This window comes from Myotis yumanensis, unplaced genomic scaffold (genome assembly GCF_028538775.1).
Source record: "Myotis yumanensis isolate MYYU_CA2020_CCGP unplaced genomic scaffold, mMyoYum1.0.hap1 SCAF_3, whole genome shotgun sequence".
NCBI classification, from domain to species: Eukaryota; Metazoa; Chordata; class Mammalia; order Chiroptera; family Vespertilionidae; genus Myotis; species Myotis yumanensis.
In genome coordinates, this window is record NW_027223754.1 from 7,621,204 (window position 1) to 7,758,326 (window position 137,123).

Sequence of the window (137,123 nt, forward strand, 5' to 3'; positions counted from 1 at the left end):
TGACTAAACCGGGATCTGAACCCTGCTTTCCTACCGACTGCTCCAGTGTTGTTCGTTACTTATTGCTGAATAGCATTTAGTGATATTTTCCATCCCTGTCCAGAGTCAGGAGGAAAATTTCCCAAGGAATGCACATATTGTTGGAGATTTAAAATTCAGTCTATTTTAGCATTAGACTTATGGGGTGGGGGAGATCACTTTGTAAGTTATATAAATGTCTAACCACTATACTGTACACCTGAAAGTAATAAAATATTGAATGTCAACTGTAATTGAAAACTTAAAAAAAAACACACTTAGACAATTTTACATAGCCATTCCTTTTTTTTTTTTAATGCACAATTTCTAACGTGTACAAAAGGGGAGAGAATAGAAGCATAAAGCCAATAGCCAGCTTCAGCGATGATGAATTTATGGTCCATCTTGTTTTCCTGCCTCCCTACTTCCTCTCCAAGCCCAGGTTATTTTGAAGCAAACCCAGGCATCATATTATTTCACCCATAAATATTTCAGTACATCTCTCCAAAAGATTAAGACACTTTAAAAACATAAGTATGATACTGATAACCTAAGTAAATTAGCATTAATTTCACAATCTTGCCAAATGTCCTATAATCTTTTCAAAAATCTATTATAATAAATTAGAGGCCCAGTGCATGAAATTCGTGCACGGGTAGGGTCTCTAGGCCTGGCCAAAAATTAGGACCCATCAGCTCCTCACCCCTCCTCCTTCTCTCACTCCCTCAGTGCGCCACCCCCGCCCCTCCCCACTGGTCACCTGCCATGTTTTGCGCTTCCCCCTGGTGATCAGTGCACATCATAGCGAGCGACCGAACTCCAGGTCTCCCGTTCGATCTCCTGAGGGGACACTTTGCATATTAGCCTTTTATACTGTATATATAGATATTATATGACCATTTTATTTTCAAATATTTTTCCCCCCAAGGGAGAAATAAACTCTGTTAAGAGTGGAGGGTGTTGTGGGTCAATGAAAAGAGAGGGCTGTGAAGGACTGGGAATCGCTGACAAAACGTGCCCGACGTACAGCCGCCGAGGCATTGAGTAGATACTCACTCGTTTTGGAGTGTTTTCGTTCTCCTTTCTACCTAAACGAGTGCATTTTTGCACGATGTTTTCCAAAGACGTTGCAGCTGTTCTATTTTGTGTCCCCTTAAGCATCAGTGTCACCACAGAGAAGGAGAGAGTCATGGTTATTTTTGGTGGCGGGTCTGGAACTGATTTTTCCTTCGTGTCAGCAGATGTGAATACCCTGAGCTTCCAGTGCTCTAGTTTCCAGCACGGGATATGAGATATTTTATGGTTGGAGACATGTTCTGTTCACCATTGGTCATATTCCAGGAAAAGCATTTTAGGGGAGACGGGTTGATCCTTTTGGGGGACAGGGTTGATAATGCATATATTTCTTCAGCTTCTCATTTTCAATTTCTTTTTTTTTTAAAGGAAAAGAGAGGGAGAGAGAGAGAGAGAAACATCAATGATGAGAGAGAATCATTGATGGGCTGTTTCCGGCACTGGGGATAGAGCCCGCAACCCGGGCATGTGCCTGGGAATTGAACCGGTGACCTCCTGGTTCATAAGTCGATACTCAACCACTGAGCCATGCCGCTGGGCTCATCTTCAATTTCTTTAGTGATGGAAGCCAAGAGCAGGTTTTCAATGACTATTACATCTCAATCTGTCAGATTAGCATGGAACTTCACGTCGCAGGACACAGAGGACAAAACAAAAATTCCCTCCTTGCTTGTCTGCTGTGATGAGATGCTGTGAATTTTGTCAAGCTGGCTAAACCCAGAAGTATTCCCTGGAGACATATTCTTCCTCAGAGAAAAGTTAGGGAGAGTTGGGTCCTGTGAGTAAGAAGCAGGAAGCAGGATTTTCCTGGAAGCAGCAGTCATTGGAGTAAACCCCCGAGGGCATAAGCCAGCGGGTAGAAAAGGAATATCCCGCCTCGTGCATGGGAACCGAGTCCCGGTCATCACATCTGGAACCTGCAGTGGAGAGAAGTGTGGTCTGAAACTAGCTTAAGGCTTGCTCTATCTAGATCAGACTGGCTTCGGGACATCACAGAGCCAGTGTCAGGTGGCCACGGGGCGACAGGCATGCCTTGGGATTTGCTTAAGATTTTTTTCTCCCACCCCCCCAACCAAGGCATTGGCCGTCTCCCCACGACCTGTCCAAATTGGGAAAAAGTCCTTCTTCCTCACCTTTTAATTCGTGCTGGTTGTTGTATGTTGGTTTTTGTTGTTTGTTTGTTGTACTTGTTATATGTTGGCTGTTGTTGTATGTAGTTTGATATGTATAGGTTGTTGTATGTTGGTTGTTACTGTATGTTGTTGGGTGTTATATGTTGGTTATAGTTGGTATATGTTGGTTGTTGTTGTGTGTTGGTTGTTGTGTGTTGGTTGTATGTTGGTTGCTGTTGTGTGTTGGGCGTTGTAGTTGTATCTTGGTTGTTGTGGTTATTGTTGTATGTTGGTTGTTGTTGGTTATTGTATGTTGATTGCTGTTATTGTTGTGTTTGTTTTACCTTTACTCTCTGCTATTGGTCTTGGCTGGTTTAAGACGCACAAGTGTTTCAAAAGAAAGAGAAGAGGGAGGAATGATGTAGCTGCTGAATCCGACGGTCAGAACAGCTGTGCTGTGACGAGGGTTGGCCCTGGGCTCCCCAAAGGCCAGCTTCTGTGACTGTGGCCTCCTATCGGTGGCCTCCTTGCCGAGTGTGAGTTATGGCGCCTCTAGTTCCCCTGTGAGGAGACACATGAGGCTGCTCTGCTGTGGGAGCCTCCTCTGCTGTCAGTGGTGCTGGGGAGGAAGAGGAAACACCTCCGCTGTGGAAGCTGAACAATGCGGACACCGCTGATGGATGGGGAGAGCCTGTGGTCCCACTGATCGGCCGCTAGCCACGGTCCTGCTCTTTAAATCTGCTGGTGGCTAACTCTCTGCCGTGGGGTTTGTAGGAAGCCCTCCTTTAAAATTGCATCTTTCTTGAAAGTGCATTTATTACAATTGGCCAGCACCCAACGGCCAGACAATTGAGTTCCCCGCAAAGGGGAACCATAGCCCCTTCATCACAGTGTTCACCTGGAGACGTTCTTTACGATTCCAGTGTCCGTGTCTCAGGCCGTCTCCGAGACTGCTGGCCCGGAGTGCGGACTTCCTGCCCCCAAAGACGGGGGCCCGGATGACAGAGTGGACCTAGAAGATTCTGGAAGGGAATAGAGTAACCCTATGTCCCCATTTGCCCAGGAGGGTACTGCTTAAAGCATTATGTGCTACTATAATCAACAGCATCTTTTTAAACTTTAAAATGTGTCCTACTTGAATAATAAATAATACAGTAACCCTAATAAAAGCTACTGGAATGACGGATAGGTTATAGCTAATCCCTCTGTGTTTGAAATAAAAATTCACAGCACCTTTACTATACAAACTAATAGAAAGATTGCAGATTATTACCTATTAGCCTAATTACTCCTAAATGTTGACAGTTTTAAAAAAACCTTTCAGGTGGACTTAGCAGAAATTATTAAATAATTATATCTGTGTGTTTTGCATTCTACTTTAGAGCTAAAAATGCTGTTAGTGATTATTAAATGACATCACAGAGATGTCCTCTCACTCACTGGGACTCAAAGTAGTTATTTTTAAATAGTCTGGAATTTAAATATTATAATGTGATGGAATAGGAAACTAGTAAAAAACTTGCTTCTTTTTTGACACACGATTTTAATTGTTCACGTATAGCATCTCCTTACATGGCAGGAAGCCACGTGTTGGGAGAAAGACCCACCGTCGCATATCCGTCTGTGTCACAGGGTGGTTTTCACTACCAGGGAAGCCCGTCGGGGGGTGACCTGCAGGTAGAACTGAGAAAGGAAACCTTCAAGTTGATGAGTCTGAAGGGCTTAACTCCAGTCTCAGGCGCTGGCCATAGAAACCCACTGAGGGAGTCAGCTGGGTCATCGGGAGAAATGTGTCTTCTATTTTACATGCACCTATTCAGGGGTGGGGACCGTCCGGCCAGGGGGCCGTGTAAGGTGCGTGAAATCATTTGGTCTGGCCCTGCCGAGGCATTAGGGGTGAGTTAATTAAATGTTTGACCAAAAATAGCAGGCTGATTTTTCAGTTGATAATTTTGTATGGCCTGCGAATGGTGTGATAAATGTCCAAATGGCCCTTGGCAGAAAAAAGGCCCCCCCCCCCCCATGCCTAAAAAACCCTCATAAGATAACTTAGAAAGTTGGGGGTCAATCTAGCAATATAAAGATTTAGATAAACTATTCATTCTACACAAAAGCACTGAACAGATAACCCTAAATCTGCTGACATCAGTTATTACAGAGGCAGAGGGGCGGGGCAGAAAAACACCCTGGACCGTGACCCTGGGCAAATCACTTACAGCCTTTGAGCCTTCATTTGTTTCATCTTTTTTAAAAATTTTAATCCTCACCCAAGGATATTTTTTCTATTGATTTTTTTAGAGAGCGTGGAATTGAGAGAGGTAGGAGGGAGGGAGGGGGGGAGATATATATATATATATATATATCAAGAAATATCAATGTGAAAGAGACACAGCGACTGGTTGCCTCCCGCATGTGTCCTGACCGGACTGGGAAATGAACCTGAAACCCAGATATGTTCCCTTGACTGGAATCGAATCCATGACCCTTCGGTCCACAGGCTGGTGCTCTAACCACTGAGACACGCTGGCCAGGGCCATTTTTTCCATCTTTAATTATAATAACCCCTACCTTGTTGGTCTCGGACCTTATGAGACTCAATAAATAATCATGCCCTAGGCAAACGTAAGGCATTATTTATTATATCTTAGCTGCAAGCAGATCAGAGGGAAAAGGAAGTGGGTATAATATTAGTTCCTTTACGATCCCAAACCCACTTTATAAATTCAGGGTCATTTGTTGCGTTTCTGCTGGAAACACAGCAGGGAGGGGCCTAGCATGAGCATGCACACAGGGGTGCTGAGAGCCTCTCTTTGGAAAGGCTCGGGCATCAGATGATTAATAAGGTGAAGTCTTCCCTGGCCGCCCCATTGATTGATTTACTATTTTATTTTATTTTTCAATTATAGTTGACATTCAATCTATTTTTATTAGTTTCAGGTGTACAGCGTAGTGTGTAGGCATTTATATCATTTAATACTCGACCCTCCTGATGCCTCTACTACCCCCCGGGCAAACTGGCCCAGCCACTATGGAACACAACAAGGATGTTCCTCGAAACAATAAAAACAGAACTACCTTCCAACCCAGCAATTCCACGTCTGGGTATATAGCTGAAGAAATCCAAAGCACGAATTTGAAAAGATCTATGCATTCCTGTGTTTATTGCAGCGCCATTTACAATAGCCAAGATAGGAAAGCAATCCAGGTGCCCATCAACAGAGGGTTGGATAAAGAAAACCTGCAACATATACACAACGGAATATCGCCTGGCCACCCCATTTTAAGTCGCAAACCTCCAGCCTCGGTCTTCCTCCCTGGAGTTCTTTTCTCCCATCATACTTATCCTTAGTTCCTCTTCTGTACAACGTCCTGATGTATATGGGTTGCTGTTTCCTCCCGTTCATTGGCCTGAACACTCCTCCGTGACGGAAGGCTCTGTTCTTATTGCTGTGATTTGGTTTTGGTTTTAAACGTTTGTATCCCTGAACTCATAGCCATTACTAGCTCATAGCAAGTGCTCGGTGGACTTTGGTCTCAAGGAGCACAGACCAGGGAAGCGTTGGCTGACTCTGCACAGCGTTATAACGTGCTCCAGTGTGTGAGCCCTGTAGTCGAGAGGCACCTCTTGTTACACAGACAGAGCGAGGGCTTCAAACGCTGCAGGAGCCCGGAGGCGGGGGGATAAGATGGGAAGCTGGTTGGGGACTGACTGCCATTTGCACTTGAAGGATGAGTGAGAGTTTCCCAGGAGGATGGGAGATGACAGGCATCGGGGCGAACAGGGCAGCTTCCCGGAGACCTGGAGATGGACATGACATGGTTGAGAAGCAGACGGAGTCCAGTATGTTGCCCTTATTGCAACGAGAGCCCCAGGTGACCCCCTGGGCCGCCGGGAGAAAACCAGGGGACTTACAGACGACGCACTGTGGGTGTGGCAGGGCCCCGTGTCACCTGGGGAGATCTGTGAGCCCATCCGGTGGAGGCCGTTTCTGGGTGGCCCTGTGCGGTGTGGGTGTGGCAGGGCCCCGTGTCACCTGGGGAGATCTGTGAGCCCACCCGGTGGAGGCCGTTTCTGGGTGGCCCTGTGCGGTGTGTTACTGAGGGTGTGACTCCCTATTGCGTGTATCTGTGCTCAGTAGGTGGATTTTCAGCTCACGTGATCTTCATGGTTTTGTCATGTGATGAGTAACCATGAAAGTACTTTTTACCACATAAACGTCCACTGGTTATCTTGTAGCAAAATGCTTTCAGGATTGCTCAATGCAAAGTTCAGGTATGCGTTTTTCTTTATAAAGCGATGAAAGTTACAGTTTTGCTGACCTTTTCGGAATACAGTGAGGTTGATAGGGTGCCCTGCCGTCGGAGGGACCACTGGGATTTCAGCTGGGCCTCTGTGGTTAGTCAGTTCTGAGCGGAACAAAGGAGTTCCCTGGACATGGTGTTAAGTTGTGGCTGAAGTCTTGGGTGGTCCAGCAGAGAACTCCTCTACCCAGAGGAGCTCGCAGTCCAAGCGAGAGTTACTCACGGTTGTGTACGCAGGCTAAGCCTGAGATGCACCCAATAAACTGGAAGAATGACTCAGTGAACTGCTAACACTGTCACCTCATGTAAACCAGGCCATTGCATCTCTGCCTTTTCTCCCTCAGCTTGTGAAGGACAGCCACTCGAAGCAACTATGGTTAATCTGAACCTTAATGGGTTTCAAGTGATAAAACCTATTATTCATTTATTTGGGTTTCAGAGAAATATTAGGTCTTTATAAAGGATGCCTGTTCTCTGTGAGAGCGTGCCTGGTTGCTCCTGGCTGTGCAAATGACCAGATTTAAATATATATTGATTGATTTTAGAAAGAGGAAGAGAGAGAGGGAGAGAGGGAGAGAGAGGGAGAAAGAGGGGGAGAGAGAGAGAGAGAGAGAGAGAGAGAGAGAGAGAGAGATTGATTTGTTGTTCCACTTATGTATGCATTCAACTGGCTGCTGCTTGTATGTGCCCTGACCAGGGATCAAACCTGCAACCTTAGCATATTGGGATGATGCTCCAACCAACTGAGCCCCCCAGCCAGGGCCCAAACGGAGTGTTTGTTCATATCAATTTTCAAGAGCAAAATCTTCAGAGTCTATAAACAAAAACAAATATTTTTTCCCCTCTAGATCTTTACAAATTCAATACATTCTTGAAAGATCCATTTCCCAGTAATAATTGGGTGAGGCCTGACCCTTTCAGTTTACTTTGGAGCTTGTTTTGTGTTTACCTGATGGAGTCTTTGTTTTCGGAGAGAATGAAGGGAGGACGCGTGCCCCCAGCGTGAGCAGGTAGGAGGACCAGTTCACAGGTGTATGTCCTCCACGCTGTACACACAAGGCCACTTCTCGACTGGGACTTTGTTCCTTGCTCTCTATTCTTCCAAATTTTCTAAATTTTGATGATATATTTATAGCATTTTCCATTTTTATTATTTCTGAGTGCACAGTTCAGTGGCATAAAGTACATTCCCACTGTTGAACAGCCATCACCACCGGCATCTCCAGAACTTTTTCATCTTCCCAAACTGAGACTCTGTGCCCACTGACCACTAACTCCTCCTTCCCCTCCCCCATAGGCCCTGACAACCTTGGTTCTCCTTCTGATTCTATGGATTTGACTATGCTAGTACCTCACCTAGGTGGGGTCCTTCCGTGTCTGTCCTTTTGTGTGTCTGGCTTTTATCCCTTGGCTTCATGTCTTCAAGGTTCATCCATGTGATAGCACTTTCAGAAAGCCCTTCCTTTTTAAGGCTGACTAATATCCCGCCGTATGTACAGACCACATTTTGCGTATCCATTTGTTGATGGACACGTAGATTGTGTCCATCCTCTCGGGTTCTGTTCTTGCTTGCGGTGACCTCTCCACCTGGGTCCAGGTGTGCTGGGCACTGCTGAGTGCCACAGCCTCCGTGTACACGCTCGCTGGGCTGGGTGTCGCTGCCTTTCTGCTGTCTAAACCCGGTTTGTGTACTTTACCCAATTCAACAGCCTCTACGGTGTCGCTGTTACCGCCTATAGCAGTGATGGCGAACCTTTTGAGCTCGGCGTGTCAGCATTTTGAAAAACCCTCACTTAACTCTGGTGCCGTGTCACATATAGAAATTTTTTGATATTTGCAACCATAGTAAAACAAAGATTTATATTTTTGATGTTTATTTTATATATTTAAATGCCATTTAACAAAGAAAAATCAACCAAAAAAATGAGTTCGCGTGTCACCTCTGACACGCGTGTCATAGGCTCGCCATCACTGGCCTATAGCATCCTTGGCCCCATTCAGCCTGTCTTGTTATTTGATGCAAAGCAGAGTTCATAGAACAAAAGGATCCAGCAAGGATTCAGGTTTTTGAAATAGTTTCCCTCCGTAGTGATCAATAGTAATACTAGGATTGGCTATTTTTTTTATTGGTGCTTCTACTTGCCAGCAGTGAACTGGGACACTTATATTTATTTCAAATGTTCACTGCAACTCTTTAAGAGAGAGATTATTACCATCACAATTGAAAAAAAAAGGCGCTCAAAAACTTTTCCCAGGCCGCCAACAAAGTAATGAAATGGCAGTCTCCTTGACATCACCCACCTCTGTGGCCTCTGCTGCTCTGACTGCGATCAGTCTGGCCTGGATATGGCCTGGGACTGTGCCCACTTACCCATCAACAGGCCTCCAAGAGACCCAGGCCCCTCTTGAGTTACTTCTCCTTGTTAAGCCCCTCCATCCCCAAACATTGCTTTCTTTGGGAGTAGAATGCACTGATGGCCACTACTCAGTCTAGCCCTGTCAGGAGTGGACTATAGGTGACCACATACCTAAATGAAGAGACTAAGAGGAATCCAACTCAGATTTTGTATGAATGCACCAGCTATGCATTCCCCTCATTCTTAGCGGTTCTCTAAACATGTGTTACCCTTAGGATTGCTCCCTTCCCAGGGTGTTTCAAACACCACCTGTCTCGATCTGTCTCCCAAAATGTGCTCCAGCAACAATTGGTCCTATGATTAGTGCTTCCTGAGAACTTTTTGGTGATTGACAAGGGGCATTAGCCTCATCAGGAGTTGCAGATCCAAATGCTGGCCATGTGACCACTGCCAAGGCACACACAGTGGGGCTGCACAAGGACAGAGCATCTTCTAAGGAAGACCCTTAGTGCTGGCGCTTTTGGATAAAATTGTAACTGACAGTTTGGAGTCTGAATGAAGGAAGACAAAATGTATTTCCCAAAGTGCCCTAGGGACAAAGCGTTGATCAGCTGGCTAACTCAGCTGCTTTTGGAGGCTGAAATATCCTAGGCCACTTGGGTGTGCATGTATATATATGTATATGTATATGTATATATATACATATACGTATACATATCTATTCTAATAAAAGGGTAATATGCTAATTAGACCAGATGTCTTCCAGATGTCCTTCTGGACAAAGCCACAGTGGCAGGGGCTGAGGCAGAGGCTGTTAGCAGTGATCAGGCCGGCAGGGGAGAGGAGTTAGGGGCGATCTGGCCAGCAGGGTAGAGCAGTTAGGGGCAATCAGGCAGGCAGGCAGAGAGGTTAGGAGCAATCAGGCAGGCAGGCAGGCGAGTGGTTAGACGCCAGTGGTCCCAGATTGCGAGAGGGATGTCCGGCAGTCGGATATCCCCCAAGGGGTCCTGGATTGGAGAGGGTACAGGCTGGGCTGAGGGACCGCCCCCATGTGCACAAATTTCGTGCACCAGGCTATATATATATATATATATATATATATATATATATATATATGAACATAGGGACGTAGATATGTGACACATAAGAACCTGCCCAATTCTCCACCTCACAGGCCTCTGAAAGCCCTCCTCCTCTGGGAAGCAGTCTCTTCCAGATTCCATGGCGCTCCATAACCGGGGCCACACAGCCCCCCAATTTCAAGGTGTGCAGATAGGAGTGTATTTTTCATTTGACTAAACAACACATTTAGTAGAATTAAACTATTAATATATTTTGCAAATCCTATTTCAGGAAGAAGCAGAAAGATACATTCCTGTCAGACTTAGAATTCAGATTTTTATTTAACAAATATTTTAATCACGAAGTTTGCTGTATATATCCACCCATCCATCCATCCAGACACCTGTTTCTTTTCTGCGTATTTAGGTCTTTGGCTGCACCGAAGTCGCACTTTGGCAGACAAAAGGAGGCTGTGGGCTCTGTGGCCGTGGTTCAGTAGACCGCTCCTGAGTTTGAAGAGTCTGGTATACGACTGGAGTTGCCAGTATCATATCAGTGGGTGTCCCTGTACCCCAGAGCATTGTGGGCCTCGGAGGCCCTGGATTGAAATTCCTCTTCTCTAGGCTACAAGGCCCGTCACCTCTTACAGTTATTTTCCACTCATATCAGTCTTCCCTCTTCTCACTTCAGTGGTTCAGTTTCCCTGAACTACTTTATAGCCTTCAGTCCATACAGTCGGTATGGGCTTTTCAGTGTCCCAGGGGAGCTTTCTGAGCACAGCAAAGACCAGTTACAGATACTTAGGCCTTTAATTAAGGTTCAGTATTCTAAGGGTAAAATAAAAAAAAATTTCCTTTACTAGAGATAACAATCGAAAGTCAAATTGTTCTTAAGGCTTGAATTCGATTCGTTCTCTTTGTAGATTTGGAAATGTTTAAATAAGCAACTACGCACTGTAGCTTGCAGGGGAAGCATTCAAAAACATCTGTCAACTCAAACTGAAGACTCATTTAGAAACACAATGAAGTGCATTTCCTTAAAAACCTACCTTGCATTTATAAACTTACTATATTTAAAATTTAAAAAGCACTTAGTATGTGTGGTTGGGCAGGTTTCAAACCAAGTCTCCCAGAGTCCTCAGTCAGGTTCATTAGTTATCTAATACATGCCGGCATCGCTGGCCAACGGAGATACAACTCCGAACAAAGGAGAACAACGAATGACAATGCGGAAAACTCCTGACCTCATGGAGTTTGCCTTCTTACAGCTCTTTAATCCATTCAGCTCTTGCAAATCTAATAACCTGAAGTTTTAAATGAGGAAAATTTCAAAGTCAAAATTCTCATACTTTTCAACTCAAAACGGCAGGTCTAAAATCAATTATACATTCGAACTAGAATCACAATGCAAATGTGTCTGATTAGTGTCTCTAATTATCTGATATGGCAATACCAAATGTACAAATTATTCTTAAGCCTGAATTTTAAAAATCCTGATACTATAAAATTGAGTTGCTTTGTCATCTCTCTATTTAATTCTGAACTTTCCTAGTAGGTACTGGGCCTATGCACCTGAGCTTACTTGACGGACAGTTCATAACCCACATTGTCTCTGGTAGGTTCACCGATTTGAACCCAGGACTAGGGACATAGGACTTGCATGGGACCAGGGCGTCTCCCCATGGGACAGGTGCACACATGGAGTCGGATTTGCACAGTGGCTACAACAACTGGAACTTCACGCCCACTGTCTTCAGATAGGATTGGTCTCACAATAGGCTGTTTGCTAGATTCAAGCCTTACCTTCATGACCTCGGTTGATATTGTGCTGTGATCTGAATGGATACATTGCTTATCAGCCCTTCCTCTCCTACTTTGCTCTCAGCTCGGATTCAGCCACCTCAGCCTGTTTACTGCCTGCATCCTCTGTGCCCAGCTTTGTGGTGTTGGCTGCAAGGGCATCTGCTGACAGTACGGACACTCGATGATGTCACTCCCCTGCTAGGCCCCGCATTCAGAGGTGCCTGAGTGGAGGTGTAGATCTCTTTCCATAATATCTCTCACGCTACCCCTCCCTGTTCTTTCATAGGAACAATGAATATTTCTGGTTTAAGTTAACTGCAATTCAAACTTACTTTCCAGAAAATTCTGGGCTGACCCCTCCCTTCAAACAGATTGTCTCCTCAAGCCCTTCTTCATAGAAATCCTAAAACATTGCTTTTTTTTTCTTTTCTTTTCCACACAGCCCTTCAGTGGCTCACACTGCACTTGGAATAGAATACAAAACCCCTAACATGGCCTGCAAGTCACTGTATGATCTGGCTCTCGCCTTCCTCTATGACCTTATCACACACCTTTCTCTCATGCTCCAATTCGTTACACTGGCCTTCTTTCTCTTCTCCCAACAGAAGCCAAGATTCCTTCCCACCCCAGGGCCTTTGCATGTGCTGTGCCCACTTTCTGTAACATCGTTTCCCCACTCTTTGCTGGGATGACTCCTCACCCTGTAGGTTTCCGGTGAACTGTCATTTTCCCAGAGAGGTTGTTGTTTTTTGTAGAATGCACTCAATCTGTGCACTTACTTGCTTACTCCTTAGACCGGAAGCTGCATGGGACCATGTGGAATTCTGTTTGCCCAACACCCACCCCCAGTGCAGGCCTGTACTAGACAGTCCATAATTATGTGCGGAATGAATAAATAGCACCGTTGCCACAGCAATCACCATTAGCCTTCAGTCATTACTACTGTAATCAGTCATATAACCACTTTCGGCTCATGGGAGGTCCTGAGTAATTGTTTTTTGAATTGAATTAAGATACGTAAATGCTAATATCTTCTGCATTCATCAATGCAATATTGTTTATTACCTTTCTGTTTCTTTACTCATTTAGTCTTCTGTAGCTTCTATAGCTGTAGTCTTTCTGTTCTGAGTAAGACATTTTGGCAAAATGTGTCTTTGGTGGGGGGGAGGGACTATCCTTTCCTAACTTTTAAAAAATGTCACTGAACATTAGTTAATTGGTTTACAGTTAGTCATAAGCTTAGATTAGTGTAAATATCAGTTCCATGAAACTTAATGATTTTTATTTGTTTTATACCCCAGATATCCCAAGAGAGAGAGAGATTAGTTACATTAGCCTCAGGTTACAGAGGGCAGCCTTGAGATATTGAATGGGGGCTCTAGTTCTGGATTCCGTAATGCTTGTGGCTGAAACCCCGTCCCGCTCTGCACGGTTCTCCAAAACCTTGCTGTCCCCCCCCCCCCCCCCCCAAATAAAAAGAATTCAAGCCTTGGAATAGCACTGAATTATCCTAGAACTGAATCTTAACCATTTAGAGCCCACTGGCTTATTTTTTTTTTTTCGGTATCAGCTTAAGATCATAGCCCCATACGTTTTAGAACCCCGTCTCTCCACCAAGGCACCTTTGGTTATGAAACTGCAACATAAGGAAAATGATTTTGTACGGTGCATCGTCACAAATGGGAAACCCGCTCAAAGATGCGACATAAAACACGATGTCGAAAAAGAAAACGGAGGCTTGTTTTTGTTGTGCATAACACCAAAGCGCTGCTGGAAACCCGAGCAGGGAGCTGAGTGCTTGTGGAGCGCCCGTAGCAGTGCAGCATCGCGGGGACTCAGGGCCATGCGGCGGCTCGCCGGGACCTCCGCTGACCTCCGCGTCCCCGCGCCTCCGGCCGGGCGCCTGGGCCGGGGCGCCGCGCCCCCGCCTCCCCTCCGCGCCGCGCACCGTTGTCCTCTAGCGATTGGTGGTTGGAGCAGCCACAGCTGTGCCGGGCCGGCTGGGAACCGGCGCTGTGGAGCCGGAGGCAGGTTAGCGGGCTGGCTGTGGCTCCCGCCGGGGCTCCGGGAGAGAGGGACAGCCGAGCCGCCGCCACTGCGTTCTCCCGGCGGCGGAGACCGGGCGCCCGGCGTCTGCGGCTGTTGGAGGAGCTCGCGGGGGGGCCCCTCCCCGCCTCCGGCTGACGTGGGGGCTGGCGCAGGTGGGCTGAGCTGGGCCCCGCAGATCTCGGTTCCCACCGCGCGGTCTCCCTCCCTGTCTGCGAGGGGGAGGGCCCCTCCGGAAAACCTGTAAATCTCCCAGCTCGGTCTGCAAGCCGGGGCGCCTGCCCAGGCCCCAGCGCCTCCGCGGGGCGTTTCACCGGGAAACCAGAAGCCTGGCCGGATCCGCGCGCTGACTGGAGGCAGCTGGGCGATCAGCGTGAGACCGGGCGTCCACCCCGCTTCCTGCCCTTCGGGAGCCGCTTTGCGCGCTCGAACCCGAGCCGCGGTGCCACCGTGCGGGTGTCGGGCGGCGCGCTCCGCATCCTCGGCAGCCATGGCTCCGTCGCCGCCCTGGCCAGTGAGTCGGAGCATGCATGTGTAGGGGGCACATGCGTGTCGGGGCCCACGCGTGCGCGCGCGCACACACACGCGCACAGGCACGCACACCACCCCGAGCCCGGGAAGGAGCCAGGTTGACGAGACGCTGCAGCCGCGAGGACGCCTCCTGCTCTTCCTGGATCCGGCGGAGCCCCCGGGCCGCAGCTGCCGTCCGCAGAGCTCGCCCGGAGCCCGATGCACACGCGCCGCCCGCTCCAGCCTCTGGGATGAAGACGGCCCCCCGAGGACTGCAGGGGAGGCAGCGCCCGCCCGCACCCGGGACTGCGGGCCGCGCGGCGGGTAGGCCCAGGGGGACCGGGCTGGGACACTGTCATCTCCACGCCTTGCGCTGAGCCGCCCCTCTGGCTGCCCGGGAGCCCGATCCCGATCCCCGGGCAGCCCCGGAGGCTGGGGCTTCCTTGTTTGTTCGGGTCTTTTGTGCCGGGCTCCGGGTTGGCTCAGCACTCCTGCGCTGAATCGGGCCATTGTCTGCGCTCCCATCGCTTCCACGCTGCAAGTCTCGGCGCCCCCACCCCGCCCGCCCCCTCCCCGCCTCCTCCCGGCCGGGGAGCCTCCTAACGTGCCTTTCCCCCTGGAATCTGGAAGCTATAAGCCGGGCGGATTGCAAATGAAGTGTAATGCATTGTGGGACGTGTGTAAAATCGGAGCCTTCGCCGTGCGGGGGTGTGGGGGCGTGGGGAGGGCCGGACCCGCTGCTGGCGGTGTAGACACCGACGAGGAGGGGCTGGGAAAATGCGCGCCGTGTGCGCCCGGGTCGTGCCCGCCGTAGACGGATGAAGCCGCACGCTGCGCCCCGGCACTGAGGCCCCAGGATCGGGGCAGCAGGTCGCCCTCCGCACCATGAAGAAGACCCGCAGCACAACCTTGCGGCGAGCCTGGCCTAGCGCGGATTTCTCCGACCGGGCCTCGGACCGCATGAGGTCCCGCAGCGAGAAGGACTACCGCCTGCACAAGCGCTTCCCCGCGGCCTTTGCGCCCCAGGCTTCGCGGGGCTACATGACATCAGGTTGGTAACCGCGTGGCTGCCCCCGGGCCTGGGCCGCGGGGCGGGCTTCCCGCGCCGCTCCCGGGGTGCTGGCAGGGGAGGCCGGGCGCTGATGGATGCGATAAGTTATGGGGAAAGCAGGAAAAAAAATTAGCTCACATCCACCATTTTGTACCTCCGCAAGATCCACAGCAGGCCCTCTCAATATGGGGTTGGAGAGCGATTAGTTAGGTAAAATAGGGAGGGGGCCGCGCCGGGCATTGGGGCTGCGGGGAGATGAATGCCCGCCAGCTGCGAGCAGCAGCCTCCGGGAGCTCGGTGGGGGAGCCTGCGCCCAGGGTCGCCCGCAGCCGGGGGCTGGCTGGCGCCTGCATTGTGGCCAGTTATCCCCGTGGGCATTTAAACAGCCCCCCTTTCGGGAAAGGAGCAGGTTCCATGCACAGGTCTGAATGTTTGGAGTCAGGGAAGAGCCCGCATACGTTCCCGGCTCGGCCGTGTGCACGCAGCCAACTCTGTTGGAGCTCATTGAATGCGTTCTGTGGGGTATTGGTGCGTATGCGGATCGAACGCTCACATGATTCTGTGTGCATTTCACATAGGTTGCTTTGGATTCGGTTGTGTGGAAAGAAGGGAGGCTGTATTGTGTGTTTGCATGTCAGACGGGAAGGACAAACAAAACGGCAAATGGAACGGAAGGCTTCGAAAAGGGCTGCATCTTAAAAGGCAGAGCCGGGCTAGGCGTTTCCGAAGGAGGCAGGTTCCCTGGGAAATACCACGGCAGGGCTTTGGTGGGTGACTCGGGAACCCAGGGATCGAACCCCGAGGAAAGGCTGAAGGAAGGAAATGCTGGCGCTCTTTCCTGGTTTTCTCCTGACTTAACGGTTGACCATGTGTATGCAGTCATGTGCAAGACATCAATGTTTGTTTGTTTTTCATCCCCGAAGAATTAATTTTCTTCTAAACACCGCGTAATGAAAGTACATCTAACCCCAATCGTTGCAAGTCCGGTCTTCACTGGGAAGATTGCTTTAAGCTTGTGGTTGGTACTTAGGAGTCTAACCCCACTGTCTTCCTCTGAAAACAGCAAGTTTTAAAACACTGGGGCAGTATCTCATGCTGTAAAAATGTCTTGTGACCGCATTTCCATGAATATAAGACCTAAATAAAATAACCATCGTTTTTTATTGCCAAACCTAGCGACATAGGGATGTTGGCACTAAGGCTCCCTGGGCTTTCTTTCATGAACAGCCAAATCTGCAAAGGAAGTGACAACTACAGTTTGTACTTCAATAATTTCAGTCCATCGCAGCTGTGGTTGCTATAGTCTTCCGACTCGTACGAGTAAATTTTGAAGCACACCTAAATCCAACCTCTAAACACCTGTGTATGTAAACCCATATGTGCGCGGAGTGTTCAGGTGATCCAGGTTTTGTGTGCGTAAGGGTTTGAACGGCTTCATTCCACACGGAACAGGGCAGTGCCCTTCTTGTTGCCCCTGGCCAGTGCTCAGACCAAGTGTGAAGCTACAGGAGGCAGGTGGCCATCATTCCTTCAACAAACCTGCAGGACTCCTGAATGATCTCGGGCACGTTTGCTCGGAGCCTGCTTTTGTTTATCTTGGCCTAGCTTCATTACGATCACGTTTTCATTCTTCCCTAAAGAACTTCTCCGCCGTGGCCAGTTCTGCCAGGCATTTTCACTTGATTCTCTCTCCTCGTTTCATTTCTTGACCTGCAAATGGTAAGCACGGCGTAGGGTGATGTCGAAGGATAACGCTGTTTCAGGCTGGTTGGTGGTTCTCTGTGCAGCTTCAATGTTAGGTTGCTTCTGAGAAAAGAAACCCAAAAGGCGGGGGAAGAAGAGCTGTGCCGTTCATTCAGCATTTTCTGGAAGTGCCCCCCCCCCCCCCAGAGCCTTGCTAGATTCTTCTGGGGCTACGGATGGCTTATCACCTGGCTTTGTCCAGGGAGGAAGGGCTGCTATTTATTCTTTATCTTAAATGTTAGCCGATATGAGTAAGAAAAGGTGTTATCGCCAATGGCAGGGAATTGTGAATGTTCAGACACCTACAGGGAACCCCTGGGAGAGTAGACAAAACCGTGCTCATATGCATCTTTATTTTTAGTTGGGGGAGGGGAGGATCTTATCAATTTCCTTTTCAAATATGGCTCCTTTCCAAATATGAGCGTTGGCAGGAATAGATGGGGCATGGAGACACTTTGAGATCATTTACCGGTAGGTCTCTCTCTCTTAGGAAATGCAGAGGAAGTCCACTTGGGTCAGGTTAGTGACTCTAGATACAAACAGAACCTTTGTCACAGGAAATGAAATGGAGAATGGAGCAGCTTGGGAAACACACGAGGCTTTTCATATTTCTGCTTTCTGTTTGTCCAGTCATTTAGCATGATAACTACTGGTCTCATCATACTTCACTGTGAGTATAAAGAACTTTCTGTTGTTGGGTTCAAAGGATAAGACAAGCCTCTTCAGAGATATACTAAATTAAATAACTTCATTGAGACTATTTTTAGAAATCCCCCCAACAAATATTCCTAAAAAACTATGGGGAAAAATGTGTTGTTTTTTTTTTAACTTTAGGTAAAGAAAGAGATCCTTGAAAATTTTACTAATAGTTGTTCTTGTGGTCTGGCATCCCTATCACAGAGTAGGTACTTCAAGTTTTACTCAGTTTATTAAGGCAAAATTGCAGGCATTCCATAATAGCTTTCCAATGAGACAGCACCCTTTTAAGCAGTCTTTTCTCCACTAATAAGTAATTACCAGTTTGAAATGTGATTTACAGTAATACCCTTGACATTTAGCCTGTTTTTTTTGTGTGTGTGTTTTTTTTTTACCTTCAGGGTAAACTACACTTAAGCTCTAGAGGTTAGAGTAGACACCTTTAAAACTTAAAAATATCCTGCGAAGGACAGTTAGAGGATTCCGAAACTTTCAATCTTGCCGGCCATGCCTTATATGACTGTGAAAGCCCCCGATTGATGCTGCCAAATCGAAAATAATCCTTAAGCATTCACAGGCCTCCTGGCAGCCAGCAAGTTCACAGGCCAGGAGATGAGTTCATTGTTCATCTTGAAGATTAATTTCCCAATGAGCGTTTCTGGGTAGGAGGGGGTGGGGGGCGGGTGGGAAGTCTTGCCTTTTGTTCAGATCAAGATGAATAATCAAAAGTGCCTGCATTATCTGAAGAAGAGAAGGTGGTAGAGCAAATGGATGTGGGATCATTCTTCCTCATTTGCTAAAACGAGAGGTAAAAGTAAAACTCCCCACGCAGAGGGAGCTATCTGTGGTCCTCAGTGCTGTACAGAGGAAAACATGCTCATGTACCTCCGTGGGATGGTGTTCATGGCCCGGAGCGTTTTGCTGATCCTCTGTTAGAACTGTGTGAACTTTGACCCCTTGGCACAAATGATGCTATTAACTTTTCGTTGTACTCACGGTCCCCTTCCCTAGCCCTGAGGCTGGGTGCTCCCTTACATCCCACATGTAATGTCACCAGGTTTGGGCATTCTACTGGTCAAGATTGGAAAGTGGTTTTCCACTATAAAGTTCTACGGAGCCTGTTCATAGAAAGTGTTGCTTATGAAGGAGACACCCCCCGCCCCCCCCCCCCCCCGCCCCCATCATGGCACTTTTAGTTTGATATTTGCCACTTTAAAGAGCAATGAGGCACTTTTCATAATATCGTTTTAAAGGATTTGAAAAGATGAAACAAAAGCCCCCAAACTGATATTAAGACAAGGTAAATCCGTTTTTGTTTTTTTTTCCCCCCCTGTTGATTATAAACAGAGGGAGGACTGGGAAGCACACCACCTTCATTAGTTTATTTATTTCCATTTTATAGAAATGAGTTCTGGGGCACCGTTGATGGTGTCCCAGTTCCTCGTGTCCTGTTATTTTAAGAGACCGGGGGACGGCGGGGGGCGGGGGGGGGGGGGGCGCGAGTTTTCTGAGAGCGGAGAACGGACAGCGAGGTTCTGATCTGGGCCTGCCACGAACCAGCTGTGCTCCTGGCGAGTCACATGACCCCCTCCCGTCTGGACAGGTCCCCGAGGTCCACGCTCCCATCACAGAACAGGCCGGGCAGGGGCTCTGTAATGAGCCAGCGCGGGGTTTCCGAGCTCTTACACAGAAAACGTTAGGCATGACCTCTGCCCTTTCTACTGATTGGAGTCATGTGCCTCCGTATGTGGGGGCATGTGGGGAAAGCGCTCATTTTGCAAAGGAATCCTATTTCCTGTCCTCCCCGAACGTTGCAATAACTGTCTGCACCTTAGGGCCTGTCCTGGTGGCCAGAGGACTGGTGTGGGGACATGATGGACAAACACCTGGCAAGTTACAATCCTATACACGTTTCCATAAACAGCGTCCTGTTGCCTTCGCTCCCCTCTTTGCTCTCAGAGATCCGTTTTCAGCCTCACTGCCCCGGCCAGGTTTTAATTTGAAACTACCTGTGTTGACTGCTTTCACCAGGCAAGTGGACGTGAGGGATATTGCCCGTGGTGGTGAATGACTTTATTCTTTATTTCCCAGGGGAACACTGTGCTTACCAAAGGTCACCTCCCTGGGTGTTTCAATGCCTTTTACACTCTGGTGAGCTTTTTTATTCGAAAAAAGGAATATGAGCATATTGTATGAAACCCTTAGCATTTTTACACCTCCGGAGCAATTCTGGCTTAAACTCCCTATACCCTGGAGAGTCAGGACAGTTCAGACAATGGTATGTTCTTTGGTACAGGATCACGTATGCTTAGGGCAGGTATAACCCAGAAGCAACATCTGGTGAGGTCCTCGCGGCTGGGACGATTTGCTGACGCGGGAATTTGGGACAGGCTTTCGTAGATCAGTCCTGGAAACCTGTGTGTGCCTAATCTATACGGTATAAAGTAGAGGTTCTTGTAGTTTGTAAGGATATAGACCGGGGGTCCCCAAACTACGGCCCGCGGGCCACATGCAAATACAAATATTGTATTTGTTCCCGTTTTGTTTTTTTACTTCAAAATAAGATATGTGCAGTGTGCATAGGAATTTGTTCATAGTTTTTTTTTAAACTATAGTCCGGCCCTCCAACGGTCTGAGGGACAGTGAACTGGCCCCGTTTAAAAAGTTTGAGGATGCCGAAACCGGTTTGGCTCAGTGGATAGAGCGTCGGCCTGCGGACTGAAAGGTCCCAGGTTCGATTCCGGTCAAGGGCATGTACCTGGATTGCGGGCACATCCCCAGTAGGAGGTGTGCAGGAGGCAGCTGATCGATGTTTCTCTCTCATCGATGTTTCTAACTCTCTATCTCTCTCCTTTCCTCTCTGTAAAAATTCAATAAAATATATTTAAAAAAAAATAAAAAAAAAATAAAAAGTTTGAGGACACCTGATATAGACTCTAGTCAACTCTTAATTAACCTTAGCCACAGCAACGCAAGAAGGAGATGACATGGGTAATTTTGTGAGTTGATAATAAACTCTCCCTTAAGTAGTTCATCCCTAGACTATTTTTATTTGACAGTGGAATGCATAACCCGTTGGTCAGAAACGCCTAATGATTTCTACCTCCTAGATGTTTCTACAATCTGCCCCCCCCTTCGTCTCTGTGGTTTAAATCTTCTCTTCCGTTATAATATCTTCCAAACTGACCTTGCTTCCAGTCCAGTTCTTCCTCCACGTGTGCCCAGAGGAGGTTTTAGTTTTTCAAACCTCTCCTAAAGCAAAGCTGGTCACGTTCCATCTCCTTTTACTGTCTCTCCGGCCTGGGGATGAGGATCTGGGCCAAGGCTCTTCATGGCATGACCAGGCCACTTTTCCAAGCGCTTCTTCTCTTCCTCCCCCCTTCCCCCACTACCCTGTGCTCCAGGCTCCAGAATTTCTCCCCCTTCCAGAGCCACTCACTCGCCCCTTCCCTCTAAGCCTTCCTCCAATCCTCTCCAGAGGAATCCCTCCTGGCATTTGTTAGGTACTTGTGCTATGGCGACTTGGTCACGTCGTGTGGCATCGAGAGTTTACATGTGTGTCTCCTGTGCTAGCTGGCAAGTTCCTCAGTGGCCATACGTGTTTTATTCACATCTCTGTTTTGCCAGCAACCACAGAGCTTGGCACACAGCAGACACTCAGTCAGTGTTTATTGGAGGAATGAATAAAACATGGCTTCTCTTAAAAAGTTGGATGAAGAGATGGTTTGAACTAATGTGAGTCATCCTCTCATAACTATGGAATAAATATATATATTCACGTACATAAATGTCTGCAAAGATATAAGATTCTACTCTCCAAGGACCTCTTATTGTAGTGGTAGACCAAGGGCCTCCTCCTGCAGTGGTAGGTAGACAGGACGAGCTCTCAACGAGTCGACCATTAGAAAACAGTAAATAATAGCATATAATCAAGAGCCCAGCGGGGTGGTAGATACGGTTGGTGTAAGTGGAATAGCAGGTCAGAGAGTAGAAGAATGTCAATTCGAAAAGGCTGCCTGGAGGGAGGACTTGCTTGTGTTGTGAGGGACTGGGTAGGATTCTAAGAGACAGAGAAGGAGAAAGATGGGGTGGGGGGAGGTTGTGGAGGCAGCATGAACCCCGGCATGAAGCTGGGAGTGAAAATGTCTATGTGAGGTTGGTCATGCTGTCACTTTGGGGAGCAACTAGAAATAACATGGAGCTGGGCCGGTGGGATCTGAAACGTAGGTGGAGTTCAGGGTGTATGGGGTAGGTCACGGGTTTGTGACTTGGGGAGAGGAGTGATGAGAGGAGTGGTTTTGGAAGAGGTGTCTGGCTGTGGTTTGCAGGGCACGTGAAGAGTCTCAAGGCCAGGAGGCCGGCAGGTGGTGGAGGGGCGATGTGGTCAAGCAGTAGGTGATGGGGGACCCCCACACAGCAGTGGTTTCCAGCGCTGCTAGGCATCAGCACTCCCCCCTCAAGGTTCTCCTACCCAGGTCTGTATACCACCTGTCCTGTTATTTATGTCATATTTTCCATTAACTTGACCTACTTCTTTATTCAAATGAATTAAAAAGAAAAGGTTATATTTTACGTGAAAGTAAAAGTTTCATTTGATAATTACAGTTTCTAATCCCCATTAGAATTAATGCGTTACTCTTTCAGTGAAAAATACTCAACTGAAGTGACCTGTGCCGAGTGGTCCTCATGTCACACGGTGGAAAGCCTGCAGCAGGCATGGGAGGAGGGATGGGCAGTGGAGAGGGAAGGGAGAATGGGAGAACAAGGAACTGACTCTTCACTGTAACTGACTCGATTTAAGAGGTGGAAGAAAATCAAAGGTGAATCAGAGATTTGGGCTGGAAGAATGCGATGACTGACCAGGAAGCTGGGGGAGTGGAGCAGGCGATGAGCTCCATTTGGGGCCTATGGGTTGATCGTCCAAGCAGAGAAGTCCTTTAGGCACACAGGTGAACAGTTAGGGTTCGGGGTGTATCTGGAGGTCACCTACTTAGCTACGTTAGTTGGGACCATGAGAATAGCTTAGCTTTTTATTTTTAAACTAGAGGCCCGATGCATGAAATTCGTGCAAGAGTAGGCCTTCCTTCTCCCGGCTGCTGGCACCAGCATCCCTCTGGCACCCGGGACCTGGGCTTCCCTCCCAGCCCCGGCTTCGTCTGGAAGGACGTCTGGTCTAATTAGCAGATTACACTTTTATTATTATAGATACAGTTTTATTGATTTCAGAGAGGAAGGGAGAGGGAGAGAGAAATAGAAACATCAATGATGAGAGAGAGTCATTGATCGGCTGCCTCCTGCACACTCCCTACTGGGGATCGAGCCGGCAGCCTGGGCATGTGCCCTGACCAGGATTTAAACCATGACTTCCTGGTTTATAGGTTGACGCTCAACCACTGAGCCACACCAGCCAGGCTAGCTTAGCTTTTTGTACTTCATGCTCCGTATCTTAAAGGGGGCCGATGACTGATTCACTTTCCGGCAGGTGGAGGATCGGTTGGATTCCCGTAACGTTGAGTCCTGCTTGGGTTTCTGAAAGCCTGGGTTGTTGAGGTTAGGATTTCTTGGAGACCGACTGCTCTCCTGTCTGTAAAAACAAAGTGCCTTTTAATTCCAGGACTTGTTTTATTAGTGTTTGCATTCATTCAGAAGCTATTGGATTGTTGATGAAAGGGATATGCTTTTGATATTTATAGTCAGGGTTTGGAAAAAGTTAGAGCAATACAAGTAGCAGCACAAAAGACCAGACCAGCTCTGTAAATAACGTATATTTTAAACATCTGTCTTATACCTATTCAGTTGAAAAATTACGGCTTAGGTAACTCATATTCACAGTCAAAATCTCCATTTATCTTTCTGCTTACATCCATGATGGCCCCTCCAGGCCAAGTCTTCTCTTGCTGAAGATAAAAGAGAGCTGTCTGGCAGATGCCTGCCAGGCTTGGGGGGAGAAGGCCTGTCTTTCTGATGGGTGCGGTTCGAGAGGGAGGCCCCACCCAGCTCCCAGTTCACCCCCAGTGCAACCCGACTCCAATTCCTAGCTAGCTGGTTCCCTGAAGACTGCTCTCAGACCTTTTCTTGCTTTGGGCATATCCAGCTTTTGCTTTGAAATCATTTCATTGTGAGATGAAATGAAGGCCCCCGTAGCGATTGAGGTACCTTGGATACCTGTCATTTTTTTGGCTGCCCGTCATCTGAACCCCCTTCCTGTGTCATTTCCTACGGTTCTGAGCTGAGTCTGTCCTCCCAAAGGGTATGTTCAAGTCTAACTTCTGGTACCTGTGACGATGACCGTACTTGGAAATAGGGTCTTTGCAGGGGAAATGAAGATGCAATCATACCAGAGTGGGATGGGCCCTAAATCCAGTAGGACTGGTGTCCTTATAGGAAGAAAAGAGACACAGCTGCAGGGGGAAGGCCAGGTGAGGAAGGAGGCAGAGACAGCGACGTGTCCACCAGCCTAGGTGGGCCAGCGATTGCTGGTCACAGCAGAAGCCAGCAGAGGGGCCTGGGGCGGATTCTCCCTCAGGACCTCGGAGGGAAACGCGCCTGCTTCTGACCTCAGCCTCCAGACGCGAGAGGATGCATTTGGCTGGTTCCCAGCCACCCAGCCGTGGTGTTTTGTTTCAGCAGAGCAGCGACCTCATGCACCACCTGTGGCCAGTGGTGGGAGGCAGGACCTCGTTCCTCTCTGCAGATGCTGACCTTGCCCTGGGATTGCTTTCCTGGACTGCCTGAGATCGAGGGCATGGGCGTGACCTTGGCCTCACCAATGACACTCTGCCTTCCGTGGTGTTGCAGGAAGATGGCAGTGGGGCAGCCGCAGGGGGCGTCCCGTGTGCTGCCAGCCACAGTGTCTGTGCTTGCTCACGGCTGCCCGAGAGTCCTCACCGATCCACGCCTCCCTGTGGCCCTCTGAGTGACCCAGCACATTTCTATAAACAAAAGGCCAGGATTTAGAGCAGGAATACAGGCCGATGGCGTCATGACGCAGCCTCTCCGTTACTGACTGGGTGGGCTCGGACAGGGTACCTATTTCCTCAGGGCCTCGGTTTCCTTACCTGCGAAGTGGGAATAATAATGGTGCACACCATTAGGTTTTGGTGGATTAATAATATAGGTAAAGCACTTAGAAATAAGCTCGGCACATAGGAAACATCGTAACTGTGTTATTTGTCATTAGTATTGTTAAAAGAGCCAGCATTGGTTCCCTCGCAGATAACTGAGAACCCAGAGAACACGGAGAACCTTGGTAGTTGTCCCTTCCAAGCCTGACACGGAGCGGAAACTGCGTGTAGGCGACGTCAGGAAGTATGGTCGGGTTTTACTTTGCAACCACGTGCCTTCATTTTGTATCAAGCTCCCAGAGTCCTTTGTCCCAGGGCCCGCCCCACGAATGCCAGTTCCCCTGCCCTTGGCATCCGGCTGCCTCCTCGCGTTTCAAACTCAGCTCACCTGTTCCCTCTGGAGGCAGTGCCGTGGGCTGGGGTGACGAGCCCCGCCTGCGGACCTCTGAGCTCATATGCAAGGCAGTTGTCATCTTCTTGTGGGTCCTCCCTCTAGACATAAACTCTGAGGACATGGCTCATGTCTCGCTTGGTTGTGCTGTAGCAAGCTCCAGGTATGGAGCCGGTAGGTCGTAGGGGGCCCATGGCCCTGCTGGCGTTCCCGGCGGTGGCAGTGACATCGGAACCTCTGTGTTGCACTTCTGTCTTTCACCGCAGTCTGAGTCGGTGCCCGCAGGTTGATGCTAAGACGGAGGCCTCCAGGGTAACTGGGGGCTGATCGGTGGTCTTGGTCCATTCACATGGGCCGGAGGAGTGAGCTGGCAGGTTAGCTATCCACCGGTGGTACGTATACAGGCCTCTGTCCTGGGATTTTAAAAATGCCACATGAGTCTTTGGTGGAATTATGAAACAATTTAGCTTTCGTGAATGCACTAAACTTCTAAGATAAAACCTCACTTTAGATTAGGTGCTGAAGCTTACGTTATAATGGGACAAGAAACCTAGGAAACGCATTTGAAGTTTCATCTGCGTGGTTTTAATTGAAAAGAGTATTTAGACTTTTTTTTTCCCTCCACACTGGCCCACTGGTTATTTATAACAAAGACAATGAGTAGCTGTTGATACACTTTTTTATATATATTATTGATTTTTTACAGAAGGGAAGGGAGAGGAATAGAGAGTTAGAAACATTGATGAGAGAGAAACATCGATCAGCTGCCTCCTGCACACTCCCTACTGGGGATGTGCCCGCAACCAAGGTACATGCCCTCGACTGGAATCGAACCTGGGACCCTTCAGTTCGCAGGCCGATGCTCTACCCACTGAGCCAAACTGGTTACGACTGTTGATATACTTTTTAAAAATGCTTTTAAGAGGTGCGCTTAGCCAGGGAGAGAGCATGCCCAGAAGAGTCGAACGATGAGTGAGGGCGTGGTGTCAGTGGGCTTGCTGCCTTTGCAATGCTGGTTTCCGTCGGAGGTTCATGAATGACTTCAGATAGCAGAGCGTGTGACTTAGGTTTGCGGCCAGAGGCTCTGGTGCCCGGCCCCCACTCGCTGCCTGTGCAGTCTCGGCATCTTAGATGACCAGCTTACCTGCTTCTTGTCTGTAAAATGAGGATAAAATTATACCTGATTTATGGTTGTTATATGGATTATAAGTGAGTAAATATATGCAAAATAATGAGCATAGTGCCCAACACAGGAAGAACCTAGTACAGTTTTGCTACTATATCATTCTTTCTTTAGGGACATAACTCTGCAGGATCGACTCGTTTCTAAATGTTTTACACCCGAGGGTGCAGAAGAAGGGGACGAGCCCAGATGAGCCCAGCTGGCGTGGCTCAGTGGTTGATTGTCAACCTGTGAACTGGGAGGTCACGGTTAGGTTCCCCGTCAGGGCACATGCCCAGGTTGTGGGCTTGATCCCCAGTGTGGGGCATGCAGGAGGCAGCTGATTGATGATTCTCTCTCATCATTGATGTTTCTATCTCTTTCTCCCTCTTCCTTCCTCTCTGAAATCAATAAAAATATTGTGTTGTTTTTTTAAAAGGAAGATGGATGACAGGCAACTTGTCCAGGGTCAGGTAGAGCTGAAAACCAAAGTAGAGGTCAATCTGATTCTTCGGTTTGGTGCTCATTTCATCGGAAACCAACTATTCCCTTCCTTACTGATTTGAGTATGGGGTCTCCTAAGAAATCTCCAGAATTATTCGTTTACCTAAGTGGGCTTGCTTGTCCTTGGATTTCCTTCTTAGGAAAAATGGTAGAGAATCGTCGTGTATTTAATATTCCTGTGCGCTATAAATCCCAGCGAACTTGGCTTCACCTGAAATCAGGGGAAAGATGCTCCGTGTTGTGTGATCGGACACGGTTAATCCGAGGCTTTCCTGTTGACGTTTCAGTGAAGTTAAAGGAAAACTAGCTCGGTGGAGCCGAGGGTGGAGCCGTGTGTGCGTGGGGCTGCTCGTGCAATAAGACTATGTCCCCGGGACTCAGTGTGTGGAACACGGGCTGGGAGAGCAGGTCCCTGTTTCAAGGCCCGTTTGAAAAGTGGAGCTCAGTGGCCTCTCCCCAAACCGAGGGCAGCGTCCTCCTTTGCAGTGCCAGCTCCGCCCCTCCGGCCAGGGCGCCCCCTTACAGGCGGTTGGGGATCCAGGGGCCCGGTTTCCAGTAGGACTGCATGAGCAGCTGGTGAGAAGGGCCTGGAGCTCTGGGGACAGCTCCCACCACCTCCCTCTCCACTGCCCCTCGCTTTCCAGGCAGTCCTGGGAACCACCGCCGGCCCGATCGATCGGGGAACTTGGAGCTTCCCCGCTTCCCACTCCTCCTGTATCCACTCCCGAGGCTCCACTTCTGTTCATATTCACCTCTCCGCCCTCCCCACCCCCTGCCCCACTGTCCCTTCCTCACAGCCCGAGGGGAGCACCTAGAGAAGGAGGAAAGTGTACTGAGTGGCTGCTTTATTCGCGTGGCTCTAGCTAACTCCTTGAACTTCGCAGGCCTCCTCTCATTAGGGTTCCCAAGTGCAGTCCAGGCACTGGCTTTGGTTGGCTGAAGCCCAGCTTTCGGAGGCTCCAGACCTTGTGTTCCTGCGTGTTGCGCCCTGCGTGGTGCGGGTGATTGACATGTGTGGAGCATGCCAGAGGACATTCGTTTGGGAGGCAGAGGGCCTCGTAGGTGGTGGTATCATCCTATCGTCCTGATCTTCAGGGCCAGAAGGGGAGGTTTCCGTCGTCAAGTGCAGACGGAGGTGAGAAGGCACGTTCTCTCTCTCCAGTGCAGTCCTGCAGCGTCTGAAGCCGGGACTGAGGCTGGGGCTCCCAGGAAGCGTGGGTCACGGCTACTCAGCGTCTGTCTGTCTGTCTGTCTGTCGTGTACTCAGGTCCCGCCAGGCTTCTGCTCAGCGTGGTGGTGGGAAGCCAGAGGTCGGAGGGCCTGGGGCTGAGGCACAGGCTTCCTTCCTGGGCCTGAGCACGGGCTTCCTAACACAGCAGCAGAGCTCCTGAGGGCTCCTGAAATGTCGATGTCCAGAGGGAGCCTCTGCCCCTCCCCCCCTTTTCCCCCATGGAAGGGAACCCGTTTACTGAGCATGTACTTGGTACCGGCCCGTGCGCGTAAGAATGACCTCATTTAGTCTCAGAATAGTCCCAGAGGCAGCCGCTAATTCGTGTTTGAAGCAGCACAGATGACAAAACGGAGATCTTATTCACACACACACACACACACACACACTTTCAATCATGTATGTATACAACGCCTATATGTTAGCTGTTAGTAAAATTAACTCCTGATTTTTAAGCAATTATGAAATATTTTCTCTCGCTCCCCCCGGGGTTCACCTGGCGCTTTCCCTAGGGTCCCCGCCCGAGAGGCCTCTGTTGTGCGGAGAAGAAAGATGTTCGAGTTCCTGCTTATTCAAAGGCTCGAACCTCCAGTATTTGTGTATGTACGTTCCATGAAAATAATCTCTACTCTGCCAGCTGGAATTCTGAGGATTCCCTGGCCTTGCCCTCTCCCAAAGCTGGCAGAGGGTGGGGATGGGGGTCAGGTGACAGCTGAATCTTTCCCGGTCGCTGGTTCTTAGCTTCTCTTCGGAGTGGGTTTCTTCTCCTTCCATCGTGAGCCCCTGGCTGTCTCCACTGGCTGTCAGTCATGCCGTGGGCAGCCCTGATCCTGGCGGGGTTGACATTGTTAGGGTTGCCCAGTTCCTAGGACTCAACTTATTTGGCACAAAGGTAGCTGACAACAAATTTGAAACTTCAAATGGAAAGCAGTCCCTCCCCTCTCCCCCAAATATAATTTCATTCACTTGTAAACTGTTTTCTCCTGCTGACTCATGTTCTCTTGTACTCTTCTTAACTTGCGAAAAATTGCTGAAGAAACCCTGGATTCAGTGCAATCTATCTTTTACCATCTGTTGTTGTAAGAATTTAGACGGAACATTATTCCAAGTATAACAATAGGCCAGCATCCAAATAACTGACTGTAACAATACCCAGCCCAGTGATTTAAAATAACGGTACCAAGGGGCAAAGAGGGAGGAGTTTTATGGGTCTGAATGATGTAAAATAGGATTCAGTCCAAGGTAATCAAGAAATTAATAAGCTAGGCATTTTGATGAATATGATGAAAATATAGATGGTTAAAAGTGGGTAAATGGACGGTATCTTTGCTAAGAATCAGTTATGGTTCAGAGTACATCAGAGGGATATTATAAACTCTTCAGTTTAGCGGAGAAAGAAAAGAGTGTCCTTGCAATTCCCCGTAGGAGGGTCACGGGGACGATTCTTAGCAGTTTCTCCCAGTTTTTCGGCAGTCAAGGAGGATGAGTTCTGTAACCCATGGCAACGTGGTGAGTGTGACTCACAGGAAAGCGTGGTCTCCGGGTACTGCTCCTGCCAGTGGGAGGGGAGGCTGACGCCATGCGTTTGTGGTGGCATTTCCTTTTAAATTTAATTTGATGGGATGATTTCATAACTGGTGCACTGGAGTCTGAAATGCAGAGGTAGGAAAACCAGACATTCGAATTTTTCTAGGATTGGCAGTTAGCCAAGCAGGATCAGAGCAGACACCCTCTCTCCCCGTGCCACCTGGGAGTGGAGCCAGAGCTGGTCACCTCCCCTGGGGCTGTGGTCTTGCAGAAGCGCAGGTGCCGTATATGAGGTGATCGTGGATTCCACCTGACCTTCTGGCTGGCTCCCTGGTGATGGTGTTCTGGATACCGAAACGGCGAATCTAAATGGGAAAGAAATGCAATAGGCAAAAATCTGAATCTTTTTCTCAAAGTTATCCAAAACTCGCTTTTGAATTGTCTGAAGAGTAATTGCCATCTGAGGACAGTGTCGTAAGACTTTTTTTTCCTGAAGGACCACCCATGTTCTTCTCTGGCTCCAGTCAAGAAAAATTGATCATCTAACAAGGCCGCTGTCAGGGGGACTTGCTACGGGTATAATGTTCCACTCCAGTGGTCGGCAAACTGCGGCTCTCGAGCCACATGCGGCTCTTTGGCCCCTTGAGTGTGGCTCTTCCTAAGCTTTAGGAGTACCCTAATTAAGTTAATAACAATGTACCTACCTATATAGTTTAAGTTTAAAAAATTTGGCTCTCAAAAGAAATTTCAATCGTCGTACTGTTGATATTTGGCTCTGTTGACTAATGAGTTTGCCGACCACTGCCGTAGACAATGTAATAACTCTAACCAGGTCTGGAATTACACTAATTTGGGATAATTAGGAGGAAGATTTCTCTAAATAAGTGAAAGATTTAAATTTTATAGAAGTAATGGAGTCATTACTTTCATGTCCTTAGGCAATCTGAGGATGGATAAATTATTTATCATTAGCACATCAATTGTTGCCATATCAGAGACCGCTCCTTTAGTATTTGAAAATAGGTTATTTTTTTCCTTCTTCAATTATTGACGTGGTCCCCAGAAACCTTGTTTATGCCACTTCTGCGTGCTCGCAAAAGATGACCTTCAGCCTAGTCCTATCGCGTAATCCCCGAACTCCAAGTTGGTAGATTTCAAATTAAAATGCAATTGTGTTAGATGGGCGGGTGAGCTCATTCTATTTCCTTAAAGACCTCTCGAGTCTTCTGCTTTCTTTCTAAAAAGAAAGGAGTAATGCTGTCATTATGAGAGCAGATGTGTCTTTAAAACTCACAAACAATACATTAAGAAATCATAATACATAAATACATAAACAGATATTGAAAATAAATTATTCAAGATAAACTTAAAAGGTAAAGTGGAAAAGGATGATGTTCAAGATGAAAATAAATAAATGATAAAAATTAAAAATAAGTGTACCATTCAAGATGAACATTCAAAATGATAAATATCCCAGAAGAGATAAATGATAAACACAATGTTTTTCCCAAAGACTGTTGTAGAATTTGTGATAATAATGTACATCACTTAATTGAGGGCCTATAAAATGCCAGTTATATTCTCTCACTTAGTTCAACCACTCCTCCTATGAGGTTGGCACTGTGAATGTGTCAGTTTGCTGATGAGGAATCTGAGCTTGAACTTTATACAGAGTTAAGATTCAAATCCAGGTCTGAGTTTTCTTAGTAAAAACCTTTAGTACTTCACTTTCCACTTTAGAATTACCGGAAAGCAAATGGTGTTTTTAACCAGACCCGTAAAAGAATTAGGAGATGGAAACTGGGCAGCGAGCGAAGGATCAACAGACTATTAAACAGGAAGAAAAAAGTGGTGTTAGCACAGAAATGGCAGCATGCTCTGAGGATCAGAACAGCCCGTCTTGATGAGTGGCAGCCATGGACCCTGATCTCTTTCCAAGCCAGTTATCAATTCTTTGCACACACAGATGTTTCCGGTGGTTTTCAGCTGAAGAAAAAGTCAACGCCAACTAGTGACTCCAGGCCCAGGTTTGGGAGAGGCAGCCGTGTAGCCTGGCCTCTCTGTGTCCCGGGCGTACGTGGGACTAAATAATCGCACCGCCTCGTGGGGTTGATCTGAGGATTAAATGCCTTAGCAGATGTAAAGCCTTGAGAATAGTGCCCGGCACATAATTTGTGCTCAGTAACAGTTATTAGTTATTATTATCCTAATATATATAAAGAGCTAGGTGGTGTCATGACCGAACGGGCGACTGGTCATCATGAAGTGCATGGAGCACCTCTCAGGCTCCCCCGCCCCCGGCCCTGGAGCTGCTCACCATGGGGGGGGGGTGGGGGGCTGGCGGCAGTGTGGGACTGGGGACTGTTGAGTGGTGGTGGCGGGGTGCTTTTCGGGGTGGCCGTGAGCTTAGGGGAGCAGTCACCCAGGCGGCAGCGAGTTTCGAGAAGCAGTCGCGGGGCTGGGGAGTTTCGTGGAGCAGTCGCAGGGTGGGGGGGGGGGGGGCTCGCAGAGCAGTCGAGGGGCCCCAAGCATTGCGGAGCGTCCTGGGGCGGGGTGCTTCATGTAGCATCGCAGGGTGGCAGAGGCCATGCGACGGAGGCCAGACTAGGCCTAGGGACCCTAACCGTGCACGATTTCGTGTGCACTGGGCCTCTAGTTATTAATAATAAGCTTGTGGTCTGAGTATGGGAATAAGTAGCTTTGGGTCTCCAAGAAGGGGTCATGTATTTCTTATTATCCCCTCCTTTTAAAAAAAAATATATTTTATTGATTTTTTACAGAGAGGAAGGGAGAAGGGATAGAGAGTTAGAAACATCGATGAGAGAGAAACATCGATCAGCTGCCTCCTGCACACCCCCTACTGGGGATGTGCCCGCAACCAAGGTACATGCCCTTGACCGGAATCGAACCTGGGACCCTTGAGTCTGCAGGCTGAGGCTCTATCCACTGAGCCAAACCGGTTAGGGCTCCCCTCCTTTTTTTTACAGGTAGGAAAGGCTTAACTGCCAGTAATTACAGCCCCCCTGACCTACAGGGAGCAGTTTCAATAGCGTGTGTAGAATAGGTTGGTTTTGCGGAATAGACATGGTACTTCTTCAGTCCGCGTGCTGCTGATCTGGAAGTAGCAATTAGGACGTAACAGTCATCATGTTGCCAGCTGATGTTTCTGATACGAGGTAGGAGTGTGCATGTGTGCTGGGGTGACATCCTAATTATGGCCGCATTTGGCCCTTTTGGGGGCTTCACCCAGCGCTCCACATCCGGGGGGCTCTGCCATCAGCCTTCCAGTCTCCTCCATGAGGAAATACCTCCCTTCTGTCTGCAGGTCAGGGAGCAGACCCTCAGCGGGGACAGGCTCCCACCTGCACCCCAGAAACGCACTCGGCCCTGTGTCTCTCCCGCTGTTGGCGGCTCGTCTTGCAGAGGATGTGCTAGGACCCGCGCGGGGGTCATGGTGCTCCACAGAGTGGACAGGACTGCACATGTTCCCCGTGGGACAGAGGGCCTGGTTCCGTTTTGCATTGCTGGCTTCCCAGTGTAGTGGCAGCCACTTCCTAACACAGCGGTTCCCAACCTGTGGGTCGCGACCCCTTTGGCGGTCGAACGACCCTTTCACAGGGGTCGCCTAAGACCATCCTGCATATCAGATACTTACATGACGATTCATAACAGAAGCAACATTACAGTTATGAAGTAGCAACGAAAATAATTTTATGGTTGGGTCACAGCATGAGGAACTGTATTTAAAGGGCCAGAAGGTTGAGAACCACGGTAACAGATAGGTCTTCAGCCCAGGCCGCTGTCCTCAGTGCCCTTGTTCCTGTGGCCTGGGTTAGGAGGGGAGCAGTTTGAACCATGAGATGGTCTTCCATCTGGCATCGCCCTCCTGTTCATCGCTGCGTCTTCCCAGTCCATGGGATGCCCACAGCCCCGGTCGCTGCCTTTCTTTGCAAAAGGACAACTCTTGGGATTAACAACTTCAACAAAACGCATGCGCATAAGGCTGCCTGCCTCAGTGCCTGGAGGAGCTTGGGTTTGGCCCTCTCAAGACTCTGGAGAAGTGTATGTTCCCGTGGAGAGAGCGCTGCGGAGAGAGCGCTGGAGAGAGGGGAGCCCTGGCCTGCAGAGCTCTGAGAGGTTTCAGTTACTAATGGGTGGTCAGGAAGTGGGTCCAGAACAAACTTGTAATTTTGCGGAGGCACGAATTTTAATCGTGTGTCCCGCCATCGTGGGCGGGGGCCCTCACCCAGTGCCCGGGCCGAGCCTGGCACCAGCGTGCAGGCTGGTGGGGCCCTGTGGGTCTGTCCTCACAGCTCCTGCGACAGGAGGGGGTTACCGACGTGATGCCCTGTAGGAAATGGTCCTACGTTGGGTGCTGGGATGTAGCGGAAATGGAGATGCCTGACAAAGCCATGTTTCCTCCAGAGAAAAACAAGTTTGGATAACGTGTGAAATACAGAATGGGGTGATGGTTTGGGCCCGTGATATAACTCAAGCCCCGAAAAAGTAGCCCCCGGAACTGTACTGAGAATGTACTCTGAATACATTTTAATTGCTCTCTTGGGTTTCATACACACAATCTGTAAACAGGTAACTTAAAATTTTTAGTTATTGGGAGAATTACATGGAATAGCATCATATTGGAAAATGCAGAGATTTGTTGAAGTCAGGGGACCTATCCATTACTAATGACTGGTTTCTTTTGTACAGCGTATAGGGCGAGACCAAAAGAATGTAGGGCTGTGTGCCCTGTATACCAAGTAAGCAGCTATAATTAAGTCAAGGGCTTTGTGCTATATTTTGATTCTGTGGTGACATTGGCCTTCCCTGGAATAACACTGTACATAACTTAGATACAAATGTTGCAGGAATTCAAGGAAAAGAGTGGTGGGTGTAGGAGAAGTATGCCTTTTCTCCTTGTACCACGTTAAGTGGAAGTACGTTGGGTCATTGCCTCCCCGAGTGCGATATTGAGATACAATCTATGTCAATGATCCGTTGCGGGCTGGTATTTCCGGTATTCAGAATGAGACTGAGAAGGTGATGGACTCTCTGGCCATAGATCGCACCAGGTTCTTCTGAGCCTTTTGTAAACATTAGAACTAAATGCACAGAGAGACTCCTGCTAAGGGTTCGTAACTCTCAGTTCCCACTCCGCCCCCCCCACGTGCCCTCAAAGAGACCGTTGAGCAGCACTGAGTGGTGGGGGCCGGGGCACCGCCGAGGCGTAGTTAAATGCATGTCTGAGGTGCAGCAGCCAGCCAGGCGTATGTTCACTGCTCCCCGGTCACCTTTGCACATCTATGGACAGCTAGTTATCCCAGCCACATAGCTGTTTTTAAAAAATATATTTTGATTGATTTTTATTGATTTCGGAAAGGAAGGGAGAGGGAGAGAGAGATGGAAACATCAATGATGAGAGAGAATCATTGATCGGCTGCCTCCTGCACACCCCACACTGGGGATGGAGTCTGCAACCTGGGCCTGTGCCCTGACAGGGAATGGAACTGTGACCTCCTGGTTCATTGGTTGTCGCTCAACCACTGAGCCACGCTAGCCAGCCACAGCTTTTGTTTTTTTAACAAGGAAATTGGATTTCGTAAAGTTTTAAAGCTTAATATAAGATTAGAAAGCTATATTTCTTTCCTATTTTTTTTTTTTTTCCTTTGAGGAAGAGCCATCTTTCCTTTTTATGCCATCCCTCGGTAATTTTGAAAACCTGGTTCCACGCTGATTCAGATCTCCAGTGTTCTCTTTTTTTTCTTGCATAACATTCCGGGCGATGTCTGTAGCTTCTGGAGGTGTCTCAAGTCAGAGAGACTGAGCCTAAACCACAATAGGCGATTCTACTGGGGATAATGAAAGTGTCATGATTAGTATCAAAATAGCCCTTAAAAATATTCATCTGGAAACTAGGATTTGTTGTTGAAATGATTGTATTAAATCCAAATTCTAGCTTGCGAGAGTAACTTTTTTTTTTTAAATCGCTCAAAAGATCTTCACTTATTATCTGCCAAAATATATTGGTTATGGAGCTGCCATATTCCTGGTGTTCTCCCCTGCTGGCTTCTTCTGTGATACCTAGTTTCTAGAGGCAAGCAAGGTGTTAGTGCCCGGAGTCTAGGGACAGGAAAAGCACGGCTCCTGTTCTCATGGAGTTGCAGACTATGGGGGAAGATAGGAACTGAGAGCAACGCACTACGCCTGGAAGGCAGTGTGCAAGGGAAGGAGAAGCCCAACTGAGTCTGGAGAGTAAGGGGGACCAGGAGGTGACCATGCAGTTTACCACCCAAACTGGACCACTTGGGCCAGTGAAAGGGGCATGTTGGTCATAAACCCCAGCTATCCCAGACGGACTGAGATTCATGGTTACCCTGCTTCCGGGGGTAAGGAATGTGCATGTCATTCAAGAGGCGATACACAAGGAGCCGGGGAAAGTGTTCAATCCAGCAAGTGATGCGATAAAACTCGGCACCGTGGAAAGCAATAGGGGAGGCACGGAGACCATGTAAGTGCTGTTCCAGGGCCCGGGCCTGAGCAGGAGCTGGCCAGGAGGTGTGACAGTGGACAGGCAGAGTGGGGGAGCCTTGATCCGTCAGATAGAGTGGACGAGCAGGAAGGCTTGAGTGGCGTCACTTACTGAGGTGGAAATGCCTGGGGAGGAGAAGGTTGGGAAGGCGGGCAGGAGGTGTTGGTGACTTCCGTTTTGGATATGTCGCGTTGGAGGCGTTTATGCAGCTATACACGTAGAGATATTTGAGGGACAGTTTTCCCCTTCGGTGTTTACCTGAAAACCAGCCTGCGTTATATGGTCCTGGCATTGTTACTTACGGCTTCAACTCCCGTAAGATCTTAAGAGCAGAGATTTGCTTTGTTTCACTCAAGGATCGTGGGGGTCTGGAATAATCTGGTTACTGTTTTGAGCCTTGAGAAAAGTGCCGTGGCTGCTCTTCTTGAAGCAACTTGAACGTGGCTGTGAAATGGGGTCCCCACCTGCCCCTCAGAGCTGTGGGAGGTGCGGCTGCTTCTGCAGCTGTAGGGCTGAAGGCCTGTCCGGCAGGAGAGCTACTATTTGAACAGTGTTTCCAGCCGCTTGCAGACTACGGCTTCAGAGACACCTGGTATTTATAAAGTTCTTATTCTCAAGAGCTTGCCTATATCGCCCCATATATTCCCAGGACATACATATGAAGTTGGCAAGAAGCAGAGCCACATTCTAAATGGCCCTGAAAATAATAATAATAAATATGACAGTGCTTTCTGAATGCTTTACTGGTTCCTGTTTACATTGCTTTGCTATTTACATTTTTAAGGTGCATCAGTTTAGGTTTCTCCTTAAGCTCCTGGGTGATTTCAGAAGCAGATTATCTGGATTACGTCCAGAAACATTTATTTGAATTTTCGGACAGATACAAGTATCATAGCTCCCCCCCCCCCCCAATGTGTTTTAAAGGACAGTAGTTAATTTTAAATTTGATAGTGTAGGTTTTGCCAAAGACGTAATTGGGAACGGCATTTCTGAAGTATTGAATCATATTGAGATTAAAGTGATTCCATAAAAATCTATACAAAAACAAGGGAGTTCTGGGTCATAGTACAGGGCGCCCAACGTGGGCATTATAATGATTTCCGTTTTGGGGAATACTGTGTTTAAAATGGCAGTATCTTATGTTTGGAAAAATCATTTCTCATTTATGTATACTGTACCTCATCCTCTCTCCCTCCCAAAGGATTTGAGATGTCTTAGGTAGATATTTAAATATAATATACTTTTAAAATTAAATAAATGGAAAAGTGGACAAAGGGAGAATAAAAGGAAGAAAGTAAATGGACGGTAGGTTGTTTAAGAATTCAGAAAAAGAGGATATAGTGCTGTAAGCAACAAGAAATTCAAACTACATTGCAACCTATTAAAAGATAAAAATATAAATATGATATTTAATTGAATAACCTCTTCTCCTCTCTCCTGAATGCCCTGCCCACACCCATTCTCTTTAATGAAGAAAAGACTTATTCAGTCACCTTGATTTACATACATAGTTATCTTTTATTTTGATTTAACCTGTCCTTTATTTAGTAAATGAAAACAAATACTGTATCCAAATTCTTTTATCCCACAATCCCTTGATTTGAGACCCTCTGTGCCTCAACAGACCCCCCCCCCTTTTTTTTTTTAGGACAAATACTTTGGTAATGCTTCTTTTTCTATCCAGAAACATAATCTCACCAACACCCCTAATTTCAAAAAAAAATCATTGTGTTACCTAATTATAAAAGAAGTTCGAGACAAGAAGAATGTAGTTCATAATAAAAGAACGTGTGTATTAATATTTGAATTCGAGGCTAGGGCTTCATGAGAAGCTGTGAGTGGTCAGCGGCCGGCACCTATCGGGGCCTTGCCACCAAGTGCAGACACAGCTGGTCCGGGCGAGCTGCCCGGGTGGCCCCCACAGGATCGCCATCCCCACGGGTGACACCATTTTCTGAAATGAGGACAAACTCCAGGCACCATTCCAGCAAAGCCCAGTGTGTCCCCATCCAGCGGTAATCCTCGAAAATGCAGTGTTCCCGAAGCTGGGCACAGCAGCTCCGTGTTCCTGTGTCACATGGAGTTCTGTCCTCAGTGAAAATAATTACGAATAAATATTTCACAAAGTGGATGTTCACTGGGACGCCGGGAAGCAGGGACACACCTTCTGGGGTCCACCTCCCCCCCCTTCCCCCGTGCACTGTGGAACTTGCAGCGAGCCCCCAGAAACTTAACCTGGATACAATGGCACCTTCTCACAGAGGTTCCAAACTTCTCTACTCGGTGTCACCCTGCTGACAGAGAAGAAGAGGAACATGAAGAGAAGCGATGTCAAGTTCATCTGCAGGGTCGTCTTTCCCTTAGGCCGGGAATGTAGCATTTGGGGATCAGCTGCTCTGAGCATGGTAAGGGTCAATGTTTCTGTCTCCCTGTTCCAGAAAAAAAACAAAAAAACGGAAGGAAAACTGAGGTGAGAGGATGAAAAGTGGGGTGAGTGGTCTGAGGCCGGGCACAAGGGCAGAGCGTTGGTAGCTCAGGGAAATCAGACCAAACTGAATCCCAGCCCTGGGAGCTGTATGATCCGGAAACATCTTTAAAAATTCTGAGTCTCTTTCTTCACCTGCTACACAACTACTGAGGCCTCGTTTATAAGGTTGTTGTGCGAATGGACGGGGTGATAACGTATTAAAGTGACTGGCATTTTGCCTGGAATCCGGGACGTCCTTCCCAACTGCCCTTTGGAGCTGCCGGCTTCCTCTGTCTCCTCTCCTGCAGAGGCTTATGGCCATGGTGTTGGCATTGCCAGGAGGGGATGTAAGACTAGCAATTAGGTGAAATTTTTTCTAGGTTCTTCATTAATTTTTAAGGTAGAAAACCTGATATATGCTGCTTTATGTGCCCTGCAGCACCCTGCATTTTCATTGAAATGAACTCTCTGCATTCCAGATTTGGATTTTACATTTCAAAACGGTCATGGAAGGGGAAAAAGGTTATTTTTTAGAAGTGACAAAGGAAATACTTTGCTGTAGGAGTTTCAAACACCGCACTTGTAAATAAAATTAAATGTGACATCCTTACCAATCCAACCCAACTTGCTAAGGGTAGCCAACTCCTGATAGATTTTAGACGTCAATACTCCTGCCGTCTCCCCCGTCCTGGGCAGAGGCTGTCTCCATCCGGAGCCTGCGCGCTGTCTCCGGAACCTTCCTCCTGTGTCCTGCTGAAGCCCCGGATAACAGGCGTCCCCGATGCTGCACATGCCGCTCGCCCCAGCACGGCTCCTCTTGGGCCGCAGGGCTGTGACCGACGTGCGTCACTTTATCTTTCTCCTGTGAGGGTTTGGCATTTTTTTTTCTTTCACAGTGGATCATGAATTTGTGGAATACAAGATTTTGATTTATTGTAATAAATTAATTTTATTTTAAGGACTTATGATTTTTATTTTTTATTTTTTGGTATAAGAAAGTTGCTCAAAATTGGGAAATACGGACCAAAACATTGAAATTGTGATTACACATGATGTTCTGTAGGCAGAACTGTGTGTGAAGACCATGAGTGGAAAAACCGTTTCATGAGAAACTAAGAACTTTTTTAGACACTTAATCAGAAATAAGTGTACTGAAAAGAAATACAAGTGTGTGGAAGTCTTTAACATTTAGAGTTGCCAGCCTGCTTATGTTCCCATACGGTAGGAACAGCTGTGGGCTGCGGACAGTTTGTCTTATTCCATAACTTCATGCAGTGTTCTCTCTCATAACCACTGATAAGTCTTGTAAATGCTGTGTCACCTATTTCCATCAGTAACTAATGATTGGAAAAGTTTTTCAAGAATGAGCAATTCTTAAAACATTTGGAGATGTAATGTTGTGGCCAAACGATAGAGGCTTTTATGTATTACTAGTGGCCCAGTGCATGAATTTGTGCACATTGAAAGGAAATTAATTAGTAGAAATATTTTCAATCGGGTCAAGTTTCTAAGCTTTCTAAATCTCCGTTTTCTGGCTAATGGAAAGAAAATAGGAGTCCACCGAGTCTCCTATCTACCTACTCCAGGACTTCTGTGAGGATCATATGAGATGAGGCACGGGAAAATGCTTCACAGACATTTGGTTAAAGTGTAAATGTTTGCACCTGGCTATAAAGCAAGTCGTGTTCCTGGGCTGAAGAAACTCCAAGGAGGCTAGTCACTAGGGAGAGGAAGCCGGGCGTTGCTACGTGATGTCATTACCCGGCGCCCACAGCGACCGTTTCCAGGCTGGCCTGGGCTGTGGGCTGCATTTTGCGCCATGGGGTCTCGGCAGCATCAGCTGCGATTTGGTGGGGTGTCACTCCAGGGTGGTGGTGGGCCTGTGTCCCACTTGGGGGAAGCTGAGTGTTGTTTTGTCAGCCAGGTCCGTGCTGCTGTTCTTCGTAAATGGCAAGTGTGCGTCATGGCAGCTCCTGCATTGAGCGTCTGCCCCCTGGTGGTCAGTGTGCATTATAGTGACCGGTCAGACAGTGGGAAGGACACTTAGCATATTAGCCTTTTACATATATAGATGAGTTTTCTTTACAAAGGCATTATCTTATTAATGTTAACAAACTTACCAGTAGAAATAGGCATTGTAAGTAAGGAGGGAAGGAACCCTGACGGTATCTTGAATGTCCACGTGTACAGATCTCTGTGTACTCAGAGCGGTGCCTGGGTGTCTTTGATGCAGTTAAAGCATCCTTGGTGGGGACTGTGATGGTCTCCATCCCATTTGATGGACCTTCATTGGCCTTTTTCTTCTCTGAATCACACCCTAAGAGAGAGGTCAGTACATGCAAGGGAAATCCCAAACACATTGAAACTATTTAACCTATGTGATACTTCAGTTGAGATAAAAACCTGTCATTAAAAAAAATTGTTAAACCCGAATTCTAGTTAATTTCAATTCTCCATTTAGACATAGCTTGCTTGAAAGGCCTTAAGTTCTTTATCTGACTTGAAGGAGAGGGAAGAGCCTCCTTGTGTCACTTCCAACACACTCCGCCCCTCCTGTCGTTCCTCCCTCTGATGTGAGGCCAGGCCCTTGCTAGGGGTGTCAGCATTGGGTTGAGACCTACTTAGAGTGGGGTTGCTGGACAGGTCCATGAGGACTTACATGAAAAAACTGAGAGTTTGTCAGTTACACTGCAATAAAGCTGAAATAAAATGAAAAGAAATAGCCTTCCCTTGAAGGCAGAGCTAGGAGTTGTGTTAAGGTCATCTGAAACATAATGTAGTCTCTTGCCATATACATATGTTTTTACTCCTTAGTTTGTGAGTTACATGCCTATAGACTTGAAATCAAAGTTATAAAAATATAAAAATATCCATCACCTCCTGCCCTCTTTAGTTAGTGTGTGTGTGTGTGTGTGTGTGTGTGTGTTAAGAACACAACATAGGATTTATCTTCTTGGCAAAATTTTAAGTTTACAGTGTTGTTATCTATAGATATTATGCTGTTCCATGGGTATATATTTATCCCCCAAGTCATCAAGTTATATACATTAAATATGTGTAGCCTTTTGTATGTCAATCATGCCTCAGTAAACTCGTTTGAAATATTTAAAAATTGAAAGTAGGCACCTACAAGCTGATAGCAACTCGACGTTTGATCAGTGTCTAAGCACGTTGTTTGAGGACTAGCCCACTGGGTCCAGGCATGGTGTGTGCGCTGAGCTCGTAGGAAGTCGTTATCACACGGCCCACCGTAAGATTAGTTTCTGTAGCCCACCAGGCTACGGGATCGGAAGCCTTTTATTTCATCAATGGATGCTTTAAACTCAGTTCCGACTTCACTGGGTGGATTGTTGGCACTGACTACGGATGAAAGATTAAAGGTGAGTTTTGAAAATTCAGTATCCCTGGCTCTATTTTGAGGAACAGTTAGAAAAATATTGCCAGCTTGCTGAAATGGCTTTAAAATCTTCCCCCACCGCTATTAATATTCCTCGTGTGAGACCGGTTTCTCAAGTATGACTTATTAAAACAAAACACCGGAGCGTTTTAGATACACATTATCCCTGCAAATAGCATCGCCATCCAACCAGGTTAGATCAGTAAATTAACAAGCAGGAAGCAAACTCATTTGTCACATTAAAAACTTTATTGATACACTTAGTTTGTTCAGGGTGTGAGCATAAACATTTAATATAGGATTACTATTTCTCTCTAAATTACAGAATGACAAAGAATTATGAATATAACAACATTTCTCTAGATGAGTTATTTATGGACACACTTTCTAATATTTGTCTTTTATTCCCGTGTTTTATTCTGATTATATATATATTGAAATGTAATTTTATCTGTGCAATATAATAAATAAAAATTTGGAAAAATGAAAAAGTGTAGGTTTGCTTTTTTTTTTTTTATTTCATTTCCCCCCAGTAATTCATTTTTATTGTATTTTACAAAAGTCTCCTTTGCCACAGGTAGTTTGAGAAGCACTGTTACCACAATCCATCTGCAGTTGAAGAAATAAGGGGCCATTTGGTTTATAAGCACTTAGTTTTTTTTCAGTTTATAGTTGACATTCAATATTATATTAGTTTCAGGTGGACAGCATGGTGGGTACACATTTATATACCTTATGAAATGATCCCCCCATTAGAGTAGTTCCCAACTGACACCATACATAGTTATTATAGTAGTAGAGGCCCGATGCTCGAAATTCGTGCAAGAGTAGGCCTTCTTCCCCCGGCTGCCGGCACCAGCTGGCACCCGGGACCCGGGCTTTCCTCGCAGCCCTGGGCTTTGTCTGGAAGGACGTCCAGTCTAATTAGCATATTACGCTTTTGTTATTATAGATTATTGGCTATATCTCATCTTGCAAATGTTCCTTTTTCTATGAGTTTTTAGTGACTGCCTGTGCCTTATAGGGTCTTCACCATCTTTTCTCTTCTTTTCCAATGATAGTTTTTTCCAAGTTATTTTTCCATCAGTTTGTTTACAGTAAGAATCTATTTTGTTCACAGAGTTTGTTCTTTCAAATGCCACGGCTTCCGTAGGGTGGCTTTGATTTCCATAACTCACCGTCACCTTGGAGACAACATCCTGCCTAATTTCAGGATGTTTGTTTTGAAATGCGTTTTAAATTTTCAAGCCTTCAACTTGTAATATCACTGATTATATTATATCAGCTCTGATTAAAAGTGCTGGTCTGATAGACTACTGATTATAAATATCATGACTTCCTGGTTCATAGGTCGAGGCTCAACCATTGAGCCACACCGGCTGGGCATAAATGAATTATTTTTAAAATGAGAGCTGTATGATGAAATTGATGAAAAGAGCCAGCTCCTTGGTATAGACTGGGTGGAAGTCTGTCTTCAGATGTTGGACTTATAAAATCTATCAGTAGTTCATCAGGTGATATGGATTTTTACGTGGTTTATAACAAACTTAACTGTGCGGTGACCTGGACCCAAGGATGGGTATTAGTAACTGGGTGATATGGATTTTTACGTGGTTTAACAAACTTAACTGCTTGGTGACCTGGACCTTAGGGTGGTGTATTAGTGTCCTAGGGCTGCTGTGAGAAAGTACCATAAACCTGGCGGCTTAGAACAGAAGTCTGTTCTCGTAGAGTTCTGGAAGTCAGAAATCCGAAATCTAGGTGTCAGCAGGCTCATGCTCCCTCTGAAGGCTGGTGAGTCCTTCCTGCCTCTCCCGGCTTCTGGTGGCCCCGGCATTCCTTGGCTTGTGGCTGCATCACGTCAATCTCCGCCTGTCTCCTCAGGGTGCCTCTTCTTCTCTGGGTGTCTTCTCTTCTCGGTGTCTTCCAGGACACTTGTCCCTGGGTGCAGCCTCACACAGCTAATCCAGGATGATCTTCTCACCTCAAGATCCTTCATCTACGAACACCCTTTTCTAAATAAGGTCACATTCACTGGACTTAGACGTATCCTTTTAGGGGCCACCACAGATGGTAACAGGTCTTTTTGGTCATTCCTGAGCATCTCCTGAGAGTCGTATCTGATGTGGGAGAGTGGTTGCTGGAGGAGTGTGAGCAGTGGGAGGGCGAAGACTGCCGACTTGGGAGTCCACAGTGCTGGGCTGGAGTTCAGGTTCGAGTGTGCTCCTGGGCCACGTCTCTTAATTGCTCTGCACCTCAACTTCCTCATAGGCAAAATGGCGTGACAGAGAGGCATCATACCCCTAAAAATCCCAAACATGATACGATGCGTCAAGAGAGATCCTAATTACAGCATTCCCTGAATTAAAGATGGACATTGATTTATCATCTCTGAAATCAGGGTGCCCCTTGCAATCAACCACTGGTTCCCCGACTTTGTGGGTTCAGGTCTCTTTCATGCCTCAGTAAGTTTTTCATGGCACTTCTAAGGCAACAATAATAATAATAACAAAAACAATCCCCAGTGCCCCTCCCCCAAGCCTCATGTTGTTCTGTTTACTAGGTAGTTAGGTCCAAATGGCTAAATAAGTATTTAAATGATGTCCTAAAGCCTTAGGAGCAATTTGGAAAGTATGTTATTCTGCAGTAACTCCAGTTCCTAAGGAGACGTGTGCACAGGCTGGGCCCTGTGCCGCTTCTCAGTCCCGGGAAGGAGGCTGGCACCGCCACCCCACTCGCGCTCCACGCTGACTTTCACCGAACACCAAAGGGCCACCGGCTTCTCCGCGACGCTCCGTCACCAGGAAGGCAGCGCGATCTAATCTGACACTGAGATAACCCACGCGTTTGCCGACGTGACGCCTGACAGAGGTCAAGTATTGTTGTCTAAATTTAGACTAAATGTACTCCCTCATCAGCAATACAAAAGCCCGACTTTCTTTCCCTAACATTTCCTAGTCCTCGTTACCCTTCCTGATGCATGGTTTACATTTTGTCCTACGCTCATTGCTTCTTTTACATTTCCAACCCCATTGATTTTAACGCCCTCAGGGTTGGTTTCGTAATTCCCGCATCTGATACTTGTCCCGGGATTGCGTGTTGGCGGAGACCCGTCACAGAAACGACGGCGGACAGAGGAAGCACTCGGATCCATAGAGCCTGCTGCTCTCTCCACGTGCCATGGCTGCCGGCCTCGCGTTATGCCGCAAGCTGTGGTCCAGTTCCTTTACATAGGTCAGAGGGAGATAGGTCAGAGGGAGGGATGCCGGGCTAGGAAAAAAGCACTTGGTTGATCTTCTCATGAACCAAACGAATTACTTTCTGAGGTGACTGTACTGAACTATGGATTCAATGCACTGATAGAGACTTTAGTATATGCGTTTGTTCAGAATATTCATTCTCACCCAGTCACCTGGTTCTCCGCGTTCTTTTGTGGATTCAAAATATATTTCCTGAGCACCTCAGTGTTTGTGTAGGGGGCCCTGTGCGTACTGAGTGAGTATCAAGCACATGGAGAAAGGCGAGGCGGGTATCACATGATGTGCTTACAGGACTTAGCACAGTGCCTGGCACATAGTAAGTCATCAGCAAATGGAATTAATGTTAAGTTTATGCTTTGTGCGTTAAAAAGTTCCACCAGCCCTGGCCGGTGTGGTTCAGTTGGTTGAGCGTCGTCCCATGAACCGAAAGTTTGTGGGTTCGATCCCTGATTGGTTGTGTACAGGAGGCAACCAATTGATGTTTCTCTCTCTTTCCCTCTCTCTTCCTCTGTCTCTAAAAATCAATAAACATATATATTTTTAAAAATAGCTCCACTAGCAGGATGAACTATAAATCAATAGATGGTGAATATTTTATTGTAAACTTTGGCTAGAGAGAGAAAGCTGGACTTCTCTATGACGAGACAATGACTCCCTTGTTGACATTTGTCTGCGCGTCATGCCTGGCAACCTATCGCTCTTCCGTGATTAGGTTGCACATGTGTTGAAGGATCTGCCCTCAACCCATTAAAAAATATGTATAGTCCTGAGGGATAGCTAATACATCAAAAGTGGTAAAACCCTTCAAGGATTAGTAAGTAATTAGCCTTCATGCCTAATGTGTCAACAGCAGAGGACTCTGGTTTTGGCTCCATCAATGTAATTTTGATGTTAACAGATCAGCAGCCAGCAGTTAAATAAACTTTGACACCGGGAGTAGACGTGTCAACAAAGGCACAATCCGATTTACTGTTGATGGATCAACCCGCTAATTTCCTTTTAGTTTAGGCAGCTGTACAACACGTTTCTCACCTATTTGTGATACACATAAGTGCAAGCTTCCTGCTTTCAAAAACAACAGAGAAGATAGGTAGGTGTAGACCACTCAGGACTCACTCCGTCGGACCGGATTCGGGCTGTTAGGTCCTATGACGGATCACTAAGGTTCTGGTTCCCTGAGCGCATGCATACCTGTGAGATAACCCTTCACTCTTCCTTTTTCTAACCTGTACACACGCCTCTCTGGGTCTCTACTCCCCTTTAATTATACTTCTCCTTTTCTTAAAGAAAATCGATGTTGCATAATTTCCATTTGTAAATGGGCTTTTTAGGCACTCCAAAAAAAGGTCTTATTTGTAAAATATGGGCCAACGACTGTTTCAACTTGAGAAAGACAGCAGCCAGGACCTTGCAGAACCGCAGGGCTAGTGCAGTTCCCAATGTTGAGACGTGACATTTACATGGATTTTCCCTATCATGTGGGTTTTTTTTTTTTTTAAAGCACTTTTAAATAGCTAACTTTTGAAAGCAGTTCTTATGGACCTGAAATGAGTCATTCTTACTGTCCGTGTTGTATGTTTCCATTTCCTAGAGAAATAGGCCTCTTTCTTTGTATTTTGATAAGCAGTCACTTATCAGCTCATCGCATTTCTGGGGCTTTCAATCCCAATCCTGGCAGGCGTGAGTTAGAACTTTCAGGAAGAACTTCTAGGAAAACATCTGTGATGCAGTCAGCTTGCAGAATGGCAGAAGGAGAAACTGAGATTTTCCGAATTTAATAGGGCTCGTTATTCCAGATGAAAGTGTTGGCTGGGAGAGAAGAGTGGCCCTTCGTTATAAAATGTATTTATTTCCTGAACTAGCATTAATCGTTGGTATGGGACATAGGGGACAAGGGCCCTGTGTTTGCAAAGTCGGTAATCCAGGAACTCTCATCGTGAATGGGACCAGTACCTAGTTGTTCAACTGATAACTTAGCTAAAGCAGGGAGTCTTAAAAAAAAAAAAAGATTTAAAATATTTTATTTTAAATGAAAACCTCTTCTTGGTATAGGGCCAGGGACTCCTCTTTGCATGTGCGTTGGTGTAGTTTTTCTTGACTAAATCATAGCTGTAATCTATCATCTCTGATCCCAGCGTCGGCTTCCGTAAAGAGGGATGGAATGTGTTCATTAAGCTGGGTGGTAGGTACAGGGGTGTTCCGTGTCCTGTTCTTCCAACTCTTGAATATTTGGAATTCTTTATGTTAAAAATGTTTCTAAAATAAGGATGTAGAGAAATACAGCAATCAAGAATTCAAAACATAGGAAGAGAAATGGAAGCGCAGAATCATTCTCAAGTTTTATGATACTGTAAACATCTAGCTACTATTTAGCATTGAGCTAAGGGCTCTGGATTCATAGACACCCATGGTGTGGTGGACAGAAGACAGACATGTATCCCACGCAGTTACATTACAGGGTGATAAATCCTCTAACAGAGGGAGAAGGAGCGAACTCAACCTTCCTCGGAAGTTGGGGAAGACGTCGAGGAAGAGTTGACGATACTAAACGAGAGGAAAGCAGTTGGCGATGGTTAGTTCGCCCCTAGTGCCCAGCCTTGGCCAGGTTGTGCGTAAGGAAGACAGGCGCTCTCTACCCCTCCACAAACAGGCCCCCCGGCACCAGGGCGCAGCTGGACGAGTGCACGCGGTACTGACTGGCGGGTCCTCCAAACTCTGGTGAACACGCAACTAAGACGATCTCGTTCCTCCTCAGGTCGTTATTGAAGATGCCTTTATTTTTCTAATTTTTACATGTATTTATATGGAGGTCTACTGGACATTAACATGATAAGTTTCAGGTGTACAACATGATTTGATACCTGACCATGTTGCAAAAAACGGTCACCACAGTGAGTCCAGTTAACAGCCATCACCACACATAGTTACGATTTCTTCCTTATAATGAGAACTTTTAAGATTTACTCTCGTGGTAACTTTCAAATATGCAATTGTTAACGATAGTCACCAAGCTGTACATTCGTCCCCAGGGCTGACTTATTTTATAACTGGAGGTTGCTTCATCCATTGTGTCCACTCGGAATCCTCTGCCTCTTTGTGTCTTCCGGCTTGGTTTTGTTCGCTTCGTTTTTCAGCTTTCACATACGAGTGAGATCATATCGTATTGGTCTTTCTCTGTGACGTATTTCCCTTAGCATAATGTCCTCAAGGTCCATCCATGTTGTCATCACTGGCAATATTTACTTATTTTTGATGGCCACATAATACATGCGTATTCCATTTTCTTCATTCATTCATTCATTGGTGGACCACTTAGGTAGACTGTTTTCATATCTTGGCTCTTGTAAATAATGCGGCAATAAACATGGGGCACAGACACCTGTTTTTAAGTCGTGTTTTTGTTTCCTTCAGAGAAATGCTCAGAAGTGGAATCGCCAGATCAAATGGTAGCTCTATTTTTATTTTTTTGAGGAACCTCAGCACTGCGTTCCATGGTGGCTGCACCAGTTTACATTCCCAGCAGCAGTGCACGGGGCTCCCTTTTCACCATGTCCGTGCTAGCACTTGTTATCTCTTGTCTCCGCGGCCTGACAGGTGTGAAGTGATACCTCATTGTGGTTTTGATCTGCGTTTCCCTGATGATTAGTGATGTTGAGCATCTTGAGCATGCATTGAAAATGGGCGGAAAAAGTCATTTAGGTATAAATTTTCTGTTTGCATGTGAGCACCAAGACGTCTGCTCGTAAAGAATGTTTGGAAGATTCTGTGTACTCAGCAAACAGTGGAGCTGCCCTATTATAAACCCATCTTTCATTCAACAAATAGTTATCTGATATCTACCATGTCCGGACCTCCTACTAGATACTGGGCACATCGACAGAGAAGATGGACACAGCTGCCGAACAATACACAACATGATACAATGCACTTTAATTTTTTATTTTGCGCCTGAAAACCCCGCACACGTCGCTTATGCATTCATTCACTTACTATGTAAAAGTGTTGTAAATGTACCGGAAGATTGACATCAAGCCATGAGCATGATTTCCTCTGGGTCTGGAGACAGTGAATGCGTCACCGTTACCTAAAAGTTTCCATTCCTTTCATAGAAAAGAGCATGACAAAATTTCCAACAATTGCCAATTTGGGGCGGTGACTATCCAGATATTTGCTATTCTTTAAAATTTTCTCTTGTATTTTTATTTTTTCTTATGTAAAAAAAACAACAACAACTTAATTTTGTATTTCCAAAAGGGGAAAATGCAGGACAATCTTATTTGCAGAGTTTGGGGGATGGAGAGCAGGAGAGAGAATTTGCTTTAGCTAAGGAGAGAGCTGTGACGGCACAGCCATTCACTGGTGAGAAAACAAAAGCAACGTGACTATAACTTGATTGGCTTTAACTGTTCGTTTATTTAGAACAATAAGTAATTTTACCTTTAGATTTGATAGGTCATGTCCAGGTTTCATCGGTGTTTTGAGCAAAGGTTAGCTGTGCTCAAGTGACTTCGAATGGACGTGAGGTTCTATGTGTGCCACTAGGCCTGCATTTCAGATGGAACCCGTTGCATTTCTCGGGAGCAGACGTTTTGTGAAAACAAAGAAGGTTCGATTTGCTCGGGGCTTATGCGTGTTGCAGAGGATCGAGGGAAGCCATGTGACATGGGACAGCGAAGTTGTCTTACATCCCTGAGTCAAAGCACACCGCTTCAGTGGGGACGAACAGACACTGGACTCTGGGTCCTAAGGTTGGGTCTGACCCTCACCCAGGAGCATATTCTTTTGTCTCCTGTTTGTTTTGCGGGGACATGTCATCCCCACTCCCCTGGCCGAGAACCGCAGCCACCTTGTCCTCTCGTTGAACGTTTCTTTAGGCTCTTTAAAAACTTCAGCAATGAAATACTTCAGGCTCTCAATCTGAAGAATACATTTTGAATGTAACTGCATAGCTCCTTTAGGACTACAGTCTTTTTTAAAATGGAACAATCTACAATATTTTCTGTGTAAACGGGCAGGCCAGGCTAATGGTTTTGGTACGAAAGCAGTCATGTTTCCTAGGTGTAGCTGGTCCTTTTCTAAAACAAATAGGAGTCTAGGCTGAATCCGAGGCAACAAACCCTTTTTAATTGTATGCAGTGCCCTCTCGGTGTTTCATGAGATAGCAGGGTAACCTAGTGGTTAAAATCCTGGGCTTGCTAGTCAGACTGACTTGATCTCAGTCTGGCTGAATCCCGCATTTATTTGCTGAGTGACCTCAGGCAGATGTCACACCTTCAATTTGTCATCTATATTTATACTAGAGGCCCGGTGCATGACATTCGTGCACTTGAGGGTGGGGGTGGGGGGTTGCTCAGCCTGGCCTGTGCCCTCTTGCAGTCTGGGACCCCTCGGGGGATGTCTGCCAAGGGGTCCTTAGCGCTGCCGCAGGGTTGGGAGAGGCTCCCGCCACTGCTGCTGCACTCACCAGCCGTGAGCCTCGCTTCTGGCTGAGTGGCGCTCCCCCTGTGGGAGTGTACTGACCACCAGGGGGCATCTCCTGCGTTGTCTGCCCCCTGGTGGTCAGTGCGCATCATAGCGACCCGTCGTTCCACAGTTCAGTCGATTTGCATAGTAGCCTTTTATTATATAGGATAAAAGCATAATATGCAAAGTGTCCCCTCTGGAGTTCACTCGCTCGCTATGATGTGTGCTGACCACCAGGGGGCGGTGCGGAAGGAAGGAAGGCCGCAGCTGACAGCTGCTAGGGACCCTACCCATGCACGAATTTCGTGCTCTGGGCCTCTAGTTATAAAACAACTGTCGTCAGAATAGCTCCTCCAGAGATGATCGTGGTTGTGCGGATTAAGTGGGATTGCGTGAAAAGTGCCAAGCACAGGGAAGGACCATGATGAGTCAGACTTCCCTGTCGGTCTCAGCATTCAGTGCTGTTACTTACCCAATTAGTGTGCGGGCCTGTCTTTTGCGCCTCATAAAATACACATCCCAGAATACGCCCTCTTGTCTCAGCCCTTTGGTGATGCACAGAACTCCGATGTCCACGTGCCGTCTAATTTATGTAATTTCTTTGTGCTTCTATTTCCCACTCTGTAAAAAGTGAATAAATAACAGTACCACCTCTTCGGCTCGTCCTGCAGATGAAATCAAGGGACAGTTGCCTCGCTCCCTGTCTGTGTCACACACACTCTTCGCCTGAAATGCCTTTTCCCTTGACTCCTTCCCGAAGATGCCTCGGCTGGGACCTGCTCGGTGGTGTGTTAAGGGTTCTTCGGTGCGGAGTTCAATGTTCCCTCCTGCGTGTCTCAGTCCCACGCGGTACATACTAGTACACACTAACCCTATAGCAGCTGGCCCGTTGTAGCATCATTAGTTGGCTCTTGACTTGATTCCGTGCTGCCCTGAGTTGTATAACAAGGCACTGCTGTAACAAGCTCACATTTCAGGGTGTGTAGGGAGTGAGGGTTAACCATCTTGGGGGGCCTATTTCCTTTCAAAACTAGAAGGCGATTCATAGACTGTTCTTAGGTTGCATGGGTATAATTTGTCCTTAAACTCATAGGGAGCATTTCAGAATGGCCAGGGTGTGTGTTTTCCAGTTGAGAGCTACGTTTGGTTGGAGTGGATTTAGCACACAGTCTGGGGAGTGGTCACTGGGCAGGGACCCAGGTGCTCTGGGCTGTTGCTCTAGGGACCTCGTGGCTCTGGACAAGTTGTGAATGCTCTAGTGCTTTCTTCTGAAAATGGAGATCAGAGGGTGCTGCTGAGGTGAAAGGAGAGGACGTCAGGTATGCAGGAAGCAGTGGATCGATGATTCTCTCTCGTCATTGACGTTTCTCTCTCTCTCCCTCTCCCTTCCTCTCTGACATCAATATATATGTTCAGTGATTGGCTGTTTTCACTGTCCAGGGCTTCTTACAGAACTCTTTCTTTGACACATTAAGCAGTTTGTTTCCTGGGAGGTAAATCGCACAGGGTCTCCGGCTGCTCTTTCCCAGAAAACTTCAGGACTGAGTGCCCTCAAAAGACATGAGAGGCACATGCATGTGAACTAACCAAAGCCATGCATATTTCAGAACGGGAAGATTGCTGCAGAAGCCATGTGCTGCTTTCTTTTCTTAAGGCTGTTTTAACGGAGGTCTTATGATACAGAATCTATAATAATAAAAGCGTAATATGATAATTAGACCGGACGTCCTTCTGGACGACCTTCTGGACGAAGTTGGGGCTGCGAGGGAAGCCCGGATCCTGGGTGCCAGAGGGAAGCCGGTGCCGGCAGTCAGGGGAAGAAAGGCCTAGTCTTGCACAAATTTCATGCATCGGGCCTCTAGTCATTACATATACTCGAAAAGCCACACCACGTCCCAGTTCACAAATTGCCCACAATTCATACTGTTCTTCTAAACATAAGGGTAAAGCATTGAGTACTGATGTTACCTTTGTTCTAGAAACTTCTTTGGAGCTTTTCCTTGGTTCTGAATGATTTGAAATCAACCGTATGATCATTTTCAAAAGTCTATCAACAGATCTCATCAACACATTAGGTTCCTTTTCACAAAAGGAATTTAGTTAGGGGAGTTTCTATTATACAATCTCTTTGCTGCTTTAAAAATGTGGAAACTTTTCAAATGGTCAAAATAACTGGGGTGGATGACAAGGGAATTGGAAAGGCTGAGAAATAGGCAGTTTTAGGACCTATGGCCATGGTTCCCAGAGTGTTAGTGGAGGACGCGCTTTGTGGCACTGGGGGCTCTGGAGTGACAAAAGGGCTCTGTGGTCACATTGTTTGGGAAAGACTGGATTAAACAAAGTTAAACCATTTTTCTGGACTGTAGGAAGCTTGGAGCTATAAATATGGCAGTACGAGTGCTCACTCTCCCAAAGGAGGTGTAACTAATAGTTTCCCAGGCTGATTTGACCACAAAACTTCTTTCTAAGAAATGTTTACTGGGACTAGTGTTTTCCAAAGTTTACTTTGGAAATGCTGATCTTTCCTGCCAGGGTGCTGAGCGGAAGTGGGGTCTGTGAATTTATCTCCCAGCCCCATGGGCCTTTACCCCTTTATGGCCGTGTGTTGTGATTGCTTCTTTATTGCCACCTCCCCCGGGCATCCTGGAGGGCAGAGGCTGTCTCTTGTTCATGTTGTTCCACCGTGGCCAGCCCAGGGCCCTACTTGTAATGGTTTGAATACTCTGCTGCTGGATTGAGCGTTTATTCTGTGCCACGTGCTACTAATGTGGTATGTGCTACTATGATACCCCTTTTACAGAGGAGAAAACTAAGGCACTAGGAGGTTAAAAACTCCCCCAAAGTCACAAGCTCGTCAGTGGTGGCCTGTAGGAGGTGTACCATGAAGGTATGGCTAATGGACTAATTTCTGCCCTACCCACGCCGTGTTTGTCATCATAGTTTTGTTTTTATAAGTTAATTTTTACTTCGAAAAGGTGATTATGTATATACTTTATGAAGTCCAATAATATAAATATTGTAGTAAGTACACACACACACACAAACACACACTCTTTCTCCTCCTATCTAGTACAGTGAAAAATACCAATCACCTGTCACCTCCACCTCCCACCATTCCTGATTCCCACTTCCCAGGGGCAACGCTCTAAGACGCTTTTATTTATTTCTTTAGTATTTATTTAGTTTCTAAATAATGTGCTTGTGATGCTGTATCTTGATTTATTAATTTTGGATTTTACCTTTTGTCTTTCTGGTAAGGTACATGAAAATTTCGCTTTCCTCATATACTCCCTCCCCCTTCCCGTATTCTCTCAATGTAGTTATATACGAATTTAAAAATAAGTCCATAATCAGTGTTCGTATCATGATGTGCATATAACTTATTTTTCAAAAGACCAAGTATTGTACTGTGAGAACATTTGCAGCCATTTGCTTCACCTGGAGTTCATGATTGTCTCTTTTCACTTGCATAGACTTTTCTGTGTCCGTCTTTAACATTTTTCTCCGAATGCTCCATCAGATGGGCCCTATGCCCACCAGTATTTATTGTGTTTAGTGGTCTAGGATTTCAGATAGTTGGCCCATTTTCCCGTTTTCTTGGAGAATTTCCTTTGGGAGTACCCCGTCCTCCTCCGATCTGGGCTGATTGCTTCCTGGGCTGGTGGGTAGCTGTTCTCTGGGGGGTCTTCTTCTCACCGCTCCTCTGTTGGACCCGCTGTTCCCTAGGCTCCACGTCTTCCCGTTCCCAGTTTACGTCCTTGTTTTGCTGGGTCACATCTCCAATAGCTTCCGGGGAATATTCATGTTAAGGTTTTGGGGAGGATTCCCCTGCTCTGTGCCTTGTCTCTGTTTCTTTAAATCCCTTCCCTCATCTTTGTTTTGCTTTGATCTCTGGAGCCGGTGGGAGTTCTGTGTGGGGCAGAGCTGGTCCTCTGGTGGGCCTCCTGCAGGGAGGTCTGAGCGGGCGGCAGTGGGTCTTTCTCTTCCGCTGGTCAGATTCCCCAGAGAGAGTGGCACACTCTGGACTGGCTGCAAGCGTTCTCGAAGCGGAGGAGCAGTATGGCCCATGACCCCATTTTATCCAGAATCTGATCAGCTCCCGTAGCTCTGCCTGGGCCCCTAAGTTTAAAAGCTGTCTGGTTTAACCTCTCCAGGAAGTAACATTTCTGCTGTCCGCCTCGGGTGAGAGGCAGCTACCTTAGATTGAGGAGTGGGACCGAGGGCCGAAGTCTCCTCATAACGTTCTTCAAACAATAGTTCTCTTTCCGTCTGTCCCATCCCTCATCTCGAGCAATAACTGCATTCCAGAGACTTTCCAGAGTTCTCTCCCCTCTCCAGCCTTTAATTTATTTCGTGTAACGTAAAAGTTATAAAATGAATGAAATGGATACCAGTGTACCCTTCCCTAACATTTTGCTACATTTGTTCCTTCCGTCCATCCGTCCGTCCGTCCGTCCATCCATCCATCCATCCATCCACTGTGTGTCTATCTTCTGTACCATTTGAAAGTAGGTACAAATCATGACACTTCACCTTTAAGGGTACATTCCCCGGGAATAGGATGTTGTTTGACATAATGAGACGAGAATCACCAAATTCAGGAAGTTGAATGTTGATATACTGCTGTTACCTAGTGGACAGTTCATATTTACATTTTTCGGTTATCCCAATAATGCCCCATATAAATATCCCACAAATGCCCCTTTTTCTTATTTCTAACTCTTATTTTCCAATCCCAGGTTCTAATCAGCATCACGAGTTGTGTTTCTTCCGTCTCCTTTAAGGCAGAATGGTTCTCAGCTCCCTCCTGTCCTCTGTGCGGTTAACCTTGAACATTACAGACCCGGTGTTTTACAGAAGATTCCTCAACTGGAAGTGGGGCTGTTTACTTCTTCAGGATCAGGCTTAGATGAAGCCCTTGGCAGGGGATGCTCACGGGTGATGTTGAGTTCTTTTCAGTGCAGGGCATTAGGAGGCACAGACGGGCTCTTGGCTCACTGGTGAGGCTCAGTTTGGTCATTGGGTTATGGTGGTGTGCCCCTGTCTTTTCCCCTTTGTAATTAAACTAGAGGCCCGGTGCATGAAATTTGTGCACGGGTAGGGTCACTAGGCCTGGCCAGCAATCAGGGCCAATTGGGGCCTTCCAGCTGCAGGCTGGGGCCTCCCCTTCCTGGTTGCCGGCTGCCGGCTGAGACCTGCCTTCCCTGGCTGCCCGGGCCTTCCTTCATTCCACGCCTCCCCCTAGTGGTCAGCACATGTCATAACGAGGGATCGAACTCCCGGTCTCCTGGTCGAACTCCCGAGGGGACACTTTGCATATTAGCTTTTTATATATATACATAGATAGTAATGTACTTATTGCTGTTCTGAGACTGTGTGAATAGCTTGTTCTCCAGCAATCTTTTACCCTAAGTTTTACCATACGTCAATAATTCTTGCTTGAATCACTTTTATTGCAGTGGTGGTTACAAGTGCAAATTCTAGTTCTGTAATTTCTTTTGAAGTTATAAATTGGCGTTCGTTTGTGTGAAATAAGAGCCCCACCCTTTCCTGCATCCCCTGGATTTCTGTCTGTTTTTGTGTCACAGTGGACTCGTGGACTCATTAGTCCGTGTCCTATGGTATTTGGCACACATGCCAGTCGACGGTCGACTTTTTTTCGACTTTTTTTCTCACTTGGCCCTGGGAGCCCGTCAGTCTGGTCCCTGAGTCTTTTGAGGCGTCCCGTCAGGTTTTGAGCGTTTTCTTGCTTCCTGGCACGAAACGATATCCCTGGTTCACATATGCTTTTCCCGAGTTGGGCCTGGAATCCGTGATTTCTTAAGGAACCCTCTGCTTTCCGTGGGGACTAGTATTTAGAACCCAACACCATGCACGCCGTGTGGGCTCATTGCACTGCGTGGCATGGCTTGCAGAGCGTCGCATGGTCAGAGCCGGGCAGTCAGGAGGCTGTGGATCCCAGGCCCCTCTCCTTTCCCGGCCGCGCCTCGTGTGTCCCTTCTCCCGCAGTGCGTTTACTCACTTCCTCAGACTCACTGTACACACCAGTGTTTCAGCCTCACTCCACCCACACCACCCTCTCCTCCCGTGTGTCTATTTACACTTTCCTCACTCTCCTCCCTCCCTCCATCGGTTGTTCCAGCTCCCAGAAGTGTTGGGTGGTTCATCTGCTCTCGTCTTTTCTCTCCTTCTCTTCCTCTTACTGTCATTGCAGTGGGAGTTGGGAGGTGCTGTCTACAACAGAGATGGCGAACCTATGACACGCGTGTCAGAGGTGACACGCGAACTCATTTTTTTGGTTGATTTTTCTTTGTTAAATGGCATTTAAATATATAAAATAAATTTCAAAAATATAAGTCTTTGTTTTACTATGGTTGCAAATATCAAAAAATTTCTATATGTGACACGGCACCGGAGTTAAGTTAGGGCTTTTCAAAATGCTGACACGCCGAGCTCAAAAGGTTCGCCATCACTGGTCAACAACCTGCCCTGTCTCACCGGGAGCCTCACCATGGGTGCTCCACCTGTGGGTGACTTGACTTGACGTGAGACGACAGCGAGAGGGTAAACACTGTTTACCTTCAACACCCCAACTCGCTGTGCCTGTGCTCTCCCCTCGACCTGCACAGGCCACAGGCCTCTCCTTAGCCTCCCAGGCAAATCAGAATTCCTTCCACTTCCTGGCATTTCTGCTTCTAACCACCTCAGGGGGTGGGACTTCTTCTCGGGGGCATTTGGTGACAGACCTGACAGTTCGGAGATGTGGGCAGTAGTGGGGACTATGGCCCATCCGCCTAGCGATAGGCTTGGCCTCGCGCCGGCCGTGACTTCAGATAGGAGAAGTGGGAGACCTGCCTGGAGGAGGCAGAGGCCACGCCTCTCCCCATCTGGTTTTGACATCTTGGTGTTCCCACTTAATTGAAATTAGTACAGACTTCTCCCAGAAACTGTTCCCCTTGGATGTTCAGAACCACGTTGATGCCTGTTATCTCTGCCTATTCACAATGACTATAGCTTTAAATTTTAATTCTCATCCTGCTCTATGAGATAGGTTGAGTGGGAAGCTGAAAAGAAAAAAGAAAAACGAGAAATTTTTACCTTAGAATCCTAAGAATGCCTTTGGTATCCATTCAGGTTCTAGGTATAACGAGGGATACAAGGGGGTGTGTGTGTTTTAAAGGTGACATACGTGAGGCAGCACCTCTGAAACAGGTGGGGAGGCTGTCATGGATTTCTCCGAGCTTGGGTAAACAAAAGCTGGCATTTTCTTCGCATGGGTTTTCCGCTGCGGAGCTGCCCGAGCAGGGGTCCCTGCTGGTGGTCAAATCTAAAACATATGGCGGGTCCACAGACGTGCTTTTTGCTGGAACCTCTTTTAGCGCTTGCCATCCTGGCGGATTTTATGGGACCCCCCCCCCCCCGCCCCCCGTGCTTTATTTATTTATTTACTCTGCTGGCACTGTGGAATTGTGGGTAAAGCTGCTTTAAATCAGAATCGTGTTAAATAAAAATATTTAAAGGACATTTTGACCGGGAAGAATGCGAATATGTCAACATAAATCATCTCTGCTGATTGGCTTAGATTTTTCAAACCAGGAAGGACATCTTCGACGTTCCTGGTTCGGTTTTGCTTTGCTGCAGATTAGGTTTAGTGACAAATTCCATCTGGCTGGAGCTACATGCAGTCTCTCTATTGATTGGTTATATTGGGACTTCATGGGAGTGTCCTTCACATCTCTTTTCTCAGCGTTTTTTTTTTTTAAAGCTCCACTGGGGAAAGGAGGGGAAGAAAAAAAAAAGACAAGAGAAAAGGGACCCTGCATTGTTTCGGTTGTTTCAGTTTGCGTCCAACATGCAAAACATGGTCCTAAATTTTTAATTAGCTAAGTGAGTGGTGAAAAGGAAAAGTAATATAACAAGCCTGGGTGAGCAGCTGGGATGTGTTGCCATGACGACAAGTTCAGCAGGCTGCCAGCGAGCATGTCAATGGGTAATGCTGGGAGAGGGCTTTGAAACAGTGCCTGCTAGCCACAATGTGATTGGTCACGCCTCTGTTGTCTTTGTGTGAACCGGAGGATGCTGGGTAAGACCTAGAGTGAATGCTCAGCTTGTCTCAAGGCTGCAATGAGGTAATGCTTCTGAATCTTTGGGGATTAGGAGCTCCTGCCTCCAAAAGACTGCAGTCTAGAGTGTTTGCATTCCTATTTGCATTCATGACCGGCTGTAACGTGGGGAGAAGTTTCACAGCTGCTTTTCTTCGTTCTTCTATACGTGCCTGTGTATGTGATAGAGAACTTAGCACGTGTGTATGTTGCATATAGAAGTCTCGAGCGTATTCTAAAAAAAGCGATCACCCTCCATATTAGTCATCCTGCTTAGCGTCAACATTTCTTTTGATTGCTGGCGTCAGTGACAATAGCTGTTGATGGATAAATGCTATGTTAGAGTGCGTTTTTGTTGGGTAAGCAAACTTGTTCGTTCCGGGGGAGGGTACTTGGGCTTTGATTACTTTCTGAAGTCTTTTATTTTATGATGTGTCTTCTAATAAACACGAAGGCGGCTGTACAGCGCGTCGGATTTGCTTGGTCAGGAGGTTGGGTTCATTTTCGATTCCTTGAAGTTGGCCGGTTTATAGCCTAATATTGATCATAGGTGGTTTATCATTAATTGAATAGAACAGTCGACTGCTCCAAAATTATCTACTAAATCATGGGTTTGACAGTGGAAACGGAAAGCATTGAAGGGGCGCTGTACCTACAGAGGCAGAGACCTGGGAATGGGGACGGGCTGTTTGTGAAGCAAATACATCAAAATGCCAGTGTGACGGAGACACGAGCTCAACCCCGAGCCCTCGAACCACTCTGAGGCGGTGACGTGGCTTCTCTCCGGGGCCTTGGCAGGTGGTGAGAGAACGTCTCATCACATTCATAAGCGGGAGCTGGTGCCCAGGGAAGGCGAGGGCAGCAGCTCCCGGTGCTGTTTGGATCACTAAGGGGGGAGTGCGTGGACGGCCTGGGCCGTCGTGTCAGAAGTGGGAGGCGTGGGAGCCAGGTTTTGGCTGGAGCTGGTCGAGCCGTCATCTTGCCACCCCGTTGTCTTTACCTCGCAGAGAGCTCGTAACAATTTACAAGCCTGTAAATGGATAAACAAAGAATAAAAACACCCCGGACAATAACGAACGGTTTCGGTGGCGTGGTCCAGCGAATCTGCCAGCTCCCTGGCTTTACGGGAGGTCAGGCCACGAGCGTGGGGTTGGAACCATCACAGCTCACGAAATACCAGACCAGGAGTCAGGACCGACCCGGTCCTGCTGCAAACCACGTTGCCTTTATTCTCTTAAAGCATGTAAAGCCTGCTTTCGCCTGACCCTTCTCTGTGCTTTCTATGCATCCGTCTTTGTAAAGGGCGGCTTTGCCAGGGATGAATAGACGTGGCAGGATGTCTAGGTTGTAAATGCTGTCATCGGTTCTGAATACGTGTGGCACAAATAGGACCTCGGGTGGTGACTTTTCTCCACCACGTTGAGCCTGTCTCGTGGCGTAAACGACAGAGCCGGCCGCCTGCACTGACTCCCTGAATGGGGAGGCCCCGGGAGGAAGCTGGAGAGTCCTTTGTCTAAAACAAAGCAGGGCGCAGCGACCCCGTGACCAAGGCAGGAAGAAATCCACCTGTTGATAAGATAGGCACTTTTTCTCCATGGGAAACGGGATGTTCTGTTACCTCCATTGCTCTGGGGAGAAATTAACGGTGTGGTTTCCCGTCTTAGGCATGCGATGTTCATTTACACGGTTTTCAGGTTCATTAATGATTCCGTTCTCCCAAGATCGGATGCTCTGTTGAACAGTCCACTGCTGGCCGGCAGGACCTGCTGCCTTTGTTATCTCGCAAGCTGTGAGAGATCCTTCCTTTAACATTTAGAAATCATAATCTGTTCTGCACTTTGTGTACCTATACGCTAATTGTTTCCTTTAATCAAGTAACAAAGTTCTGATCTTTTATGGAGGTGATTTACTATGTCTCCATGGATCAGATTATCTCCCCAAATCTTCATTATTAAGTCATTTCAGAGCATTTTACACATGCCACATTAACATGTTGAAGATTAAGTAAAATGAAAAGTACAGAGAGCTTTTGCTGCATTTACTGTTTCATAAGCTTTTTACTAGTTCAAAAGCCCTCTCGACGAGGAGAAATTGCAAGTCCCAACTAGCATGAGTCATTCTATGCTGTGACAGGCTCCACGCTGAATGACTTCTGGGTGATGCGCTCAGAGATTAATGGCAGATACGGTATTGCATTGCCTCGCTTTCATCACTGATATGATCAAGTGAAGCTAGTAGCTTAGCAAAGGGCTTTGCTCAATAAGAACGTGCAATTGATAATAGTTGATGGTTTGTCAAGTTTTCAAAAATTTGACCCTTTGGAGAAGTCTAGAGGGAGGGAAATATGCTTCTAGATGGAGGGATTAAAGCAACTTAAAAATATATACTTTCTTTAAAAATTCACCCATTACAAGCAAGTCACAAGCCCACCACGCTTATAACATGGGGTTTATTGAGCAGCCGGGGCAAAAGTGTTTGCAGGAAAAGCAAAACTTTAGAAGGAGAATCAAATGAGGGGTTGTGAAAGGTGGAATATCCAGGCATTAAGGCTTCGGAATAAGACAAAGCCCGGATTGTTCCACGTTCCTTCCATGTAACTTTTGGTCACTGACCTTCTCTAAGGTGAGCCTTCTCCCCTATTCACCAGTCACAGAAGTCGCCGCCTCTCGGGTGGGAGTGAGGGGACCTATGTACACAGCTCGGTCTTTATTCAAGGGAAGTTCCTTTGAAGGGAAGTTTCCCAAACAGCCCGTCAGCTTTTCCAGATCTTTGCATCTGTAAATGCCGCATCCCTTTAGGGCTTTAGGTTTCAAATGTCAACCTTTTTGGAATAGGGAACTCAATGCCACATGTTGATTTTGTCCATTTAAAAATGTAATGTTGCACTAGCTGATTTGGCTCAGTGGTTAGAGTGTCAGCCCAGGCACTGGAAAGTCTGGGGTTTGATTCCAGTCAAGGGCACGTACCTTAGTTGCAGACACGATCCCAGGCCCCCCATTAGGGCTCGTGCGGGAGGCAACCAATCGATGTGTCTCTCTCAAATTGATGTCTCTCTCTCTCTCTCTCTCTCTCTCTCTCCCTCCCCTCCCCCTCCACTCTCTAAAAATCAATGGAAAAATTATCCTCGGGTGAAGATTAACAAAATTTTTTTAAATGTTATGTTATATCTAATATAAAAATAAAACCTTACAAATCCATAGTATAGTAATCCAGAATGTAATAACTGGAATGGAGACTAGTATGAAACCCCTCATGAAGAAAGGGTTTTCTAGTTGAATTAACAGCACGAGGTGTGCAAGGGAGAGTATCTGCTTAGAGGAGACACTTTGCAAGTCTCTCCAGTTACTCATGGGGTTACTAATTAATATTCAGATGTTATATTTAAAAGGATTCGTTTTCAAATCTTTGCGATATAGACTCACCTTTTTTATGGTGCAGTTTACACATTTGTGTGGTTTTAATATGTCCAGTCCTTTTGTATTTGGCTCTGTTATTGCTTAGATTGAACGTGTGGCGAGGTTGTGTGTACTATATAATGCTAGCATTGCACATGTGGCCCTTATCAATGACTACATCTTTATCTTGGCACCCTGAGTTGATTGATGGTTGACTTGTAGGATGGTATCGTGTCTTTTTCTTCCTCATAGTACTTAGCCCAATGCTAAGCATACAACAGGTATTGATACATATATCTTATTTAGTTGTTAAAAAAAAATGGTGGGTTTTTATATGGAAAAGTTACTATCGAACTCAGACATGGGAAATGAAAAGGTTCTATGAAATCTAGGATATGTTGCTATCTGAATTTTCTTATTATCAAATAGTGTTTCTCATCTTTACCCAGTTCCCCCTTTATCGAACATAAAAGTCTTATATCCTTAAAATTTGAAACTAAAAAAAGGAAACGTGGTTGAATTTAAATGAAAGCAATTATGCTGTGTAGATGAACCTCTTAGCCACTCATTGCTCCTGTAAGCGTCTGCATTGTCTTTGTGAGAGAGGGGATGTGAGAGGGTCCAAATGTGAGATCGTGTTTGAATCCTAGATATACCACTTACTTATTGGGAGACAGAGAACAACTTACTGGGTCTTAGCTGTGTAAGTGAGGATTATCCTATATCCCAGGGTGATACTAAAGAAAGTAACCTAGCCCTGACCGGTTTGGCTCAGTGGATAGAGCGTCGGCCTGCGGACTGAAGGGTCCCAGGTTCGATTCCAGTCAAGGGCATGTACCTTGGTTGCGGGCACATCCCCAGTGGGGAGTGTGCAGGAAGCAGCTGAATCGATGTTTCTCTCTCATTGATGTTTCTAACTCTCTATTCCTCTCCTTCTCCCTTCCTCTCTGTAAAAAAATCAATAAAATATATATTTTTAAAAAGAAGGCAACCTACATAAAGTACCCAGCATATAGTACCTGCCAGGTAGTAGGTGCTCAGTAAATGTTAGTACTTTTTATCTCCTGTTTGCATTTAATTGCTACAATGACCCTATTCTTTTAGCCTTAATGGGATATCTTTCCTGCTGGGATAGGAGAAAAATGATTTGTTTCTTCTACTTTGGTAAGTTATTCTACAGAGAGATCTTTCTAATATGACAATAACATTTTAATCACTTGTTTTTATGTAATACTAGAGGGCGGCGCACGAAATTTGTGCGCGGGTACTGTCCCTAGGCCTGGCCTGCGATCAGGGCCATCTTCCCCAGCTGCCCACAGCTGGCCCCGCCCCCCGCCACCGCCCACCCCCAGTTCCCCGTTCGCCATCGGGTGATCGGTGCTTGGCAGCCAGGGGAAGGGACCGAGAGGTTGGCTCTTCCCACCCGCTCGCTGGCCCCAGCCCCCCAGCGGGCGGCCATCAGGCAGTCGGAGCCTGCCGGCCAGGGAAAGGGACCAAGAGGTGGTCAGTGCGCCTCATAGTGACTGGTCCAGCGGTTGTTCTGGTCGTTCTGCCGTTAGGGCCAATTTGCATATTACCCTTTTATTATATAGGGTTCTTGGTTTTATCTGCTTGAAGATAGGGATGCCATTGATAGCACATACCTAGAGCATTTGATATTGATTACACCCCTGTTTTCAAGCGGATGAAACCGAGGCCATGGCATCAGTATAGGAGCACAGACAGGAGGCATGTTCTGGCCGTCACGCTCAGGGTGCTTGGGAGGAACCGGCAGGTTTTCTAGTGGTTCAGGTGGGACCCAGAGGCAAGATCTGGCCCACAGAACATTAGACGTGGAGTAGACTGGCTTTGTTGACTCTTTGGATTATGGACGAGAGGGATGGGCAGAGAAGCAAAGACAGGAATCTGGCATTCACTGGTCACATGGCTGCATAGGTGGTGGGGTGGAACCTAAGCTCAGGGATACAGGAGGCAGCAGGCTTTGTGACAAAGCTAACAAATTCAGTCTGGACACGCTCAGTCCGAGGCATGGGGACAGCTGGACGGAGTTGTCTGTAAGGAGAGAGTGGTGGGTCTGGAAGTCAGGGGAGAGTTTTAGGGCCAGAGAGGGTCGTTGGTGCCCATCAGCTGTGCAGAAGGGTGGGCGTGCCTGCGCTGGGGGTGGGCTGGAGGAGAGCGGTGACCTGAGGGCCGAGCCCTGGCCAGCACTCCTTTCTGGAAGCCCGCAGAGCAAACGCAGACCCTCCGTGTGCATTTAGAACCCAGGTTTCCTTTTAATGGATTCCACGTGGCTGGTTTCCCCAAAGACACTGAGAGGTTTACTGTTTGGAACTGGAAAGCCAGAGCTGGAAACCCGCACAGCCATCTCCTCCCGCCCACCTGCATTTGATTGACAGCCGTCTAGTCCCGCCCACCTGTATTTGATTGACAGACTGGTGGGTCTCGGAGACAGTGCACCCTCCCCGTGAAATAGACGCAGAGGCTGTGCCCGGGCGGCTGTGCACTCAGACCAAGCCACACAGTCAGTCTCCCTTTCGCGGTCACTGCTGGTGGCCGTGGGAAACGGAAGATGCTAAACTCTCAAACAGAAACGTAGCATGAAAAGTCTTTATCCATCTTCTGAGTGACACGCTTTTAATGACAGGGAGTGGCCTAGGTAGGACTCCTGACCTTGTTGCTAATGTTATTAGTCCCCTCTTTTATGCTAAGAGGTATTATATTTTAAAAGATTTTTTAATTTGCTTTTAGAGAGAAAGAAAAGGAGAGGGGAGAGAGAAACACCGATTTGAGAGAAGATCGATTGACTGCCCCCTGCACACCCCCTACCTGGGATCGAGCCCACAGCCTGGGCAGGTGCCTTGAAAAGGAATAGAACCCACAACATTGCAGGGCACGGGATGATGCCCAACCTACTGAGCCACACCAGCCAGGGCATAACATTTTTTAAAGGCTTTACTTGCCGGAACTAAAACCTGGTGATCTTATGTTGGTCCCACACATTGTATTGAAATGTTTCAGTTTGTGCAGACCCAACGTCTGAGAAGCCTCTCTGGTTGGATTTCAGATGGGCCACAGGCGGGAGGGCAGAGGTCTGTGAAATCCCGACAGGCACCCTGCAAGCATCCCCACACCCGTGTGTCGTCCAGGGTTTTGAAAACCAAGGGTTGCTGACCCCGATATCTTCTTGATTAATGAAAGGCACTGTTTTCAGCTACTTCATTTGTGTGTGCTAGTCAATTTACTTTTTAACTGGATCGCCTCATTATTTTTCCTTAAGCTGCATCTTCTTTATTTTGGCTTCTCTGCTTTAAAATAAAATGTCCTGAATTTGAGTGAGAAATCAGATTTCCTTCATTTCATAATTTCTCATTGTTTTAAAAAACAGTGGTGTTGCGTGTGATATTTCAGACATCTCCTGTGCCTTTGCCCTCCGAATACCCATCCGAGATGTCCACACCGTGGCTCAGTGTAATGGGCTCCCCGGCGGCAGGGTGGGCCGTGAGAGCGGTGCTGCCTCGGCTGGTGGGGAGCTCCTCTGGGTGGCCCACTGCACAGAGCAGACCAAGCACAGCTTGTCACGCTGTGAGGGGAAGCCCCTGGGGCCCCGTTCCCTGGCCAGGCCATGCCACTGTCCCCACCAGATCCTGGCCTCAGTGTACCCTTCAGGTGTCATGGGGTGTCATGCAGAAGGAAGGGTGGTCACTCCCTGTGCTCAAGGAACCTGTTTGGGTGACTCCCCACTAACAGCAGGGGGGCATCCCCCCGAATCAGTTTGAGCTGCGTGGCCTTCCTCTCGCCCGGCTCCCCCGAGGTGCTACTGCCAGGAGCCAGAATTTACATCCTCATTTGGACTGAATGAAAGTTGCTTTGTTTTTTTTATGTATAATGTGCTCTTAAATTTTTATTTGTTGTTTTTGTTTTTTATTGTCGACTCTATGACGGATGTTCCCCATTTCCTTCCCCCCACCTTTGCCTCCCTCCACCCTGCCCCCGCCCCTCATGCCGCAGCTGTGACTTCCAGATTGTGCTTTGTAATAGGGTAGCGTTATACATTCTCCCTGCCTACCCATGGTGCTGACCACTAACGACGCTGCTCACTGGGCCGTGCTGTCCTGTGACTAACCCGCCCTCGCTCCGTCATGCTGAATGATGGGTGTGATGCAGGCATTGTCTTCACAGAGCTCTATATGACGTAACCGGTGGGTCGGAGGAATTTTGGGGTCAAGTTACTTATGGATGTGAGCACACTAGTAGTCGTTGAGATGTAATGTTTGAGAGTTTTGTGTTGGGCGGCCTTTTTTGAGTTGCTAGAGTACAGAAGCTAGTCACGCTCAAAAACTGAACGGATTTCAGTGACACACCTCTGGGGACCACAGAGACCAGCGGGTGTGAAGGAAAAGTAGGAGGGGTGAACACAGAGTCTCGGGCCACACTTGTTTCTCCTCTCAGTTGCACCGGCCTCAGCCAGGCCTCCGGGGGGCCCTCGGCGCACGGTACTCCTCCACGTGGAGTGTGGATAAAGGAGAGAGGGTCAGAAAAGGAAGCACTGAGCGCAGTAATTACACTTGGTGCCTGGATCTGGTGTGTGGGTACTGGGGGTGCCTCCTCTCTCCTGGCTCATCTAATACTGATGAGAAAACTCATTAGTGCTCGTGCCAGAGGGTAGGCTGGGGGAATGAGATAGCAGCGCTCGTGTCAATCACTTTAGCTTCTCATTAGCAATTCCCAAGAATATATTGTGCCAAAGAGGCCAGGACCACAGAAAAGGAAGTAAATTCTAGTTAACTGTGTCTCACCACCGTTATCACAGAGCTGTAAAGCGGGAGGGGTTTGGTATGTGCGAAATGGATGAACTGAAATTATATCCTTTTGAGACTAAAATTTAAAAAAATTTAATCTCAATTAAATACTCCCTAAAATAAAAGTAAGTCTTTATAAAGACTTTAACAATGAACAGAGTTAACATATTTACTTCTATTATCAAAAGTACTTAATTATGAATTATTATGAAGGTTTTTTTAAACAGTAAAAAGTAACTATAATAAATAGAAGTTTCCACTCCTGAGCGAGATGGAGTGAGCACAGCCCGCCCTGTCTCTCCCCCTGAACAGAGCTTGAACCCCGGACAGAAAGCACGGAGCCGCTGCCCAAAGGCTCTGAAAGGTAGATGGTAGCAGGCAGACTGGGGAAGGAGACGAGAAATCAAACTACCATGAGTCTGGTTGTGGCTTTCCTGTTTCTCCCCCCTCTAGTATCACCTGGCATAGACCCAGAACCCAACAGGGCTTACTGGTATGGACAGAAAGATCTTTTTTTAAAGATATATTTTTTTAAATTGATTTCAGAGAGGAAAGGAGATGGAGAGAGAAATAGAAACATCACTGATGAGAGAGAATCGTTGATCAGCTGCCTCCTGTACACCCCACACTGGGGATTGAACCCGAAACCTGGGCTTGTGCCCTGACCTGGAATCGAACCTTGACCTCCTGGTTCATAGGTCGATGCTCAACCACTGAGCCACGCCAGCTTGGCGTCAGAGAGATCTCTAAGATAATTTCTCACTTTCTCGCCCGAGGAGCAGGAAAAGGGACTGTGGCCTTCACAGTGCGTGGGGAAATCACTGTTCTGTTTCTTCTTTTTTCATTCTTTCCCGTCCAGCCCGCACGCAGTGCCGCACAGGCACAGTTGCAGTGGGTCTGGCAGTCACCTAACTGTGAAGGTGGGGAATCCTCCTCTCTGATGAGAGTAGCTGCGCTCCCAAGAGTATCGGGTGAATTCCCTCTCTCCTCCCACCACTTGGCACCAGACCGCGACACGGTTGCTGGGAGTACATGGCTGAGCAAGGAAACTAAAGCCTCCGCCTTTTGGCCAAGGACCATGAAAGAGGGGCCCCAGGGTACTGCAGGGTGTTGAGATCACAGAGAGGGGGGAGCTCAAGAGAGAGACCACACTCCTGAGCTGTGCACACACGCATCTGACCCGAAGGAGCATTTTCAGACGATGAACAACGAGGCCACCACAGGGGCCTCAGATGGACCATCAAAGGGCACACACGCCGGACAGCTCTAGAGAGCATTGCAAAGGCTTTGAGCACCGTGACATTCACATCACACCTGATGGGAGGCGATTTGGTAACTGCAGCCTGAACTTAACCAAATTGATCGCCTCCTTCAAAAGAAAAAAAGAAAACCAACGTTTTCCTTAGGATCTAAAACCTCAGATTTTCATAACATCATAATCAACATTATGCAAAATTACTCAGCATATACTAGTAAAGACCCAGGATAATCTCAGTTTGTATAGGAAAGGACAACCAACAGTTAACAATGCTGAGGCATCCGTGTTAGAATTATTAGACAAACCCTTTAAATCAGCTATTATAATATGGCCCAAGAAGTGTGCTCAAACACTAGTGAAAAGAGTGGGAAAGTAGAGTGGAAAGGAATAGAAGATAATATAATGTAGAACCGCGTGGGGATTTTAGAACTGAAATATATAATATAAAAATATATGGATGTGCTCAATAACAGAAGGGAGAGAAATGAAGAGTCTGTGGACTTAAAGACAGATTAATAGAAGTTATCCAATCTCACCAATAGAGAATAAAAGATTGAAAAAAGACTAAACAGGGCCTCAGGGTATATGGGCCAATACCAAAGATATCTAACATTTGTGTCATCAAAACTCTGGTGTGATTTGAAAAAGTATGAAGAAAAATAATGCCTAAAACTTCCTAAATGTAGTAAAAGATGTAAACTTCCAGATCCAAGAAGCCCAACAAATCCTAAACAAGATAATAAAGACATCCATACTCAGACACATCATAAACTGCTGAAAACTAAAAGGAGAGAAATCCTGAAAGCAGCCGGAGAAAAATGACATATAATATACAGTAGAAGAGCAAGTTGAATGACTGAAGAGTTTTTAATTAAAAACCACGAAAACCAGAATGAAGTGGAACAACATTTTGAAAGTATCTAGTGAACATATCTTTCAGATAAGAAGGTGAAATAATGTCATTTTCAGATAAAATAAAACAAAAATTGTTGACTGCCAGAAGTTCTACTCTAAAATAAATACTGATAGACAGAAAACAACCAGAGGAAAAGAAAAGCAAGAGTGGTAAATATTTAGATAAATATTTAGATAAATATAGCTTATACATCATCCTTGTATAATGATGGAAAACAAATGTAACATAATGGAGTTTCAGTGTATATAGATGTAATACATATGACTACTATAAGATAAAGAGAGGAGGGTAAAGGGGCCAATATTGTGTAATGTTAATCACTTGAGGTAGTAAAATGTTAATTCTAAGTAGACTGAAAATTTAAGTATGAATACCGAAATGCTTAAAACAACATCTAAAAACACTTTACAAAGAAATATGTTAAAAGCTCAATAGAGCAATAAAAATTGAATACTAAAAAATATCCAGTTAATCCAAGTGAAAGTAGGAAAAGGAAAACAGGAACAAAATGATGGTAGAAACATTAAAAAAATAATAAAATGGTAGATTTAAAGCCCAACATTTAAAAACTATATTGACTATAAGTTATCTAAACATACCAAAAAACAATGATCAGAATGGATTTTTTTTTTTTCAGTTTTAGTCCCACTTTATTTCCACACATATATACATGTCTTGCCTGAGTCCTCAGGAAGGCGGGGCTGTGTTATGCTCTTGAGGCTCTTCCTAAGTCTCAATATGAGTCACATTAGCCCAGTCAGGAAAATTGTCCAGGTCAAATATGACCCGTCCCCAGGTGTTGATCGCCAGAAACACACATAAGATTCCAATTATCTTCACCATTATTCCTGTTTTCACCATGTCAGAAACCTTGAGGTGTCCGTTGGCAAACACGATGGCGTTAGGTGGGGTGGCCACAGGCAACATGAAGGCAAAGGACGCACTCAGGGTGCAGGGGAGCATGACGTACAGAGGGTTGAGGCCAATGGAACTTGACATGGAGGCGAAGATGGGCAGGAACAGGGTGGTGATGGCCACGTTGCTTGTACACTCAGTGAATACAGCAATGAGCAAGGACACGACCAAGGAGATGGCTGCTGGGGGCAGAACGTGCAAGGGCTCTATCTGCTTCCCTGTTGGGGTGCAACCCCAGCGGGTCCAGGGGTCGCCAAAGGTGTGGATGGAGTCGGCGAAGAAGGAATGACATGGAGACAGCGTTCAGTTGATCAGCAGCCTAGCCAGGATCTCTAGCCAAGTTCTGTGTCCATGTTCTCTCGCTAGGTTCTGTCTCTAGGTTCTGTAGTCAGGTTCTGTTGCAAGATTCTCTAGTCAGGTTCTCCAGCCAGGTTCGGTCGCCAGGTTCTTTAGCCAGGTTCTATCCAGGTTCTTTTGCCATGTTCTGTCTAGGTTTTCCAGTGAAGTTCTGTAGCCAGGTTCTGTCCAGGATCTTTTGCCATGTTCTCTGGCTAGGTTCTGGTTAGGATCTGATGAGGATCTGATCAGAATGGATTTTTTTAAATGACAAAAGGATATGTTGTCTACAAATAATACATTTTAAATATGGTGAAATAAATAGGCTATAGGTATAAAAGGTAAAAAGATATACCACGCCAACACTAATTAAAAGAAAGCTTGAGGGGCCATGTCAATGTCAGAAAAGGTAGTCTTCAGAGAAAGAAAAACTACCAGGGACAAAGAGGATCATCAATAAAATAAATGGTTAAGTTCACTAAGATGACATTAAAAAAATGTATGTACCTCTTACACTGTATACAAAAATCAACTCAAAATGGAATTAAAGATGTAAACCTAAGACCCAAAACTATAAAACAGAAGAGAATGTAGACAAAAAGCTTCATGATGCTGGTCTTGGCAATGATTTCAATGGTTGTCACTGGGTATGACACCAAAAGTACAGGCAACAATAGCAAAATTAAACAAGCAGGACTACATCAAACTAAAAAGCTTTTGCACAGCAAAGGAAACAACATATAGAATGGGAGCGGATATTGTAAACCATATATCTGGTAAAAGGTTAATTTCTAAAACATACAAGGAATTCCTATAACTCAATAGCAAAAATACAATAAAACAAAATCTCCAAAACTAATAACCTGATTAAAAAATGGGCTGGTGTGAATAGAGACTTCTCCAAAGAAGATACACAAATGGCCAATAGGTATATGCACAGATGCTCAACATCTCTAATCATCAAGAAAATGCAAATGAAAATCACAATGAGATAACGCCTCATACCTGTTAGGATAGCTAGTACCAATAAATAGATAAATAAATAAATAAAGAAGTAAGTAAGTAAGTAAATAAAAAAGGAAAAGATGACAAGTGTTGGCAAGGATGTGGAGAATTGGAAACTGTAGTGCACTGTGGGTGGGAATGCAAAATGGCGCAGCTGCTATGGGAAACAGTATAAAGATTTCTCAAAATATTAAAAATAGAGCCACTATATGGCAGAAATCCCACTTCTGAGAATTTTCCAAACGAATTGGAAGCAGGATCTTGAAGAGATATCAGCACTTCCATGTTCCTTGCAGTGCTGTTCACAATAGTCCCTGATGTATGAATGGATAAAGAAAATACGGTATATACAGACAATGAAGTATATTGAGCCTTAAAAAAGAAAGAAATCTTGCAATATGCAACAATGTGAATGAGTCTTGAGGATATTTTGCTAAGTAAAATAAGCCAGTGACACAAGGAGGAATACTGCAGGATTCCACCTATGAGATATGTAAAAGGTCAGACTCATAGAGGCAAAGAAGAGGATGGTGGTTGCCAAGGGCTGTGGGGAGGGGAAATCAGTTGCTAATCAACAAGCATAAACTTTCAGTCATACAAGATGAGTAAGTTCTCGAGCTCTGATATACAACATTGTACCTGTAGATAACAATACTGTATTAATTCTACACTTAAAAGTCTGTTAAGAGGATAGACCTCATGTTAAGTGTTCTTATAAAAATAACTAGAGGCCCGATGCATGAAATTCGTGCAAGAGTAGACCTTCCTTCCCTCGGCTACCGGCACCGGCTTCCCTCTGGCACCTGGGACCTGGGCTTCCCTCCCGCCATGGGCTTCCCTCGCAACCCCGGCTTCGTCCAGAAGGACATCCAGTCTAATGAGCATATTACGCTTTTATTATTATAGATTATTTTCAAAAAAGAGTATACTAGTATTAAAAGTGTATGTGCTTAACAACAAAGTTTCAAAGTATGAGGCAAAATAGAACTGAAAGGAGAAATGGGTGATTATAGTTGGGGACTTCAACAAGTCTTAGAAAGTGATAAAACAAATAGGTAGAAAACCATAAAAACATGGAAAAACTGAACAACATTCTCAACTAACTAGATCCAATTGACCTTTTATTTTTAAAGTTTTAAACAATGTATTATTATTTAAATTTATTGGGGTGATATTGGTCACCAAGATCATATAGTATACATTGACCTTTATAAAATATTCATCCTCAAAATAGCAGAATATACAGTTCTTTTAAGTCCTCAGAGGACATTCACAAAGATAGATGAGCTATTGAGACATATAACAAACCTAAAAGCAGTTAAAAGAATTGAAATAATTCAAAGTATGTTATCTTACCACAATGGAATTTAACTGGAAGTCAACAACAGAAAGATAACAGATAAATCCCCAAATACTAGGAAATTACACAACATGCTTCTAAGTAATCCGTGGATCAAAGAGGAAGTCTCAGGGAAAGTAGAAAGTATTTTAAGATGAACAGAAATGAAAATAGAACATACCACAATTCATATGCAGCAGACAAAGCCGCTTAAAGAGAAATATATAGATTAAATGCTTATGTTAGGGAAGTAGAAAGAGATCTGTAGTGAACAGTCTAAGCCTTCACCCAAAGACACTAAAAAAAGAAGAGCAAAATAAACCCAAAGCAAGCAGAAGGAAAGAAATAATGAGCACATATCAATGAATTTGAAAGCAAAATTAATGGAGAAAACAAATGGAGTTAAAAGCTGATCCTTTAAAAAGAGCAAGAAAATTCATACAAGGGAATAAGAAATAAAAATTAGGAATATTAGGTGTGAAAGAGGGCATATCACTACAGACTCCACAAACATTGAAAATGTAATAAGCGAATGCCACAAACAGCTCTATGCACATAAATTCAACAATTTAGATGAAATGGACCAAATCCTAGAAAGAACATCCTATCAAAACTCCTCAAGAAGCAATAGATTACCTGAAGAGTCCTATATCCTTTAAATACATTTAACTTATAGTTAAAATTTTTTACCCCAAGAAACCCAAACCCCCAAATTCCAGCTTTAGATAGTTTCACTGAATAATTCTACCAGATGTTTAGAAAGAAATACCACCAATTCGACATGATCTTTTCTAGAAACTAGAAGAGGAGGCAACACTTCCCAACTCATTTTATGAAACGAGCATTATTCTTATGTCCAAACAAGACAGATAGTACAATAAAAACAAGACAAACTACAGACCAAAGTTCCTCATAACGTAGATGCAAAAATCTCCCCAAAAATATTAGCAAATTGAATCCAGCAATATATAAAAAAATAATAAACCATGATCAAGTGGGGATTAGGCCTGGAATGCAAAGCTAATTCAGCATTTGAAAGTCAATTGATGTAATCCACCGTATTTAACACACTACAGAAGAAAAATCAGAGGATAATATCAGTTGATTCAGAAAAAGTAATTGATAAAATTCAACATACATTTATAATAATAATAATAATAAAACCTCTTTATCCAGGAATAGAAGACCACTCCCTTGTAGGGCAAAGAACATCTACAAAACTCTGCAGCTGGCATCACACTTAATAAGACTGAATACTCTCTCCTTGGTTAGGAACAAGGCGAGGACATCCACTTCTGCCATTCCTATTCAACCTCAGATTGAAATTCCCTAAAAAAGAACTAAAAGACTTACAAATTGGAATAAGCTGTCCCTATTTGTAGACAACATGGTTGACTACATAGAGAATCCCAAGAGATAAACCAAAAAAGCTCCCAGAACTGCATTGGTGGTTGAATTGCAAAATCGTACAGCCAATCTGGACAGGGGTTTGGTGGTCTCTTATAAATGTAAACCCACGCTGGCCATACGACCCCGAAATCCTGCTCCACGATGGATTTCAGTAGCATTGTGCTCAGTGGAAGCAGCTAGTCTCCAAAGGTTAAATACTGTCTGATTCTATTTCTATGACATTCTGGAGAAGACAGAACAACAGGGACAAGGAACACATCCGTTGTTTCCAGGGATTAGGGGCAAGTAAGGAGCACCATAGGGTTTTGGGGGCGATGGAACTGTCCTATCTGACTCCATCCTGATTGGATGGTGGTCGCACAAATCTACGTATGTGTTAAAACTCATACAACTTGTACATCAAGAAAGGCCTTTGCTTACTGATTCACTAGGTCGGTTCTGTCCAGTAGAACTTTCGGAGGGGATGGAAATGTCCTATACAGGGTGGGGCAAAAGTAGGTTTACAGTCGTAAGTGAAACAGTTTATTCTTGTATGATTATTTGTTAATTATTGTATTTTTCACATGAGCAACTGCAAACCTACTTTTGCCCCACCTTGTAAATGCTGTGCCCAATATGGTGAATACTAGCCCATGTAGCTATTGGCAAATACTATATGTAGCTATTGTTGAGTATCTATATGTGCTGTGCCCAATATGGTAAACACCCAGGTAGCCACTGAGCACTTGAAATAGAGGAACTAAATTTTTAATTTGGTTTAGTGAGTCAAGTTAAGTAGCCGTGCGTGGCTAATAGCTAGTGTATTGGACAGAGCAAACACAGGTGGTTGTGTAATCATTGTGATCCTACACAGCAAAGAAAGTTCATTTTTCATCCATTCATAATAGACAAAAGAGAATATGACTGGTTTGTATGTTTTAACATCAGGGTATTATGATCCCCACCCCCTAGTTTTATAAACACTTTATTAATAAGATGATCTAACTTCCATGAGATGATGTGTGGCGATGACGCTGAGGATTGGCCTAACGTCAGCTGAAGAAGTTAGTGGATGAGTAGAAGTTGGTGATAAGGAATGTGTAGAGGAAATTAAAGCCCAAATCATGTGGTTTTTGTCATTGACAATTATTTGACCGTTTTAAGTGCTGAAACCACTGTTTCCACCCACTCTGTTGGGTACTGAAAATACAGCCTGAATCCTGTTCACTTGCTTGTCAGTGGAAATGGAAACAGAGTAGACACGAGGCGTCAGTCTAGGGCAGTGGTCAGCAAACCGCGGCTCTCGAGCCACATGCAGCTCTTTGGCCCCTTGAGTGTGGCTCTTCCACAAAATACCACGTGCGGCGCGCACGTACAGTGCGATTGAAACTTCGTGGCCCATGCACAGAAGTCGGTTTTCAGCCTGGACGAAACAAGTATACAAGACGAGTGTGGATGGGAGAGTTGGAAGGGGTCGACCTCAGCGAACGTACCTCAATCAGATTGAGGACGTTTTTAGCAAAGGCCAGCTTAGGAGTACCCTAATTAAGTGAATAACAATGTACCTACCTATATAGTTTAAGTTTAAAAAATTTGGCTCTCAAAAGAAATTTCAATCGTTGTACTGTTGATATTTGGCTCTGTTGACTAATGAGTTTGCCGACCACTGGTCTAGGGCAAGCATGTCAAACTCAGGGGCTACCATGGGCCAAATAAACAAGGCCTGTGGGCCATGGGCCTCGAGTTTGACATGCTTGGTCTAGGCCCTAGACCAGGGGTGGGCAAACTTTTTGACTTGAGAGCCACAATGGGTTCTTAAACTGGACCGGAGGGCCGGAACAAAAGCATGGATGGAGTGTTTGTGTGAACTAATATAAATTCAAAGTAAACATCATTACATAAAAGGGTACAGTCTTTTTTTTTTTTTTTTTTTTAGTTTTATTCATTTCAAACGGGCCGGATCCGGCCCGCAGGCCGTAGTTTGCCCACGGCTGCCCTAGACTCTAGAGCAGTGGTTCTCAACCTTGGTTGCACATTAGAATCACCTGGGAATCTTTTTAAAATCCTGATTTCTGGGCTTCATCCTCCGGAAATTCTGTTTCTTTGTTATGGGGTGGGGCCACAACATTTTCCCATGCTTTCCCATAGTTTCCTTACAGTTTAATAGCAAAACTTCACATTTAAAAATCTGTCTTTTTAGCTGAAAACTCACAGGTTCTCAAGTTTTACTCACTTTACTTTCATTGTTTTGTTCCTTGTCTTCTGTGGACATTGGTTAGAAGAACGAAGGGTAGAAAAATGGTTTATACCGTAGTGAATGCCGTGTAGAAGAGTGGACATCTGCCTGCTTAATTGATAATATCTGACCCGAAGTGCATCCAGAGAAGCATTAGAGTTTAATTTTCTTCTAGTAAGTTCTACAAGGTCTGGTGGAGCAATAGAACCATGTCTTCCCTGAGAATCAGGACACCTGGGTGCTGGTTCTGGCTCTGGGACCAGCTCTTGCAACCTTGGGCAAGTCAGCTTCCCCATTGGACCCTAGGCGTACCCTCAGTCAAATCATAATATACTAGACTAGAGGCCTGATGCACGAAATTCGTGCAGGGGGCTCGGCCCTCGCAGCCCAGCTGCCTTGCAGCCCCACCCACTGGGTGTTCCACCATCCAGTCTAATTAGCATATTAGCTCTTTATTATATAGGATGACTTTCAGTATCTGCTGCAGCTCTAAAATGTCATTATTCTGTGTTCCCAGTCCTCTGAGGATTGACCTGATCCAGAGACTTTTGAGAATTTTAGTAACACAGAACCACCTGTTCTTCACTCTGTATTCATCCAGGTGCTCTCTGATAATTGTAGGGAAACCAAGTGTAGTTGGTCTTTACCTACTTCGTTTCCTGGTCTGTACCTGTTGCATCTAATTCAACTTTAATTGCAATGATTTCTTCCTCCGTAACAGAAATGCACTTAACTGAGTAAATCCTGGCCTATAAAGGCCTTGGAAACTTTAGAACTTTCTGTTTTTTCTAAAACCACTTTCGTTGAATTTTTTAATGTGTGCCTTTTTATCAGCTTGCATGCAACCAGGAAAGTCTGATCTGTTATTGGTGCCCAGGGCTCTGTTCAGAGGATTTCTCCTCCTCCCTTTATTCCTCACCTTGAACTACTCTTCTACCCCGGGCATGACTCTGAATGCCAGGCGCTCCCCACGGCACGGACAGTCTTGGGGTAGATGATGGGCAAGTACTTCTGAGAGTGAATTTCTGCTAGCATCCTAATATTTCATGCTGGGAATTTTGGACAGTTCCTCTGTGAAACGGAAACGCGCTTCCTCCCTCTGCTCCTCTCTGCTCCTGGTTGAAGCGCTCTCCGCATCTTGTTTAGGGTCTTGCAACAGGCTCTTTCCTTGTCCCAATAGCTATCTTCTCTCTTTGGGTGCATCCTGTACCCCGTTGCCAGAGTAACCCAAGCTTTCCGCCTCAGTAGCATCACCCCCTGTAAGAACCCTGGATGCCTTTCTCCTGCAATCTCACCTTCAACATCTTAAGTCGGCCTGACCGGCACTTTGCCTGTCTCCTTCATATGTCCTGCCATGCTAGCCGAGCTCCGTGGCCACCGGCCGTTCTCCAGGACGCCTGGACTCCGTAACCCGCGTGGTCTCTGTGCACACTGCTTCGCTCCCTGGACAGACACCCCTGACTTTCCTCTCCCTCCCCTTTACTCATTCACCTTTGGAGCCCACCTCCGCTGCCATGTCCTTCCTGAAGCGCTGGCCATTCCTCTCCACATTTCCTCACCATCTCTCTCTTCTCTGAGAAATCACCACCTTTTGTTGTTGTTGTTGTTCTGATGGAACTCCTTCCCTGAATGAGTCAGAGTGACTCAGATATTGATGCAAAACTGAGGCTAAATGCTGTAACTGCCTCATCTTTATCCTCACCTCAGCAACAAGCAGAGTGTCTTACCCGTTGTCTTTAGTACGTGTTTGTTGACTTGAACTACATTGAATTAGGGTAGTTTAGTTTATAATACTGCACCAGATTAGGATTTTTTTTCCTCTGGTATTGGTACATTTTTTGCAAAGGGGAGAGAGTCTTGGCATCGCAGACTTCGGCCTGGTGATGGGGGAGGCAGAGAAGTCCCTGGGGGAGGCAACATCTGAGCATACAGTCAACATGAGCTGCCCTGAGCTTAGAAATGCTTGCTTGTTGAGAACTCGGGGTTCATGTAGGGGTAATGCTTCTTAGGGAGGAGACTTACTAACGGCTATAACTACTGCCAAGTGAAGTTCATGGTAAATATAAGGTGGGTCATTTTCTTACCCAGTAAAGACTGTTCTTCATCTGCTGTTAGGCCACCCTTCTTGCCTCCTCTCCCTCAACTTCCCAGTAGGAACCTCAGCCCCAGGCAGACCCACCTCATGTTTCTTCACCTCCTTCCCATCAATATCCTCATACCTCGGTTCATTGGTTTCTTTGTCCAGGTCATTCATCCATCCATCCATCCATTCATTCATTCATTCGGTACATATTTATTTAGTACCTCCAGGTGACGAGGCACTTTTCAGGAATACATCTGTAAACACAAAGCACACAGAAATCCCTCTCTTCCTGGAGCGCACGTGCTAACCAGTGGCGCCCGTTCTCTTTTCTCTCATCTCTCCAGGCCTTAGGTCATTGTTTCAGCCCAGGTTCATATATATACACATTGATGGATTGATTTCAGAGAGGAAGGGGAAGGGACAGAGAGAGAAACATCAATAATGAGAGAAAATCATTGATTGGCTGCATCCTGCATGCTCCCTACTGGGGATCGAACCTGCAACTGGGGCATATGCCCTTGACTGGAATCGAACCCAGGATCCTTCAGTCCGCAGGCCAACGCAAACCAGCTAGGGCTCAGCCCAGGTTCTTTCTCCCGAGTTCTTAGGTGTGCCTGTTACCTCTTCTCCCGTTTAACAAACACTGTCTTGTATTCTTTGCACTTTTTATGTGTGAGTATCTTATCTCCTCAGTTGCATTATCAGCTTCATGAAAGGAGAGACCATGTCATCGGTTCATGAAAAAGTTTGCATGTACCAATAGACATGCTCCTCATTGTCTAAACTGTCTCACACATTTGCAGTTAAGCACCCAGTGAATATTTTTAATTGATTCAAGGGTATCCGTTGCTCCCTACTTTATCAGGTACAGTAGCTCTAAGATTAGTGCTACAGCATTAGTCCTCAAAACAGTTTTTTAAGAGCCTGGATGGCGGTGTCACTGTGTGGCACTACTATTTGATCTTTTGCCGAGGGACCAGCCCAGTGCCAGGCACAGCCTCTGCCCACACCTCCCCGATGGAGCACAGCACCTCTGCGATGTGCTGTAGGAGGTCTGTAAATCTTTACTGCAACTCTGACGCTGTTATTAAAAGGAGCATGAGGCGCCAGGGCGAGGAGGAGGGCTGCTGGTTGTGTCTGTAGTTGATTCGCGAGCATATCTCTCCATCACAGGCTGCGATCTAACACATCGGAGTGTCTTTCCTGCCTTTATTTCGGTGTTGAGGCTAATAGGTGTCCATTCATAAAACCCATCTCGCTGTTGGGAGGACCACACCATGAGCTTATGGTTATGGTTTTGCCCAATCAGTTACACTCATTTGACTGGTCATGTAGTCGGAGTCTGTGGATTGAGGCTGGAGGTCAGTCCATCGGGCGTTGTGGACCCGGGCAAACACGGCCACAAAGGGAACAGAGCCCGTGAACCTGACCTCACTGGCCACACATGCTAACAAGGCGAATGGGCTTCCATTTAAATTTAAAAATTGAGCTATGGGTTTTTTTAAACATTGTTTCTCCTGGTTATTTTATTATAGGAGTCGAGAGGCAGTATGTGTGGTGGTTAAAATCACAGACTCTGGGGCTTCCTGCCCCAGATTCAAATCCTGCCTCAGCCACCTGCCAGCTGTGGGAGCTGAGGAAGGCGGTTCATCTCTGTTTAAAATGGGGAGAATAATGGTTCTTAGCGTATTGGGTCCCTGTAAAATTTAGATGACTTTCTGCATATGGGCATAGTAGGCCTATAAGTAGACGAAAGCATACATGTTTGGATATTAGAAAGTTTGGATACATTTTTCTTTGTATTTTTCCTTCCCTTTTCTTTGAGTATTTGGTGTTTTTTTTCTTTATTCACTTGTTTAATCTTTCCTATATCATAGAGGAAACTTGAGTTCTTGGCGACCAAGAAGTGCTCCCCCACAGGCTCTTACATTGCCAGACCAAAGATACCTGTTTAGATGTTCATTTTGATCCGCCTGTTATATAGCGGCATCACTGCATTCTTCAGGTGTGTGCTAGGCATGCTTTCTGACCTGATGGCCATCACACTATGCCTGACAGGAATGGGCCGAGTGAGGTGGATTTAGGTGGATTTATAACTAACGACACACCCAACTCACAGACAGTTGAGTAAAGCTGAGATGCCCGGGTAGGAGGCCCAGGTGCTGGGCCACTGGCTCCGTCTACGGAATGGATGGGGACCTAGGTGACAGAGCAAGTGAGAGACAATCACACATTGGAAGGGAACATCAAGAACAAACCATCTATATAATAAAAATGCAGTGGTCATAACACTATAACGACCAAAGACTGGTCACAAGGAGGCTGCGTGCGGGTGGGCGGGGCTTCGCGATTTCACGATTTCGCACACTGGGCTTCTAGTTTCTGATAAAACATACAAGGCATCATGGAGGACGTGTTTCTTCTTAAGTGCCTAAGTAGGACCTGAGTTAATAGTTCATGTGAAGAAATCTGACAACAGCCAATAACCTGCTGGTGTCTTAGACCAGGTGGCTATAGAGTCCAGAACCAGGGAGGGGAATAGGGCCATGGGTGGGACTCAGCTGGAGTATACCCGCTTCTTCCTACAAACATTGGAAGAGGGAAATTGGTAACGCCAGAGGGGGAGCCGTCCATGGAGACGATGGGGGCAGAGGGTCTGAACGTGTCAGAGGGCTGCAGGAGCTGACGAAGCTTTCTTGAATAATGCTGGGACCAAACGTACCACTTGATGGACGAGTGAACATAGAGAGTGCATGCTTCGTTCTACATGTCCCAGAGTGTGCGCAACTAGAAGAGGTGACTTGGGACATAGGGACTGGGCTGTTACTTGTAGATGTGGGGTGAGTTATCAGGCAGAGGGGGTTACACATTTTCTCAGCTTCCCAATGGGGGGTGAGGCTCACTGGGTAGGGTTACACAAGAGATGTGCACGGGCTCGGGGGAGACCGGGGCTCGTGGGAGGAGGTGCCGGGAGACAGGCTACGTCCCAGGAGTTCGGAGAGGATCTGATTCTGGTGGGGTTTTAGCCTGGGGGAGGTTTGGGAGAGTCTTCCCGAGGAGTCTGTTATATTTTTGCTCTTCCCAGCTCGGATTCCGCCCCGCACTTCGTTTTCATCGTAACTTAGCTATGTGTCCGTGAGGCTGTGGGAGAACTGGCTGTACGAATATCATCTGCTCCCCAAATCTGTTTGGTTTCTGGGGGTGGGTTAATTTGCCAGCATCTCTCCGGTTCCTGAATGGAGACTGTGAGAGGTGCCGGCTTTGGTGTTGTTTTGCTTGGGGGAGTGTGGACAGTGTGATTGCTGATACAACAGAACTCATTTCTGTCTGGATTACTCTTTTCCTCTCGGACTCCATTTTTCTCTGGTTTTGATGTGATTGCTAACATCTCTATCACTCTCTCCTCTCCCCCCCCCCCCCCCCCCCAGATGTTTGTGTTATTTCTTGTCCTCCAAATGGAGGCAGATCGTGTTCTCTATGGTTCTGCTGAAATAAGTTCCTCCGTGTGTGTGTGTGTGTGTGTGTGTGTGTGTGTGTAAATACAATACGTACACGTGCATATGCGGGGCTTACTCTGCGTGGAGCGAGTAGTGAGTGGGGTACAAGCAGTGCAGCCAAGCAATGTTTTTTTCAGATGTGTGAAGGATTTTATTATTTTTTTAATTTTTTTTTTGCCTTACTGATCTCAGATGTAGACATTTTTTTAAGGCAGATGAAGCAGCGATGTAAAAAAATCCTATGAACCACACCACCGTGGATTTCAGTTGTGTTGTGAGCTCAGGAGAGCCTCACGCTGAGAGCGAGTCCCTGACACAGTGACCTCATTCCCAGCGTTGCTTTCCCGGTGGCTGCTGCTGCGGCCTCTGCTGTGAGGCTGCCAGCTGGGCCGCCGCCGTGAGACCCAGGCTTGCAAGGACTTGCACGCAACTGGAATTTATGGCAAAGGGCTCGCTGAAGCTAAACTTTGATCCAGGGCACAGTAGAATGGCCTGGCACACTCAGGAGGGAGATCCGTTCTTCATGACAATGAAAACCCAGCCGAGAGAGAGAGAGAGAGAGAGAGAGAGAGAGAGAGAGAGAATATGTCAGGTTTATAATTACAGACTGGTGAGTATATGACGCTAGATCAATTTTAATGTGTGTGTTTTTCTTTAAGCATCCGGAGGTATGTGCCCTTTTTCCTGTTTTAACGATTGAAAAAAAAAAAAAGAGTTGGTGCTAATGCATGCGAGGCGTCCTGGGCCCCTTGGAGAGGAGGACGTGCCCCCCGCAGCCTGGCCTGGGGTCCTTCCCCAGCCCGCGTCCCTGCAGCGCACAGACAAAGGAGCCTGCACACACCAGGGCTGGAGCTTTTCTCGGAGCGATGACTCATTCCAGCTCACAAAGGATTCTGGGCAGGGTAGCGAGGAGTCAGGTTGGCTGATCCATCCCTATGACTTCACTTTGCAGAGAACGAGGCGGAAGAGGAGTGACACTGCAGATTCCCGCGGCCCTGCAGTGGGATGCTGGCTCGGTGCCCGTGGCTGTGACCCGTGGCACAGGCTCGGGGCAGCCTCCCGCCGTGCCAGGCAAATAGGATAAAAGGACAGAGGATCCCCCCCTAACATTGTCACCAGCCACGTCCATGGGCAAGGCCTTGGTCAGGTGCTTTTGAACTGAACTGGTGCCCGTATCTCGAGCCCTGACTTTTGAGAAGAGCCGCGCGTTGTAAAGTAGACCCGTGCAGGTAAAGTACCGCTCCCCGCCGTGCCGTCGGCTGAAATGCTCATTTCGGAGGTTGTGACTCGCAAGTTCACTCTTTCTTCTTATTCCAGATTCTAGGACGTCCCGTTTCTGTCACTGGCTCCTCCTTGCGCCTGGACGCAAACCCCTGGCATGCGCCAGGCTTTAGCGCCAACGCTGCGGGGGATGGAGCCAGTCCAGAAAGGGCCAGGTAGGTCGCCCCCGCTTTTCCTTCCAGAGTGGTTGTGTGCGTAGAAATACGGTCAAATGCCTGCCGCCCCTACGCTGAGGGTGCACTGTCCTCTGGGAAGCGGTTTCAGTCTCACTGTTGCAGTCTCCGCAGCCTCAGTCTCGAGCCATCCTGATGCCCAATGCCCCCGGAGGCTGCCCTCCAGGGCCGACCTCGCCGGCGTGGTGTTTCCAGGGCATCAGCTCAGAACTGGGAAGCCAGGCAGCACCAGGATATTCACACGGGAAATAATTCAACTGCTTCAGATTCCCATCGGCCGAAATATCTCTTCACTCCTCTGATGGAGGCCTTCAGGAAATATCATTTGAAATGTTTTCTTCTCCATTAATCTGGCCTCTGAAATGTGAGGCATGAGTTGGCCTGTTAACCTACTCGCATACTGAAGTATTATACTGAGATCCAAGAGAGCCTGGTTTATCTGCTCGAGATGGTTTGGACCTCACTCGCATCTCACGGAGGCTGCTGCTACCCAGTAGGGGAGGAGGCGAACTTTATCCCATTACAGCAGGGCTGTTTTTTTACAACATCCGTGGGCTTTTCACACAAAGGCTTTTTTATTTAAAAAAAAAAAATTTCAAATAGTGAGACGCTGAAGTTGGGTCCTCAAAAGCAGATGACAGGCCCCGCTGCCAGAGTGAAACTCGGCACATCTAGAAGCATGGTTTTACCACCCCATCAAGTTTATAGCTTTGGCACTTTTTTTTATTAAAGATGTTTCTGAGAGTGTTAAATCCCTTCTGTAATTTGTAATAATAATGAGAACGTTGGAAAATAAGGCAAGCTGTGTATTGGCTGGGCTCCTTGAACGTCGCTGTCCTCTTTGCTCTCATGTCCATCCCATAACTCACCCTCTCCCGGGAGGCAGGGAAGCACCGTCCTCCCTCATAGTCCATGACGGCTCTTCTTCGGGTAGCACTTGTGTGCATCTTCGAAGCATGCTGAGGATGTTGGATGTTTCAAAGGATGTTTGGTCAGGAAAATTACAAGCATAATATGTTGAGAATATCCGATATAATAAAAGGCTAATATGCAAATCGACCGAATGACAGAATGACCAGTCGCTATGATGCGCACTGACCACCGGGAGGCAGACACTTAATGCAGGAGCTGCCCCCTGGTGGTCAGTGTGCTCCCACAGGGGGATAGCCACTCAGCCAGAAGTCTGGGGCTCCTGGACTGCAAGAGGGTGCAGGCTGGGCTGAGGAACACCCCCCCACACACACATAAGTGCACGTATTTTGTGCACCGGGCCTCTAGTGATTATATAATGACCCTACACTCATCGATTCTACTCATAATCATATGCTCTGCCCCCCGAAAGGGCCTTGCCACCTGCGAGAGGCATGGGAAGGGAAAGTGTGTTTTCTTTAGAACAACTTTTAAAAAATTATCATAATAGACCGTCTCTTTCACACAGAGCTCTCCTTAGTTACTCTAACTGGAAGCCTTTTTTCAGTCTTCTCATGGCATTCATTTCTCTCTCTCTTTGTGTGTGTGTGTGTGTGTGTGTGTGTGTGTGTACATATATATTTATTTCCCCAAAAATGTATATACACTGTAACAGCTGATAGCTCAATTTTGAAAATTAAATGTATTTTAATAAACACTGCCTTTATAATTATTCAAAGTGCGTGTATACATTTTGGGGACCATATATATGTAGTTATATATTAATAAATTTATATGACAATTGATTTACTGGTCATTCATGTCTGTTCTTGTTATATGTCTTCTAAGGGTGTTTTAAACAGTCACTGGAACACGTTACAATTGCTTGTATTCTCACACATTTATATCCTGTTTCCCCACCTCAATGGTAAGCTCATTGAAGGCAGGGATCAAGATTTATGCTTTTGTCTACAAGTCACGTCTCCTGGAGTTCCCTACACATGGAAACCACTCAGTAACTAGTTGATTACGTTTGAAACGTGTTCATTTGTCACAGAGTGTGGGAGTGATCTGTTTTGTGCACGTGGAGAGCCTTGGAGGGGTAGAGTGGTCCTGAGGCCGGCCCCAGGGTCTCTGCATGTCACTGTAGGAAGGGGGCTTGTTCTTCCTGAGGTGGGGCTGCAGACAGTGCCTCACCCTGCTCGTTGAGGATTGTTATTTTAAGAGAAATGTAGAGGTGAGCCCTTACCTGTGGACATTGATTATGGTTTCCTTAATTAGGAAGAAGAATATCGCTGGACGAGCCACCCTGAAGTAAGGAGTATGCAGAACTCTGAAAGTTTGTGTGGGAGATTTTTTTTTTTAATCCTACAAGACATTTTGCTTAGAAGAGAGAACCAAAATGACTATTAGCATCTCAGGTGGCTTCCGAAATGACTTGATTCCTAGTGCATTGATCTTTAGTACTTGCTTAAATGCTGAGTTCCCTTTTTCCATTTTTAAGTAAAAGATTGGCCCCGCCAAAATTTTGAAAGAGACCAACTTTCTTTGATAATTTTTTATATTCTTATAACTCTTTATTCATATTTTCCCCCATCCCATAGTGCTCTTCTCTCTCTGAAGTCCCTATGCAATGCATGTTTCTCATTTGCTTTAAGACCATTTTCTCCCAACCCAGTAATATATCCCAAATGCTGTATGTTTATATCTATTATAAATATTAACTTTCCTGCCTCCCAGTCAAAATATTCCATTCGCTCAGTGCACCGGCTCGCAGATAAGAATCAAGAGGTGAGCAATCTGACTAAACGAATTAATTCTAGTGTAAGAAAGACCATTGCCCCTTAGACTTCCCACATGTCTCTGGTGTGTGTGTGTGTGTGTGTGTGTGTGTGTGTGTGTGTTTAAAAAAACAGGGTGTTGTTTTTTTAGGACCAGATGATTTCCCTCTTGGTAGAAATTCAAACACCATATAAGAGTATATTGAATAAATTCAGATGGGCTTGGGGAAGACAGTTTTAATACTAACTACCACTTACGAAATATTTACTAGGTCTTGGACCGTGTAGGCACTCACAGCCATTATGTCATTGAATCCCCTCAATGACTCCATGAAGTAAACATCACTGTGTATACTTTATAACAGAAGAAAAAGAAGAAATCAAGACTCAAAAAATTCATTTGCCATCACTCACACAGCTACTGAGGAGCAGAGGTGGGCTCTGAACCTAAGGTTTCGATGATAAAGTTCATGGCCTCTGCCGCAGTCTCGTGATGCTGAATTTTGGAGAGAAAAGTTACTTCTTGGTACAGTGAGTCGGGAGTTTTCCCTGTACTCGTTCATCCCTGTACGCACTATGTAGTTTTTTCATAAAACCCCCATGGCCGTCGGAAGGGCTGGCCGGGTGTTCAACTGTTGGAGAGTCGGCAGCAGCCATTCAGTATAATTTTGTTGTAATTTGGGAACCATCAACATGCACATATCCGAACTGTATTTAATTAGGCCTTCTTGTTCTATTCCAATTGTATTTTACAGAAATCAGTCATAGTAACATTGTGATTCCTAAACTGATGAGGCAAAGGGCACAGTTTTGAGAAACAGGCATGGCGATTCTAGCTTATAAAGAGGGGACAAGGATGACCCTGGATTCGAGACGGATTTGTTCATAGCGTTCAGAAATCCCATCCGTGGGAATCGGAGCATCTCATGTTGCTGGTGTTAGGCTGGGTTCTGCTATACAGTGGAGGTGGAGGAGAAGTAAAATAGGAACCGAGGTCCCATTCTCCATGGCGTCCTCTCAATAAAGTAAAGGAAGACACTGTCTTCCCCAGGAGCTCGTTAGCCAGTGCTTTACAGAACGGCATGGCATCTGAGAGATCTTGTTCAATGTTGTCCGCGAGGACTGGCATTTCATCATGACTTCATCCTTGGTGGTAAATGGGTTTAACTTAGTCCTGGATGCAGGACCAGAGAGCGAGGTGGAAGCTGGTGATGGGAAACATCTTGGTAGTTAGCAAGGTCTTACCTTGCCTTGTCTATATATGTAGTACCTGTTTATTCAACAAACCTGAGTGCCCGCTCCGTGTCTAGTACTCTGCTAGGTTTTATTCCATGGTGCCAGGCACACGCCACACTCAGGTTGTAATGTGGAACCTTAGCAAAGGTTTGAAGCATGTAACCTTTTTTTTTTTTTAATCCTCAGCCAAGGATATGTTTTTATTGAATTTAGAGAGAGAGGACGGGAGAGAGAGAGAGAGAGAGAGAGAGAGAGAGAAGAAAATTGATGTGAGAGGGAAACATCAATCAGTTGCCACGCTTATGTGTCCTGACCAGGGATTGAACCCTCAACCTAGGTATGTGCCCTGACGGGGAATCCACCCTGCAACCTTTTGGTGCATGGGACGATGCTCCAGCCAACAGAGCCACCCGGCAAGGGTTGAAGCATGTCGCCTTTAAGCTACAAATCTACTGCAGTAGCAGATGGTCCCAAAGTGTTAGCTGTTCATTAGAGAAGATGTCAGTTATCATTCTAGTGAGTCGGCTACGAGGCCTCACCCACCACTGTCCACTGACTGCCCCTCTCTCCCTGACCCTCCACTTCTTCTGGCTTGTCTGTCTCTGCTTATTAATGAAAACTTGTAGACTGGGGAAGATGAGGGTCTCTCTTGTAAACCATTGACTTGTCATTTCACCTGGCTGCATTAGACACCTCTCTGCATTTGACAGAAAGGTTCGGGTGATGTGGTAGACATAACCCATGTGCGTGCGTGTGTGTGTGTGGGGGGGGGGGGGGGTGCGTGCGCACACGCACACATACCACCTCGCTGGCTCTTGGTTAAACCTACTGTCATTAGAAGTTTCTTAGTATGTCAGAGCTAACAATGGCCACCATTGGCTTATTATTAACAAGAGCTTCGTATGTACATTGTCCTTTGAATTAAAATAATTTATTCAAATAATAGCTTAGGCATGGGACCTTCTTTAAGAGACCCATCAAATGTTGAAATGCAACATTCACAAACTTCAGAGAAGCTCTTACAGAATTTCTAAATGTTCTGAAATTCCTTTTTCACGTCAACTTTCCCTCCATCGACTGTTGCAATGAGGGCTCGGCCTTAGATTTCTGGAATCGGTGGCCTTTAAACCAAACGTACCATAAATTGATACAAAGCGCCTTCTTTCAATGGCGGTTTTCTTTGAAATTCCAAATACAAACATTTGAAAGTCAAGCACAGTCATTCGGTTTCACGGGAGAGGTGGCAGCCTTGGGCTCCTGGGCGCCGTTCGCTCTGCCCCCCCGAAAGGGCCTTGCCGCCTGCAAGAGGCCTGGGAGGGGAAAGCGTGTTTTCTTTAGAACAACTTTTAAAAATGATCGTAGTAGACCGTCTGTTAAAAGAAACCGAACGACATTTATCCATAAAACCGGGGTTAATAAATTGAACTAAAACTGTAAAACACAAGATTTGTCTGATGCCTTGCGTCAGAGAAGTTGTTTGCTTAACCCCGGCGAGCTCACGGTTTCCCCAGGCCCACGGGTATTTAAGGTAAAACTTGGCCCATTAGTAGTTCTATGACTGGTTTGTGGAAGGGAATAGAGTTGTATTGTCGCTGTGCGCCTGTACGTTTTACAAGCAAGTTGGACCGTTTTTATGGGTCGCAGTATCTGCTCCATGTGGTAATTTTATGGGCATCTATAATTGTAACTTTAGTGTTAATTTTGGCAGCTCAGAGAACAAAAACAGGCTCACGTTGGTCCTGAGGAACAAAGCGGAGCAAGGCTTTGCACTAGAAAGAGTAAATGATGGAGCCTTCATCAAAAGGGGACAATTAACAGCCCCAGGTCTTGCGATTCTTTTTAAAATCCAAGCCTACCCTCTCAGATTGGATGGGCATGAAAACAGGGTCTCCTGCAAGATGGAGACACAGCTAGACGGGAGTTCTGCGCTGGGTTTTTATGCCTTGATGTGGAATCTGAGCACTTGAGAGCCCGAAGGAATGAATGTTTGAAATCATTTCCTCGAAACTGTCATCTCCCGGATGAGGAGCCGGACCCAGAATGGTCGTTGTGTTTGGTTGTAAGAGACTGGGCACGTTCACAGTGTCCCCCGAACCTCCCAGTTACAAATCAGGTCAGTTTCAGAGCTGCCCTGGGAAGCATGAACTTCATTAGGATCACAGGTAACTGTTCAATCTGGAGGGCAGAATACATCGGCTTTTATGATGGAAAATAGTCCTTAGCAATAAGGAGGGGAATGGGATTGCTGGTGCTTGGAAAACCAGATTACTTGCAGAAGGCTGACATGGAAGATGGACTTCGGAGTACTTTAAGGCTGCCGTTTATTATGTCGTAGCTCCTTGTACGTTAGTATGAAGATGGTCACTTTAGATGGAAGAAAATCGAGTTATGTTTGCTCTTTCACTAAGTGTCTTTTGGAAAGCTGTGGGTACGTTTGGGAGGCGATGAATGAGAGTTGGAAGTCACATCTTCTTAGGAGTCGTGTTGTCCTCCCTCATATGCAGAGTTCCGGTACAGAGGACCCCAATTAATGACCGAAGGAGAAAATGGGGTTCATAAAGACGGAGCTTTATCACAGGATGGTTGGTAGAGTCCCCCCTCCCCAAGTAGAACCAAGATTGGGACAGTTTGGGAACTTGAGTACCTCAAGGTATTGGGTCGGTGATAAGCATTCAGATATATTTCTTCAGAGGATGAATTATGTGAGAGAGAATTTTTTGAAAGAATTCCAGCTAAAGGAACTGGCCGAAAGTTGAATGGGAGAACGCATAGAGGGGTTTAAATAGTAAAAATGTGTGCATGTGAGGAAGCCATTTCTGAGACGGTAACTAGCTGCAGACAGTAAAAGCCAGAGAAAGTCAGCATGTGCCCGATTCTTGCCAGTCGTCCGGACCCTCCGTGTCAGTTGCCTGGGTGACTGTCATAGTCACCGGTTTGTCCGCCACCGTCGCACAAGAGTGGTTTTCTGGTAATTCCTCTGTGTGAATGCATGCAGTGGTCCTTGTTAGCATCAAGAATAAGATCAAAGCCTTCTGCTCAACCAGGATCTGGCTTCTGTTTCCTCTCACCTCACCACCAGCCTGCCCCTGCGGTGCCAGCGTTCGCCTGGCACCCTGGGCTATGCACGCTGCGTGCTCTGCACAGCTCTCTCCCACCTCCCGCGTGGTCTCCATCCTCCGCTCCGTCATCACCACCCGGCCGATTTCTCCTGGTCCTTGTGTGTCTCATAGCACCTTAGATGGAAGCAATCTCCAAGTGCTCACCGAGGTCTGTTAAATCTGATGTTCAGTGCTCTTACAAGCAAAGACGTCTTCCTACGATGGTAACATTTTCACGCCTTCTCACATTTTAAATTCACTTACCAGAAATTTATTGAATGCTTGCTCCGTCCAAGGCACCGTGCTTGGCTTTATCTGAATCATCCTGGATTTGACAAGTGTTCCCTGAGGACGGTACCTAAATGGATGTTTGTAAGAAAATAAAGCTGGAATAAAACCTATTTACCCCTTCTTGTTAGAACAATAGGACGGCATTATCGCAGTTTAGAAAGAATTTGTTAGCCTACAAAGTAGCTATGAGTTTTTAGATGAGTTGTCTTTATGAACGTGTTCGGGACTAATTGTGACAGTGGAAAAATGTATCCTATAAATTATAGACAAGCAGCAATTCATAGTTTATGCACAGTGTGGTAGTTTCTTTAGATGGTGATGACCAACAATGTTTTAGCTGTGTTTATATTCCCTTGTTTTCTTTGAGCGTAAGTGTGGTCCAGTTGGAAGAATTTTCTAGTAGTATATTTTAACATTGACTAGATGACTCATGAAGCAGGTCTGATATAAGATCTATGGTAAATTGGAATAATGTGTTATGTTGTTTTAAGAGATACCTATGATTTCTTTAGTACAGATCTAAATGCATGCCCTAAACCATCACTTAGTATATAATTATGTTTCTATGGTAACTGCTCTGTTTGGGGGGATTATTATTAATAGGGGAAGTCTTAGAAATTGCATATAAATTAGGTATATTTGATCATCTGTTAAATTTTGTTTGTTTTTCAATTATTGATTAAAATATGTTAAGAAAATCACAATCCTTAAAATACCCTGAGAAAGTCCTTGGATTATCTACACTAATAAAAGAGAAACATGGTAATTAGCGTACAACCGCTACCCTTTTCATTGGCTAATCAGTGAGTATATGCAAATTAACTGTCAGCCAAGATGGTGGCCGGCAGCCAGGCAGCAGAGAACAGGATGCTTGGTTGCCCCAGCGATAGAGGAAACCAAGGTTCCCGCCTACAGCTGTGGGGCTCTGAGCTCCTGAAGCAATAGCTCCAAAAGATACAATGTTTCAATTATAGAAGCTAAAAGATGGTGGTTAATCTGCAAACTCAGGCTCCAAGCAGTAGAGCGAAGCCAAACAGCCCTGAAGCCGCAGAGCAGAGAGGCCTCACTGCCCCGGGATCAGCAGAGATGAGAGGCCTCCCCGGCCCGGGTTTCCAAGGAGCAGAGAGGCCTCACTGCCCCGGGATCAGCGGAGCGGAGAGGCCTCCCGGCCCCGGGATCAGCGGAGCGGAGAGGCCTCCCAGCCCGGGATCAGCGGAGCGGAGAGGCCTCCTGGCCTGGGATCAGCGGAGCCTGATGGAAGCCTTGTGTGTTTATGCACCCTGGGGGTGCAGAGGTCCTGTCCTAGGCAGAGGCCTAGGGCGAAATTTTCGACTCTGAGAAGTAGCCTGGGGGCTGGAAGGCGGCTCCTCTGACCTCAGTGCTGGAGAAGACCATTAAGCAGAAAACTAAAGAAACCGATTTTACAGCATTTCCCAGGTGGAGAACAGTTGGCATGTAAGCCCCTGACCAGTGCCCAGCCTCTCCTCTGTCAGTCTATCTCACTCTTAGGTACCATGTTCTTTGTTCTGTCTTAACTGCAACTCATTTTTAAACTAGATTGCTTTTAAAAGAAGACTAAATAAAGTTTCCCTTAAGTTATTTAGGTGGTGCTGGGGCTGCTGGGGGCCTGATAGAAGACACAAACACGCAACGGGGGGGCCTGTACCCAGCAGCCCCAAGGCCCGCCACCTTGGTGCTGGGGCTGCTGGGGGTATCAGAGACACAAACCCGCAGGCCCGGCACCCAGCAGACCCAAGGCCTTCGTGGCAGCACTAAGGAGCAGCAAGCCAAGTGGTAGGAAGCAGCAAGCAGCTGGGCAGTAACAAGGGAGGGGTCCCAGACTGCAAGAGGGCACATGCTGGGCTAAGGGACCCCCCCACCCATCCCCAGTGCACGAATTTCGTGCACCGGGCCTCTAGTAATGTTATAAATGGATATTCATTCATTCAACAAACATTTATGGGGTGTCTGGTGTAAGCTCTGCATTATTCTAGGCCAGGGGTCCTCAAACTACGGCCCGTGGGCCACATGCAAATACAAATATTGTATTTGTTCCCGTTTTTGTTTTTTTACTTCACAATAAGATATGTGCAGTGTGCATAGGAATTTGTTCATAGTTTTTTTAAAAACTATAGTCCGGCCCTCCAACGGTCTGAGGGACAGTGAACTGGCCCCCTGTTTAAAAAGTTAGAGCAGGGGTGGGGAACCTTTTTCCTGCCAAGGGCCATTTGGATATTTAAAACATCATTCACGAGCCATACAGAATTATCAAGTTAAAAATTAGCCTGCTGTATTTGGCCAAACATTTAATTAGCTCACCCCTAATGCTTTTGTGGGCCTTAAACGGCCCGTGGGCCAGATGTTCCCCACCCCTGCTTCAGAGTAAGATTTTGCTTAAATTTAATGGTACAACAAGTTTTTAAACATTTAAATTTACTCATCTAGGGATGGACCCCACTGAGGTGGTCCATCCACATAATTCTGTCATTTCTGAATCCCCAATATGAACGGAGCCTCGCCAGCCAGTGGGTGAGACTCACATCACAGCACAGCCTGAAGCTCCATGTTCCAGCTCTCACCCACTGCCACCCCAGCAGACACTTGCAAGACTCCCCCAGGGGCCTTCTCTTTGTGACACTGATGTCCCAGAGGCCCCAGAGTTGGTGGGTTCTAAGTTCGGTGGGTTCCTGGCTTCTGCTGGTGTTGACTTCTGCTGGCCTCACCCTGTTTTGGGTTTGAGTTCTCCACACTCTCTCTGGTTTGGAGGAAAATGTTTCACACTCTCCTCATACCCATCCAGCAGAGAATCGCAGTTCAGCAGAGCTGATGGGGGCTCCCAAGGATGCAAGAGTGAGGGGAGCATTGACTTGAGCTGGGGTGTGTGGGGGGGGGGGGGTGGGGCGGGGCAGGGAGGTGTTCAGGCCTTTGACACTGGGATCCTGCTGCTGCGTCCGGTGCACCTGTTAGACTTGCCCCTCATCTGGTGGTTTTCATTCCCAGGCTCTGTTGCCTGGTTTCATCCATCACACCATTTCCCACTCAGTCCACCGAAGCAGGGTTCGAGTTGTTTCCCAAAGGGCCTCCGGACTCCATCAAACTCGGGGTTGTGCTGGGCACAACTCTAAGTGCCTGACAGTGAGGGGGCTGCCCCCTGCCCCCACCCAGTGTGCCCAGACACCTTCCGGGAAGGTGTTGCTTAATGCCACTGGCTGACCTGGGGCTGGGTTCTGGCTGGCCATGTAGCTTATTAAGAGAGATGCATGCTTAGGAAACAGAGAGGAGAGATTATGTAAGTACACGTGGGAAATAAACTTAGCTCACAGACATTCTGCTCTGCCGATGGCTTTCGCCCTCTTTCTGTAGGGCCTCTTTCAAGTGAGACCTTACAGAGCCCCAAAGTCCGAAACAGGGGGCACCTGGGTGCCGGGAGCAGACTTTCCTGCTCTCCCAGCCTCCCCCTCTGTTGGGGGCTAGGAATTCTCGGAGCGGAAATCAGAAATCACCACCCTGTGCCGTAGAGAAGAGATGCGGGAGAGAAGACGTGCATTGCCTGTTGTCACCTCCAGAGCCCAGCCAGGTAGCCCCTGGCTGCCGGGGTCAGCCTCCCCGCCACCGCTCTTAGATGCAAAGCAAACGTGTGCAGAGGCCTCAGCCCCTCCTGGATGTAATCTGCCCTCTCCTGCCCCCCAGCCCAGGCTTTGCCGGCCACCAGTCATCTTTCTGATTCACGTCTGACTGTCACTCCTGACGCTCCCTCTCTGGCTCACCATCCCCCATAGGATGCAGGCCTTGGGCACACGGCTCTTTCCTCCGCCTGTGCCTGCACCCCTGTGGGCCCTCTCTACTCCCCAGAAACACCTGCTGGTGGGTTCTCCCACCCCCTTCAGCACCCCGTCCCCCAGCCACCGACACACTCCTGCTTCAGCTCTGGATTCAGGCTACAGGTCCCCATAAAACCTCCCATTTCCTGCTTCCCAGCCCCACCCCCACCTCCCCTCCCTGCTCCAGAGTTGGGGTTCAGCTTCCTCTGGTGCACCTTGAACTTTGGTCTACGTACTTGTCTCCTCCACTTGAATGGAAACTCCTTGGGGGCAGAGGTGTTTGGGGGGAGAGGCCTTCTTCACGTTCCCACGCCCCCAGCAGATGCCTGACCCGAAAGGCAAGTCACCTTTTGAGTGAATGAATCCTCGTTACCAATAAATGCATCCGTCCCGGTGCAGATGCCAGTTAGTAAACACATCGGCTCCAAGTGAATAAAAGCGGAGGTCGTTGCTCAAAGCCTCGAGCCTTTCAGTGCTGCGTCTAACGGAGCCAGTGGCCGGGTTTAAAGGCAGGTTCTGTGTGTCGAGGCCCCTGGAGCTCCCGCTGTTCTGTGGGAGTCTTTCCACCCGAGTGGACGGCCTGCGCTTGTGTGAACAGCGCCAGGGTTTGGCGTTGGCCGTGCTCACCACGCGGGGGCAGGTGTGGTCATGGGAGGGGCGTGTGTGTGAGGTGTGCGTGTGACAGGTGGCTGGCTCTTTGAATGATCTGCTCACTTGTGAACATTGTCTTTCTGCAGGTGATGTGTCACCAATCAGTATGTCTCCCATCAGTCAATCTCAGTTCATTCCACTGGGGGAAATCCTTTGCTTGGCCATCTCAGCAATGAACTCGGCACGAAAACCCGTCACCCAAGAGGCCCTGATGGAGCACCTGACCACGTGCTTCCCAGGTAATGGGAGACGCAGGGAGCACTCGCCACGCGGACTCTGGCTCTGGCTGCGCCCGGACTGCGCACGGACGCGTCCTCTCGTGTTTGAATCTAACGGGGGGGAAATCGTTGCCAAAAGTGACCGGGAACTTTTCTTAGTTTAGTAATTAAACATTAAGGCACCTGGGTTACTGCAAAAATAATTTGCCTTCTTCAGCTGTAATACTTTTTTAATTGGCACTGAGTGAAAGAAATTAAATTGGGATCCGTGAGGAATTCTGGCAAAAAACTCCAGAGATTCCATTCAACCTTTGCAACACAACCTTCTTTAAATACATGCACATCATGAGTCCTGGGAGTGGGTCAGAAACAACTGAAAATTTTAGTCCTAAGGGATTAAACTACAGAGAGAGAGAGAGAGAGAGAGAGAGAGAGAGAGATCACGATAAATGTATCCGGTATATTTATGTCATGGCCTGATGAGTTTTAAGAACATGGCATTTGGTAAATTAGTTAAGATCTCATTATGACAGAAAAAATGAAATGTTTTCTCTTAACTGTTAGAATAAGACAGTGGCCCAGCTACTGTGTACGGCCTTGGCTGCCCCCAGTGCTGGACGCTCTTAGGAATGGGGAGGAGCTAAAGACTGGGCCCATCTCCAGGAGGCAGCCCACTTCTCAGCCCCTGTTATCTCCTCTCCTCCAAAAAGTAAGGCCCTGCCAGAGTTGCCAAACCTCCTGCTTCTTCAAGAGAATCTGGAAATGCAGTTTTATGGGGCATCTCTACATCATCCTAAGTATTGGCAGTCGTGTGCGGGTAGATTTTACCCTGGGTGTGCCGATGACACGCAAGCCAAGGAAAACACATTATTGGGCCATCAGTTTGTCAGCTTGGCTTGGAGGCAACCACTACCTCGATGGAAATAGAGCTTACTTACGTTAAGCACAGACCCTTCACATCTTTTTCATTCAACTGACAAGAGACCTTAGTAAATACAGGGTGTCCCCCAAAAACGTATACGCACTTTGAATGCTCATAAAGTCAGTGTTTACTAACATGCAGTTCGTTTTCAACATTTAAAAGAACCTGCAGAAATGAATCATTTTTTTTGTCAGTGCCTGTTTTCAAACTCATGACCGTCTGGTCCAGGCCCTGCTGATAACTCGAAGCAATGGAATCGCAAGCATCAACAATCATTTCATCCGATACTTGTGTGCCCTCAATTCGTCGACTGTGCTGGTTTTGTACCTTAAACTTTATCTTTTATGTGTTCCCATAAAAAAAAAGTCTACTGGCACTTTAGGATAAATTTTCTTTGTTCAAAGCTTAGTCTGCCTTCACCCATTATTTCAAATCAGTTACGCCCGAAAAGGAGTTAAAATTAAGTGAGTTATCAGCTGTTCAAGTGTGTATACATTTTTTGGGACACCCTATATAAGCTGTTGGTTGTATCAGTTAGTGTTTGCTACAAAAAAGCTGGGTAACAATCACGGAACATCAGTGGCATTCAGCGATAAACATTTATTTAGCTCCAGGAGTCAGCTGATTCAGATGGGTCACAGCCAGGTGGCTCCTCTCCACCTGCACCCCATCCTCTCAAGCAGAGTCCTGTTCTGTCTATTGGGGTGGCAGATGCACAAGAAAGCCCAGCCAGTTGCACAAGGGCTTGTCAGCCCTTTGGTGATGTCACACCCAATCACGTGTCATTGGCCAAACTCACAGTCCAGGCGTGGGAACTGCACATCACCGTGGGGGAGGGCAGAAGGACTGCTTCCAAACGAAGCAGGGATTGACCAGATTGAGTCTCCCCACTTTTCCTGGTGATGTGTTCCCCTCTGTCAGTTTCTCAGTTAATGTGTGTGAAATGATGTGTATTGTTTAAAAACTCTAACACAGTGGTTCTCAACCTTCCTAATGCCGCGACCCTTTAATACAGTTCCTCATGTTGTGGTGACCCCCAACCATAAAATTATTTTCGTTGCTACTTCATAACTGTAATTTTGCTACTGCTATGAATTATAATGTAAATATCTGATATGCAGGTTGTATTTTCATTGTTACAAATTGAACACAATTAAAGCATAGTGATTAATCATAAAAACAATATGTAATTATATATGTGTTCTCCGATGGTCTTAGGCGACCCCTGTGAAAGGGTCGTTCGACCCCCCAAAGGGGTTGAGACCCACAGGTTGAGAACCGCTGCTCTAACAGGATCCCACCCTGGGAACCTATGAATTGTCTTAAGTTTTATACCATTTCCCCATCTCTGATCGTCTCTCCTTGTTAACTTCCAGGCAAACCCGTTTCCTTTCAGTAGGAAGGTGAGAGAGGGGTTAGGTTGGGTGGAAAGCTGGTCTTTGTTGTTTAAGCCTCAAAACCCAAATTCCTGATGAACTTCGGGGGTAGAATCGGAAAGTGATGGGACAAGCAGATGTTAACAGTATCCATCACAAACATACCTCTTTCAGGTGACAGGTGACCCCCATGGATTTCTAGTGGGACTCTGGATTTAGATAATTCAAAATGGCAGTCATTATACTTGGGGGGCTTACAAATAAGATCATCATCATCAATACCAGTGGCTTTCAGGGAAGGCTTGTGAAATGCACAGGTAGAAGGCTGGGAAATGACTGAACAGGGAATGTTTCTAGGGTTGTTGGTTTTTTTTAATTAAACATTCTTTGATTGATATACTTCCGGATTTAAAACATAAACACTTTAGATGTAAAGTCTCTATGGAAGCGCTTTCTTATTCCTTCACTTGGGAACAGTCAGGGAGCTTATTCCCAATGGTAAGGAATGATTACAGTGTACTCACGATTCTGTATAGTTTTGTAAGGGTTCTGAGATCATCACTGGAAGGCCTACAATCAGCAAATTCTAGAATACAGGTAAATTTTTGTTTTGTAGTAATAGCCATTTTTATGAATTGGGCCTTTTCCTTTAATATAACAGCATAGTAAACTCAATCGTGAAGCCTTAAAAATGAACGTTACCATTTTTTTGGAAAAACTTATTTGTATTTTAATTTTTTTGTTTTCATTTATGAGAGAGAGAGAGAGAGAGAGATGGGGGGAGGGGGATTTGTTGTTCCACTTACTTATGAATTCATTGGTTGATGCTCTATGTGTCCTGACTGGTGATTAAACCCACAACCTTGGAGTATTGGGCTGATGCTCTAACCACCTGAGCTACCCAGCCAGGGCTGCTTCTTTCTGTTTTAGTATTGACTGCACGGGTGCTGCTGTGTGAGATACCCTGTTTTACATGTGGGTTTGTCGTCTGGATGACTGTGCTGCACAGCTCCTGGGGTGTCATTCGTGAGACTGCAGTGTAAGTGGGGTCTATTCTCAGGAGCTGAATTCTGCGTGAAGTTGTTCTGACTGTTAATGGGGCATAGCAGCTCTTTATAAGTTGCTTTCTCGTGTACAAGCAGTTTTTGTTTTATGCGGGCGCCCAAGAATTGGGTTCTATCACTAATTCACCTGGAATTTGTTTTTATTTTGTGCAGAAACTCTCATGAAATTTAGGGGGAACATTGCGATTATCCCGGCCTTGGAATCATTTGCATGAAAACCAGTGTGCGTTTCCCAAGAGCCTAGATCGAAAGTAAGCACGCGGGCCCACAATGAGACAGTTCTATGAAATAATACCTTCTACATAGGCACTGTTACTTTGTCCACCTGGTCACTAAGGGTGCCTCCTGAAGGCGGTAACGAAACAGCTGTGTGTGCTGCATCTCATTCATGGCCTCTCTCCCCTTGAGAACCCCAGGCTGTCACCTAATGCTTTCGTATCCCACCTTCACCGTTTGGAAGGATTGGGGGAGCTTACCCTTCTCAGCTTACCCGGCTGTTCTGGGTTGCTATACAGTGTCCTTTGAAGGTAATCTAGGTTTCCATGGGTCTTGACGCAAAGTTGAGACTACTCATAGCTAATATGTATCGAGAACTCACTATATGTCGGGCACTGTTGTACGTACATTACACTCATTTAAACTCACAAGTCTGTGAGCATAGGCGCTATTAGGATCCACATCTTGATGGCAGTAAATAGAGGCTCAGAGAGGTTAAGTTGCCTAAGAAGATACCAATCGTATTGGTTTTGTAGAGCAGCTGCAACATGGTACAGGTGGCTTAAACGACAGAAATGTATTGTCTTACAGTTCTGGAGGCTCGGAGTCCGACACCAGGTGTCGGTAGAGTTGGCTGGTTCCCTCTGAAGCTGAGGGACAAATCTGCTCCAGGACACTGTCCTTGGCTGGCAGACAGCTGTCTTCTCCTGGGGTCTCCTGCCACTGTCTTCTCTATGCATGTCTCTATGTCCAAACTTCTCCTCTAAAGATGGCACCTGGAATGTTGGATGAGGGCCCACCTAGTGACCTCATGTTAACTTGATTATCTCTAGAAAGACCCCCATCTGCAAGTAAGGTCGCATTCTGAGGTCCGGGGAGGTAGGACGTCAGCATATGAATGGCAGAGGGTGGGGGGCATGATTCAACCAGTCGCATCAAAGAACAGCGATGGATTTCTAGCCAGCAGCCTGGCCCTGGAGCCCAAGCGTTCTGTCTCCACTGAAATTGCCATTTCCGTGGGTCAGACACGGTTGAATATTGGCAGTATGATCCAACCTGACCTGCTTCCAGATTACCGTCATGCACCTGATAGGATGGTGGTCCCATAAGGTTACAGTGGAGCTGAATTTCTGTAAGAAATGGAAGGACGTGTGGTTCAGGAGGAATTTTTCTCTCTGACGGGATCAGTATCTATGGGGCTTGGCAACCGATTCCCTCTCACTCACAGCACCTCAATTCCGAGGGCACAGCTTACATCCCAGACTGACAGCCACTGACCTGTTTCAGCAAGAGGAGCCTGTCCCTGAGCCCTATGTGTTCAGGGGGCTACAGTCCTCCACACCTAGTCAGACAGTCCTCAGAGAACGTTGCTGTGCACCCTTTGTCAAGGACCTGAGGTCCTGTACAGGGACACAGGTCCCCAGGTCCTCAGGAGGTACCTGAACAGGTGTGAAGTGCCACGGCCACTGTATAAAAGCTCTCTGTGGTTGTGTGGGGCCAGCCTGTCCCTGGACTATGGAAATATTTCCAGGTTTTAATGATATAAAGCATAGGTAAGTTGTCTTTCTTCCATCAGTTCAATGCCAGAGCGAGCCTTTTGTGCCAGATGGGGTCAATGGAACCGAAGACGAATTCCCAAAGTCCAAATATTGAGTCCTCAGTTCTGCGCCCCCTCCATGTTAAACACCTGCTTTTTTTATGAACGCACAAAGTTTCTTAATCTGGTCACTACCCCTACATGCACTAGCCAAGCCTCCTGGTCACAACAGCCCCGTGTTCCTCTATCTTTCTATCCTGATTTCTATTCCGACTGATCCTCGGGCCACCTTTCATTCCCTCCTGCCTGTCACTATGATGACCTACACCCTACCCAGCCAGCTTCTCCTGTTTCCAATCAGTCCGGCCCACTCCCCTGGGCACGGAGCAGCATCGACAGCCTCGGGGTTCTATTTCTGACCCTGTTGGGAGGAAGCAGGGGAAGGCTCGTTGGACAGTGATAGAGAGTCCACAGTGGTGTCCAGTCACGTTCTAGGCCTTCACATTCACTCACCACTGACTCACTGACTCACTCAGAGCAACGTCGAGTCCTGCAAGCTCCATGCATGGGAAGTGTCCTGTGCAATAACTTTTTATTTCCCAGTTACAGTTGACATACACTATTATATTAGTGTCAGGTGTATAACCCAGTGATCGGACATTATGTAACTTACTACGTGGTCACCCCAATCAATTGAGTACCCACCTGACCCCACATATACTTCTATTTCAGTGTTATTGACTGTGCTCCCTGTGCTGTGCTTTACACCCCGCGACTATTCTGTAACTACCTACCAATTCCTACTTCTCATTCCCTTCACCTTTTTCACCCATTCTCCCAACTCCCTCCCACCTTTCACCCAATCCCCCAACCCCCTCCCCATTTTTTAATCTTTTATACCACATTTTACTGTGCCTTCTCTATGTTTAGATAGACAGATACTATCATTATGTTCCAGCTGTCCGCAGTAGTCAGTACCGTAACATGCTACACAGGCTTGTAGCCCAGGAGCAATAAGCTACATACACCATACAGCCTAGGTGTGTAGTAGGCTGTACCACCGAGGTGTGTGTAAGTGCACTCGGAGATGGTCATACGATGGCGAAACCGCCTGAGAATCCATTTCTCAGACTGTATCCCTGTAGTCAAGTGATGCATGACGGCTTAGCATTAAGGTCAGTCTTGTGAATATCATCACCCTCCGTGTGCCTGGCGATGAGGAGTGGAGAACAGCCAAGAAATAACGCAAATGCACTACAGCCTGGAGAATGTGTACTTGAAGTATGTGACCTCCTTATTCTGCCTCTGAAGGTAGAACTGGACATAAAACGCACACAGAACCCTTTGAAAACAGTTATTGTACAAAGGAGTGTCTATCATTTCCTTCTGAGATCTCTAGTCTCACAAATGTGGCAGCTTGGGACCAGCGACCAGACAGATGTAGAAGGTCTAAGCCTTCACGAGTGGACTTCTTCGGGCTCCCTGGTTACGAAGTAGGAAACCCACCTCCGTGCTGCTGACTTAGGCCGAGAAGAACGCTCTGACCTGAATTCCACCCCGGGCTCGCGTCACATCCCACATGGAAGGAGATGATTGGAAAACTGGAGAGTGCTACATAATTAACAGTGGTCAAGCCCGTGTGCCCTTTTATGTAATTTATAAAATTCAGTTTATTCAGTAAACTTAATCTTGAAAAAAAGTATAGAATACCTCCAAATATATATGGGAGCCTCTATTTTAGATTGGTTTTTCCATACAAGATGGCTATTTCAACCCTGTCCCCTAGTTGCTTTTATTTTTTATTTATTTATTTATTTTTAAAATATATTTTATTGATTTTTTACAGAGAGGAAGGGAGAGAGATAGAGAGTTAGAAACATCGATGAGAGAGAAACATCGATCAGCTGCCTCCTGCACATCTCCTACTGGGGATGTGCCCGCAACCCAGGTACATGCCCCTGACCGGAATCGAACCCGGGACCTTTCAGTCCGCAGGCCGACGCTCTATGCACTGAGCCAAACCGGTTTCGGCCCCTAGTTGCTTTTATTGAAAAAAAAAATATTTTGTTCATTTCTATAAGATCATGTAAAACATTTTTTATGTCTCCTCTCATTTAAAAATATTCTGCCTTTACCGATTCGGTTCAGTAAAGCTTTGTAACCACAGTAGCAACCTAACCTCATCTAACCCCCACCCCCCTCTCCAGCGCTTGTATTTTCCCATCCTATCGGTGGTAATACTCATGCGGGTCATCAGAGAAAACCAGGATTCCCACTAAACTTAATGAACACCTTTGAAAGCTCTTTACCTGCTATAGACAATCCTCGGAAGCTTGGCCAGATTAATAGGGTTTTGTCTTAGTCCGTTTGGGCTGCAGTAACAAAAGGCCATAGACTCGCTGGCTTTGACGACACACATTCGTTTCTCACAGTTCTGGAGGCTGGGAAGTAGGTCCAAGTTCAAGGCACCCACACATCTGCTGTCTAGTGAGGACCCTCTTCCTCACATTACAGAGAGGGGGCTCTGGTCTCTTCCCCTAATGCAGTGGTTCTCAACCTTCCTAATGCCACGACCCTTTAATACAGTTCCTCATGTGGTGACCCCCAACCATAAAATTATTTCCGTCGCTACTTCATCACTGTAATTTTGCTACTGTTATGAATCGTCATGTAAATATCTGATATGCGGGATGTATTTTCATTGTTGCAAATTGAACATAATTAAAGCATAGTGATTAGTCACAAAAACAATATGTAATTATATATGTGTTTTCCGATGGTCTTAGGCGACCCCTGTGAAAGGGTGGTTCGACCCGCAAAGGGGTCGCGACCCACAGGTTGGCGTCCCACAGGTTGAGAACTGCTGCCCTAATGTCACATCCTGAGGGCTCCATCCTCATGATCTCCCCTAAACCTAAGGCCCCACCTCCTAATACCATCATGTTGGGGTTTGGGGCTTGACTCTATGAATCATGGGGGGACACAGCAGACTAAAACATCAGGAATCACATTTGCAATAGCACGTATGGACCTGGAGAGGATTATGCTAAGCAAAATAAGCCGGTCAGAGAAAGATGAGTATCACATGATCTCACTCATGTGGAATCTAATGAACAAAATAGATCCAGAGACATAGAAGCATGGAGCAGACTGTGGAATCTCAGAGGGAAGGTGGGAAGAGATCAACCAAAGAACCTGTATGCATGTGTGCATAACCCACGGACACGGGCAGCAGGGTGGTGAAGGCCTGGGGTAGGGGGTGGGGGCGGGCTAGACGAGGTCAATGGGGGAAGAGAGGGAACATAAGTAATACTTTCAACAATAGCGATTTTTAAAATAAATAAGTAATAAAAAATCGGGAGTCCACCACATGCTTCCTCTCCCTTCTCACGAGTGTGTCCTCTCGCTCTCAGGCGTCCCCACCCCGAGCCAGGAGATCCTGCGGCACACCCTGAACACGCTGGTGCGCGAGAGGAAGATCTACCCGACCCCCGAGGGCTACTTCATCGTGACCCCGCAGACATACTTCATCACCCCGTCCCTCATAAGGACTAACAGCAAGTGGTACCACTTGGACGAGCGGATACCGGACCGGTCTCAGTGCACCTCTCCCCAGCCCGGAACCATCACGCCCTCCGCCTCAGGCTGCGTCAGGGAAAGGACCTTGCCCAGAAACCACTGCGACTCTTGCCACTGCTGCCGGGAGGACATGCACAGCATGCACGCGTCCACCCTGCAGCGGAAGCCTGCCAAGGACTGCAAGGACCCGTACTGCCCGCCCTCCCTCTGCCAGGTGCCACCCACCGAGAAGAGCAAAAGTACTGTCAACTTCTCCTACAAGACGGAAACCCTCTCCAAGCCTAAAGACGGGGAAAAGCAGTCCAAGAAGTTTGGGCTCAAGCTCTTCCGGCTGAGTTTTAAGAAAGACAAGACCAAGCAGCTGGCCAATTTCTCCGCCCAGTTCCCTCCCGAGGAGTGGCCCCTGCGAGACGAGGACACGCCCACGACCATCCCCCGGGAAGTGGAGATGGAGATCATCCGGCGCATCAACCCCGACCTGACGGTGGAGAACGTCATGAGGCACACGGCGCTGATGAAGAAGCTGGAGGAGGAGAAGGCGCATCGGAGCAAAGCGGGCTCCTCCGCCCATCACAGCGGGAGGAGTAAAAAGAGCCGGACCCATCGGAAGTCGCATGGCAAGTCGCGCTCACACAGCAAGACGCGCGCGTCTAAAGGAGACCCGTCTGACGGCTCTCACCTGGACGTCCCCGGGGAGCGGGAGTACGACTTCTGCGACCCCCTGACCAGGGTGCCCAGGGAGGGCTGCTTCATCATCGAGCACAAAGGCGAGAACTTCATCATGCACAGCAACCCCAGCGTGCTCGAGCCCCACTTCCCCATGACGCCGGAGTGGGACGTGTCGGGGGAACTGGCCAAAAGGAGGACTGAGATGCCCTTTCCTGAACCTTCCAGGGGCAGCTCCCACTCGAAAGTGCACCGAAGCCACAGCCATACCCAGGACCGACGGTCCAGGAACGAGAGGTCCAGCAAAGCCAAGGAGAGGTCCAGGTCCATGGACAATTCCAAGGGTCCCCTGGGCGCGTCCTCTCTGGGGACGCCTGATGACCTGGCCGAAGGCTGCAGCCAGGAGGACCCAACCCCCATCCAGCCCTACATTGACGACAGCACGCTAAGGCCTGCCCCGACGGCCGGTCATCAAAGGGCTCACCTTCTGTCCCCGAGCTATAAAGAGGTGTGCATTCCGGAAATAGTCGGCGGCAGCAAGGAGCCGTCCAGCGCGTGCGGCCTCCTGGAGCCAGGCAAACCCCCCGAGAGTTTGCCGTCCTTTGGTGACCTCAATTCTTGTCCAACGAAAACAGCAACGGACGACTATTTCCAGTGCAACACGTCCAGCGAGACGGTGCTCACGGCGCCATCGCCTCTGGGAAAGAATAAAGAGGACCAGGACCCTCTGGCCCTGGCCGAAGGCGTGAAGAAGCTGCCTCTGTCGGACAGGCAGACCCCGCTGTCCTCCAGGGAGCTGGGAGGACACAAGGAGGAGTCGCCCACAGGGCCAGGCGGGGGCCCGGCTGCTCCGGGCGCAGCCGCGGAAGGGATGGCCAATGGACGCCTCATCCAGCATCACGGCGCCGAGCCCAGCAGCCTGGACAAGAGGAAAGAGATATTCAGCAAAGACACACTGTTCAAACCTCTGCACAGCACCTTGTCTGTAAACAGCTACCACAAATCCAGCCTGTCCCTCCTCAAAGCGCACCCGAAGGCACCTGCGGACACGCTGGCGGGCCGATGCGAGAAGCTGGAGCCGTCCCTGGGCACCGCGGCCGCGCAGGTCCTGCCGGCCCTCCAGCGCCAGCAGGAGCCCGGGGGCAACCAGGAAGCCTCTTTCGACTATTACAACGTGTCTGACGATGACGACTCCGAGGAGGGGGCTACCAAGACCACAGAGGAGGAGAAAAACCGAGACGATGTGGGCACCATGCAGTGGCTCCTTGAAAGGGAGAAGGAGCGAGACCTGCAGAGGAAATTTGAGAAGAACCTCACCCTCCTCGCCCCCAAAGACACGGACAGCAGCGGCCACCAGCGGACCACCCACTCGGCACGCCTGGACAGCATGGACAGCAGCAGCATCACGGTGGACAGTGGATTCAACTCGCCACGGTAGGGAGAGGCATGTGCGCACACACGCACCCACCGGGCCGGGCTGGGTGCAGACACCTGGAAAAGGCGTCCGGTTGCACAGCTCGGCTCTGTGACTAGGGTTCGGGTTGGGTGCACGGTGTGGTTAACTGCCTGTCTCTGGCTTCTTTTGCAGGACTTGACACCAATGTTTCTGCAGCTGTAGAGAGCGCCAATCTGGACGGGTGGGTTGGCTGCGCCCCTCACACTTGCCTCAGTCCAATCTAAGACCAACATTCCCAGTATTTTTTCTTCAACGTTTACATTGCCCCCCGTGCTGGTAAAGAAAGGGTGTTTGTTTTTGTTTTTTTAAGTGCTTCAAAGATTGAACAGAATGAGTAGTTAGTGGGCGTTGGGAATCAATTGATTGGCTCAAGGACAAGAGTCCCTCTAGTGAGAATATACACTTGACTCTTGAACAACCTGGGTTTGGACTGCCCGGGTCAATTAGGGGCTACTTTTTTCTTTTTTTAAACATATTTTTATGGATTCCAGAGAGAAAGGGAGAGGGCGAGAGAGACAGAAACATCAGTGATGAAAGAGAATCATTGTATTGGCTGCCTTCTGCACGCCCCACACTGGGGATCGAGCCCGCAACCCAGGCATGTGTCCTGACCAGGAATCGAACTGTAGACCTCCTGGTTCATGGGTTGATGCTCAACCACTGAGCCACACCGGCTGGACAAGGGTAGATTTTTTTCAATAAATACTGTAAATGTATTTTCTCTTCCTTATGACTTTCTTTATGACATTTTCTTTTCTGTAGCTGACTTTATTGCAAGAGTACAGTACATAATACATACAACATACAAATAAGTGTTAACTGACTGTGTTACCAGTAATGTTTACAGTTAACAGTAGTTAAGTTTTAGGGGAATCAAAAGTCACACACATATTTTTGACTGTGCAGGTGGGGGAGGGTCAACACCTCTAACCACTGCATTGTTCAAGGGTCAACTGTAAAAGCAGGTCTCAAAACCTTTCCAGTGGATGTGGAAGCTTGTTGCCATGGTAACCAGCTGCCTGGTGGCCCTCTCCACCTTCCTCATGCAGCTTCCTCTCACCACTCATGTGCCCACAAAGAAATGGACCTTGTTCCTCCTGCGGAAAGACTGGGGGACTCCGCTCTCTTAGATCAAAACACGTGCCAGCACTGTCCTTCCTCCTCCTGCAGATCTGACACAACCAATCAGGGCCCTCTAGTCGCAGTCCCTTGTTCTTAGTAGGTGCTGGTGACTCGGCGAAGGCTGGGCAGTTGAGAGTATGTAACGCTCAGTGGTCACATCCAGTGCATTGAAGTGGTTCGGGGGTTCAGAAAGCAAGAGAGTCTATGCAACTTCTTTTTTTTCTGCTTAACTCTCCCTTCTCCTCAAAGGGCAACTCGGGACCTCATTCTCCTAAATTCTACTCCAGATTGGTGACTCTGAGATGCAGAAATACGATGAGAGATGGACATTTCTCACTAGCTGTGATTCCCAAGATTTTATAATATTTATCATTTTAACAAGTATCCAGATATAGTTATTTTCATTATTAACAATGATAATTAGTCCTATTGTGATCATTTCACTGTATCTCTGGGTAACTTGGGGACAGAGCGTCCCAAAATTAGAATTGGGAATCGTTCATCTGTTTGTCACATATTAGGCTGTTGTTTTTTCTTAAAGGACTAGTTCTTGATTATCATCATCATCATCATCATCATCATCATCATCATTGTCATGTAACCTTCTTTCCAAGTTAACCCATGTGGCAGTCCAGTATCTACACAGACCACAGAGCTGGCACTCTGGTTGAAGTGGTGAGAGACCAGGGGTCCCAGGTCTCTGCTGCCGTCCCTTGAAGAGCCCTAAGGGACCTCAAGGAGCTTGACACTCAGTCTGAAAACGACTGGCCTATTAAGTGACTTTTCTACGTAATAACTTTTGCTCACTGTTTTCCAAATCAAATCTTATTTACCAGTTATTTTGTACATTTTTTTCTTTCTATTTCTTTCTTCTACTCTCTTTTCTCCTCTTGACTTTCTAGCAGTGGGTACCATGCAGGCATACTTGAAGGTCTGTAATGGATGGTTGAAGTTCAAGACCATCACTTACGGAAGGTGTGGTTTACTGGCCTGGACCTTACGTTCTACTCTTTCTTATTAAGACTCTACCCACCTGATGCTTTTCACACAGCAGTTTCCAAACTTTCACGTTGCCTCCTGATCCCTGGACCTCCACTGAGGGAGAGCGTCAGACCTCCAGAGATACTAAAGGAGACGTTGCGAGTAGCTTAATGGTTCTAACTCAAGAATTTATGAATGAGATTATTTCTTGAAATAAGTTCATTTGCATTTCTCTAAGTGCTTTGTCATGGTAGACGGTAAAGGTTGTTCTGAGGAGACAATTTCCACAAATTAGCTCTGTGTCTGTCCGTTGTTACTAGGTAGAATTTTCTCTGTAGGTATGTGTAGCTCACCCAGAAGTTCCATGCAGTTAGCACATAGCGGTTCCTTCTTGAATCCCTTTCATATTTAATACGCATTGGTTACAGGCTAGATGACAAACTGGTTTTCTACACCCATTTTTAAACTGTATTTTCTGTACACCTCAGTAAATTCACTGAGCTGCCTTTGTAATGAATGCGTGAGGATAGTCTACAAAGGAGAATATTTGAGTTATAGGGAGTTTTACTCACTAGCGTGAGGAGTATTTTAGCCAAATAGCATTATCATACTGATACCTCCCCCGTTTTGTGAGATACAGAAATCTTAAGTGGGCCATTTATTTGGGTCTTTCAGTAAATAATCCACTGAGCAACTAAGATTCAACTAAAAAACAAATTTAAAAACCCCCACAAAAATGGTGATTGCCACATTCAGCTTTCAATCAAGTTCAGCCACATTCCCAGAATTCCTCAGTCCGTTTTCTTAGAAATTTAAAGGGGATTGAGAAGGAAAAAAACATAGAAACTTAAGCTATGCCATAGATCTAATATTAAAAAGGACATTTTTTGACATGAAAAGTCTGCTGTTCTAAATCTGAGCCCCAACCTGGTGGATAAACATAATGTGAAAATCAGAGGCTGCCAGGGATGTGTCTGTCTAATGTGCCGTGTGCCGTGTGCCGGGGTCCGCACGAAACACGTGTTCCAGGAGGGCGGACGACAGAGCAGAGCGGCTGGGCTCAGGTCTTCTGCCTCTAAACCCAGAGACCTCAAGGCGGCACCATTAATTCTCTTATTTAAAAAGAGCGTTTACATTTGAGGGATATTTTTACTGATAATGCTCCATCTTCATGAACTTGTTCATCATCATATCCTGAGCCCCCGATAGGAATGCCTCATTCTAACAGCAACAAGGAAAGGTCTCCTTTGGGGAAACTGGAGGACGGCATGTATTTGTCATGATTAATCGGTTGACCGTGGCAAAGAGGCATCTTGGAGCACAGACAGCTACCAAGATGGTAGGCAGCCCAGAGCAGTGAGGTGTGTTTGCAGTGCCTGGCCTACAGCGGGTCCATGTTAAGCCCATGCCTTAAAAGCTGGTTTAAAAGTGGGGTTTTGGGAACTTTAAGTGTATTTCCTCATAGAAAAGGACCCCCATGGATTCCCAGACCCACTCACACAGTAGCTACTTTATGCATTACATGCTAGATGCAGAACAGAAGTAATTTACACTTGTCTAGCTTTGCAGTGTACAAATTCTCCATCGACGCCTGTTTCCTCGTGGTCGCTCTGTGAGAAGGTAAATCACGTAACTCTCCCTGTGTGAAAAATGAGGATGTTAAATCCCTGAGGGAAATATTATCAGGATTAAGGGTGAAGCTGAAGGAACCTGTCATGAAATCTCTGGGGTCTACATGTTTATTGCCTCCCCCCTCCCTCCCTCCCTCCCTCTCTCCCTTTCCTTCCTTCCTTCCTTCCTCCCGCCCTCCCTTCCTTCCTTCCTCCCTTCCTTCCTTCCTTCCTCCCTTCCTTCCTCCCTTCTTTCCTTCCTTCCTCCCTTCCTTCCTTCCTTCTTCCCTACCTCCCTTCCTTCTTTCCTTCCTTCCTCCCTCCCTCCCTTCCTTCCATCCTTCCTTCCTTCCTCCCTTCCTTCCTCCCTTCTTTCTTCCTTCCTCCTTCCCTTCCTTCCTCCCTCCTCCCTCCCTCCCATCCTTCCTTCTTTCCTTCCTTCCTTCCTTCTTTCCTTCCTTCCTCCCTCCCTCCCTCCCTTCCATCCTTCCTTCCTTCCTCCCTTCCTTCCTCCCTTCTTTCTTCCTTCCTCCTTCCCTTCCTTCCTCCCTCCTCCCTCCCTCCCATCCTTCCTTCTTTCCTTCCTTCCTTCCTTCTTTCCTTCCTCCCTCCCTCCCTCCCTTCTTCCTTTCCTTCCTCCCTTCCTTCTTTCTTCCTTCCTTCCTTCCCTCCCCTGACTATGCCTCGGCTGTAGGGCTGGCAGCCTCCAATGGGCTTTCTTAGGGAAGGGGCCAGGTAAGTGGAAAGCCGGGCACTTTCCATCCCTGTAGTCCTGACGTGCTGAGTATTCTGTAGGTCGGCCCAGATTGGCCATAGGCACAATGGAGGAACTTCTATAAATGTCTTAACCGTCTGCCGGTACCCTCTGCAGTCAAGGAATGTCTAGCTGTCTCTTTGGTAGTTGACAAACATAGTTTCTTTTGAACAGTGAACTCTTGGCTCTTTGATGAGAAGCAAACTCAAGGCCACAAGGGGTTAGGATGAAGTAACCTGTTAGTAAGGGCTGCCGAGGTCTAGGGTTCAGACAGAATTGCCATCAGTTTTGGAGGAGACGGGGAGACAGTAGATGTCCACCATTGCCCTTTGACCTGCAGGCCAGCTTCCGCAGTCGTAACTCAGTCCTGGGACCAGCTCTCATCAAATGTTTTCTAAACCTTGACTCTGTCCAGGAGGATGGGTGTTTTGAGCATCCTGATGGTTTCTTCTGTCTCTTTATAAGCTGGTAAGTTTCTTATTACCATTGGAGGACCTTGAACATGGACATCCATTCAGTTCTCATCAATCAGGCCAAAAAACCTTATTCCTGCTATTGCTCCACACATTTGGAATCTTTAAATGTTCTAAATCTCTTGGAGCAATAAACTAGCTTCTGGTATTTCTAACTTAGAACAATGAAGAGAAACCAAGATACTAAAGTCTTTAGGTCACCTCTATTTTCTAAGAATCCTTTAAAGTATAAAATATTTCTACCAAAAGTACGTGTGTGTGTGTTGGGGGTGGGAGGTGCGCAGATAAATGTAAACTTTACAAACGAGTAACATCTAAGAGTCCTCCTCCGAAAACATAATGTATTTTCTCTGAAGTGTGAACATTTGACACAGAGGTGTGAAGGTGTCTACAACGAAGTTTATTTCCACCAGCGCAGCAGGTTAGCCAATGGCAATCTTGAGCTCCGCCAACGTCAGAATCTGCCTGTGGAGAATGCAGACAGAACCATTAGGGTACAGTTACCGAGCTGGTAAAGCAGCAGTTGTACCAATGACTTCCCAGCCTGAAATGAAATCATTACACATGTATATTTACAAGTATTGAAAAAAAAACCCGATGCGATAGCTAGAGATCACATTGAATGCTGAAGGCGTTTCCTCGAATGGGACAGGAGGGGAAGGCATTTAAAGTGCACGTAGCTGTAGAGGACCCTTCCTGCCTCGGGCTGCTGGTTTGCACACGTGTGTGCCGCTGCTGGGGCCGTGCAGGCGCATGTGTAAATGATCAGGGGGAGGTGGTCTGTCTGTGACATTCTGAGCCCACAGAGGAAATCCATTAACGCCATCGTTTGCTCTTCCTCTGGAATCACTATGTAATCATTTATGTTCAGAACCAAACAAAACAAACCCTCTTTACTCTTTTAGCACTCGGGAGAGCCTGGCCTCCAACACGTCCAGCATTGTTGAAAGTAACCGTCGTCAGAACCCTACCTTGAGCCCGGCCCATGGCGGCGCCGGCCCGGCCTTCAACTTCCGAGCAAGCACGGACCCCCCTACAAACGAAGCTGAGAAATTACAGAAACCTTCCAACTGCTTGCAGGCTTCCGTGACGAGTGTGTGACCGTCGTCCGGCCTCCGATCTCCGTCTCGTGCGACACAGCCAAGTTTACGACACTGGGACTGATGTTTACATCTTCGGAAAGACAAGCATCTCAGCCACAGTTTTGGTGTTTACTTAAACTGTGCTGCTAAGTAGGCTAGAGCAAAACACAGAAGTCTTTCTTTCAGAGTATTGCTTTTTCCCATGTATGGCTCTGTAGCAACAGAATAGCAGTAGGGGTGATATGTACACTTTTGCTTCACTAATTGTAACTGAGCACACATAGGAAAGTCTAGACACTGTAAGTGTAATCTGCATTTCCAATGTCATGCCGTTGCCAACGCCATTTTCAAATGCCACAGGTGCGTGTCGCTCCCAGTCTGTGGGCAGATGGTGCCACAGAACTGCTTCTTGACACTTCCAAACAAACAAACAAAAACAACGAAGCCACCACAACATGTCCAATGCCAGGGCCCGCGGGGAGGGGGATCCATGCCAAACAGCCGAGGAGGGACCTGGCCCCCGTGTGTGAGTCGCTTAGGCACCTGTCATTTCTTCACTGTCAGTTTTCGTGGCGCGAGGTTGCAGGAGCCCGTGGAAGTGTGTCCGAAGGGGTCGGGATGGAGGTCCTGGGAGTGCGTGTCGTCAGGATTTTGTTTTTCAGTGTCACAGATGCTTGTCTGAGTGTTCACCTTCCACAATCACCAACAGGAATATAGGCCTTTGGATCTGAAGTGGGTAGAAAGGCAGGGGCCCCTAGCCTGGCTGGGCTCGGCGCTCCTGCTAGAAGAGGTAACGCGGACTCCTAGAAGAGGTGTGAGTCAGAATCTGTGAGGCTGGGAAAGGGATGAGGAGCCTATCTTATGATAATAGATACGATAATTAGTTTGTTTAAAAGCAAAATGTTCTTTGTGATACAAATGAAGAGTATGGCCTGGGGATGTTATTCTTTCTAATGGAAGGACATAAATCTATTTTATGTAGTTTTAAATAGAATGCCTAAATTAGGCGGTGGGAGATAATTTTTAGTGGTTCTAGGAAAGAGCAGAGTTAGGGAGAGTTGAACTTCAGGCCTTTTATTCCTGGGAAGATGTCTATAGAGAAAACTTTAAAAGTAGTTTTTGATCAGAGGTATACATGTGCCCATGTAACGAACAACGGAATGTGCTCATTCTGCAAATGTGGTATAATTCTAACTTGTACTCCCCTTAAAATTGACCAGAAAAACCATTATGCATACATGAACTATGCCCGAGTGATGTTTACAGAGTCTGTGTAACCGATTTCAGGAGGCATGTTGAGGTGGATGTGCGGCGATCGGCCCAACTTACTTCGAGATGGTTTGTTCACATTTGGCTTTGGTTTACAATGTCACGTTGAATGCAAAGAAGCCAGGCGGCGGCAGAGGGATGACAAATAGTCAAGCTTCAGCCTTCCGGGAAAGAGATTTTCCCAGGGCCCTGCGATTTATTTTATGGGAACAATGGAATCAAGCTGTAGGTAATGGGAAAGTATTTGCAAAAGGGTTACAGATGACGCAAGTAAACGGTCTGACCAAAAAAAAAAGAAAGTTTATTTAGTTCCGTGGCATGTGATGTTTGGAGCCATAAAATACATATCCAAAAATAAATCCCAGATCCAGCCAGCGGCATGGCGTTGGTGAAGCGCCCCTGCCCCGGGTTAGGCTGCATCGGCGGCCCGTTTAGGGAATGCAGGCGCATACGCGGCCGGGCTGGTTCTTGCAACATGTGGGCGCTCCCTCGCGCTTCTTCAGATATTTGGAAGTTGCGCGGGGAACCGGACGCATCTGGGCAGTGTAGGTTCCTCGCCTGTGCTTAGGGTGAAACCTAAGTACGTGCCTCGGTCAGCTCCCACACCACGAAAAGGCTCCCGTCAGTCGGCGTGCCATGTCATGCCTTATTTCCTCCGAGGCATGCCCGGATGGCTCAGCGAGGCACTCTCTCTCCCCGCTTAACTATGTCCAGAAGGAAGGATAATGTCTCCAAGAGACTCCATTCCGAGTGCGTTTCCTTGGGGAGCTGTCTACCATACAGTTACTAAATTCTTCTGTCTAAATGTACTCCCCCACCCCCCTCCCAAAAAACCCTGCTCTCAAGTGTTTACCATACACTCAGTTCATAAATAACATAACCATTGAGACAGCCCACCAGCCTCCGGCTGATCCTCTGAAAGTCGCCATCATCTGAGTCAAAGGCTAGGTGACCCAGAAAAGCAAGCACGACCTTTAGAAGCTTTAAAATAGGAATTTATCACTATTTCGAAAGAAACCGATTTACAGAAGACATTGTTCCAATAAAATGTGTACACTTTCTGCCTGATGCTATGGGGTAATTAAAAAAACAAAAAACAACTCCCTTAGACTGGCAGCCATGAGCGTAGAAACGATGGGCTTTAAAGGGGATATGATGTCCCAGGTAGATGCAGCCCCGTCTGATCTCTCCGGGCTTCCTGAAGGGGGGAGGGAGGGGCAGGAAGCACATTACAGATGTGACCCAGGATGGTCCACAGCGAGGCTCTCGGGGACCAAGCTTCGAGGACACCCTTGTCCTCCGGGGAAATGCTAGCTTTGTGTCCACGGCTGCGTATAGAGGCTTCACTTCAGAGCTTGTCGTCCGAAAGGTTTACAGAATCGAATCCGGTTGAATCTCTGTGTAGCGTTCAACGTTAAAGGGTCAACCCATCTGTTGGCATTTTGCACACTTATGTATTATTATGATGCAGCATATTACTTTATGGTAATTTTTATTTTTGCATATAACTACCTCCATAAATTTGATGAAGCGGCAGCCGTGCGTTGGTGTGTATCGGTCAGAAAAGTGGAGTTCAGGCCATGGCGTGGTGTGTGTGTGTGTGTGTGTGTGTGTGTGTGTGTGAGCGATCACCTCCGTGGACTCATGACTTTCTCATCGCCATGGTTTCCTTTCGCGGCATTATTTCACTTTCAGATGTAAGCCTGTCTCCTCCCCTCCCCACCACAGCGCACTTGGTTTTGTGATGAATGGGAGGAAGTTTAAATTTCTTGTCTCCCTGCCCCGCCCCCCCCCCATTCTTGCTAAAAGTTCTCCCTGGCAAAGAGCCAATTGGTAAACATAACGTAGCAAGCGATTTACTCCTATAAAAATCTGAGGTGAATTCTAGGTTTTCAGTAACCGAAGACACACAAGAAATGTGGACTGCGACTAGGGAGCACTCTGGTCCTCTCTGCCTTCACCACATGCTGGCGTCTCGAGCCCACACGTCCCTCCCGTGAGAAGAGCTGTGCTGAGTGCCCACAACTCCTGTTCCATAGGTTGTATTCCATTTTATATATTTGTACATCTCAGGGGACCTAATTAAGGGCGGGCACCAAATACAGAAAGTGGATTGGAGAGCTGAAAGGCGACGAGCTGGGTAAAGATGAAAAAAAAATGACCACTTCTCTGACTTCGGGAAGCAGACATTTTTTTAAAAAGGGAATCTGGGGTAACAATGAGCCAAACACCAGCTGTTCCCAAGTCTCCCTTTCCCACAAGCCGGCCAGCATTTCTAAAATGCAAATCTCAATTCTGTTGCAGTCACCTCGGGGAGAAAAAAAAAAAACCCTCTTCGATGACAACGAAAGCATCGTTCCTTTTTTAGGCTGGCACGGCTTTCTCAAGTTCCACCCAGGAAAACCACTTCTCACCACAAAGTGTACTTGAAAATAAGTTTCCAGTCCAAATCGTAGGCCTATCGCTCACCCTGCAGTCGTGGCGATGCTCTGGAGCGGCTCAGTGTGTGCCGTGGGCAGTATTTTGGGGCTTGATTAGAAACCAACCCCGACCTGGAATGACTTTGCACATTCATGTCGGGGTCTCAGTGCTTCCAGAGCGTGCGGGTTCACAGACAGCTCCCCGCGCGGGTCCTCTGTGCCGTGCCCGTACTTGAAGCGAACACAGGAAGGAGTGACAGACAAGATGACCCAGGACACAGTGGCAGCTAGCGATGATCTCTGTTCTATCTGTTGGATAGACCATCCCGAGCAATCACCCAACACAATGCGATTTTTTTTTTTCTAATGTGTGCTAATAAAGTCAAAGAAAAACGAATACAACTTTCCACCGTTGTCCACTTTCATTCAAAAAGTTCAGGGCGCTTGGAATGTGACGCCTCGTACACCTTCCTGGCAGCGATTTCTGAAGGGGGACGTCCATTCGGCCCATTCTGGTGCCACTGTGGTCAGCGGTAGGTCTAGACACACGCCCGTGTTTGCAGTTGCCTATCGGCTCCGTGATTCCTGTGCTAAAATGCCGTCTTTCAAGGAACACGGCTGTTCCGGGCTGGGGAGGTGCCGAGGCGGAAATTTCAGTGAAGAACTGTCTCAAGTTCTCAGGCTTCGTAGGCGACAGCAAGGCAGCCCTTATCGGGCCCGGCTCCGAAGAATCTGGATTCCCCAGGGAGCTGGTCTAGCTGGAAGTGCCCTCACATTAGGAGGGCACTTGGTGAGGGCCTTCTCTGTTGCCACGGGCCGGTCACAGGACCCACTAGCCGCGTTCTGGCGGTGCCAGTGGACCCCGCAGAAGTGGCCCTTCCCTTCCCTCTCCCCGGCCCCCGCTCCCCCCCCGCCTGTCCTGCCCATTGTCTGGGGGGCCAGTTCTCATCTGTTCCTGAGTGACTCCCCCACACACCTTTAGGGCTCGGGGAGCCAGAACACAGGAAACACGAATGCAAAAGCCATGGAAACATTGTTTTGCTCTGGGTCAGTAAAATAGGGGCAGGAAAGAGATTACCATCGGTCTGATCTTTGCCAAGTCAGATAACCGAATCAGCTGCCACTCTGTCACTCTCCCTTAAGGGTTGACAGTATTAAGGCTACATCCAATATTTCCCCATTTCATAAATTACACACACACACACACACACACACACACACAACTCATTATTAAACTTCCTGGTGTGTCTGAAACAGACATTGGCATCTCCCTGGTTGAGTTCATCTCGGCGTCTCTGGCAGCAGCAGCCCAGAGATTCCCGGCGATGGCTCCCCTAACACACGCTCCTGTGTGTTCACAGTTGTGGTTTCTGTGACTTAGAGTTGCTGGTTTGCAAGGTTCAGCATTCTACAAGGCTCAAGGGGACTAAACCTCCTTATGATTGTATTATTATCTGTTTTCGGGCTTTAAATCGCTCCTGTTGGCTTCAAATGCGAACACACACACACACACACACACACACACACACACCCTGCCAACGAGGGAAGGGGCTGTCTGCCACTCGAGGCAGTGATCCCTGGAAGCCCATGGAAGGCTAGAAGCTTGGCTGGCCCACGTACAGCTGCCTACCTCCCTGTCCAAAGGTTGACCTTGGCACCCCATCCCCTTGCTCCCACCAAAAAGAGGTACCAAATCTGAGATCTGAGAGCTCCAATTTCAGTCCTCTGCCGTTCTAGGAAATTTATCATGAACTACACACTCAGCAGCTCCTCACCTTCCTGTCCTCCATGGTCCTCCCTGCCTCCTCCCTACCGCCCCCCCCCTCGCGTCCCCCCCCCCCCCCGCCCCCACACCACCACCACCACCTAGATACCCATACACCGCCTCGGTTTCCACATTGGAAGGGCGAAGTCGTGTGTGGTATTGTGCGCACATGATGGTTAGCACCAGAGCTAACCCCGGGTCACCTTCCTGTAAGTATTGACAGCTACAAATTAAGGTCCTTAGAGTAGTTGACATAGATACGACTTTCTAGCAGAGAATCAAATTTCAACGTTCAGTTTAAAGGGATCATAATTCTGCAGGTATCCTTCTCTGAGTGACTGAATGTGACTATTGCATTAGGGGTAAATGAATTAAGAAGTGCAAGTGGGATTTACTGTATGTTAGAAAGAAGTTTTGCAGCCAAGACTGCCTTGAATAAAATGTGTTTGCACTGAAAAAAAAATTTTAAATTACTTGGTCTCTGGTTGCTGTAAAGGTCATCCAAGATGGATGTTCTGTTTATATTGTATAGTATTTCATATGAAATAATTACAGTTCATGAAATGTCTTCCCTAATGTTACTGATTTATAACAGCACATTTGTAACATGGTTTTTATCGTGTCAGTGTGCCATATTGTAAATGATGATTACTTGTCATGCTTAGTATAATAACTTAAAAGGAAAAAAAAGCACAGGGATTTTTGTAAGTCTATATTTGAAAGTCCCTCCATATGGTAATATTGTGTTCATGTTGTTTATGTAGTGTTGTGTGAAATATCCATTTTGGATTGTGTTACTTTTTAAGATATTAAATAACATTTGGTTATATGTCTAAGTGGATTTCTTTTTGGTGCCCGAGAAAGAATAGGTGAGATCAATTTATTTCTCTGCTCCGTTAATATGATTTCATAACAGATTTTTATTACACAATCATGATGAGAGCTTTTGAAGTAAAACAGCTAAAAATGGAAATTTCTGGTCAAAACTTTTTTCCAGGAATGTTGAAAAACATCACATTTTTGACTATTCAAATGTAAAAGACTGAGACTTAGAGATGCATATAATTAAGTTTTCTATAGGAAATTATAAAGAAATGTGGATGTTGTTTTGTTAGCACTCAACTCCTATCCCCAAATAAACGTAACACCCCCGCCCGCCCCCCCTCCCCCCCGTAAGCATTTGCAGATACTCGCATCCTGCGATGAGGTACTTGCGCAAGTTCAGAAAGCCTCCAGGCTTGATTGCCTTCAGAATCTGCTATGTGCTCCTTTCTCTCTCCTCAGTGGTGGCAAATCTTTGTCCTGGGAGAATGGACTTCATTTTCTCAAACCAAAAGTGATCTGTTCAAACAATTAAGCTAGGACATAGCATTTTTTTTTTTTTTAGCATTCTTTTCTTTACTGTTTTTATTGATATTTAGGGAGAGAGGCAGGGAGAGGGATGATAGAAACATCCATAAGAGAGACACATCATCCATCAGCTGCCTCCTGCACGCCTCCTATTGGGATCGAGCCCACAACCTGGGCATGGGCCCTGACCAGGAATCGAACTGGTAACTTCTTGGTTCCTGGGTCAACACTCAACCTCTGAGCCACACCAGCCGGGGGAACCAGCATCTACACTAATAAAAGAGAAACATGCAAATTAACCGTCACTCCGCTACACCCACCAGCCCATCAGAGCAATTATGCAAATTAACCCAACAAAGATGGCGGTTAATTTGCATAGGTAGGCGTGGAGCGAAGACTGAAGACGACTGAAGATGGCGACAGCCACGGAGCTGGACTCCGCTCAAGGAATGGCTGGGGGCCTGGGCTCCGCTCGAGGAGCTGGGGGGAAAGAAAAAGGAGGGGCTGGGAGCCACCGGAGCGGAGAAGCCAAGCCTCGCTGCTGTGGCTGGACCAAAGGCCTGGGCCCTCAGTGCCGGAGGAAAACCAGTGCCGGCAGCCAGTGGAAGGAAGGCCTATTGTGTGAATCTTCGTGCAACGGGCCACTAGTTCTTAATAAAACACAATATGGTGCTGCAGAGTGGAGCCTGACTTTCTGGTAAAGGCAATGCCCAAGCAGGCTTACTGCTTTGGACAATGGCAGTCGTTGGGTTACGTGGGGAGACCCCAAGGCCACAACTTTGAAGGACAAGCCTTATTTTAGTTGAAAGCATTTGTCTCTATATTTCAAACTGCCACAGGACAGACACTCCATTTTTCAAGAGTGAAGTTAGGAAGAGCAAGAATACTGAGAGTGCATTGTGAGTTTTACGCTGGGACCAGAAGCTGCGGTGCTGAGGGAAGGGCTGGGTGTGCCTCTCAGCTCGTCCAGTCAGCTTGACATGGAGGCAATGTGGCGGCTTAATGAGAAGAAGGAAGGCGGGACTCAGGCCCCTTTGGGAGAATGGTCACAGTTCATAAGGATCTTTTCTTTCCAAAGGAAATGGTATGGTTTTAACCTCTGTTTAAGCAGTGGGATTTTTCTTTCCTTCCAAAAAGACACTCCAAGCAGAGTTCTCCATATTTGCCTCAACCCTGTTCCAGCTATGAAATCAAGAGCCACTGAATAATAAAAAGGAGTTATTCACCTGACTTTAATAATTCATTTCACGGTGAAAGCTTATCCCTACTGTGGGAATACTTGGATTCAGTGACATTCCACCCCTTTGGGCTCAGTGGCTCCAGACTTTTCCTGTAAAGTGAATAGTTAACCATGGGACACATGGGACCCATATGTGTGATGAATATTCACAGAGCGCATTGCATGCATCACATAGGAGTTTCAAGAAATATCAAGGCACCTGCTCTCGAGATGGGCTGGGGAGGGTTTCTGGTGAATCTTAAAGGAGTTGCATTAGAAGTAGGATGTTAGGCGTGAGAGGGAGGTGTGGGTCTGGGGTGCAAGGGGTGAAATCGAACAGATGCTCAATGAAGGGGCCAGTCTCCCTCCTCAGTCAGAGCGAGGACTTGGGGGCTAGTGCCTGCGGCTCAAATGGAGGGAACGTCCTGCACCTTGAGCCAGCATGGGCTTGTCTGGGTGACCACTTACATGGGTGACCCCGAATTCCATCAAACACACTCGTCCCAGGTCATCTTCCTGCATGTCCTCCTTTCTTCTCTCTGTTGTAAAGTTCCATGCTTATTTTTTCTTTTCTATTACCTAGGTTGTATTTTACATTACTCTTTTCTTACGTAAAACCAATAATTTGTGTTTGTTGTTATGCTACCTTGTCTATTAAATATTTGGACTCATTCCTGGCCTCCATTTTATATATATATATATATATATATATATATATATATATATTAATATAGTAATATATTAATAGTATAGGGAAATATAATATATATATATATATATATATATATATATATATATATATATATATCACTGATTGCTAGTGTTTTAAATTTCATATTTATATTACCTTTCCTTCTTTGTATCCACAGGCCACTATTTTCCCCCAATCTCATTTTCTCTCATCTTTTGCTAAGAGCCTTCATGTCTTCCTTTGGCCGTTGGGCTGGGCTACAGAGAGACAGTCTCCATGGGAGAGGGCTGCAAGGAGTGCCAGAAGCCAGAGAATTCAGCAGGAGAAGCTGTGGGCTGTGGGGGCAGCTGGAGGGCGGAGTGCAGAGTTCGTTTGCGGGGAAGTGAGGGCTGCGAGCGGCGGGAGTGCTAGTACACACGACCATGACCACAGTCTGTTTCCTTGTAACCATATCTGAAATCTAAAGACAGCTGATCATTATTTATGCAAACTGTCCATAAAAGTGGAACAGAACTTTTACTCTCTCTCTCTCCCTCTTGATTTCAGTTTCCCCCGCATCGTAGCCACATGTTTTGCTTTCTGCTTCTTGTCATTTCTTCCCCACCCTCCTGCTCCTTCTCTTTTTGCATCTGTGAGATTTACGCCACAGCTAATTTTTCATTTTAATGTTCTCATTCCCCTCCTCCGCGCCCGCCCCCCCATCCCAAACTTTTAAAACAAGTCTTGGTTTTGATTTCTTGTAATCTTTCTGTCTATCTTCCTACAACAATGTCCCCAGTGGTGGCTAACTCATTTTGTAGCTATAATGCGATCAGAGAATTCTAACCAACTACTTGCTATGATTCCCAAATACCCAGGTTAGCTAAAAATAATAAAGTGAAATAAAATAAATAAAATAAAATAAAATGTAAAGCCTTGCTCTGGGTTGTCACGGACATCAGACCCCACGTTCCCCTCCGAGCCCTGGCTTACCTGTGGTGTTGGCATTGAGGATTCAGCTATGGCACCAGAATGAAGCTACTGTCTGAGGCACAGGGTGCAGAAACCATGCCTGGGCTCCCGCCCTGGATGTGGCGGGGGTCAGGGCGCACTGAGTGACCGCAAGGTCAAGTTCCCAAAGGGAGACGCGGCGTTGCAGGTCCGCTGGCCAGAGGCTTCTGGTTCCCGCCTCTTCAAAGCCTTGCCTCTACGAAAGGACTCCTCTAGTCTTAGCTTTCTGCAGGTGCCCATCTTGTATCACCATAAGCACATGTTATTCTACACTCAGAACACCGTTCATAAAGAAAGCTTACGATCACCATAAACCGAGGAAAGGCCACACCTTGTGACTTGGTGCGTCCTCTGATTTAATCCTCTCTGGTTAGCTAAGCCCTTCCTTTTTCTTCGAACCTTCTGGCCACCCCGCCTCTGATGGGGGCTGAACCCCAAAGCTCGTCGATTTCTCTTGAGCATGAAAAGCCTTATTAATTTTTTAAAGTTGCAGATCGCTGTGCTCCCTGCTTTCCAGAGCAAAGCCGTCCGCCTGGGCTCAGTGACGTGCAATCCGATTTGTCATCCGAGGTAGGACTCCTGGGGGTAGGGAAGGATGGCCTCTTTCTTTGGGCGCCGAGAAAATGCCTTCCTGTAGGGAGACAAATGCAGCACTCGCGGCCAGGAGAAGTGGGTGCTTGATTTGTTCTTATTCTTCGCGTTAGCACTTAACCATTCTCCCCAAACCATTCGTCACAACCAGCCCCTCTCCCCTCGGAATCTAACGGAGAGTCTCCTGAACCCGCGCCTGTCAGTTCAGGTCGTGGTTAACCAATCCTCATCATCATTTGTAATCAATGTATCTAGATCCTAGACTTGAAAAAAATCACCCCCACAAGGTAGTTCATTAAAGGGGATGGGTTTTTTAAATCCAGGACCTTGTTACTGTAGATGGCGGTTTGGCAAAGCTAGGTAAATAAATGAAGTTTAAATTTGATAGTACCCTGAATACTGCTTTTCTAAATTCAGAAATAAATAAAACACCGTTTGCGTAAGGAACCAAAGTCAATAGGAAGATTATACACAAATATACCCGCATGTATTGTCATGGCATTTGAATATTCACTTGATACGATGGGTATTTTAAGCAGCGAATGTTCAGTGCTTCCCTTCTGGCTGCTAGGCACCCCGGTCGGCTCCAGGGACACAAAGTAAAAGTCATGATCGTTGTCTTCTAGGGGCTTCAGAAGGGAATGCCACCCCTATGCCTGGACAAGCAGCCATGCGACCAGGGTGCGAAATGCTGAAGAGAGCGTGGGAAAGCCACCTGCCTGGTGCAGCCCCAGTTCCAGAGCTCCCACCTGCTCCCCACGGAGGGAGCTGGCAGCCAGCCCGCTCATCCAACCTCTGAGGCTCCGCAGGCTAGTCTGTTACAAAAATGGGGCTGGATCCTGCCACCCCTACTTCACAGGGACGTCTATGAGGGTTACCTGAGCTCCATCAGGTAAGCGACAGAACCAGCGCGTGCTGTTGTGGCATCAGAGGGCGGCGCGCCATCATGGCACTGTGGTGGCAGAGGCATTCTCACAGGCCACTGGGCTTTAGGCTGGACCCTCAAAGGCGGGAAGGACCGAGGGGCCCCAAGAGTATCCCAGGCATTGATGACAAAGACTTAAAGGCAGGAGAAAGACACATTGGGAAGACAGAGACTATAAGTAATTTACCCTTTACACGTAATGTTTACCTTCATGGATGCTGTGAGTGCGTGTGGGGGACAAGGGGAGCTAACATTACATATACATTTTCTAACGCAGTTTTGGTACAGAACATCAAAACTGGTCATCGGAAAGTGACACACGGGAGACTGTCACTTGTCATGCCTTATGCCCGTGTCTGGGGATGGAGCCATCAAATTCCGCCCCCCCACCCCCACCCCCCCCACCCCCCGCACTTGCTTTACTGTCTTCAGCCTGATGTTCAGCAGGAAGTCCTTTGTTGTAGCCCATCCCCCTCCAGGAATTTTAGCCCTGGGGTGTTCTTTGCTGTTCTTCCTTTCCCCAGGTACATACCATGGGCCCCAGTGGATTCTGAAGCCCTTGAAGTTGGGAAGGCTTCCCCACCGTCACCTCCCAGGGCCAGGCAGGTGCTGGTGAGTGGTTCTCCCTGCTTCATGTTAACACGCCCCGAATTCTGACAGTCACATCCACTTGGGGTCCATTGGGGGTGTCAAGGCATCATGCACAAAGCAATACACTTGCACCTGGCGACAGAAAAAGCCTTTAAGATTCCAGAAACATCTATGACTTTGTGCTGAGTTATCACCCCGCCTGTAGTCATCAATGTGAGTTTGCCATGGTCTTGCTTCAATACCAAATCTGACTCTGAACTCAAAATGCAACTCCACATGTTACTCTCCTGCTTAACTCCTTTCAATGGCCAAATGATGTAAATTAGATCCAACTCTTTTAAAAAAAATTTTTTTTTTTATTGATTTCAGAGAAGAAGGGAGGGGGAGAGAGAGATAGAAACACCAATGATGAGAGAGAATTGTTGATTGGCTGCCCCCTGCACGCCCCCTACTGGGGATTGAGCCTGCAACCTGGGCATGAACCCTGACTGGGAACCGAACCGTGACCTCCTGGTTCATAGGTTGACGTTCAACCACTAAGACCCTATTCACGCAGGATTCTGATTCAGTGAGCCTGGTGGTACCCAGGCTTAGCTATTTTGGGGGAAAAAAAATCCCTAAGATTGGATTGAGCCTATTTTCTTCACTACCTCCCTCCTCCTCCTCCAAAAGTAGTAGTTTGAAGTGTGGTGGTGGTTTCTTCAAATGGCCTTCAGGAATCAGAAATTTTTCACCTTTTTTTTCTGTCTCCTCAGAGGTAGGTCTAAAAAGCCAAGCACAGTTATGTCACTATCAAGCCGAGACGCTGTATACAACCACTCACATTTTCCAAAGACAAGACATCCTTAAAAAATTCCTTCCTGCGATTACAGAATCCTATTTATACCGGAGACCTCATCCTTAGGTATTCTCATGACTACGTGGAGATGCTATGGTTCTGCTACATATGAACAGCATGCTGACCCCAGGCATATCCTCTCCACCAAAACCGGCCCCCACAGCCATTGCTTCTCAACTCAGTGTCACCCTCACCCTTTAGATACACGTCTACGGAGGAGCGAGCCACGCCCAAGGCTGCCTGCCCCTTGGCGAACACGGGAAGCTAAGTTTGTCTTTGAGCCACTTTTCTCTTCTCGGTCCTTCAGCTCTTTCCTATAGCCCCGTGGTCGGCAAACCGTGGCTCATGAGCCACATGCGGCTCTTTGGCCCCTTGAGTGTGGCTCTTCCACAAAATACCACGTGTGGGCGCACACATACAGTGCGATTGAAACTTCGTGGCCCATGTGCAGAAGTAGGTATTTTGTGGAAGAGCCACACTCAAGGGGCCAAAGAGCCACATGTGGCTCGCGAGCCGCGGTTTGCCGACCACTGCTATAGCCAGTCTCTCATGTGCAGGAGGAAAGCCAGCCACTACCTCTAAGAGTTTCCTTTTCCAAAGGGGTTGGTCTCATAGAAGAGCCTACAAAGGGAGGATGCCAGTGAACATGACCGTCTGCGTAATTTCAGAAGAGTCTCTTTCGGTGTCTTTCTGTCCCAGTGGTCTATAACGAGTCTGTTGAGGGAGGGGCTGTGTCATCTTTGTGTTTTCTGCTCTGACACAGGCATCAGCGTCCAGTGACTGACGGAACAAATGCATGAAGAAATGTGTGTGTGAGGGTGGCAGGGGGGATGTAGGCACTGGGGTGGGGTGACCTCCAACAAAGTCACAGATCAGTCACAGTCTCCGGGCATGCCTTTGATTCTGTTTTGTTTTGTTGTTGATCCTCACCTGAGGATATTTTTCCCATTAATTTTTAGAGCGAGTGGAAGGGAGAGAGAGAAACATCATTGTGAGAGAGATACACCGATTGGTTGCCTGCCGCAGGTGCCCCAACCAGAGCTGGGGACGGAATCTGCTGCCCAGGTATGTGTTCTTGACCGAAAATCGAATCAGCGATCCTTTGGTGTGCAGGCCGGTGCTCTACCACTGAGCCACACTGGCCAGGCTGATTCTGTTTTGTTGTAAAGTTTGAATAGCTCAGTGAAGAGCCTATGTAATGGATGGCCACTCTTTCAAGAAGCTTCTCAGTGGAGTCTGTGGCTGTGGTACTCATATATTCTCGGGGTGTTTTTATCAGTATTCCCAGGGAGGCATCAGTAGCAATATTTTTCAAACTAAACAACTGACATTTGAAAAGTATTTGACATAGGATATATTTGTAGATTTGGAAATAACTTGAGTAAAGTTAGAATAAGCTTTTAATACAAACCTGTCCTGAACAAATCTCTCGCCGGGTCTGTGAATTACTGAGCCGTGTACCATCGTGTGGCCACAGCCTGAGGGAGTCCAACACACACATATGTGTTCACACGTGCAAACAAGACAGGTGTTACTTGGACATATGTATTTCCTTTGAATGTTTTTGTCAGTTTTCAAACAAAACTGGGACCAGACAGTCCCAACTCTTTTGCAACCTGCCTTTTCCCACAGCCTCACGAGCATTCGTCACGTCTTTAAATATTCTTCTGCAACGTGTCTCTGAGTGGCTGCACAGCCCGTCTCTCCTCAAATCGTTTGCCTTCCGGTCCTCATCGTCGGTCATTTCTTTAAACGTTTTCCTCTCGTTGACGTTCTGGGCTGCAGCGAACACCCCTAAAGAATCGGAATGTTTCCTGGAATTAGAATTCTTAGGTCGAAAGCTATTTGCGTGTTCAAGGCTTTTCAAATAGATGGTCAACTTGCCCTTCCCAATGCTTGTGTCCACTGATACTCTGCCAGCGGTTATTACAAAGTTTATTTCTTAACGCATTTAGAGGTCCCGTTCACTTTGGTGCTTCTGCAACTGTGGCCAGTCCTCGACGCTACACCCAAGGGGTGGATTCTGGTGTGTAGTCTATGAAGTTCTTTAGCAGATGAGCTTCCACACATTTCCTCACTCGGTTTTAGCAAAACAGATCTAGGATCAAGGGTCCCTTGCCTTTGGCACCTCTAGAATTAAACCATGGGGAACTGAACCGGTCATTTCTAACCATAAATATTTCCAGAGAAAGTAACTATTTTGCTCTTATGTCCTTTTCCTCTGCCTGGCCAGGAGCAGCATATTCAGATTTTACGCAGACGATGGTTTGTTGAGTTGTACACTGGAAACCCGTGTCCCAGTAAATTCAGTAAAACACTTATTTCTACTTTCTCTTTCTCACGTCCCCAAGCACAACGCAAGGCCGATCTGGTCTTCAGCTCGGCAGGGACACATTCACAAAACAAGCGCATGGTTTCCTCCTGTGCGTCTGGGTCGAATAAAAGCATCTCTAACTCGCTTGAGGATGCAACCTCTCTCCTGAGACGTTCTTCATGGCAGCCCCCAGGGGCAGCCGCCTCGAAACTGCTGGACAGTGTTCCTCTCTGTTGGTGACACGAGACTCCCAAGATGCAACAGGCTTTCCGATCTCTTATGCTCCCTTAGTGAAGAAACTCAAGGATACTTAACGCTGGGGGAGCTTGGTATCTGACATCTCTCTCTCAAGGCAGCGGCTCTGTGTCGTTTGTCCGGCGTGCACCCCTTATTCGTGGGAGCTTTCTGTGCAAATGGGCCGATCAAGAAAGAATGATCTACGGGCAAGAGCAGCTGCTCCAAGTCACAGACTATTCACGAATGCCCCCCTCCCCCCAAGGGAGGCCTCCTATTCTCAAGTTATAACAGTCAGCAGAAGATCAAAACCCCATCGGGTGATAAAGAGCTTGAAAACTCGTTCTCCCTGGTGTTTTGAAGGCCTTGTAATGCGGGACACTATCGCGGAACCAGAAATTGTCTGTGATAAAAGAATATTGGGGGAAATGTTTAGGTTCTCATTGAATTCTAGAACTTAGAAGGAATGGTCTCGTTTCACTGTGAAAGGTTAATAGCTGAGCATAGTCATAAGCTTCAATAAAATGAGGGGTTTTGGTCCCATGCCCCCAATAAACAGTTACAATTTTTAACACATAAAAGCTGGAGACCTTTTTGTCCTAATTTAAAATAACAGGCAAATAAATTTCTTGGCAAGCAAATGATTGCTTTTTTAAAAACCCTATAAATATGTCATGTGTTTAGGTCATCAGAAAAGGAATGCCTGCTACTTTCAGCTGCCTTTTGACTGAAACCCATCGTTTCCACGTACACAGGGAACAGATACTATTCTTCCTGCTAATCATGCTGATGTCTTTCCTGGTTCTTAGCCATCTGCTTACACATGCCCCACAGTCCCGGAGACAGTCTGAACTTGACGCTTCCTCCCGTAGAAAAGGAAATCAAGGCATCACAGAAATAATTTCAGAGTTTCCCCAAGACCTGTTGCGACGGAAGTGGACTCTGAACGAGCAACCACGAGAGCAGTCAAGTCCCTGTCGGTTCCTGCCTGTGGTGTTTCCGCTGATCCCCGGGTCTCCACGAGAGGTGACCTGAACGCCAGCCTTCCCTGGAGGCGACTCTTTGCAAACTGTTAGCAAACCTCAAGGTCTCCAGAGGAGAGTCCCAGTGGCAAAGAGACTGTGTCCTACGCTAGCTGACCAGTGTCTCAGACGGCCTTGAACTTGTGGCTGTTGGAGTGCACGCACAGAGAGAGCAAGGAGCTTGGGTTTCCGTCTGCATCTCCCTGCAACAGCTGGGGCTTGTGCCTATCTGGAGGGGGAGCGCCCAGAGGACTCCCACCTGGACACTGCAATGCAAACGCTCCCTCAACCCCGGAATCCTCTCATCTGGCGCATAAAGCAGGAAAGCCTGCCGTTCCCTTTGGTGGGCTTACCGCTGCCCCGTGTTAGATTCATATCCAGAACTCAGCTCCTCCCTGGTGCGGCAGAAGGCAGATGATGCGTCCCAGATGTTTCTGCAAGGCTGTCCGTACCAGACGTAATAGATTACTCGGGAAGTCCAAAATAAAGAGCTGTGCACTTTCTTTCCTCTTTCTCCCATCCTTCCCCCCTCTTCTCTGTTCTCCCTCCCTTTCTTCCCTTTCCTCTTCTCCCTTTTCTTCCCCCTCCTCCTTCTCCTGCGTTCCTCCTCCTCCCCCCTCTTCCTCCTCCCTTATCTCCTCCTCCTCCTCCTCGCTCTCTCTCTCTCTCACACACACACCTTTTTCTTTCTTTTCTGATATATTCAAAAGGTTTGAACGCTGACTAATAACCTTATGTTATGGAATAACCTGCCCACACTTCAGTCACTGCCACTGGCGCATTTGGCTGGTTGGAGATATTTCAGATGTGACAAATGTGGACATCACACCGGAGGTGGAGGGCACTGTGGGATGAATAGCACTTCGGGGCATTGGCCCACTGGCCATATGTAGCCTTCCTCACGGCTGAGCCCCTTGCGATTCTATTTTGGAGATAAGAGCTGTGGTTGATTCCTTCCTACATACTTTATCCCTTGTTGCCTTAAAATCATAGGGAAAGCTAACAGAGCTCCCTAGAAAGTTCCAGAAAGTCTTCAGCTGCTTAAGGGAATGTGAACTTAATCCTATATAATGAAAGTGTATTATTCTAAGTGTCCGTCACCCAGTTGTCCGTTCAACCAATCAAAGGGTAATATGCTAATGATATGCTAAGACTGATCAACTGCTCACTATGACATGCACTGACCACCAGGGGGCAGACGCTCCAACCGGTAGGTTAGCTTGCTGCTGGGGTCTGGCTGATCAGGACAGATGGGCTGGACACGCCCTGGAGCCCTCCCATGGTCCATCCCCAGCTGGCCAACCTCCCGCGTCCCTCCCTGGCCTGATCATGCACTGGTGGGGCCCCTCCGCCTGGCCTGCACCCTTTTGCAATCCAGGACCCCTTGGGGGATGTCGGAGAGCCAGTTTCGGCCCAATCCCGCAGGCCAGGCTGAGGGACCCCACTGGTGCACGAATTTGTGCACCGGGGCTCTAGTAAAATAATAATAATTGAGCCTCCCTTATTTCTCCACTACTATGTTAGGTACTTTAATAGGTTAGAGGTGGTGACCTTAAGATGAATTCATCACCCTGGTTTCAGAGACGAAGGGTCTAAGATTCATGAGAGCACATGGTCCTTACTCGTGGTATAAAGCTAATAAGATTGGGAACCGAGGCTGCAAATCCAAACCTGTCTAACTCCAAACCACGTGTGTGGGTGCTGTTGGTAAGGAGTTCTCCCAGCACGACTGATTCCAGGCTGTCAGCACACGTCACAGGACCCGAAGAGTTGGGAAGAGATGTTCCCAATGGCTCTTGGTGGCTGCAGTCATGGGCTGTAGTGCCTGTGTCCCTGTGGCACCGGGTCCCACAGCCTCCTCATGATGTTGGGGAAGGACAGGGACAGAGACAGAGATGAGTGCAGGTCTTTCTATGGCTATGGAGTTCAGAAAATGCTTTCCTACCTGCAGGGCTCTTTCTTTTCTTGCTCTCAAATTCATCCAATTGGGATGTGCTAGAATTTATTTTTCTCAAGTCAAGGCATTTCCCAAACTAACGTGGAGAACAGAGGAAAGCCAGGGTTATGCTAGAGTGCTTGTCTGTTGCCTTCACTAGAGTAGACTTGCTCTGTGATCTTACAAACCTGTAAACACTGCTTTCCGTTCCGTGGTTTCCCATCTGACCGAGGGAGTATGGATGGTGACTGGAGATCCATTCACACCCATAATTGGGTAACCTGCTGAGGAATCAGGGCTCCAAGGGAGAAGGGAGACGCTTACCAAGCTTCTCCTTCCCCCCTCTTTCACCTAGCCAGCCAGTGCTCATGACTCAGTCAGTCAGACTCTGTTGGGCAGGAGGTAAATTGAGACTTTCGACTCCCTTCCTGTTGGTAGACATCAGCAGTATTTCAGGGCTTGGAAAGGTTGAGCAGCCCCTTGTTCCAGCCTCACCATCCACCCTGCCTTCCTGTGGGTGTGCGTTGAATGGATGCAGAGGTTCTGCCCTGTGCTCAGTACCGGTCAATAGTTATCTTACCTGACTCCCCATTTTGAGATATGGTGATCACACCATAAGGATGGGAGGAGGTGGTTGGCGGCCTCTGCTTTTCAAGAAGAGGAAATCTGGACCTGGAGGTCAGTTGTGTTGTCCAAAGTCTGGTAAACAGCAGAGTCAGGAATCAAACATCAGCCAATCCCACCCAAAGCCTCGCCCGCTCAGTGACGCCACGCTGCCTTGGAGGAGTTGGGACGGACAGAAGGCTCTCATTTTGCTTCAGTATATTTATATACTGAGTCAGTTGTAACGATCGTGATTCCACTGTCTTCAGTATGGACTCTGCCAAACCAGGCTCACAGAAGGTCATGGTGGACGTGTCCACAGGCTCACCAACCACAAGGTTGCTTACAGAAGACAGACTTCCGAGGAAAATGAACTCCACACAGCATGCCGAACGCGTTTCTGTGGTGCCGAGCCATAAGGAGGTTCCTTTCTAAAGCAATAGTTAACTCTTTTCCTGTTTATAAAAGTAATACGCAGTGGGAAAATCTAAGAAAATAGAAAGAAAATAAAACCACTTGTAATGTTACCATTATGGCATACATCGTTTTTATTTTACAATTATGTACATATATAATATATCTATATATGTATATAACTATACGTATTGTGTGTGTATATATATGTATATATATTTTGTTTGTTTGTTTGTTTGTTTGTTTGTTTTTAAATAGAGTCAGACTAACATACATACAGAGTTGTGGGTTTTTAACCATGACATTGTCTCTGACCACATGGCCAAGTGTTAGCCACTCCATGGATGAATGCAGGGCCTTACCCCAGGCCACCTTCTCTTTCAGGCTAAGTGCTGCCCAATGGGAAGACGTCCTTTCCCCCAGTGTTCAGGGCTACCCTGAGTTGGCCCATAATGACTGACCACAGCCGTCCACTTTGGGCTGGTGTTGGCATATGGCACAGAGCCATCTAAACCTGCTGGAATGGTTTTCCTCACAGTTAGTGGGTTATTGAGAACTTGCCATGAGGCCATGGGTATGGGCAAGGCTGCCAGTGTGGCCACGGGAAGCTGTGGGGGGAGGGGGGGGAGAGGCGTGTGCACTACGTGCTTGTGGGCCTTCCATGACCTTCAGGACATGTCAGGCATTGACCTGTATGGATTATCTTTCCGTAATGGTTGAGCACTTCTTAGAATTTCCAGTTTTATGGCCAAGTGGGTCAGACGACACCCAGTTCATGAATGGCAAGTGTCCAGTGTCTGGTCACCTGGTGGCCGTGGTCAGTGGTCTCCTCCGGGATCCAGTGGCAAGCCAGGAGCTGTTACCCACAGAAGGAGAAGAGTCATTTGTTGGAGGCCTAGCTTCACTCATAGACCTTAAGATCTTTCACTTTTGATGCTCCCTTCAAGCTTCTGTAGGCTCCAAACAGCTTCTGGACGTGCCCGGTCCTCTCAGCACTGTCGCTTTTCCGGAGTCATGAGCTTCTAGCAACAGCACTGACAGCTCCGGACCCTGGTCAGCAGGAGAGCTTTTCCTGGCTCCAAATCTCACTCAAGGCAGCGACTGTCCATCTCACCAGGTATGTTCTCTTTTCATTTCACTCACCTTTAAGTTTTTCTATGTTTTTCAACTATTTTTCACAAATTAGCAAAGTTGAGATTATGCATGATCTTCTGATTTCCTCAATATAAAGTGAGGAAATTAGCTTGTATTTCATGTTCTACCATTTCCTTCGTCATCAGCTTTCCAGACACCATTATAAAAATCCTCCCAGGGTCTGCGGTGGCCTCCCAGGCACCCTGGTGGGTATCACACAGGGATTCTGGGTCTCTCCAGGGCCTGGGGGGGTGTGCTTGTCTGGCCCCTCCCTGCTCCCCACATCCTGCTCCCGCTGCCCCAGGTCAGGCTGTTCCCCACTGTGTCCTGCCCGCCCCGGGGGCCAGGGCCTCCTCCTGAGTGGGACTTTAAGGAGTAGGCTTGAGGATGATGCTTTTAAATTTTATAACCATTACCTCACTTCCAGCCTCTCAGGGTCCATCCCTCCCAGCATCTTTTCTTCTGCCGTGGTTCTGACCTTGCGCTATGGCAATGGGGCATTGTGTTTCCACAGAGGCTTGTAGGACTGTTCAGTGTATAGTTTCTTAATAAATTATTTTCTAATGAAAACAAAACCCAGTTTGTCGTTTCTCAGGTTGTTTTACATTATGTGTCTCTGCAGCTACGAGAAATCTAAATTTCATTTGCACTTACTTATCGACAATGATTGTTTGAGATGTAACACTGTTAATTGGCTTTAATGACAAGTGGCCAGTCCTTTCATGCAACAACTTACTGGTGCTAGGTTGGAATTATAATTCTCTTTCAGTCCATTGTAACGCATCTTTTTTTTTTAAATATATTTTATTGATTTTTCACAAAGAGGAAGGGAGAGAGATAGAGAGTTAGAAACATCGATGAGAGAGAAACATCGATCAGCTGCCTCCTGCACATCTCCCACTGGGGATGTGCCCGAAACCCAGGTACATGCCCTTGACCGGAATTGAACCCGGGACCCTTCAGTCCGCAGGCCGACGCTCTATCCAGTGAGCCAAACCGGTTTCGGCTGTAACGCATCTTTGGATAAATTTTTAAGAAGGACACATAGAGATGGTAGATTTTCTGAGTCCTTGAATGTACAAGATAGTTTTTCTGATGCCTTCACAAAAGAAAAAGAACTTTTTAACTGAGGATGAAACTATTATACCGCAATTATATTATCCAAAATGTCTATAATTATCATTTTAAATTTTTTGGTACATAACATACCAAAAAAAAATCTCAGTTCAGTTTGATTTTTGTTCTCTTTTGAAGTAATCTCTCCTATGCTTGGAGAGAGAGATGGATTGGTTGCCTTCTATATCTGCCCTGACCTGGGATCGAACCCGCAACCTTTTTGGTGAGGATGACACTCCAACCAACTGAGCTGCCCAACCAGGGCTGAATGCCACTTTTTGATACATTATTGAAAGTGTTGAAAAGAATTCTGTACTTTCATTTACCTGTCTACCCATTCATGTAACAACAACTATTGAGGGCCCACTGTGTGGCGGCTTCAGTTCAGGTGAAGGGGGCACCTTTGTGAGGAAGACCCTGAGCTCCCCTGGAGCGATGAGCAGCAGGTGGGATGGTGAGAACACTAGACAACACCAGGGAAGGGAGGACTAGCAGAGCAGGGGTAGGGAGATTTGGAATACTTGGGGGGGTGGGGAACAGTGTCCAATGTGGAGGTTGGACAAGGCTTTTAGAGAAGGTTCGATGTGAGCTGAGACTTGCAGGAGGTTAGGGAGTTAGACTTGTCTCATCTGGAGGAAGTCTGTTCTGTGCAGAGGGAATTACTAAGACAAGAGCACTCCTGTAGCTGGGCCCATGTAGCTGGGCAGGGAGAGTGGGCGGGCGGGAGCTCTAAGAGGGAACAGGGAGCAGCTCGTACAGGTTTTGAAGGTCAGTTTGGGGCTTTGACTTTCACTCCGAGTGAAATGGAAAATTACAGGGTTGGACATGGTCTGACAGATTTACAAGAATGGCTCTGGCTGCGGGGTTGAGAGTAGGCTGTGGAGGGACAAGCGTGGGAGCAATCAGGAGAGATAAGGGTGACAGAGGTGGTGAGAAGTGCGCAGATATGAACGTCTTTGAAGCTGGAGCCAGCAGGGTTTGTTTGCATGTCAGATTTGGGCTGAGGGAAAACTCAGGATCCAGAATGGGACTCATGGTTTTTGACCCGAGTACTGATGGCGCCGCCACCAGGACGATGCGGGAACTGCAGGTGAAGCAGGTCTGAGGGTTTGTTCCTTCCATCACTTGGATACCCAGTGTCAAACAGGCAGTTAGATTCCACAGGGCAGACAAGTGGTGCCAGAACTAGAGACGGCTTCTGTGAATACCTGTCTACAAGCAATTAACCTCATTTGGGAATGATTGCGAATGATTTTTGAAATAATCATTGGGAACAGCCAGGAATTCTTATACAGTGAGAACTTTGAACCTACAAACTATTTCAGGTAAACACCTGTGAATTCTCAATGTAATCACATGGACATAATATATTTTATAGATATCATGAGCTAACTTGTGTCTCCCCTAAACTCACTGTTGAAGTGCTAACTCCCAGTACCTTGAATGTGACCATTTGGAGATAGAACGTGTAAGGAGGTAGTTACGGTAGAATGGGGGTGTATGGGAAGCCTTAATTCAGTACAACTGTTTTCCTTCTGAGACGAGATTAGGACACAGACACACACGCAGGAAAGACACAGGGAGAAGATGGCCATCCACGAGCAGGGAGGTCTCAGAAGAAACCACCCCTGCTGACACCTTGATCTTGCACTTCCAGCCTCCAGAACTGTAAGAACATGCATTTCTATTGTTTAAGTTCCTCGCTCCCCCCAGCTGTGTTGGCAACTGGTACAATCTATAGTAATAAAAGCATAATATGCTAATTAGACCCAATGTCCTGGATGAAGCTGGGGCTGCGAGGGAAGCCTGGGTCCCAGGGGCCAGAGGGAAGCTGGTCCCGGCAGCAGGGGAAGGAAGGCCTACTCTTGCACGCCTTTTGTTCATTGGGCCGCTAGTAGATATATCATTGAAGCTGAATGTATTTCAATTGTGTATTAGTATTTTTGTGTTTCTAACACAGTTCATTTTTCTTTGAATTTTTCAGTGTTAGAAGTACTGAAATATAGTTAGTGCCTGGGCACTGAGCCTCAGGCTGAAGTGGGGGTGTGATACAGGTAGAGGCACCTCAACAGAAGGTGTGGAAGCCTAGACTTTTCTCACGGAGGATGGGACTTCCTGGTCTTTGAAGTGCACCTACAGTGATGACAACTTTATGTTGTCTTTCTTTTCAAGTTCTGCCTCTTTGCTCTCTTCTTGTCTGGGCGTTGCCTTTCCCAGGGAGTGCTGGGAACAATTCCTTTTGAACTTCACTCCTTTCAGAAAAAGGCTTGATTAGCATATTTCTCTTACCAAAGGCTAGGAAAGTCCTGGTCACTGGACATAGTTTATTACCCCGAGTCTGTTGTCGGGGTACCCTGCGTCCATTTACATCTGTGAGTGGGCAAGATATTGTTAAAACAGTTGTTAGGAAACTTGACTTAGTGCAGTTACAAATCTGGCGGCGGGGGCACAGCAAGTTTCTGCCTGTTAATTACACAGGCAGACAGATCGAGTCACTTGGTGAGGCGCAAACCGCCATGAATAAGGAGAGAGAACACTGTCGGCTGGGATCTGCGCCCAGACTCAGCCTGGCAAGGATAGGAGGGTCCAGGACACTGGCCCCAACTGCTGGTGACATCGGATAGTCCCGCAACGGAGGGCAAAACGTTCCCATTCGCAACCAGAGATGAGCTGGGGTGGGAGGGCAGGGGGTGGCGCAGCCCATGTTGTGGCCTCCGGAACTCTTCCCGGAGCTCGGTGCACAGTGAGTCTTGGATACGTTTGCTGATTAAATAAGTCTGACTTTTTTTCTTGGGAGCAAGGAGCCTGGAGTGTAACATCCAGATAGAACAAAATCCAGAACCAAGAATCAGAATCCAGCCTCCATGCTTAGGCCCAGAGGGAGAACCTCCATGTAGACTGGGTTCCACCTTCCGTGGGGGCTGCTCTTACCCCTGGAGCTCTGCATCTGTCCCTAGCCCCCCTGGGGGGGGGAAGCATCCTTGTAAGTGCTTGCCCGAGCCTAGACGCCCTTGCCTTCTCCGTGCTCCCTTAACACAGCGGGGCCCTTTCAACACGGCTCCAAACAGCAAAGCGGATGGAAAACAGGGCAAAGCCCACGTGAGCACGGCAGCCCTGCCTCCAAGGCTTTCCAGCTTTCCAGCTCCCAGACTGGTCCCCTGGCCCGGTTCTTGCATCCCAGCTTTTGACCGTCTTCAGAGACCAGACGCAGGCCTCAAATGAGCCCAGAGAGCCGGAGCCCCTCTCCTGTCCTCTCTGAGGCTCTCCTTACAAATCTCGGGCTCGGATTTGGGAGGTGGGCTCCCTCCGGGATGGCCGGGCCCTCCGCCCTTTATGCAGGCGGGGGCCCTGGGCTGGGACAGGTGTAAC

At 47.0% G+C, this 137,123-nt stretch overlaps 1 protein-coding gene across 1 annotated transcript; it reads left to right on the plus strand.

Annotated features, from left to right (window-relative positions):
• The first annotated feature begins 15,048 nt into the window (after positions 1-15,048).
• On the plus strand, positions 15,049-118,615 carry STOX2 (storkhead box 2). The gene is made up of 4 exons (XM_070408149.1): positions 15,049-15,334; positions 95,363-95,515; positions 104,023-106,288; positions 112,156-118,615. Exons 1-4 carry the CDS (start codon positions 15,169-15,171, stop codon positions 112,349-112,351), a joined length of 2,781 nt encoding a protein of 926 aa, XP_070264250.1. The 5' UTR covers positions 15,049-15,168; the 3' UTR covers positions 112,352-118,615.
• Positions 118,616-137,123: the final 18,508 nt, after the last annotated feature.

Excerpts from the sequence above, each read along its gene's own strand:
- STOX2 (XM_070408149.1), top strand. The coding sequence starts at position 15,169 with ATGAAGAAGACCCGCAGCACAACCTTGCGGCGAGCCTGGCCTAGCGCG. Across the intron at positions 15,335-95,362 it reads GCGGGGCTACATGACATCAG|GTGATGTGTCACCAATCAGT; the intron begins GTTGGTAACCGC and ends GTCTTTCTGCAG. Across the intron at positions 95,516-104,022 it reads CCTGACCACGTGCTTCCCAG|GCGTCCCCACCCCGAGCCAG; the intron begins GTAATGGGAGAC and ends TCTCGCTCTCAG.